This window comes from Sus scrofa, chromosome 2 (assembly GCF_054392235.1).
Source record: "Sus scrofa isolate SSC_HxYL_T2T_F1_AM1 chromosome 2, Sscrofa_HxYL_maternal_Yorkshire_Landrace_v2.0, whole genome shotgun sequence".
Taxonomy (NCBI): Eukaryota; Metazoa; Chordata; class Mammalia; order Artiodactyla; family Suidae; genus Sus; species Sus scrofa.
In genome coordinates this window covers 71,595,315-71,739,493 of record NC_139384.1, presented here as the reverse complement: position 1 = coordinate 71,739,493, position 144,179 = coordinate 71,595,315, and the positions used below count along the sequence as shown (strand labels likewise).

The 144,179-nt window shown below is 41.8% G+C and overlaps 5 protein-coding genes, 1 long non-coding RNA gene and 1 pseudogene across 13 annotated transcripts; 5 read left to right on the top strand and 2 right to left on the bottom strand.

Moving 5' to 3' along the window:
- Window positions 1-468, top strand: part of LOC100523171 (olfactory receptor-like protein OLF4) — an 829-nt pseudogene extending 361 nt beyond the window's left edge.
- Window positions 469-11,763: 11,295 nt separating this feature from the next.
- Window positions 11,764-12,747, top strand: LOC100523890 (olfactory receptor 7A17-like). Its single transcript, XM_003123454.2, has one exon. It carries the CDS (start codon window positions 11,764-11,766, stop codon window positions 12,745-12,747), a length of 984 nt encoding a protein of 327 aa, XP_003123502.2.
- A 14,394-nt stretch (window positions 12,748-27,141) lies between these two features.
- Window positions 27,142-32,222, top strand: LOC100736663 (olfactory receptor 7C2-like). The gene has a single exon (XM_085012596.1). It carries the CDS (start codon window positions 27,142-27,144, stop codon window positions 28,090-28,092), a length of 951 nt encoding a protein of 316 aa, XP_084868722.1. The 3' UTR covers window positions 28,093-32,222.
- Window positions 32,223-35,106: 2,884 nt separating this feature from the next.
- SLC1A6 (solute carrier family 1 member 6) lies at window positions 35,107-56,672 on the bottom strand. Its single transcript, XM_003123429.6, has 10 exons — window positions 56,459-56,672; window positions 49,593-49,804; window positions 48,698-48,835; window positions 47,004-47,208; window positions 46,187-46,229; window positions 45,285-45,628; window positions 40,425-40,658; window positions 39,140-39,334; window positions 36,721-36,855; window positions 35,107-35,670 (listed from the first exon to the last, which is right to left on the bottom strand). Exons 2-10 carry the CDS (start codon window positions 49,795-49,797, stop codon window positions 35,475-35,477), a joined length of 1,695 nt encoding a protein of 564 aa, XP_003123477.1. The 5' UTR covers window positions 49,798-49,804; window positions 56,459-56,672; the 3' UTR covers window positions 35,107-35,474.
- Window positions 56,384-90,995, top strand: CCDC105 (coiled-coil domain containing 105). 8 transcript variants are annotated; one of them, XM_085012585.1, is made up of 9 exons: window positions 56,469-56,609; window positions 57,285-57,404; window positions 70,318-70,429; window positions 78,373-78,477; window positions 85,260-85,458; window positions 85,862-86,028; window positions 86,163-86,258; window positions 86,347-86,460; window positions 86,998-90,995. In XM_085012585.1, exons 4-9 carry the CDS (start codon window positions 78,394-78,396, stop codon window positions 87,244-87,246), a joined length of 909 nt encoding a protein of 302 aa, XP_084868711.1. In that variant the 5' UTR covers window positions 56,469-56,609; window positions 57,285-57,404; window positions 70,318-70,429; window positions 78,373-78,393; the 3' UTR covers window positions 87,247-90,995. The 8 variants fall into 8 exon arrangements, with proteins under 8 accessions (XP_084868713.1, XP_084868711.1, XP_084868712.1 ...); XM_085012586.1 differs by lacking the exon at window positions 70,318-70,429; XM_085012590.1 differs by lacking the exons at window positions 56,469-56,609; window positions 78,373-78,477 and adding an exon at window positions 56,846-56,965.
- LOC146405449 (uncharacterized) lies at window positions 61,143-76,545 on the bottom strand. The gene is made up of 2 exons (XR_014837493.1): window positions 76,027-76,545; window positions 61,143-63,061 (listed from the first exon to the last, which is right to left on the bottom strand). It is a non-coding gene; the product is annotated as an uncharacterized LOC146405449 (long non-coding RNA).
- A 36,225-nt stretch (window positions 90,996-127,220) lies between the features above and the next one.
- Window positions 127,221-136,699, top strand: CASP14 (caspase 14). The gene is made up of 7 exons (XM_003123430.5): window positions 127,221-127,379; window positions 131,505-131,574; window positions 132,876-133,025; window positions 133,123-133,348; window positions 133,491-133,607; window positions 133,819-133,922; window positions 134,412-136,699. The coding sequence occupies exons 2-7, from the start codon at window positions 131,548-131,550 to the stop codon at window positions 134,514-134,516; spliced, it is 729 nt and encodes a 242-aa protein (XP_003123478.1). The 5' UTR covers window positions 127,221-127,379; window positions 131,505-131,547; the 3' UTR covers window positions 134,517-136,699.
- Window positions 136,700-144,179: the final 7,480 nt, after the last annotated feature.

Genomic DNA, 144,179 nt, shown 5'->3' with positions numbered 1-144,179 from the left:
ACCGCTTTGTGGCCATCTGTCACCCCCTGCTCTACACAGTCATCATGAACCCCCGACTCTGTGTATTGCTGGTTCTGGCATCCTGGATTATGAGTCTCCTGCATTCCTTTTTACAAAGCTTAATGGTATTGCGACTGTCCTTCTGTACTGACTTGCAAATTCCCCACTTTTTCTGTGAACTCAATCAGATGGTGCAACTTGCCTGTTCTGACACATTCCTCAATAACATGATGATGTGTTTCGCCGCTGTCCTACTGGGTGTTGGTTCTCTCACTGGTATAATTTACTCATACTCTAAGATAGTATCCTCCATATATGGACTTTCATCAGCTTATGGGAGGTATAAAGCATTTTCAACCTGTGCATCTCACCTCTCAATTGTCTCCTTATTTTACTGTACAAGCCTAGGAGTGTACCTTAACTCTGCTGCTACCCGCAGCTCCCATTCAAATGCAGAAGCCTCAGTGATGTACACCTTGGTCACACCCATGCTGAACCCCTTCATCTATAGTCTGAGGAACAAAGATATAAAGAGGGCTCTGAAAATGTTCTTTGGGATGATGTCTATAAAAAGATGTCTGTCTTTTTTATAAAGACCAGTGGTCCTAGGGCTTAAGAAGTGCCTGTGATGAAAGCCTCAGAGCCAGAAATTGTGGTTTGTATCAGATTGTGGACATAGAACATACCTCATCAATATTTTCCTGGTGTTTCCATTCTTTTTATTTCAACCTCTCTGTATAATTTATGTAACTCATTTTTTATTAAGCTTTGTGATCTCTCCGATATTCAAGAGTTTTCCCTTTGTAATTATCTTATTGTCCCATTATCCCATTGTTATTTGCAAACTTGGCTCTAAAACATTCGGAAATTTTCATTTATCTCAAGGGATTATATGAATCTTTTAGGAATAATGTCTTTTCTTTTTCTTTTTTCTTTTTTTTTTTTGTCTTTTTGTCTTTTTGCCTTTTCTAGGGCTGCTCGCATGGCATATGGAAGTTCCCAGGCTGGGGTCTAATCGGAGCTGTAGCCACCAACCTAAGCCAGAGCCACAGCAACGCAGGATCCGAGCCACGTCTGTAACCTACACCGCAGCTTATGGCAACACCAGATCCTTAACCCACTGAGCAAGGCCAGGGATCAAACCCACAACCTCATGGTTCCTAGTTGGATTCGTTAACCACTATGCCACAACAGGAACTCTGAATAATGTCTTTTCAAGTGAAAATATAATGTTGAGAATTTTTTCTTTTGTTTGACTAATAAAAAGTCTTAAACTTTTACTATCCCTATGGAAAAAGCACTCTTGGTAGTCACAGATATTTATGTCAGCTTGTAACAGAAAAATAAAAAACTGAGACCACTGTTTTTATTTCATGAATGCCATTCCTTTATAGATCACCACCTTAACTGCTCTTCCTGATATTCCAGAACTTAGTATACTGGCTGTTATTGATGTTTATGAGTGTTTTTCTGTTCTTCAGGTTTCTGTTCCATTATTCAGATTGGTGTCTACCATGCCTATAACTGACACTGGCAAAAAAAAAAAAAAAAGATAAAATAGAAGTCTCCAAGTGGAAACTACACAGAAAGAAAATATGAATAAAAAGATTTACACAATATGGCCTTAGAATAAGACTTGACCTTAAATATAATGCAGAAGATATTAATCATACATTTGTTACTACACAAAAGGTGACTGTGTATATGTGTATGTGTATTTTCATATTTTCTCTTTTAAATAACCATGCTCACACACATATATGTACATGTACACAGAATCATTATGAACCTCCAGCTTTGTGTGCTAGATCATCAGTGTCCTGCATCCCTTGATGCAAAGTTTACTGGTATTGCAGCTGTCTTTCTGCAGTGACTTGGAAATCCCCCACTATTTCTGTGAACTCAAGCAGATGATCCAACTTGCCTGTTTTGACAATTTTTTTAATGAGTTGGGTATATATTTTTCAGCAACACTGCTGGGCAATAGTGCCCTCGCTGGTATTATTTACTCTTACTCTAAGATAGTTTCCTCCATGTGTGGAATGTCATAAGCTAAGCTCGGGAGAAGTATAAAACCTTTTCTACCTATGCATCTCACCTCTCGGTTGTCTCCTTATTTTATTGTACAGCCTAGGCATGTACCTCAGCTCTGCTACTACCCACAGCTCCTGCTCAAGTGCAGCAGCCTCTGTGATGTATACCATGATCACATCCATGTCGAATGCCTTCATCTACAGTCTAAGACGTAAAAGACATAAAGAGGGCTCTGAAAACACTTTGTTAGAAAACAACTATAAAAAGATCAACTGTCTTGGGGCTAAAGAAAAGCCTATTCAGACTTCAAAACCTTGCAGCCAAAAATCATGATTCTTAAATCAGATTGTGGAAATAAAACTTACTCCTGCAGTATTTCCTAGAATTTCTATTTATTTGACATTCTCTATACAATTTATGTATCTCACTTGATTAAGCTTTGTGATCTTTTTCATATCCAACAGATTTTTTTCCCTTTATCATTTTCTTATTCTTCCAAGTAATTTTCAAACGTGGCTCTGAAAAACTTGGAAATTCTCATTTGTCATGTGACTATATGAACTTCATCAAAACATTTTTTTTGTAAAATATCAGATACTTAGTAATTTTTTTAACTAAAATGATAGTCACGAGTTGTACTACTCCTATGGAAAAAAGTACTCTAGGCATCCATAACTATTTATATGTTTATAATGAGAAAAATTTCAGACCACAGTGTTTCACTTTTGTGTACATTATTATTTTTTATATCACTACCTTAATACTTTCTCTGATAATTTGGACATTAATATACAGTGTTTTATAATGTGTCATTGTGTTTTATTCTTCTCATTAGGAACCTGTTCTCTTATTCAGCTCCTTTTCCACAATATTTGTAATAGTCACTGACAAAATAGGTTGTCAAATACATGTGTCCAGTGGAATCTACAAGGAAACAAAATTTTGAATAAATAGATTGACAATATGGCCTGAGTCATAGATGTCCTTAAATGTGATTAAGCAATTTTTTAAATTATACATTTTATTACTATACAAAATGTTTCTTTTTGTGCAGCGTTTATACTCACTGAGTTATAGAAGATCAGTGGTCATGTGTACAGGGATTATTTGTTGGGATGAGGGATGTGATGGTGTGTTTTATGTGTTTTTATTGGATTATTTTCTTGTTTCTACTTTAAACATTCCAGTGCTGCCTACACATATGAATCCTTGCTCTAAATGAAAATTTTCCCCTTTTCTAATTTTTGTCATGATTATTAATATCATCCATTGCATGTCTCCTTCATGCTCAGGAACCTCTTCAATCTTGTTAAAGAGTGACTCAAATAGAGCTTGAATTCCTGGCCATTCATGTGATTCAGGGTCACCAGATTTCCTGCACAAACATGCATGTCTTTCTAACCTCTCCAAGTTACCTAGAAAGGAGCTTCAATAGAATCATTTGTTAAGCAATTATCTGAAATATACTTTAATAATCATGAATAACAATGTTGACTCCAAATATGAGGACAAAACCCAAAATAAAAAAAGAAGCAGATATTATAATTGCCCTCACTTCTAATTTCTTTGATGATTGTATCAATTAGCTATGGCTATATAACTAGGTATCCTAAAGAAATGGATGTAATATAATGACTTTATTATCAAATGAGATTATACGGTGAAGAGTAGATCTGATCTCTGCTGTGCTCTCAATGAGTCTGTAGTCAGCTGTGAGTCTACATTGTGTTTCCAAATCTGATTCATAAGGTTGTGTGCAGGGGAATGCTTCAGATGGCAGAGTAGTAGGACATGAAGCTCACCTCCTCCCCTAAATACAACAAAAACACATTTACATGGGGGACACTTTGCACAGAAAACCTACTGAATACTGGCAAAAGATCTCAAGATTCCCATATAGCAGGAAAATTTCTATGTAACCAGGTAGGACAAAAGAAAAAAGAGAAAAAGGAAAGTGAGAAAGGAAGCAGGAAGGAACATGTGCACCTAGGAGGGAGAGAGAAAAGAAGAAAAGTTTCTGCATCCTTGGAAGTACTCCCATGGGTGGGGAGATAAGTTGAGACAGAGAAAGAACTTCAGAGTCTCAGAAGAGACCACAACTACTGGTTTGTAGCAACTAAGAAACAGTCCTACACAGACATTCAGTGCCACTGCCTTACACTCCCTGGCCAGAGACATATGTCAACCAGTATGGGCAGGGGCTGGGAACTGAAGCTCAGGCTTTGGAAATCAGACTCAGGAAGAGAGCTGGGACTGGGTGTGAGGGATAAAAACTGGGGTTTGCAGCATGGAAACATCCTGAATGGACAAGAGTTTAGGGCAGCCAAATTTGAGGGTGTAAGCTGAAGAAACCCAGACCAGCTTAGAGGTCAGAAACCTTTGTTGTGGGTGCAAGAGTGGAAGGGCAGGATCCACCACTGCAGCCTCATTCCCTGCATGCTTTCTCAGGTGGAAGGATACCACCTACACCAGCTCTGGGAGCAATCACATGAGCAGCTGTTGCCTGGCTCTGGGACAGGTAATGGGAGCACCTACCACCTGGACCCAGAAGGGGTAGCATGAGTTACCATCACCTGGCATCAGTAGCAGTCACACAAGACACCTAACTCTAAAAGGGGGCACTCCAGGAGTGGTCCCATGAATTGCTGACACCTCCATCATGGAAACCATCCTTAGCAGATACCTGGCTCCAAGAGAGGTAGTGAGCCACTGCCACTTCCATCACCTGCTCTGGGTGCACATGAGCTGCCACCATTGACAAGAACTCCAGGACCAGCACTGGCTACCATACCTACATATTAAAACACAGAAAGCTAGACAAAGACAGAGAAATATGTTTCAGACAAAGGAACAAGGAAAAAAACATATAAAAACAAATAGATGCAGAGGAGATAGGCATTCTGCCTGAAAAGCAATTCACAGTGACGATAATAAGGATGATCCAAGATCTTGGAAAATGAATGAAGGCACAGATCAAGAAGTTACAAAAAAAGTTTGACAAAGTGCTAAAGAATTAAAGAACAAAAAAAAAGATGGACAATATAATATCTGAGATGAAAAATACACTAGATGGATACAATAGCAGAGTAACTGAGGCATAAGAACAAATTCATGAGGTGGAAGACAGAGTAGTGGAAATCACTGCATGGAAAATAAAAAAGCATGAAAAGATTTGAGGAGCATCTAAGAAACCTCTGGGATAACACTAAATGTACCAACATTCACATCATAAGGGTTCTAGAAAGAGAAGAAGGAGAGAAAGGGACAGAGAAAATATTTGAAGAGATTATAGCTGAAAACATTCCTAACATGGGAAAGGAAGCCCCCACTCAAGTTCAGAAAGCACAGAGTCCCATACAGGATAAACCCAAGGAGGAACATGCCGAGACACATATTGATCAAACTGATAAAAATTAAATACAAAGAAAAAATATTAAAAGCAACAAGGGAAAGGCAACAAATAGCATACAAGGGAAACTCCATAGGGCTATCAGCTGATTTTTCAGCAGAAACTCTGCAGGATAGAAGACAGCAGCATGATAGACTTAGGGAAGAACCTACAACCAAGAGTACTCTACTCGGTGAAGCTTTCTTTCAAATACAACAGAGAAATCAAAAGCTTTACAGAAAAGCAAAACCTAAAAGAATTCAACACCACCACACCAGCTTTACAGCAAATGCTAAAGGAGCTTCCCTAGGTTGAAAAGAAAAGGCCACAACTAGAAACAAGAAAATTATGAATGGAAAGCTCACCAATAAAAGCAAACATAAAATAAAAATAGGAAATCATAGACAAATGTGGTATCAAAACCAGCAATCATGAGAAGAGGAGAAGATGAATGCAGAATGTTAAAAATACACATGGTGTCTGTGAGGATTCAGGTTTTATCCCTGGCCTCATTCTGTGGGTTGAGGATCTGGTGTTGCCACAAGCCACAGCAGAGGTCATAGATGTGGCTCAGATCCAGTGCTGCTGTGGCTGATGCATAGGCCTAAAGTTACAGCTCCAATCAGACCCCTAGCCTGGGAACTTCCAAAAGCTACAGGTGCAACCTTAAAAAAAAGACTGCAAACAATAAATGCAGGAGAGGGTGTGGAGAAAAGAGAATTCTCTTACACTGTTAGTGGGAGTGCAAATTGGTACAACCACTGCTGCGTCCAGTGCTGCAGGGAAAAGGGAGATCCTGAAAGAGGGATGGCGTGATATAACAAAACACGCAAGGATCTTTTTACATTTAGAAAGTGGGGGACCAGGAAGCACTCTGTTCTGCAGAACAAAGGCATCTAAGCTTTAGCCAACATGACTTTTATTAAGGAAAGTGATGAAATGTGTGCAAGAATAGGCATAGGCAATTACAAGATTATCTTCTCAGTGATATCAAAGAAGGTACTTTAGGACATAGTGCAGTTGTTTATAGAGTAACATGAATATCTTGTCTTTGAAGACCCTGCACTTTAGAGCTCTGCCTCAGCAGATATTTACCTTCTGCAGAGTTCAGCAGTTCAATGATCTCCAACAAACCACTATGGAAAACAGTATGGAGGTTCATCAAAGAACTAAAAATAGAACTACCATAGGATTCAGCCATCCCACTCCTGGGCATATGTCCATAGAAAATCATAATTCAAAAATTATATTCACTGAAGCACTATTTACAGTAGCCAAGACATGGAAGCAATCTAAATGTCCATTGACAGAGAAGATGTGGTACAGATATATAATGGAATATTACTCAGCCGTGAAAAAAGAATGCAATCATACCCTTTGCAGTAACATAGATGGACCTAGAGATTATCATATTAAGTGAACTAAGTCAGACAAAGACAAATATCATATGAGATCACTGATACCTGGAATCTAATTTTAAAATAATAGAAAAGAGCTTATTGACAAAACTGAAACAGCTGTAAAGATTTCAAAACCAAACTTACAGTTAAACCAAAGGAGGAACATAGGATGTAGTGATAAATTAGGAAGTTGAGATTCATATACACACTACTATATATAAAACAGATAAGTATATAAAACAGATAAGTATATAAAACAGATAAGTAACAAGGACCTACTCTACAGCACAGGGAAATCTGTGTAGTAACCTATATGGATATATGCATAAATGATTCCTTTGCTGCACACCTGAAATTAACACAACATTGTAAGTCAATGACTCTCCAATAAAAATTTTTTTACAGACCAATGGAACAGAATAGAGAACCCAGAAATAAACCCAGATACCTATGGCCAATTAATCTTTGACAAAGGAGGCAAGAATATAAAATGGGGAAAAGACAGTCTTTTCAGCAAATGATGCTGGGAAAACTGGACGGCCACATGCAAATCAATGAAACTGAAACACACCATCAAACCATGCACAAAAATAAATTCAAGATAGCTTAAAAACTTAAATGTAAGACAAGATACCATAAAACTCCTAGAAGAGAACATAGGCAAAACATTCTCTGACATCAACCTTACAAATGTTTTCTCAGGTCATTCTCCCAAGGCAACAGAAATACAAGCAAAAATAAACCAATGGGACCTAATCAAACTGTCAAGCTTTTGCACAGTAAAGGAAACCATTAAAAAAAGACAACTTACAGAATAGAAGAAAGTAGTTTCACAAGACGCAACTTACAGAATAGAAGAAAGTAGTTTCACAAGACGCAACTGACAAACAACTTACACAGCTCAACAACAAAAAAGCCAACAACCCAATTGAAAAATGGTCAAAAGCCCTGAATAGACATTTCTCCAAAGAAGGTATACAGATGGCTAACAAGAACATGAAAAAATGCTTGACATCACTGATTATTAGAGAAATGCAAATCAAAACAACCACGAGATACCACCTCACACCAGTCAGAATGGCCATCATTAATAAGTCCACGAGTAACAAACGCTGGAGTGGGTGTGGAGGAAAGGGAACCCTCCTACACTGTTTGTCGGAATGTAAATTGATACAACCACTATGGAAAACAGTATGGAGGTACCTCAGAAAACTAAATATATAACTACCATATAACCCAGCAATCCCACTCTTGGCCATACAGCCAAACAAAACTTTCCTTAAAAAGACACATGCACCCACATGCTCATTGCAGCACTATTCACAATAGCCAAGACATGGAATCAACCCAAATGTCCACTGACAGATGATTGGATGAGGAAGATGTGGTATATATACACAATGGAATACTACTCAGCCATAAAAAGGAACAAGCTAATGCCATTTGCAGCAACATGGATGGAACTAGAGACTCTCATACTGAGTGAAGTAAGTCAGAAAGAAAAGACAAACACCATATGACATCATTTATATCTAGAATCTAATATATGGCACAAATGAACCTTTCCACAGAAAAGAAACTCATGGTCTTGGAGAACAGATTTGTGGTTGCCAAGGTGGGGCGGGTGGGGAGAGTGGGATAGACTGGAAATTTGGGGTTAATAGATGCAGACTATTGCCTTTGGAATGGATAAGCAATGAGATCCTGCTGTATAGCACTGGGAACTATATCTAGTCACTTACAATGGAGCATGATAATGTGAGAAAAAGAATGTATATATGTATGTGTGACTGGGTCACCTTGCTGTACGGTAGAAATTTGACAGAACACTGTAAACCAGCTATAATGGAAAAAATAAAAATCAATTAAACATTTTTAAAGAATAATATCAAAACAATTTTGTCAAATTTTTCATTTTAATTTACAATGTTGTTATTTTCCAATATATAGCAAAATGATCCAGATATACATATATACATATGTACACATATATGTGTGTGTGTGTATATATATATATATACTTTTCAGATTCATTTTCATTATAGATCTTTACAAGATAATGAGTAAAGTACCCCTTGCTATACAGTAGGTCCTTGTTGTTTACCAATTACATGTATACCTTACTACTTGAAATCAAACTATTCTTCCTGTTCAAAATTCAAGAACTAACTAGATTTGGATAGTGAGGGGTTATTTAGGTTTTTTAATTATCCTTTTCTCTTGGAGATGTATGCTACATTGTTTAAATATTATGGGTAAAATAACACCAAATCTGGGAATTGCTTAAAAAATAACACTCTTGTGGTGAATTGGAGTAGAGTGCCCAGGCTACTGATGAAACAAGACAGACTGTAGGTCAGTAATTGTTGAACCCCATTGATGGGAGTTCATTACACTCTTTACTTTTGTATATCTTTGAATTTTCAATAATAAAAAGGGTTTTAGGAGTTCCCATTTGACTCAGTGGTAACAAATCTGGACAGTAACCATGAGGATGCAGGTTGCATCCCTGTACTCATTCAGTGGGTTGGGGATCCAGGGTTGCTGTGAGCTGTGGTGTAGGTTGCAGACGTGGCTCAGATTCTGCATTGCTGTGGCCGTGGTATAGATCAGCAGCTGCAGCTCCAATTTGACCCCTAGCCTGGAAACTTCCATATGCTGCAGGTGCAGCCCTAAAAAGCAAAAAATTAAAATTAAAAAATAAATTAAAATGATTTTAATCGTCCCAGTGGGAGGAGACACAGTCTTCTGACATCAGAAATACCCCCAAGAGGACACAACTGACTGAAATGTTTCCATTTTGATTGCAGTCCCCAGATTCCTAGCAGTTATATTGCCCCAAGCTTACAAAAATAAAAACATTTTATTTAATGAGAACCTATGAGAATTCAGCTTCTGGAGCACATTAAACTTTGCTCCTCACCTTCAGTTCACAGATATGAGGAAGGAAGGAAACTCTCTCATGCCTCTAAAAATATCACCCTGGTTCAGAGAACCATGCCTGATACCATCTCCCTGATGTTGGAGGCACAGCTGCTGCCTACACCATTCCACTTCCTGGAATGACCCCACCCGAAGGGGAATAACAGCACAGTGCATCCTTGGAAAACAAAATATGAGAGAGGAGAAGTTTCCCTGGGAACACAGCCAGGGGTAAGGAAATTGGGAAAGGCTATATATTAAAAATGAAAGTCTACATATAAAAAAATGTCAAGTGCTTAACTGAGAAAGAAGCTTCAAGTTTAACGGCAGCCTCTCCTCTCTCATCATTTCCCTTGCCTTCTGCTCTTTCTGACATCATTTCCATAGCCCTCTCCTGCCTCATCAGGAACTGTCTCTCTCCTAGTTCTCGCCTGTGTGACATTAGTCTTCCCCTAATGTCTTACTCAGTGCCCAGACTCCTCCTGCTCACCTTATTGACATTTCACACGAGAGACCACATTCCTCTTTATCTCAGACGTTCAGCAAGCATTCACAGTCACCTTCGGTTATCTCTGTGATGTGCATGAATGACAGCACTCTCATCCCAGCTGCTTCCAGGGAGATGAAATGAGACCATTCAAGAGAGTAAATTAGCACAGTTCCTGCACTAAATAAGAGTTACTATTTATATCATTTCCTGATCACCTTCAATGAGCCAGAATCTGGTCTGCATATGTTACATCTTTGTATAATTTTGAATAGGATATTTTTTCTATTTTTGTATAATTTTGAATAGGATATTTTTTCTATTATGTATCTCTTTATTTCTGGAAATAGAGTAGAAAATGATACCTGCTGTTTTTCACTCTAACCTTACCAAAATGGCTTCTTAGTTGTAATAGCTTTTTAGCATCTGAAATACGATCAATTTATTTTTAACAAGGACATGAACCTATGAATGCTTTTACTCCTTGGTCTTATTGGTTCAAAATTTCAGAACAATATTGGGTAGTGGCCATAGTGGGAATATTTGTCTTCTGTATGATCTTTATAGAGATTCCTCAAATGTTTCCAGTCAGGTATAAGCTGATGATCAAGAAAAGTATTTTATCGTGGTTAATGCATATCTTATTTATAGTTTCTTCAGAACTATTTTCATGCAGTATCTTTAGCACTTGCTAAGATGATTCTATTAGAGTTGGACAATTTTTTCTACTCATTTGTTCTACTATAATAAATAAATTACCAATATGAAGTCCTGGTTGCTTTCTAGGATTAACTGTTACCTAGTCATATTATTTGGTTTGGTAAATTGCCGAATATATTTTATTGCTATTTTCTTTGAGCTTCTTTCTAACAAGCTAATTAAAGAGATTAATCTGTGGTTTTTCTTATACTCTCCTATTGTAGAAGGCTCTTGGCTTTTGGTATAATGATTTAGATGGCTTTAGAAAATTCATTGGAAATATATTTTCAGGTGGCTCCAAATAATTTTTATGTATTTCAAATAGGTTTTGTGAGATTCCAAAGTTAGTAAATTGGCCCTGTCTCTTTTCTGGGAGGTAAGGTTGGTTGATGACTCAGTTACTTCCTTTGTGATTTTTCATTATACATTTTAGTCAAGTGAGTAGAAAATATCATGAGATTATCATAGCTTTGGAAATTATATACGGGTCTTTTAAATTACTATTTTAATGCAATTTAAATTATTGTCACTATTTTTATTATAAGGGCATTTTAAAATATCGTAATTACTTCAAAGACATGAGAAAACTAAGGCTGGATAACAAAGTGTCAAGGCAGTTGAACAAATGAAGTCTGCTTTGGATGCAAAATCAATTTTCATATGTAGGTTTTCCAGCTAGTAGCAACAGCGGAGACAATGGTGGCATTTGGAAACCACGAACTGATAGACAAGAGAAAAGAGACCACTAAGCAAATGCATTGTCTCATCAATATATTGGGTTCAAGCTAAAAGTGAACACATTTATAAGATGCCTGTTGATCACTGATCTAACCATGCTTCTGCCTCTGTCTTGGCAGACAGTCCTTTACATAGAGCCAAGAAACCACTCAGGGCTTCCAGTATTTCTCCTCCTGGGACTTTCCAAGAAGCCAGAGATTCAATCTGTTCTCTTTGGGTTGTTCCTATCTTTGTACTTTGTCACTATCTTTGGGAACCTGCTCATCATCCTGGCCATCATCTCTGACTCCCACCTCCACACACCCATGTACTCCTTCCTCGCCAACCTGTCCTTTTCTGACATCTGTTTTACCTCCACCACCATCCCAAAGATGCTTCTGAACATACAGACGCAAAGCAAAGTCATAACCTATACAGGCTGCATCACACAGATGTTTTTTTTCACAGTTTTTGGACTTTTGGACAATTTGCTCCTGACCGTAATGGCCTATGACCGCTTCGTGGCCATCTGTCACCCCCTGCACTACACAGTCATTATGAATCCCTGGCTCTGTGCCCAGTTACTCCTCCTAACCTGGCTCATCAGTGCTCTGGGGGCCCTCCCTGAGAGTTTAACCACATTGCAACTTTCTTTCTGTGCTGTCGTTGAAATCCCACACTATTTCTGTGAACTCCCTGAGGTCCTCAAGCTTGCCTGCTCAGACACTTTCATCAATAATGTCGTATTGTATGTTGTGACAGGCGTTATGGGCTTTTTTCCTCTTGCTGGGATCCTTTTCTCTTATTCTCGAATTGTTGCTTCTGTACTGAGGATCTCAACAGCAGGAGGGAAGTATAAAGCATTTTCCACTTGTGGGTCTCACCTCTCAGTTGTCTCCTTATTCTACGGAACCTGCCTTGGGGTCTATCTCAGTTCCACATGGACGCATGCCTCTCGTACAGGGGCGTTTGCCTCAGTCCTGTATACTGTGGTCACCCCCATGATGAATCCATTCATCTACAGTCTGAGGAACAGAGACATGAAGAGAGCTCTGAGAAAGCTTCTCTACAGTGTGTTGTCCCTCCAAGGAGAGCATTAGTGACCTTGAGCCTGGAAAAGTGTGATCAAGGGCAATGGAACAGAGCACTTAAGAGAGTGGACTCTAAAATTCCTCTGAGTTCAAACACTGATGCCATCTTTAGTAGATGATGAATATGAGAGAGATGCTCAACCCCATGTGCTCCAGTCTCTCCATCGGTGGAGATGAACCTATAAGGCATGCCTCATAAGAATGTCAAGAGAAGTAAATGGAATAAGATGGTAAAGCTTCAACATAGGAAATGCAAGTAGCAAGCCGTAAGTAAATGTCAGCTATCATTACATACGAGGAGTAATTTTTTGTAATGTGCTGGGTTTTGTTGTTATTGTTGTCCCCATATTATTAAGCCAGTTTCTCTCTGTGTGTGCTGCCCTTCATTAGGACTAAGTCACAAGCTCAGTACCCCCTGGAAGAAAGAGAATGGCAAGGCAGAATTTCTCAACCCTGGCACCACTGATATCTGGGTCTGGATCATTCCTTACTGTAGGGGCTGTCCTGTGCATTGTAGGACGTTTAGCAGTATATCTGGCCTCTAAAGACTGGATGCCAGTAGCATTGCTAGCCAAGATACAATGATTAAAAATGTCTCCATATAGGACCAAATACTTCATAAGGAGCCGGGTCACCCCCACTTGAGAACCACAGAAGAGTGTCTTCCAAAGCGCGAGATAACATATGAAAAATCTCCCAGTGCAAAATCCCCATGGGAGCAAGCCTAATGCTGAAAAGAAATAAATGGAAGATATGAGAAAAAGACTGTGTGTATATATGTATGACTGGGTCACTAGGCTGTGCAGCAGAAATTGACACAGCACTGTAAATCAGCTATACTTTAGTATTTAAAAAAAAGAAATAAATAGGATTTATCTCTCATGTGGTCTCATTCATTCTCATGTGGAACCTCAAGGATTTTGATCACACAGTTTGGCCCTCCGTAAAGTGGGATTGCTGAAGAAGAGGTGGAATGTGCAGTGTTAGGAATCTGAGAAGGTCACTGGTTTGATCTCAGCCTCTTTGGCTCATATGGGCCTCCATGGGTTCCAAAGAAGGGTCACTAGCTCTTCAATGACCCATGGAGGGACACAGAAGGCTGAGCTGAGTGTCTGCAGGTTGGAAAGTGACCTCCAGGATGAGAGGTCAACCACCAAGTATCTACATAGACAGCCTATGTCAAGGGACGAATGGAGCACTCACAGTGATTATAAAGGTTCTGAGGAGTTGGAAGAGGCTACCATGGGGCCGAATCAGCAGGAGAGGACCATAGAGTTGGTCCAAAACAAGAGAACATAGCAAAGGTGCATTAGACCAGACTATGGCGGAGGCTGTCATGAGAGGCCCAGTGAGAGCTATGACTGCCAATAGCAATCAGTTTGGGGAGCAGATCAATGACTTCCACATTCCAACTGGTATTACCATGATTATTACTGTGTGGTAGCAAGCTGACATCTAGAGGATCAGACATATTTTATTGTGGTAAAATACACATAGCATAAAATTTATCATTTTACTCCATTTAAAGTGCATAATCAATGACATCGAATACATTCACAATGTATTTATGCATCCATCACCACTCTCTAGTTCTAGGATATTTTCTTCACTCCCAAAAGGAGATCCAATAATCATTAGCAGTTATTCTGTATTTTCTTTTTCCCCTTAGTCCCTGGAAACCACAAATCTGCTTTCCGTCTCTATGATTTGCCTGTTCTGGACAGTTCACATAAATAGAATTATACAATATATGACCTTTGCTGTCTGGTATTTTTCATTTAGCATAATGTTGTCAAGTTTTATCCATGTTGTAGCCTGTGTCAGTACTTTATTCCTTTTCATGGCTGATAAATGGATAAAGAAAAGGTGTATATCCATACAATGAGACTAGACATTTCCAATATGAGAGAAAAAACCGCTCTATTTACTCAATACACAAGATGACCTTGAAAATGATGTGCCTGTTTTTATTCTTTTTTTGTTTTTTTGTCTTTTTGTCTTTTTAGGGCCATACCCCCAGCATATGGAGGTTCCCAGGCTAGGGGTCTAATCAGAGCTATAGCCCCCAGCCTACACCACAGCCACAGCAATGCCAGATCCACAGCTCACAGTAATGCCAGATCCTTAACCCACTGAGCGAGGCCAGGGATCGAACCCGCCACCTCATGGTTCCTAGTCAGATTCGTTTCCACTGCGCCAGGACAGGAACTCCTTATTTTATTTTATTTTTTGTTTAATTTTTATTTTATATTGGATTATAGTTTATTTACAATGTTGCATTAGTTTCAGGTGTACAGAAAAGTGATTTCTGTTATACATATCCATGTACCTATTCTTTTTCAGATTCTTTTCCCATATAGGTAATTGTAGAATAGTGAATAGAGTTCCCTGTACTATACAGCAGGTCCTTGTTGACTATTTTATATATAGTAATGTGTATATGTTAATCATAAGCTTCTAGTTTATCCCTCCCCCTGCCCCCTACCTTTCCCCTTTGTTAACCGTAAGTTTGCTTTTGATTTTATAAATTAGTTCATTTGTATCATTTTTTTATTTTTTATCAAAGTATAGTTGATTTAAAATGTTGTGCCAATATCTGCTGTACAGCAAAGTGGTTCAGTCATACATATTCATACATTCTTTTTCTCATATTGTCTTCCATCATGTTCTATCCCAAGAGATTGGATATAGTTCCCTGTTCCATACAGTAAGTTCTCATTACTCATCCATTCTAAATGTAATGGTTTGCATCTACTAACCCCAAACTCTCAGTCCATCCCACTCCCTTCCCCCTCTCCCTCGATATCATATTTTAGATTCCACAGATAAATGATATCATATGATATTTGTCTTTCACTGTCTGATTTAATATGACAACATCCATGTTGCTGCAAATGATATTATTTCATTCTTTTTATGGCTGAATAACATTCCATTGTATATATGTACCACATTTTCTTAATCCACTTATGTTGATGGACATTTAGGTTTTTTCATATCTTGGCTATTGTACATAGCACTGCAATGAATTTTGGGTGCACTTATCTTTTTGAATTATGGTTTTCTCTGGATATTTGCCCAGGAGTGGGATTGCTGGATCATATAGTCCTCAAAGGCTTCTTGTGGACAATCCTGCCTCTGTTGTCTAAACAGTTCTACTCTCCATATTTTTCCATTTCTACATTGGCCATTCCCATAATTATATTTGTAGCACTACACTTTTGGAAATAAGCTCTAAAAGAGTCTCCAGTCATCCCCATCTTCTGACACTTTCTCTCCTTATACTCCCCCCACACCCTGAATAGGGATGATCTTTGCAACCAAGAAGACACTATGAAGAGTCAGAGCATGACTTCTGGGACTAGACTATAAAAAACATTGAAGTTTTCCCTGTAGTTCTCCCTGCATTGCTGTCTCTAAAGGGAAACTAGCAGGCATGTTGCAAGGACACTCAATCAGCCCTATAGAGAAACTTATGTGGTCAGGAACTCAGGCCTCCTTTCAACAGCCAGAAATGGATCCTCTAGCCCAAGTCAGGCTTTCCAATGACTGACTGTAACACCAGCCAACATTCTAACTGCAATCTCATGAGAGACCTCAAACCAGAACTTCCAGCAAAACCACTCCTGAATTCTTGACCTATAGAAATAATATGGAATAAAATAAATGTTGATTTTTGTTTTAAGCAACAAGGTTTAGGAATTTTTATGTAGCAAGAGCAAATTAATGCAGTAAGAAACAAATAACATGAAATTCTCAAAAATCTTCCTTGTCCACAAATAATATGTCATCATCTTTTTCTGGATTAGCTCTGCTAAATAATGAGATGTTCACACCCCAAGATGGAAATACATCCTTGGGAATTTGCACAGATTCTTGGAATGAGAAGAGAGATGAGTACAACTCAGTTATTTCTATTTTCACCACCTCTGGCTCACTCCCTTATTGTGCTTACACTGGTGCAATGATGCATGCATTCATGTCACGAATGTTTTCTCTGTAGTTTCCGGTACATTAGCAGGCATAAGTGATCTTCACATAAATGGAGTATATGCCCCCAAACAAGTTTAAATAAATATGCAGACTTAATATAGCCTGGAGATAAAAAGAATCGATGTAGTAGCCTGGACTGGGGTGAGGTGCCCAAGACACAGGAAGACACTCACACTTTAAGTATCATATCTCAGTATCTCAATTTTCTAATATTGGTCCAGCCCTGCAAGGGACCACTCCTGAGCTAAAAGGAAATCATAGGTAAATGGAGGGGAAGCTGCTTTTCCTCTGAGCTGCAAGAAAACAAAGGCATCAGAGGAAAAAGACACAAGCTAAACCACTGGTAAATTATAGAGGACACCAAAGAAAATAGCACTCACCTGCACTGCCCTGGAAACCAAAAAGGAACCCATACCTGTGCATGTGGGTTTGGCAAAACTCACTTCTGATTCGGACCTTCATATCAAGCAGATGGTGGCATACTTGGGCACTTTCAAGCCAAAGCCAAGGCTAGAGCCACATGCAATTCTCTTTTGAATTCCTCTCTACACTTCCAACTTATGAAGGGATGGAGAATGACTCATCTTACCAATTAGGTAGAAAGGACAAAGCATGTACAACCTACCCCTCCCTTAACTCCCACACCATGGTCAGGGCTGACATAACCTTGGAAAACAGTATGGAGTTTCCTCAGAAAACTAAATCTAGGACTACCACACAATCCAGCAATCCCACTCCTGAGCATATACCCAGACAAAACTATAATTCAAAAAGATACAAGCACCCCTATGTTCACTGCAGCACTATTCACAATATCCAAGATATGTAAACAACCTAAATGTCCATCCACAGACGAATGGATTAAGAAGATGTGGCACATATATACAATGGAATACTACTCAGCCATAAAAAAAAACAAAACGATGCCATTAGCAGTAACATGGATCCAACTAGAGAGTCTCATATTAAGTGAAGTACATCAGAAAAAGATAAATACCACTTATATGTGGAATCTAAAATATGGCACAAATGAGCCTATCTACAAAACATAAACAGACTCAGACATAGAGAACAGACTTGTGGTTGCCAAGGGGGAGGGTAGAGGGAGTGGGATGGGTGGGGAATTTGGGGTTGGTAGATGCAAACTATTATGTTTAGAGTGGATAGCAATGAGGCCCTGTTGTACAACACAGGGAACTAACTATATCTTCAAACTACATCCTATATCTGAGCCCCTACCACTGCTTCCACAACTGTAACTCTGGTCCCACCAACCATTACTTTTCCTTTATTAGCTGGCCAGTGTCCATGGGATTGTGCTGATTTATATCTGTTATCCCAAAATAAGCATTAATAGCTCTTTCTATTTGAACTTAAAATTCTGAGCCCCTACCACTGCTTCCACAACTGTAACTCTGGTCCCACCAACCATTACTTTTCCTTTATTAGCTGGCCAGTGTCCATGGGATTGTGCTGATTTATATCTGTTATCCCAAAATAAGCATTAATAGCTCTTTCTATTTGAACTTAAAATTCAATTTCATTTTGAGCAATTAGGTATATGGTCACCATCCCTCCCTGGTCTTTGTAATAACATTCTCGTTAGTGTCAACATTCTATCTGAATGCCCCAACCACACAACTAAATGATATTTTTTTACTAAAGTATAGTTGATTTACAATGTTGTGCCAGTTTCTGCTGTACAGCATAGTAACCCAGTCATACACACACACACACACACACACATATATACATTTTTTTTCTCATACTATCTTCCATCATGTTCTATCCCAAGAGATTGGTATAGTTCCCTGTGCTGTACAGTAGGGCCTCATTATATATCCATTCTAAATGTAATAGTTTCCATCTACCAACCCCGGATTCTTTTAAAAATATGTCTGCTCGGAGTTCCCGTTGTGGCTCAGTGGTTAACAAATTCGACTAGGAACCATGAGGTTGCAGGTTCGATCCCTGGCCTTGCTCAGTGGGTTAAGGATCTGGCATTGCCGTGAGCTGTGGTGTAGGTTGCAGACGCGGCTCGGATCCTGCGTTGCTGTGGCTCTGGTGTAGGCCAGTGGCTACAGCTCCGATTAGACCCCTAGCCTGGGAACCTCCATATGCCACGGGAGCGGCCCAAGAAATGCTCAATGATCTCTCCACTCAAAAGCCCTTTAATAGCCTTTAATATCAGTCACAGACTTCCCAGTGGGCTAAAAGACTGCATGAGATGTTCTTGCCCCTCCATCTTGTTTATCTCCTACATTTCTTCCCTGAAACATTTCTACACCTGACAGTAATGGACCACAAATCCCTGTACCAACACTAAAGTGATGCCCCCAAATTTGGCTCTATTTACAATAACAACCATAAGAAGGAAGGGAGACAATATCAATTACAAGATTCATCACATTGGTTAAAATAAACCCAAATCAGTTATTCAAATGGTAAATGGACAAATAAGACACCTAGGCATATCATTTTTATACAGAAGCCATTGCATGTGGTACTAAGAAATGTCTAAAATAATTTTTTTTATCCAAAAATGGATTTCATAGAGATGTTTCCTTGGAGCATGCGTTAGTAGAAAATGATGCCATCATACTAAGCATGATCCATGAATGGCAGAACTGTGGGCAAGAGAAGTGGGGCGGGTTAATCCAGGAATAAAGTATTGATAAGGTACATAGTGCACTATTTAATATAACAACATGAGCATAGTGTTCCCCACAATAGGTCTGCCTTTCTGGTAGAAAAGTTCTCATCCTTTTGATTACTCATTCAGGCTGAAAACAGACACTCAAAGGGGGATGCCCTAAGTATCCCACTGTTCTTATTTTTTGGGAAATAGTTTAATAACATTTGACTTGGCTTTGCTGTACAGCAAAAATTGACACAACGTTGTGAATCAACTATACTTTAATTAAAAATTTTTTTAAATATTTGACTTGGGCTATAACTTTCACTCCTTTGTGAGTTGATAAAGATGGTCCATTCCCTCTTTATCCATCCAATGGACTTGACTCTGAAGTCAGATTTTGATCCCAAAAAGCTGTGTAAACCCGCAGAGTTCTGCCTGCACAGCCAGGCAATCCACCTCTCATGCTATTTCTCTTATCATGTGCCCAAAACTTTCTCTGGATTGCACCTTCAACAGTAAAATGTGGTACATATATACAATGGCATACTACTCAGCCATTAAAAAGTACAAAATAATATCATTTGCAGCAACATGGATACAACTAGAGATTCTCATACTAAGTGAAGTAAAGTCATAAAGAGAAAGACAAATACCATATGATATCACTTATTTGTGGAATCTAAAATATGACACAGATGATTCTATCTACAAAACAGAAACAGATCATGGCCAAGGAGAGCAGATATATTTGCCACAGGGAGGTGGAGGAGTGGGATGGATGGTGAGTTTGGGGTTGGTAGATGCAAACTGTTACATTTGGAATGGATGGGCAATGGGGTCCTACTGTAAAACACAGGAAATTGTGTGTGATTGGGTCATTCTTTTGCACAATAGAAATTGAAGAAACAATGTAAATCAACTATGCTTTAATTAAAATAAATACATACATACATACATACATACATACATACAACGAAGGTTATGGTAAAGTCATTGGGCTGGTTTTGTTGGTATTTGGGCATGAGCTAGATCATAACTCCAAGTCACGATGCTTGGGATTCACATGATCTTGGAAAATGTGCCATTATGTTCTTGACAAAGAAATTCCATCTAAAATGTTGAGGAAATACTCATGGGAGAGGACAATGGAGGTGGATCCATGGAGGAAAAAACTTCATGACTAAGGGGCCTGGGGAGGGGATACACATATCTCACATCCAAAAAGCTCCCATGGGTACAAAACTATCAAAAAAGAAGTTCCTTCCTATTTTGGCTCCCTTGCTCATGGGAACCAAATTGCTCAGAGACTAGAGTAATAATGGAATAATTAACTTAATGAGCATTTGTGAGAATTCAACCTCTGAAGCCACTGAAACAGTAAATATGCCCCTTACTTCTCTCACCTACAGCTCCACCATCGCAGGAAGCAAGGAGTTCAACTGTGCTGTTCTAGAGAATCGATGCCTAGTGCCACCACCTGCACTTCCATGGAGCTGAGTTGAATTTGCATCACCCAGGGAACTAGAGGCTCAGCAATGACATTAGAGCATGTGCTGTAGGAAAACAGGTATGGAGGCAGGCAGAACTCTCAGAGTATTAACTTTGTTGCCACAAATGGAAATTATACAATGGTAAGAGTCCATTTACTTAAAGCATTCTACACAATTCAAGCCCTGTGTCTCTCTCACTCTCTTTTCCTCTCAGCTTCTTTCTCTTCTGGAATCCAATTCTGAGACTTTCCCACCTTCCTAATGGAAAATGACTATCTTACACCCCCTTCCCCATCATCTCTCCAGAATTTCTTACCCAATCATCTTTTTTTTTATTCTTTTTATTTTTTTTTTAATTTTCCCACTGTACAGCAAGGGGGTCAGGTTATCCTTACATGTATACATTACAATTAGTTTTTCCCCCACCCTTTCTTCTGTTGCAACATGAGTATCTAGACATAGTTCTCAATGCTATTCAGCAGGATCTCCTTGTAAATCTATTCTAAGTTGTGTCTGATAAGCCCAAGCTCCTGATCCCTCCCACTCCCTCCCCCTCCCATCAGGCAACCACAAGTCTCTTCTCCAACTCCATGATTTTCTTTTCTGAGGAGATGTTCATTTGTGCTGGATATTAGATTCCAGTTATAAGTGATATCATATGGTATTTGTCTTTGTCTTTCTGGCTCATTTCACTCAGTATGAGAGTCTCTAGTTCCATCCATGTTGCTGCAAATGGCATGATGTCATTCTTTTTTATGGCTGAGTAGTATTCCATTGTGTATATATACCACATATTCCGAATCCAATCATCTGTCAATGGACATTTGGATTGTTTCCATGTCCTGGCTATTGTGAACAGTGCTGCAGTGTGGGTGCATGTGTCTTTTAAGTAGAGTTTTGTCCGGATAGATGCCCAAGAGTGGGATTGCAGGGTCATATGGAAGTTCTATGGATAGATTTCTAAGGTATCTCCAAACTGTTCTCCATAGTGGCTGTACCAGTTTACATTCCCACCAGCAGTGAAGGAGGGTTCCCTTTTCTCCACAGCCCCTCCAGCACTTGTTATTTGTGGATTTATTAATGATGGCCATTCTGACTGGTGTAAGGTGGTATCTCATGGTAGTTTTGATTTGCATTTCTCTTATAATCAGCGATGTTGAGCATTTTTTCATGTGTTTGTTGGCCATCTGTATACCTTCTTTGGAGAGCAGTCTATTCAGGTCTTTTGCCCATTTTTCCATTGATTGATTGGTTTTTTTGCTGTTGGGTTGTATAAGTTGTTTATATATTCTAGAGATTAAGCCCTTGTCAGTTGCATCATTTGAAACTATTTTCTCCCATTCTGTAAGTTGTCTTTTTGTTTTCTTTTGGGTTTCCTTTGCTGTGCAAAAGCTTTTCAGTTTGATAAGGTCCCATGGGTTTATTTTTGCTCTAATTTCTTTACCCAATCATCTTAGCCATTTCTCAGGAGCCAAGTTCCTGTCTTCTCCATCAGATTCTCCTGTATTTTTTATCTATCAAATCTGATTCATTCACTCCTTCAAACAAGAAACATTCCCTGGGATTCTGCCTAGTTAGTACTTATAAGTTCATGCAAACAGCTTGTCGTAGTAAGTTACTTAATGTTTCTGTGTCTCAGTTTCTACATTGGTCAATGAGGATAATAGTATCCACTTAATAAAATGTTGGGGTTGGTAGATTCAAACTATTACATTTAGAATGGCTAAGCAATGAGGTCCTACTGTACAGTACAGGAAACTATATCCATGGGATATAGGACATGATGGAAGATAATATGAGAAAAAGAGTGTATATGCATACATATATAAATGACTGAGTCATTTTGCCGTTCAGCAGAAATTGGCACAACATTGTAAATCAACTATACTTTAATAAAATAATTTTTAATTTTTTAAAAAGATAATGCATGGGAAGTTTTTTTATTATCTCTATCACTTAGCATTTGTACATGTTATGATTATGATGGAATTACTGTAAACATAATTATTTGTCAAAACGATATTCATGATGATAAAATGACCTAAAGTGTACAAAACTTAGCACAATTACTTGATATATGAGGTCTTCAAGTAATTGGGGCCTGTTTATGTATTTGCAAGTTTCCAGTCCCTGTTCCAAGAGATCTATATTTTTATTAATACGTGGAATGATTGTAATCTATTTTCTGAGGGACATATGAACACTGTGGGGTTTTTTTTCTCTTACACCCACTCTTTATGTTAATTTTTATTTTTGAATAATTTTAGATTTATAGGAAACTTACAAAGATAGTACAGAGAGTTCCCACAGTGATAAAAATGTTTTGGAACTAGATAGAAGCAATGGTTGCAAAACATTCTAAATGCCATTGAATGTCACTTCCAAAAGACTACTGGTTTTTACATATTTGTTTTGTATCAACTGCCTTACCAAAATCATATTCAGTCAAAAGTGGTTTTCAGCTGCCAATTCATTATCTGCAGCCAATCCATCATCTTCCTTTTTGATATTTATATCTCTTGTATCTTGTTCTCCTTGTATTGAATTGAATGGAACTTGTTGAATGTTGATAAATGACAATAATGATGGGAGACTTTCCTTTCTTCTTTAATAATTAAAGGGGGCTACATCTATTGTTCCTGCTACAAGTTTCCACAAGGGCATTTTTGGAGGTAAGCATTGTTGTTTATTTAATTTCTTTCTTAAGAATTTCTTTCTATGTTATCCATCCTGAATCAACTTTGGACATTAATTTTTCCCATAAACAAATACACTTCCAATTTTTAAAATAATTAATATTTTCTTGCCAAGTTGACCATTTCTTTATGTCTGTGTTCATTTTTATCATTCCTAATTTTAGACATTTGTGTTCTTTTTCTTTCTTTTTTATCCCTTTCATTAGACTTCTAACTTTGCCTATGTGTTTGCTTTTTCCAAAAGATTTGCTCTGGAATTTCTCAGTTCTAGATATTTTCCTCTTTTTAATTAATTAATTCTGCTTCTCACTTAATTTTCTGCTTCACTTACGTGAAAGTTTTGTGAAACTTTATTGGCAAAGCCTTCCAAATCATTAAGAATTTATTTCTTGAAGATAGACTATGTGTGTGTTCATTTGCAGTTTTTGAAAAATATAAAAAGGCATTCCCATCGTGGTGTAGAGGAAACGAATCCAACTAGGAACAATGAGTTTGTGGGTTCGATCCATGCCCTCACTCAGTAGGTTAAGGATCTAGCATTGCCGTGAGCTGTGGTATAGGTCTCAGACATGGCTCAGCTGCTGTGGCTATGGAGAAGGCTGGTGGCTGTAGCTACAATTAGAAAAAAAAAAAAAAAAGGACTTTTAATTCCCTCAGTAAAGGGCAACTGATTTTACTTTCAGGCTCATAGGCTAATACTAGAAAAAAAAAATTGTCAAACATTTATTACCCTTTTTATAGTTTTCATAAATCTTTAATAGCCTATGCTTTTTTCCCAGTCACTACATTAATGTTTCTATGATTTATAATTAAGGCTTTATAGGTTAAGAATACTAACTTCTATTAGTCAAATCAATTATTCTCTGCATTCAAATTTTCTGCATGGAACATTTTCTCATTAATAATATTTCAACTTATGATCAAATTATTGATGTTTTCTTCCCTTACTTTTTTTTTTTTTTTTTTTGGCTTATTAGGGCCGCACCTGCAGCACATGGAAATTCCCAGGCTAGGGGTTGAATCAGAACTGCAGCTGCCGGCCTATGCCACAGCCTCAACATAGGATCTGAGCCGCTTATGCGACCTACACCACAGCTCACAGCAATGCCAGATCCTTAACCCATTGAGTGAAGCCAGGGATTGAAATTGCATCCTCATGGATACTAGTCAGATTCATTTCTGCTGAGCCACGACAGGAGCTCCTCTTCCCTTATTTCTACCAAAGACTTTTTATTCAGAGAGAACATCTCCTTTCAAAGATTAAATATATTCATGTATGAATGTACATTATCTATATATTTTATTTATTTTCTTCTGATAGTTTTTACGGTCTCTTGCATCGCACTTAACATTTGAAATTTATTAGGGAATACAGAGATAAGATTTAACATTTTTTTGTAAATTGTTAATCAATTGTGAAACACTTCTTTGTATTCTCAAAAGACCCTCTAAGGTATCTAGAAATAAAAAATGTGAGCTAAGTTGATAAAAATGTGTACAGATAGATTTTAATTATAACAACCATCATATTAAATTACAAAACACTAAATTATTCCCTTGAAATAAAGGAAAAATAATAAGAATTCCAATTCTCAATATAAATTTGAAAGTGTTATGGAATTTCAAACAAACGCAATAAGACCTAAAGTTAAGCAAGTGTTGTAAATTAATATTACTTGAATAAAGTACATAAATATTAGAGAAAATCTTTAATAAGAGAACCTAGAAAATGCACAACCACACTTTATAAGTACTGAAAAATCTAAGCTTTCTTAAAATAGTAACATTATCAGAGATACAATGTGGAGGAATATCATTATTAATGACTTTAAACCTAAAATACGTTAAAATACCATGCAGGAATCCTGCCATTTGCAACACCTTGGATGAACCTGGAGGACATTATAAGAACTGAAATAAGTCAGACACATAAGAACAAATACTGTATGATGCCACGTATATGAAGTATCTAAAGTCATCAAACCCACAGAAGAGAATATAATATTCGTTGCCAGTGCCTGGAGGGGAAAGGAAATAGGGAATTTTTACTCAACGACTAAAGTTTCTCATGTAAGATGAGTAAGTTCTAGAGAGCTGTGTAAAATATAGTACGTATAGTACTATACGTATAGTACTATACGTATAGTACTATACTAACAATACAGTATTGTACAATATAAAATGTTGGGAGGACACATTGTAATATTCTTACTACACACAAACACACACACAAATGAATACAAGGAAATTTTTGGAGATGATAAATATGTTTACTAACTTGCTTGTGGTGATGGTGTCAGGATGAATGCCTATGCCCAAACTTACCAAGATATATATACCACATATGTACAACATTTTAGTAAATCAGTTATACTTCAGTAAATCAGTTATACTTCAATAAAGCTAAAAATAAAAGATAAACTTAGGGACTCTTAATGCAGTAAGTTAAGGGTCCAGTATTGTTTCTGTGGGTTTGATCCCCTGCCTGGCACAATGGGCTAAAAGGATCTGGCATTGCTGCAACTGTAGCACAGACTGCAGTTGCAGCTCAGGTTCAATCCCTGGCCCGGGAATTTCCATATGCCATGGGTGTGGCCATTTAAAAAAAAAAAAAAAAAAAAAAAAGATGACCTTCAGCGAAGACAAACTTGATATTTTTTTTTCTTTTTTAGGGCCACACCTGCACCATAAGGAATTTCCCAGGCTAGGAGTCAAATCAAAGCTGCAGCTGCTGGCCTATACCACAGCCACAGAAACACCAGATCCGAGCCACATCTGCAACCTATACCGCAGCTGCAGCAATGCCAGATCCTTAACCCAGTAAGCAAGGCCAGGTATAGAACCTGCATCTTCACAGGCACTATATTGGGTTCTTAACCTGCTGAGCCACAACAGGAACTCCCAAGCCTGACATTTAAAAATTCAAATTTTGTTGAATTTATATAGGGATAGTGATATAAATGAAATGTAAATGATGATAATGATAATATTGATTATTATTTTTTAGCAGAAGGAACACCCAAGGTCCAGAGGATCTAAGATCTAGACGTTACAGAAAGGCAACACAATGAAAGAACCTCTCAATGATCAGAGATCTGCCTAGAGTTAGAGAATTTCCCATTGCCACATGCACTGAGCAGAAAGTGCAAGAGCAGCCATCAGGGATGCAGGAAAGGTCATGATTGCTTAAGGATGCAGGCAAACACTAGAGCAGTGCTCCTCAAAGCTCTGTGTGTCAAAATTCCCAGGAGGGCTTGTTAAAGTACAGTGTGCTGTCTTCACATCCAGAATATCTGACTCAGTAGATCAGATGAGCCTAAAAACATGCATTTCTGACAGGTTTCCAGGGGATGCTGATGGTGCTAATCAGAGAACATGATTTGAGAACTACTGAACTTAAATAATTTTTCTAGATAGCAACAGTAACCACAATTTGTCATCAAAGAAAGCCAATCATTAGCCAAAATGAATGACTTCATGATTTCCTTTGGTTTAGATTGAGGATATTTCTATCACTCTGGGGAATACTTATTTGGAGTGAATTTTTATTGCTTTTTTCATCCCTCTGGGCAAACTCAGCAGCCCCATGGAAAGTGGAAACCAAACAGGAGTCAGAAATTTTCTCCTCCTGGGATTCACAAAGGAGCCAGCCCTCTTTTGGCTGTTTCTGTCCATGTACCTGATCATATTCACTGGGAACCTGGCCATCATCTTGGCCATCATCTCAGACTCCCACCTCCACACACCCATGTACTTCTTCCTCTCCAACCTGTCCTTTGCTGACTTTTGTTTCACCTCTACCACCATCCCAAAGATGCTGATGAACTTGCAGACAGAAAGAAAAGTTATCACCTATGCAGGCTGTCTCAGCCAGATATTTTTTTTCATTGTGTTTGGATGCCTGGACAATTTACTCCTGACTGTGATGGCCTATGACCGCTTTGTGGCCATTTGTCACCCCCTGAACTACACAGTCATCATGAACCCCCAGGTGTGTGGGATGCTGGCTCTGGGGTCCTGGTGCATCAGTATCATAGGCTCCCTGCTCGGGACCTTGACCCTCTTGAGGCTGTCCTTCTGCAGGAACATGAACATCTCACAATTTTTTTGTGATCTTCCTGAAGTCTTGAAGCTTGCCTGCTCAGACACCCTCATCAATAACATTGTGCTGTATTTTGTGACTATTGCCCTAGGTGTTTTTCCTCTCTCTGGCATCCTCTTTTCTTATTCTCAGATTTTCTCCTCCATCCTGAGAATTTCATCAGTCAGGGGCAAGTACAAAGCCTTTTCCACCTGTGGGTCTCACCTTTCAGTGGTTTCCTTGTTCTATGGCACAGGCCTTGGAGTCTACCTCAGTTCTGCAATGACTTCATCCTCTAGGACAAGTATGGTGGCCTCGTTGATGTACACCATGGTCACCCCCATGCTGAACCCCTTCATCTACAGTCTGAGGAACAAGGACATGAAGGGGGCCCTGATTAGACTCCTCGGCAGGGCAGCATCTCTCAGTGTTGGGACTTTTACAAGACTCTCCTAAGTAGTGAGGTACATAGTACTAAGGACTAGAAATCCTGGCTTGCTTTATTTAATATTTTTATCTTTCCTAATATTCATATTTTAAAGCAAAATATTCCTTGAGTCTTCAATGCCTTCTCTATTTTCCTTCTAGTTATATCTTGGGTTCCCTTTTTTACTTTGTAACCAGTTGTTTTAACTTAAGGTGAATAGAACCCAGGAATTCCCACTGTGATACAATTGTATTAGCCATGTCTCTGGAGCACTGGCACGCAGGTTTGATCCCCAGCCTGGTGCAGTGAGTTAAGTGTCTGGCATTGCAAAAGTGGCAAATGTCACAACTGTCTCTCAGATATGATCCCTGTCCTTAGAATTAAATAGAACTGAATGTTTTCTTAGTTATCTTCGGTAATGATTTAAATTTCATTAAAAAAAAAAGATTAATTGAATCTCATGTATTTAATATATGTCCTCAAAGTAATAGGATATATACCTATTATGAAATATTTCCCTGCAAAATCATTTACAGAGATGTTTTCTAAGGTTATGTGAATGAAATGAACTCAAAGATGTGATTTTTTTTTCTGATTCACTCTCCTTTTGGTCACATCAAACTTTGTGAATTTCTCTACTCATTGACAATGTGAAGTCCTTGAACTTTCAAACTGTTTATCCATCTTTGAAACTGCAATGATTAGTACATTTCTTAGGAAGAAGTTTATGCCCAGAGAATATTTGTTGAACAGAGTGAAAAAGAGATGGTGCATGGTTAAACATAGAATTGGGACCAGAAAAATATAACAGTGTTGATTTAATAAAAGCTTTTGAGCTGAAAAGAGACTCAGTTTTGATACTGATAATAAGGTAGTGGGGTGGTTGGGAGTTTGGGGTTAGTAGATGTAAACTATTGTATTTAGAATGGATAAGCAATGAGATCCTACTGTACAGCACAGGGAACTATATCCAGCCTCTTGAGACTGAATATGATGGAAGATACCATGAGAAAAATAATGTCTGTGTGTGTGCGTATATATATATATATGATGGGTCACCATACTGTTCAGCAGAAATTGGTAAAACATTGTAAATCAACTATACATTAATAAAAAATAAATTATCCATCCATCTGTGCACTGTAAATAGTTCTGCTTATTATACATCCGTTGTACCTCAATAAAGGTGTTTGAAAAAATAAAACGGCTCTAGGTATATGTCAGTGCTATCTAAGCATTTTAAACACATTGTCTCATTGAAGTTTTCCACTAACACTTTTATGTGGTGGATGTCACTTCCCCTTAGTTATAGATGAGAAAGTAAGTGTTTATGGTAACCTGATAACTAGCTCAATATCGCACATGTTGATATGATGAGGAGGCTCAAACCTAGGGCTGTCTAAATCAAGCCACTCTCTTAAGTATGATATTGTTATCTCTCAAAATTTATTATAATAATAGTTCAACCTCCAAGGAAACAGTAGACTTCAAACATAAAAACTCCATTTCTGGAAGTCAGCTCCCCAACCAAGAAATACTCTGTTTCTGTGGCTGCGCCTCGGAAATAAATCAAACCCTAGAGTAAGATTAAGACTCCCATAATACTTTAATCTGACATCCTTTCATATGATGGGTGAGCACATTATCATGTTTATATATTTACTTATATTTATCCTTTCTAAATTTTCATTTATATACTTTCAACATTTATTATCTCAGGGCTTTTTATTCTTGTTGGTTTTTCTGTTTTTTATTGTTGTCTAGTTGATTTACAATACTATATTAGTTTCAGGTATACAGCATAAGTGAGTCAACATTTTTGCAGATCATACTCCATTACAGGTTACTATAAAATAATGTCTATAATTCCCCCATGCTATACAGTATATCCTTGTTGCTTATCTATTTATACATAGTACTTTTTTGTATATGTTAATCCCATGCCCTTAATTTGTCCCTCCCTCCTTTCCTCTCCCCTTTGGTAACTAAAAGTTTATTTTCTGTATCTATGAGTCTGTTTCTACTTTGCATACGTATTCACATCCTTTTTTTAAGATTCCACATATGATTGATATCATGCAGAATTTGGCTTTCTCTAACTTATTTCACTAAGCATAATATTCTTTAGGTCTCCATCCACAGTGCTATAAATGGCAGGATTTCATTTATGGCTGAGTAGTATTCCATTATGTGGAGGTGTATAAATATACCAGTTTATATACATAAACACCAGATGCACAGTTTACATTCCCACCAAGAGCGTACTAGAGTTCCTTCTCTCTACATCTTTGCCAGCATTTGTTATTTGTGGTCTTTTTAATGACAGCCATTCTGACAGGTATTAGGTGATCACTCATTGTGGTTTGGATGTCCCTTATCTCCAAAAAAGGAAGTCACTTCCCTGAATCATTTATTAATCTGGGCTTTAGCTTTCTCACTTCATGGCCTCACCTGCTCTAAGTAGACTGTGACATCTCAAGGGGACATAGAGAGACAGCAGCTTTGGACACTCAGCCAGAATGCCCATGCTTAGAGGAGACCCTCAGCTTCACTGACGTGTCAAATAAAGAAACATGAACCCTACAGTCTGGAACAGGAGTGCTGACCACCTTGGTCCATCATAGCAGTCAGAGCTATGTCCTTCCCACTCCTAACTCCACAAAAATAGCTCCATTGCCCCCAAAGAAAGTATTCCTTAAAAGTGTGTTATCCAGTACAATATACTAGCTATTGTCCACATGTGGCTAAGTCTAAAGTAATTAAAATAAATAAAAATTTTAAAACTTCAGTGCCTTAGTTATACTAGATACATATCAAGTGCTCAATAAATCATGTATGGCTAGTGGCTACCATAGTGAACAGTGCAGGTAGAGAACATTTCCATCATTGCATGAAGTTCTATCAGAGAGCATGGCTTTAGAAGGATGCTGGCTTTTCTGTATAATAATCTGCAAGATGCCCTGTCAAGCCAATCAGATATGTTGCTAGCAAATTTCTCCTATATCTATTTTTAAAAAGTAATTAGTTACATATAGTAGAAGCCAGACTAAAATGGCCTAACCAAAAAAAAAATTTCTTTCCTTTTGAAACATTAGCTAAGTAGTCAAAGCTGGCCCTCAAGCACTCAGGATCCTTCTAACTTTCTGCTCTACAACCTGTAACATGGGGATCTCACCCTCATGGTCACTAAATAGCTTCTTCCCTTCCAGCCATTGCAACTGCATCCCAGAAAGGCAAAATGGCAAAACATAATATATAAGCTATTTCATCATCATTTACCATTTAAATGCATCCTGTCTGGCTTCAAACTTTCATATCTGCATCCTTTGCCTGAGTAATTTCTGTAGTCTGCCCTGCCCATGTGCATAGAAAATTAATGGCCCAGAAATCACTCCCTAACCAAAGACTGACAGAAATTGCTATATAAATCACTTGCCTATTTGGTGAACTAAGTCTGAAGCATATATATTACATTGGTTCCCATCATTCCCTAACAGTAGTCCCAATTAACCAGTCCCAATTAACTGGCTTGATAAACACAAACTTCATGGCTGTTTTCCCTTGCCTGACTCATGTCTCCACTTCCTGGGACCACAAATAACTAGACTGAGCTACATTCCCTGTCCCATGTAGTGTCTTCATTGGAAGCCCCACAAAATTATGCCTACCAGAACCTGTGAATGTGGCCTTATTTAGAAAAAGTGCCTTTGCCAATTTAATTAAGGATCATGAAATAATTATGGATTACTTGGGTGGGCTCTAAACCCAATGAGAGTTGTCCTTATAAGATACAGAAGAGGAAAAGACACAAAGAAAAGAAGGACCTGTGGAGTGAAGGCAGAAATTTGAGTGAGGTGGCCACAAGCCAAGGAACACTTGGAGTCACCAGAAGCTGGAGTAGTAAGGAGTCTCCTCTGAAGACTTGGGAGGGAGTGCGGCCCTATTGATATCTTCATTTGGGAGTTTTGGCCTCTAGAACTGTGAGAAAATAAATTTCTGTTCTTGTAAGCCACTCAGGTTGTAGTAATGTGTTACAGTAGCCACAGGAAACTAATACAGACCATAATGAAAATTCTTGGAAAATCTGGAGGTATACCAGAAGCAGCTGCCATCTGTGGTATATATGAGCATGTGCACACGCACACACATACACACACACACACACACACACACACACACACACAGCTGAAGATCTGCCAATTTGCCTCACTGGCATTAAATAGTAGATGTCCCTACAATTGCTCTATATCCCCCTAGATCCTCTTTGAATCTCTCTGCCTCCTGGGCCAAGTGTGTATGTTCATCTCCATGACAAAAGGCTTTGGGTTCTACAGGATACCCTCAACACCAAGGTCAGAGGCAACACAGGTGGACACAGGCTTTCTTCCATCCCCGTGGGTTTCTGTCTCTTGCTTGTGACTTCTAGCCTGCCCTTGATCACACCTCAGTTTACATCCATCTTCTCTTTTCCAGATAAATCCATAAATCAGGTCACATATTTTACAAGAGATTACTTCTGGGGTCAGAGATAAATTTGTCTTCTTCTGGATGACATGAAGAACTTGAATGAATGAAAAGATCAATCCAATCCACAAATCCCTCCAGAAACTATGTTTTCCTTTTCTCAGGGAATAAAATCAAATTCAAGCCACATTCCTCTCCCTCCTTCCCTCTACAAAAAAGTGATCTATGTTTCCCTTGCTCCTTTATTCTTTAAAACCCAGACTTACAAAGAAAATAGAGCAGGAGGGGATTCCAAGGATTGGAGGAGATGTACTTATGAATCCCTTAACAATATATCACAACTTGCATTGTGACCAGAACTGTGTCCCCCCCAAAATTCCTATGTTGAGGTCCTAATCCCCCCATACCTCAGAATGTATCTGGAGATGGGATTTTTAAAGAGGTAATTAACAATAGCCAAGACACGGAAACAACCTAAATGTCCAACGACAGATGAATGGATTAAGAGGATGTGGTACATATATACAATGGAATACTACTCAGCCATTAAAAAGAACAAAATAATGCCATTTGCATTTGCAACATGGATGGAAATAGAGACTCTCGGACTAGGTGAAGTAAGTCAAAATGATAAGGACAAATACCATATGATATCACTTATATCTGGAATCTAAAATCTAGGTTCACAAGTGAACCTATCTACAGATAAGAAACAAACTCGTGAACATGGAGAACAGACTTGTGGTTGCCAAGAGGGAGGGGGAGAGAGTAGGAGGGACTGGGAGTTTGGAGTTAGTAGATGCAAACTATTGCATTTGGAATGGATGTGAAATGAGATCCTGCTGTATAGCACAGGAAACTATATCTAATCACTTGTGATGGAACATAATGGAGGATAATGTGAAAAAAATGTATATAAATGTATAACTTTGCTGTATGGCAGAAATTGACAGAACATTGTAAATCAAGTATAATAAAATAATTTTTAAAATAAAATTAAAATAAAGAGGTAATTAAATTAAAATGAGTTCATTCAGAGGGCCCTATTTCAATCTGATTGGTGTCCTTAGAAGAAGAGGAGATTAGGACATGAACACACACAGAAGGGAGACCATGTGAAGATAGAGAGAAGACAGCCATCTACAAGTCAAGGAAAGGAGCCTCAGAAGACATTAACCCTGCTGACTCACTGACCTAAAACTTCTAACCTCCAAAACCATGAGAAAATAAATTTCCATTGTTTAACCCAATCTGTGGTACTTTGTCATGGCAGCCCTAGAAAACTCCTATACCCTGCACCCACAGGAGCCTGCTAAAGATTCAGGTTTGACACTGGGATCTTGGGAAAACTTCCCTATGGTCAGCTGTAGGGTAGGATGTTTTATAAATGGAGGAGCCTTTTGTCTTTGCATGGACTATTTCCAATATCTGACCATAATTGTCTCTGTGGTGATTGCAAATAGACATAAAGATTTTTAGAGCTCTTGTCTCAACTTCTCTCAATTGCTCAAGCTCAAGAGTTCTCTTGGGATCCCAAATAATGTGGAGGGGGGAATCCCAAAACTCCTTTATGCTTTCACTTCCCTCCCCACTCCTTTGGGAGAAGTAGGTGGTCGGGGAAGCTTAATTTGATTTAGAAAAAAACTAATGTCATGTTTCCTAAACAAAAGAGTCATGAAGTTAAGTTATACTCATGGGAACCAGAGTTATGTTACTCTCTGTGCACCTAACTTGTGTTTTCCCCAGACCCTTAGCAAGGGCTCATGCAATGTCTCACCTGGTTCATGAAGCTGCAAGAAAATCGTGCTAAAAGTCCAACATCCACTCTTGTGTAGTAAGGAGACACAGAGCCCCCCCTGAGGCCAACATGGGGCCCTCCAGGCCACTTGGTCTCAGGAGTCAAGAGATAGGGGCTACAAGTCCCAACTATTCATCCCCATGGGAGCTGCTTCCTCTATTCCCAATCATGAGGTATATGAAGTAAAGGGTTAACTCAGAGGATAAGGGGTGCTCAAAGCCTGCACATCCCCAAGAAAGGACTTGCCCCTGAAAGATGACCTTCAAACCCCTAGAATATTCTGCCTATATATATATATATAGGCAGAATATATATATCTGGGGCCAAGCTATGCCAGGGTAGTCTATGTGGACAGTGTAGTTGATGGTAAATACTTGCTTTTGTTCGTTTGAGGCCTTGGGCAATGCTGTATTCATTTAACCTCTGGGGAGACTCAATAATGAGTAGTAAAAGTCAGTGGGCACTCCATGCCTACCTGGCAGACCCCAATAAAAACTCTGGACACCAAGGCTCAGGTGGGCTTCTATGGTTGGCAGTACTTTACATGTGTTGCTGGAAGAATTAAGTGCTATCCATGCAATTCCACTGGGACAGGACAACTGGAAGCTCCTTCTTGGTCTCTCCAGGCCCCTGCCCTATGCACCTTTTGCTTTTACTGATTTTAATCTGGGTCCTTTCACTGCAATAAAACATACACATGAGCATGACAGATTTTTTGAGTTCTGTAAGTCCTAGCAATTCCTGGAATCTGAAGGTGGTCTTAGGGACCCCTGACACAGAGGCCATTGATATTGCTTTATTATGAGAAATACTGGTTTTCCTTTACCTTTTCCAGTTCTATCACTCCTTGAGAAAGGAGGAACATGCACTGACCCCTCATTTTGTTGAACCTGATGCTTCCCTTACCCTTAATCCCAGAGAAAACATTTCCTCCCCTGCCTTGCTCCCTGCCTTCCCATAAGTACTCAGCAGGTGCTCAGAGAGAAACACAGACCTTAGACATCTTTCATTCCTGCTCCTTTATCTGAGTTCCCCCCAAACACGCTAGAAGGAATATGTGTGTTCAGGGCACACTCAGGCAATAGGTCTTTCCCAGAAACCCCTCCCTAGCCCCTGTTCCTCCTCCCTGGGTGGCAGAGCTGGAAGCTCTCACATGGCACTTTCATTGCCTCCCCGTCCCCTGGACGCCCCCTTCTCTTGTGCCATGAGCGACTTGTAGGGCTTCCCCAGGCTGGGGAGGGTGAGTTCAGCTTCCTGAAGCTCCAGCTCCCGCTGAGACAAATGCTCAATGACCGCTGCTCCAATAGAGTCCCCCAGCACATTGGTCATCGTGCGAAGTCGGTCACTAGGAAGAGGAAGGGAGAGAGAAGCCACCATTAATCAGGGTTTGAACAGCTCCACAGCAAAGAGGGTGCAGCACCCAAGGAGCTCCTTGTGCCTGGCAGTTGGAGCTCATATTCCAGTCCAATCCACAACTACATAACTTCAAACAGGTTCCTCCTCCTAACAAACACAGGTTGGACCAAGCTCTGATATGCTCACATTTTTCTTAGCAATGCGTTTCTTTTTTTATTAAAAAAAATGTAAATGTCTTATATAGAAACTTAGGGGTCATGAGCTAAATAGCATACAGGATGAGAAAGGTAACCACTGTGAGTAAATAAGGCCAGACTGGAGACCATCTAATGGACTCATAACCAGGAGTTCCCGTTGTGGCTCAGGGGAAATGAATCCGACTAGGAACCATGAGGTTGCAGGTTCGATTCCTGGTAACGTCCTGGCCCAAATAAAATAAAATAAATTTTGAGTTCCCATTGTGACACAGTGGAAACAAATCCGACTAGTAACCATGAGGTTGTGGGTTCGATCTCTGACCTCTCTCAGTGGGTAAAGGATCCAGTGTTGCTGTGGCTGTGGTATAGGCTGACAGCTGTAGCTCCAATTAGACCCGTAGCCTGGGAACCTCCATATGCCATGGATGTGGCACTAAAAAGCAAAAAAAAAAAATTTAATAAATAAATGGACTCAGATCCAGCTGACAGCTCCCCGATAGGGATGAAAATCCAGATTTTTATACGTAAACCTCCTGTTTTTAAAAGTTGAGAATTTTTTTAAAGCATGTGCAAGCCAGCTCTACATCCATGGGTCACTTTTTTATGACTTTTACATAAAATGGGTACAGCAGGATTTTTCTGGACGATGGGAAAAGCCCCCATCGTTTATCTCCTCCCTGCCCTGCTTCCCAGGTTAACTCCATGGAATTTGGGATCCACAGGCCATGGCTTGAAGTATTCTCCAAATTCTAAAACTATGTCCTTACTGAAATGAGGGCCCATGTGTTGGGAGTCCTACAGGGGGTTTGAGGAGATAGTACCAGAGTCTGAAGAACACTTACAGGAACCAGTCCACAGCTATAATAAGTGTGATGTCTTCAGTGGGCAGGCCAACCGAGGTGAGCACAATGACCATGGTGACCAGACCTGCCTGGGGGATGCCAGCAGCCCCAACACTGGCTGCTGTAGCCGTGATACTGCACATGGAGACAACACAGGGAGGCAAAAGAAGGGAAGGCAGAAGTGAGGCAGTGTCAGAGGGACACAAGAGAAGGGAAGGGGTCAATTTCCCAAGGAATCTTAAATCTAATTTCCCCAAATAAAAAGCAAATCCAAAGTGACTTTCATCAAGTGCCAATGCAGAGAGGTTCCTCATCCTTTGCTGAGATTTGGTTGGCTGTCCCCCCAGTGATAGACATTTGTAGATTCAAACAAATCATACTGCAAATTCAAGAGTAGGGATTTATCTAGATGCCTCTGGGGGCTGGAAGAGGGCAGAAGAATCAATGTGTGAATTTCTGATTCAGTAGGACTGCAGTAGGGTCTAAGAATTTACATTTTCCAGAAGGTTCCCAGATGATGCTACTATTGGTCCACTTTGAGAACCACTGCTCTCAAATGTCATGATTCCCTTGACCCACTTCCTTCCTTTCCACCTGGCCATCTCCTATTCCTCCTCCCACATTCAGTTCGGATGGTGCCTGTCCAAGAAGTCTTCGCTCACTACCTTCATTCAAGGCCAGGCCAGGTGCTCCTTCCTATAGCACCTGCCTTCCCCAACACAGCACTTAGAAGACCACATAGGAATGTTCAGTTCATTCATGGTCTCCTCTAATAGACTGGCAACTCCTTCCAAGCAAGGTTCACGCCTGTCACATCTTTAGTCCTCCAAGTACCAAGCATAGTGCCTGATATGTAGACACACCAAAAAAATGTTTGGACAAAGAAGGAACAAACAAAGGCAGACCCACAGCTACAAAATGACTGCAAATCTTTTCAAGTTTGCTTTTTCTAAGGAAATGGCAACATAATCCAAGAAAATGGTCCCTGGGCTTCTATCAACAGAGGCATCACACTGAGTCCATCTTCTTCCTCCAAAAAAATTCCCCCACAACAGCAGAGCCTTGGAGAATGGTGTCCAGTATATCCTAACCAGCCTTTTTTGGGAGTCCATGCAGAGTCTGTACTACCAGGAGCTCAAGCCATGAGGAAAATGCTCAATGACACCTTCCCAAGACACTGAGTCAGCTGTGCCATCTGATTTTCAAAGAGACCCAGGCGTGATTTACAAAACTACAGGCATGCCATATTCCCAGATCCTGAGACTGAATCAGTACTACTACCACAAATCAATTAAAATAAATATTTGCTGATTGAACAAGAGACTACTCCTCAATATCCAATACTTATGATACCTATTTCAAGGGAGATGGGGAATAAAGAACCAAGTATGTCATGCTCACATGAAGGCATCCTAAGGTTGCTGATTATGGGGCAGAAGAAGGTAAGGTCTGTTGACTCAGACTCTTCACATAGGCAAGAGAATCTCAAACCATTGTCCACATGTACCCATACTTCCCCAGCCCAGCTCTTCAAATGCATGTTCCTTCCTCCCACCCCTCTTCCCACCATGTCCTCTGCAGTTAACAAGACTGGTTTAAGAATCCACCTCTTCCTCCTGTGCAATCTTGAACAAGTAAATTAACCAGTCTTAATTTCCATTTCTTCCTCTCTGAAACAATAATGATAATTCTATCTACCTCAGGGGCTGTTAGGAGGATCAAACTAAAGAATACAAAGGCACTTTGTACAAGGCTGTTTACAGAGCCCTCAACAAATTTGTTCTTTCAGCTCATATTTATTGAGCATTTACTATGTGCTAGACACCTAACAGAAATTCCTATTAAAAAATCCCTATTTAAATGGAGCTTACATTCTATTAGGGGAGGCAAGTAAGTTTATATATATCTTACATGAATAAGTGAAATATATACTAAGGCATATGTTTCTATGAGGAAATGGTTCAGCCTAAGTCTATATACATGCAATTTTAAATAAGATATACAGGGAATGTAGCCCTGAAAAGGTGATATTGGAGCAAAGACCTGAAGGAGAGGAGGATATTTGTTGTTATTTTTATAATGACTAAATTGGAACTTCTGAGTGATGGGGCTCAGGAATCCAAATTTATAACAAAAACCCCAGGTTATTAGGATGCACCAGCCCTACTTTGGAAAATAATGGACAAAGGAATCTCCCGCAATGGCATGCAAGAGAACTGACCGGAACATCAGCCTCCGGTTGTAAAGTCTCACCTTCAACCTGATCCAGCGTGGTGACTGGGCTCATCCCACATCCTCCCTCCAACCTCCAAAGGCTCCTTTTACCTCCAGCTGTGGCTCCTTCCCCATCCCACCCTCAGCCAAGCTAATGACTTCTTAGGTCTCATGTGCTGGCGGGTCTCAGTCAAAGCCAGCTCACCTGATAGTTGTGATCTGGCCCAGGTTAAGCTCATAGTTGTTGACTTGGGCAATGAAGATGGCAGCCAGGGCCTCATAGAGGGCGGTGCCGTCCATGTTGACAGTGGCCCCCACGGGCAGCACGAACCTGGTGATGCGGCGGTCCACACCCAGGCCCTCCTCCAGACAGCGGAAGGTGATTGGCAGTGTCGCAGAGCTGTGGGAGAGACCCCCAAGGGCTGAGAATAGGGGGTGGCAATGGGCAAAGGGAGGCATCCCTTAAGAACACTGGAGAGGCAAGGCAGGAGCTAGAGCAATGGGAAGATGGCAGGTGTTTAACATTTTAGAGGCTGATAATATGCATAGGGAGAGGGACTCTTCATCACATGGGAAGTACACAGCAACGAGGTCCCTCAGGCCGAAGGTTTAAGGTACTTACTAGACACTAGTTCATGCCACCAGTTCCACTCTAACTATCCACTCCCAGAAAGGAGATTAGGGTCTTCCAAGCCCCCACCCCTCAGAGCTCAGAAAGGGATATTACGGAAGACTCCTATTCCCCATTCCCCATGTTTACATTGGGAGTGACTTCAGCTACCCTAACTTTCTTGGTCTCTCTCCCCACCTGGGATCAGCTGGTCCATTAAACATGTGTTCTATCTGGTCAGCTTTATATCATGCAGTAAGAAGCCTGGCCCCACAAAGATAATCTTTGGGTGTCCATGCCTGTGATAGGCAGATGAGTTTAATTGTGGGGTGCAAGGGCACCAGTCTTACTTGGCCACAGATCAAAAGGCACATCCTCCATTCAGTATTATAAGCAATAAAAAATTATATTTTTCTTCCATCTGGTTGGCTCTAGTGATATCTCTAAAATTGTTTTGAATTTGGATAGTGGGGGAAAGAGGAGCTCTCTATTAACACCCTGAAACCACACAAAAAAGAAGGAAGCCCACGAGAGCTCCCAGAGACCATCTCCAGGGAAGATGAGACCCTCTGAGCTTGAAAATGACTGAGATCATGAGGTATATTGGAACATTTGTCCTAACCTCAAAATTCACAGCTGGTGCTCCCTCCATATTAAACAGAGAAACAGAAAAGGAGAGAAAAGGGTCAGGAGACCCAGCCCTGGACGAAGATCAGTGCCCAGGTATTGTGCCACCTGGAGACCTTCAAGAACCCCTGATATTACTATACAATCTAAATGAGGCTCTGTAGTGACAAGGAGGGTGGGACTCCTAGGAGAACCTGTGAAAGACAAAGAGTGAATCTAAGAAGGGTATCAGTGATGGGGGACGAGGACATACCTGGAAGATGTGCCCATGGCAGTGATTAGGGCCTGCAGGATGCCCCCAATGAAGGGGAAAGGATTTCGATGGGTGATGAGGAAGTAGATGAGGGGCAGGATGCCGCAGGCATGAAGGAACAAACCCACGATGACGGTCAGGGTGTACATGCCCAGCTGACCCCCCAGGACAGCCATGTCTTCCATCTCTAGGATCTTGCCAGCAATCAGGAACAGGATGCCCACAGGTGCATACCTGGGCCAAGCCAGACACTTGTCAGGCCTCCCTCATAACCTGGAATGAGCATCCCCAAGGCTTTGCCCATATAGACCCTGGAGCCAGGTAACACCCACCATATAGAACCCACTTCACTCCAACCTTCCTCACCTAGTACAACCAGCGCTGGGTCCCATAAAGATATTCTACCTTCTCTTCCTGCTTATCTACAGCTCGTCCTCAGAGAGCTGAAAAGATCCTACACACTCCAAGACATGCACTGTTATAAGGTCTCTCCTTCACCCACTCCCCCATTCAAGTCCCCCCAAATAATTGCTATCTTCAGGACTCCTTCCCTAGACACTTCCCAGACATGCCCTATCTCTAGCCTTCTAACTTCCCTTATTCACCACCCCCAACTCTTCGCTCTAAATTTGTAACCTTGTATGCCCCTATTCTCTTTCCTATGCATGCATATTATCACTCATTCACCAGTCCTGAGCAGTTTCACTTGGATTTCCCACACACATCTCCAACAACCTGTCTTATTAAATTGCCTATGTATTCATTTAGTCAACAGATATCCATTGAGCACCTACTATGTTCCAGTCACATGGTCCTTATACCTCATGGCATTTACATTCTAATCGGTGGAAATGGACAATATGCAGGGAAATACATAATTTAAAACTTCAAGATGTGATACATATATAGAATGGAATACTACTCAGTCACAAAAAAGAATGAAATCATGCTATTTGCAGCAACAAGGATGGAACTAGAGATTCTCATACTAAGGGAAGTAAGTCAGAAAGAGAAAGATAGGAGTTCCCATCATGGCTCAGCAGAAACAAATCTGACTAGCATCCATGAGGCTGCAGGTTCTATTCCTGGCCTTGCTCAGTGGGTTAAGGATCCAGCATTGCTGTGAGCTGTGGTGTATATAGGTCACAGATGCAGCTTGGATCCCGCCTTGCTGGGGCTGTGGTGTAGGCCAGCAGCTACAGCTCTAATTCAACCCCTAGCATGGGAATCTCCATATGCCGCTGGTACGGCACTAAAAGACAAAGAAGGAAAGAAGGAAAGAAAGAAGGAAGGAGGGAAGGAAGGAAGGGAGGGAGGGAGGGAGGGAGGGAGGAAGGAAGGAAGGAAGGAAGGAAGGAAGGAAGGAAGGAAAGAAAGAAAGAAAGAAAGAAAGAAAGAAAGAAAGAAAGGAAGGAAGAAGAAAGGAAGAAAGAAAGAAAGAAAGAAAGAAAGAAAGAAAGAAAGAAAGAAAGAAAGAAAGAAAGAAAGAAAGAAAGAAAGAAAGAAAGGAAAGAAAGAAAGAAAAAGAAAGAAAGGAAAGGAAAGGAAAGGAGAAAGGAAGGAAGAAAGAAAAAAGGAAAGGGAGGGAGAAAGGAAGGAAGGAAGAAAAGAAAAGGGAGAGAGAAAGAAAGAGAGAGACAAACAACATATGATATCACTTTATATGTGGAATCTAAAATATGGCACAGTGAACCTATCAACAAAACAGAAACAGACTTGAGACATAGAGAACAGACCATGGTTGCCAAGGAGGTGGGAGAGAGTAGGGCGGATGGAGAATTTGGGGTTAGTAGATGCAAACTGTTACATTTAGAATGGATAAGCAATGAGGTCCAGCATAGGGAACTATATCCAATATCTTGGGATAGACCATGATGGAAGATAACATAAGAAAGGCATGTATACATATGTGTGTGAGTGTGTGTGTGTGTGTACACACACACGTGATTGGATCACTTTGCTGTACAGCAGAAACAGGCACAATATTGTAAATCAACTATACTTTAATAAAAATAATTTTTTTAAAAAAGTGATAACTGCAAAAGAGGGTCACTGTGGGGGCTGCTTAAGAATGAATGGGCAGGGAGGGCTTCTCTTAAGAGGTGACATTTAAGCTGAAGCCTGAAAGGTAAAAAGGAACCACACAAACCTGAGAAGGAAGCATTGCTGGCACAGTGCAAGAACCTTGAGATGAATGTGAGTTAGGAGTATTGGAGGAGCAGAGAGACTAGTGTGGCTGCAGCAGTGAGTGAAAAGGATAGCAGAGAAGACAGAAGAAGCAAATTCATCGGGGTCTCACCTGTTTTCCCCAAAACCAGCCCATTGCTTAGTTTTGTGAGTTTCTGCCAGTGGTGCCATAATTCACCCATCACCAGGCTTACTTTATTTCTCTGTCTTTAGAACTTGAAGGATATGCTTGGTCATTGTCATGGGATGTATTGGAGGAGGTGGGGACCATTTGGGAAGCTGGTGCAGTAACTTAGGTAAGAAATTATGAGACCCACGCTAAGGTTTGGGAATGACAATACAGAGGATTCCTCAGCCACATCTGTGTTCCCCAAGCTGGGCTCATTGTTACCCCTAATGGGTGGTTGCTGAGTTGCCTCCAATTCTATACCTGCCTCTGTGAATACTCTGGAAAACTCCTTTCCCAACTCCCAACACCTCCATCCTTCCTTCTCTTCCTCTGCAAAATTCCTCAACTCTGGATCAATTGTGCATGACTTATTTCCTCCTATACTCAGCTACCTGGCATATATGAATATTTCCCAAGCATGCCAATGACACCACAATAATAAATTCATGGTTCCCAATTCAGTTGAGCTTCCAATACTCCCCTTTCAATCTTCTTGCTTATACTTGCTAAGTTTTCCTTTCCAATTCCCTCAGCTGCTTTTCCAAGCTCTCAGCTTAGCCTCTTGCCCCCTACACAACGTTCAAATTATTTGAGATGATGTACAAAGTCTTCCCCCACTGGGGACCAAACAGCCTTGTTAACAACTTCCATCACCATTCCCAATGTATGCCCCACCTTCTTGGACTCTTCCAAACAATGAAGGTTCTTTCCAGCTTTTCATGTTCTATTCCCTCTGCTCTTCCTGTCCTGTTGGATTCCTACTCACCCTTCAAGACCCAGCTAAGAGGTGGACTTCTCCATGACTTCCTCCTCACCTTCCCAGGCAGAATTCACTGTATATCCCTCACTATCTTCCCACTTTTCCACTTTCCCTGTACTTTTCTTTAATGTCTCTTGACTCTAGAACTTTTCACCTTGTATTATATTTATCTAATATATGTCTGTCTCCTCCAAGACTTTTTGAGCTTCTTGAATTCAATGTATCTCTTTATTTCAGAGTTAAAAAATAAAGTCAGACTGGGACTCAGTCCGATGAATGAGTGAAGGAATTTAAAGAAAGAATGAATGACTGCATCAATTAAGGAATAATTAGAAAGTGGATAAGTGAGTGAGAAAATGAGCAAATGAGACATGAATAATGGATAAGTGAATGAATACGTGTGTTAAGCAAATGGATAAATGAAGGCAGAGAATACCTGACTGAGTGAATGAGAGAATAACAAATGCACAGATGAACAAGCTGGTCAAAGAATGAGTCTGACTTTGACAACAAATTTATGGTTACCAGAGGTGTGGGGGCAGGGACGGACTGGGGGTTTGGGATTGGCATATGTACACTGTGGTACATGGAATGACTGGCCAACAGGGACCTGCTGTATAGCAAAGTGAACTCTACCCAATATTCTGTGATAATCTATATGGTGAAAGGATCTGAAAAAGAATGGATGTGTGTATATGTATAACTGAAACACTCAGTTGTATGGCAGAAATTATCACATTGTAAATCAACTTTAATAAAATGTTTAAAAATGAAAAAAGAATGAGTCTGAATGAATAAGTGACTTAGTGACTAAATCAATCAATCAATGGGTTAATTAATGCATGAATGAGTTTATGAATGAATCTACAAGTGAATGAACATATGAGTGGATTAACTAATGCACAGAAAAATGAATAAATAAATGAGAAAATAAGTGAACCAATGCATGGAAGAATGGGGACAAGGACTTCCCACACAGCAAGTCCAATCCCCAGCCTGGTGCAGTTGGTTAAAAGATCTGGTGTTGCCTCAGCTGCAGCACAGGTCACAGCTATGGCTTGATTCAGTCCCTGGCCCAGGAACTTCAGCATGCCATGGGTGCAGCCATAAAATTTTTTAGAAATAAAATTATTTTTATTAATGATTTTTATTTTTTCCATTATAGTTGGTTTACAGTGGTCTGTCAATTTTCTACTGTACAGCAAAGTGACCCAGTCACACACATATATATAAACACTTTTTTCTCACATTATCCTCCATCATGTTCCATCACAAGTGACTAGATAGAGTTCCCTGTGCTATACAGCAGGATCTCACTGCTTATCCACTCCAAATGCAATAGTTTGCATCTATTAGTCCCAATTAAACTAAATTTTAAAAATAGTGAGGATAAATACATAAATGAGTGACTGGATAATTTGGCCAATCCATAGAAGAATAAGTGGATGAATAGATGAATGAGGGAATGAATGAATAATACACATAGCAGAAGTGTGAGTATAAATGAATAAATGAGTGTGAATAAATGGATGAACAAGGGAGTGAGTGAATAAATCATTGCACAAAGGTATGAATGAATGAGTGAGTGAATGAGTGATTAACCAATACATATATAAATGACCTTGACCACATGGTCCCAACAACCGCCTCAGCAGCTGCCCCACAGCCTGACTTCCCAGTCCTGCCACATCCTTCCTGAGCACCATCATCACCACCCTCCACCCCATCACAGCCCAGCACTCACCAGATAATGATGCCCACCAGCCTCATAATAGCCTCATTGAGGCTGTCGAAGAAGTCCCGCAGGACTCGGCCCTTGTGTTTCATGCCACCGATGACCAGCCCAAAGGCCACCGAGAAGACCACAAGGCCCAGAGCATTGATGCCATTAGCCGAGCCAGGCACAGGCACAGTCTCCTCAAAGCTCAGCACCTCGTGCAGGGTGCCCAAGGCCCGTGTGACGTTTTCCAGGAGGCTGGTTCCATTCTCCAAGGAGGATGAAGGAGGCATGGAGGTGCCCGGCTCAGATCCATTATCTGTCCTCACAATGGTCCTGGTTACCAACCTTGTGCTGTACTGCGTCTTAAACTGAAATAGGGAGATATTGGGCCACAGGCCAATGCATAGTACATTGAGTGAATTAATAGATAAATGAGGGAGTAAATGACCAATGCCTGGGAGAATGAATATAGATTATGAGTTTTTCACAAGCTCCCTGGGCAATGCTCAGACAGACCTGGGGGCCCATCTCCTCAGCCATCTATGATCTTTGGTTCCTCCTCCATTACCATCCCCAGGCAGCTTTGCCCTAAGTTATTCTCTCTAACTTTCCCTTGATCACCACCCTAACAGGAAGCATTTTTGTTTTGGCCATGCTTGCAGCATGCAAAAGTTCCCAGGCCAGGGACCGAATCTGTGCCACAGCAGTAACCCAAAGCCATAACAGTGACAATGCTGGATCCTTAACTGCTAGGTCACCAGGGAATTCCTTGGAAGCACATTCTTTCTTTCAGACTCTTCCAAAAGGCCATGTGCAATGTTCTGTCAGGTCCTTCTTCCCATCCCTCACTTCTGGACCATTCTCTCAGCAGCAAGCTCTCCCCACCCTCCAGACCTCCTTGGTTAGACTGTATACTTCCCTCTGACCTGTTTGAAGCAGGCCTCCACAAGGTTGGGTGGAAACATATTTCTGCAGAAAAACATCAGATGAATGAAGGTGGTTAGACCTGGAAAGAGAATCTAGAGTGATAACAATAATATAATAACAGCAACAGCAATAATAATAATGGCAGCCAACATTTGAACCTGAGCTAAGTGCCTTACTTATATGATCTTACTTAAACACCACAATAACCCTAGAAGTGATGTTCCACTTTACACACAAAGACACCAAAGCACAAGGAATTTATGTAAGTTACCCAAAGCCACACAGCTGCTAAGGGGTTCAGATGGACATCAAATTCAGGTCGTTCTGAGTCCTTTGATAGGAGCCTATGCCACCTCAGGGACTTCAACTCACACATTCATGCCAGTGATGTCTTAAAACAAACACACACACACACACACACACACCTCTTGAACACTTCCAACACTGGGTTCTCGCCAAGTCAGTCACCAGGGTAGAACTATGGCCAGCCTTGATTCCAGCAGGCAAAAATCTTGCTGCTCTAAGAGAATCATTCGCCTTTCAATGGACCTTGGGAACACCAGACAAACACCATCTGTTCTGAGCCCATCTCAAGATGCTGCAGCTAGAGCCCCCCTAGCATCAGGGTCAAGAGATCATATCCTAGGAGAAAGCTGTTCTCAGAGAATTCATGTAAGGCTCCAGGATAGAAAACGAGTACCAATAAACCTGCTGTTGCACTTCCAAGCTGGGTCAGCCTGTCTGCTTTGTCTCCCCTTGAGTATAGGCTGTTACAAGAAGGGCTGGAATTCCCATCAAAATTAGAAAGGACGTCACCTGACCAGGTCCATGAAGGCATCAGCTGTGGGGATGGTCTCGATCCGGCCCTCTCGGTGCAGCCCCTCCTTGGAGCCCTTCCCAGGATGGATGATGGTGACCATGAGGATGCCGATGAAGACTGCGATGACTGTGGTCACCATGTAGTACACAGCTGCCCGCATCCCCATCCTCCCTGTTGCCTTGTTATCCAGGGACGCCATACCTGGAGGACAGGTGGTGCAACCCCGAGCAGCCCCATCCACACCCTCCCATCCATTTGCTCCATGGTCCCCACACAACCACAATCTTTCCACCAAGCATCCTTTCTCCTATACCCCATCCCGATCCTTCCATTCTTCCACCCACATCACCATCCTCCAACTTCCAGCCTATGTTCCAAATACACCTTCCACTCCATCCTTTATCCCACACACTATTTCACTAAAGACCTCTCTGCTCCAAGACAACATTTTCAACCCCATCTCCATCCTCTATTTACTCTTATTTTGCACCATAACTTCATATGCATTCCTCTCTTCATACTGCTATCCACCCCAATATCACACCTCCCTCCAACTATACACTATTTGTAGTAGATGCTTTTGGTGCCCTATCCAGACACCCTTTACCAAGCTGATACACTTATCCTTCCACTGCTGGGCATGTTGGCTGCTAACACCTCATGCTGCCCCCTTCTCTTGAGAGTTGCCCACAGCAGAACAGGAGATCACTCACTCACAAAGGTCCCATGGGAGACCTACAGCCAAAGACTGATTGGTATAAGAATTCAAAAGACCAGCTCCTTTGACTTAGATGGAGGCAGAGTCATGGTGAACAACTCTGCAGTGTTGCACATGCTCCATAGCTCCACATGAGATCAGCTGAGAGGCCAGCCTTCTCCTGAACCCACATTTCTGCTTAGCTTCTTTCCCCACCCCATCCTGCTCACCTCAGTTCTCATAGGTTTACCTTGAGAGCTATTCCTCAATAAATCACTTGTATAAATACCCCCATCTCAGACTCTGCTTCTAGGGAAACCCAACCTAAGAAATCATTCTTCCCTGCCTTCATCTTTCTCCCAAACCCCAAAACTGGAGATTGGCAACTGACTGCCCATAGGCCAAATCTGGCCTGCTGCCTGTTTTTTGTTAATACGGTTTTATTGAAAACACAACCATGCCCATTTGTTTACATGTTAATCTGTTGCTGCTTTTGCACCTCAACAGAAGCACTGAGGAATTTCAACAGAAGCCACATGGTCTCTGAAGGTGAAAATGTTATCTACCTGGCCCTTCAGAGAAAAAGTTTGCCAACCCCTGTATAGGCCATTCATATTTCTATCCCACCCTCCAACCACCATCCTGTCACCTCCAACTCAAATCTTCATCCACATCCCACCCCATGACAACCCACACCATATTCCAGCTACCTTCCCTGGCTGCCCAACATCAGCCTTCCTTTTATCCCTGGATGATACTAAGCTCCTGGTAGGTATATTACCACCAAGGAAAAGGACAGGAAAGTTACTGAGATAAGTATTGTAGCTCCACCTGGGCTCTGGATCCCAGGTCTGATTGGGATCAGGGCTTTGGCCAAGGACTCAGAACTAGGGGCATGCTCCATATATAAGGTCCTGCTTGGAACAGCCTTGGCTCCAGGTTTGAGCCTGGACTCTGTTGGGTCTTGGAGGCCACTGGCCTGGGCTCTCTCACCTGTGACCAGACTGGAGACAATGAGTGGCAGCACCAGCATCTGCAGCATCCTCATGAGAAGCTCTCCAGGAAAAGAAAAGTACTTGATCTGGCGGTAGCTGAGCTGGTATGGGCGCAGGGCAAAGGCCAGGCTGACCCCTAGGACCAAAATGAGGGATCCAGAGATATGAATTTGGTCACTGAGCCCCAAGCAGGAGCCACCCATCCCAAGAAGGGTATGCATGGATGGGAGTGAAAGAAAGAAATATGCCATGAGTATGAGTTTGCATGTACATTATGGAATATATGATTTTATGTGTTACTGTGTTGATATGTGTGTAAATTTGTATGTAAATGTCTGCACATATTCAGGTACACATATGTGGCAATGTATGCTCATTTGTGCACATGTATCTGTGCCTGTATAGAAGGGCCCATACACATGACGCACATGTTTTCTCTACATGTATCTATAGGTATGACTTGTATGTGTATGTTACTGTTTTCAAGCATGGGGGTATACGTATATTTAAGTTCGTGTGCCAATGTGTGTGCAGAGGAATGCATGCGCGTGTGTGAACGCGCTAAGTTCTAATATATGTGTGCGAGTGTGTATGTGAGTTTATGTATTTGCACCTGTAAGTTTGGGGCATGCATAAAAATATTCATGTTTGTGTATGTTCATATGCAGAACATGTGCTTTTATCTAGTGTATACTTAACGCGTGTATGTACACATGCAAATGCATGAAACACTGCACATACAACTATGATTGTGTGTGTCCTGGGGAGAGGGAATGGTGGACGTGTGCATGACTGCGGGTGAGAATAAGTAGAGGGAAGAAATGTGCGTGCAAGGAATTTCCCTCAAGTCGTCTCCCTCCGGGGGCAGAGCCCGCCCCTCCCAGACCACTCACCAATGACCACAGCACTGACTGTCAGCAGGATGAAGGCATTCCGGCGCAGGAAGCGCAGCACGTGCTCGCGTGTCATGGTCTGCAGGCGCAAGCGCGTGCGCAGCGCTCTCTGCTGCAGGCTTTCCTGCAGCCGCTGCAGCCAGCCCACCCGGCCGAGCCGCTGACCGCTCTCCCGCAGAAACAGGCTGTTGCCGTGGCTGCTCATCGTCTATCTGTGGGGGACAGAAGGGCCCGGGCTTGCTGATGGACTGGGCAGAAGGCGGATGTGGGTAGAGAGGGAAGGGTGGAAGAAGCTGGTGAGGAACTCATAGAGAGTTCAGACAGCAGGGGGAGAGGGATCTCAGGTCTGCTGGGAAGTGCCTGCGCTGGGCCAGCTGAGAACACTGCCAGGTGTTCAAGGGTCATGTCCTGGCAGAAAAGCATCATCTCCAGAATCACTGCCAGGCATGGCTGATGAGAGACCGAGAAGCAGACCACAATATAATGAACATTTCTGCCATTCTGACTCCAGGGCCCTTCTTACTTCATGAGACCATCACAGACAATTTTTTTGCAGCTGACCCAGCTCCCAAACCAAAATAACAAGGCTTTGCTAAACACCAACTTCATGCAGAACCTTAAACAAGGCGCTTTGGGCCTAGCTTCTCAAGTTAATAAGTTCTTGGAGTTCCCGTCATGGCACAGTGGTTAACGAATCCAACTAGGAACCATGAGGTTTCGGGTTTGATCCCTGGCCTTGCTCAGTGGGTTGAGGATCCAGGGTTGCCATAGCTGTGGTGTAGGTCGCAGACACGGCTCAGATCCCCACATTGCTTTGGCTCTGGGGTAGGCCAGCAGTTACAGCTCTGATTCGACCCCTAGCCTGGGAACCTCCATATGCCATGGGAGCAGTGCTAGAAAAGGCAAAAAGACAAAAAAAAGTTCTGATGTCTGGCCTTGAAGTGCTACCAAAAATGGGCTTTCCACAACCACAAAATCAGCAGGTGCCTGGCAAACAGTAGGTGCCCAATAAATGCAGCTGCTCTGCATGAATGTCCAACTAAGTAACAGGGAGGGGGAGAGTCCAGTGAGAAGGAAATGGAGATAATTACTGACCCCAGTGGCTCCTCAGGATCAATTTTTGAAGGGAAATGGGACATTAAGAATCACTTTGGGTGCCAGGAATTGTTTCCCAAACTTCAGACTTCCATGTCTCCTCTTTACATTCTGCCATATCCATGTCATTTACTTACTTATCTAAATAAATGCATCTAAACGGGAAATATTAGAAGTTCCCAATGTGGCTCAGAAGCTTAAGGACCCGATGCTGTCTCTGTGAGGATCTGAGTTCAATCTCTGGCCTGGGTCAGTGGGTTAAGGATCTAGAGTTGCTGCAAGCTGTGGTGTAGTTCAAAAATGTGGCTCAGATCTGGCATCGCTGTGGCTGTGGTGTAGGCTTTCAGCTGAAGCTCTGATATAACCCTGAGCCCAGGCACTTCCATATGCTGCAGGTACAAGAGTAAAAAGAAGAAAAGTTTTTTTAATTAAAAGATAAACTGGAAGCTTTAGATCATTACTTGCAGTGCTGATTTTAATACACATTAAATAAAATTCATATAAAAATTAAAACTAGCCTATTCTTTTACCAACCAAACACCTTACATGTATAGGGAAGCATGGAAATTGTGACTTTCATGACTCTGAGGAATATTTGCCTTTGTGGCCCCTTCCTCCGTTGAAATATATATGTTAAAATTATTTTTACAACTACACTGGAATAAAAATGAATATATTATTTGAGAACTAAATAGAGGTGATTGTCGTACAATGTTGCAAATGTACTCAATGCTGCTTTAAAATAGTTTTCTGTTGTGTAAATTTCATCCCAATTTTTTAAATGAATATATCAATACTATATATTGAAACATTTTCTTTCACCTGAAAGTTTAATTTTTTTAAATCATACTGTAGTTGATTCACAACATTGTGTGAATTTCTGCTGCAAAGTTCAATTCTTTATTCTGATTTTAAAGGAAGCAAAAATGTTAACACTGTAAATCAAATATACTTTAAATTTTTAAAACAATTTTTTAAAAATGTTAAGTAAAAGAAGCAAAAATATGAGCATGAGTCCCTAAAAGTATCATGGGCACTGGACACCTCTTATTTTGGAACAATAAGCAGGTTTGCCTATGCCAATCTCACAGCAAAACCCACTGAAGTGCCTCTATTCCAGGCATACTGGCAATATTGTTATCCCTCTAGATTAATTCCCAGGCAAAAGGCTGACCACTGGAGATGGCATTACCCAGGCTCTCTTGCCCTTTCAGTCTGGCCAGCGGAAAACAGCAGGAGACTGGAAGGTGGGAGGAGATGGGGACAAGCACTCTCCCAGCTCCCTCTCAGCTCCCCCTGCCAGGTCGCTGTCTGGCAGTGACGGTAATCCTCTACCTAAGGCCACAGTTCCCATCAATCCTCTACAGCTGTTGGCCATTTGGACATCTCCCTTGGAAATATGACTAGTTCCTCTGCCCATTTTCTAATCAGATTGTTTATGTTTTTTTTCTTTTTCTTTTTAAGGCCGCACCTGGTGCATAGAGAAGTTCCCAGGCCAGGGGTCTAATCAGAGCTATAGCTGCGGCCACAGACATGGCAACACCTGATACTTAACCCACCGAGTGAGGCCAGGGATTGAACTTGCAACCTCACACAATGTCAGGTTGTTAATCCGCTGAGCTGCTACAGGAACTCCTGTCTACAATTTTTATTGTTGAGTTATATGAGATCTTTATATATTTAGGATATTAACCCCTTATCTGGTATATGGTCTGCAAAATTTTTCTCCCACTCTGTAGGTCACCCTTTCATTTTGTTGTTTCTCTTGGTGTGCGGAGGCTTTTAAGTTCAGTGTAGTCCCCCTTGTTGATTTTTGCTTTTGTAGTTTGTGTTTTGGTGTCATAGCCAAAAAAATAAATAAATAATTGCTAGGGCCAATGTTGAGCAGCTTCTTCCTTACATTTACTTCCAGCAGTTTTATGGTGTCATATCTTTTTTTTTTTTTTTTTTGCTTTTAAGGGCTGCCCCCACAGCATATGGAAGTTCCCAGGCTAGGGGTTGAATCGGAGATACAGCTGCCGGCCTACACCACAGCCACAGCAATACCAGATCTGAGCCGCATCTGCGACCTACACCACAGCTCATGGCAATGCCCGATCCCTGACCCACTGAGTGAGGCCAGGGATGGAACTTGCATCCTCATGGATACTAGTCAGATTCGTTTCCACTGAGCCACCATGGGAACTCCTTTTTTGAGGGGGTGAAATGTGTGTCAGGTCTTATGTTTAAGTCTTGTAGCCATTTTGAATTGATTTTTATGAGCGGTATAAAATAGGTGTCCAACTTCATTACTCTGTACATTTATCCAAGTTTTCCCAACACCATTTGTTAAAAAGACTCTCCTTTCTCCATTGAGTGTTCCTGGCTCCCTTGACATCATAGAGGTGCACCAGGTTGTTACCATGACAACCACATTACAATATACAAATACATCAAAACAACATGGTGGACATCTTAAATTTACAAAATGTTATATATCAATATGCACTTCTATTTAAACAATAAAGATAATCCTCTAGTACAGGTGTGGCTCTCCCCAGGTTCCCCTTTTGCTCCTTCCCTGTGGCTCCCCTCTCTTGCTGGTCCCTGAGGGCTGCACCAGCTTTACTGGTTTGAGCTTTGTAAAGAGTCCTTAATTTCAATTATCTGAGTCCTAGAAAAGCTCTCCAAACTAAAGGAAGACAATAAATATTGTATCTAGTGCTGGACTGTGCATATTTGGGTTGCCTGGGATTGCTACAAATATAAGGAGAATTTGGCCTCCCCCAACTACTCTCTGAGGAATCATGGTTTCAGATACCTCTCCTTGCCTCCCTCCAGCCCCACCCTGAACCCCAGAGCCTGAATTCATCCAGATCAGGCTGGGAGTCTGTCAGAGAGTTCAGTTCCACCAATAGGTAGTTCCCTGAACCTTTTTTTGGGGGGTGGAGGGGGAATGTCACTGGCTGAGCAGCTACTTTTCTGAGAGCACTATCTCTCTTGTCCTCTTCTGCTGTCTCCATACCCCGGGGATGTGGCATCTGACTACACTTTCCAGGTCCTGCTTCCTCCGGTCTAAGCTCTGGTTTCCAAGGCCAAACCCCATTTGCAGTCCTGTTCCAAAGGATACCATGATGGTGCTTTTCAACTGGCTATGAAAAATCCCAGCCAGGGACCACATACTACACAGGGAAGGTGTAATTATTCCTTCTCTTCCAGGATGTATGTTCCTGGTCACCAAACAGTAGCACAAAGCTGCCTGTGGGTCCCAAAGCAGTATTTAGCTGAGGTTCAAACTAGTCACAAAAACTGCAGAGCTAGTTTTGTCTATTTCCTGTCTCTTCCTTACAAGAAATAGCACAGTATGGGGAGTTCCATGTGGTGCAGTGGATTAAGAATCTGACTGCAGCAGCTTGGGTCTCTGCAGAGGTGTGGGTTTGTAGCTGGGGCTTTGATTCAATCCTTGGCCTGGGAACCTCCATATGCCACAGATGTAGCCATTAAAAAAAAAAGAAAAAAAGAAATATCACAGGAATGGACAAGCCATAGTTTAAAGGCCAAATATGGCCCACTGCTTGTTTTGTAAATAAAGCTTTATTGGCACACAGCCATATTCATTTGTTGTGTATTGTCTATGGCTACTTCTGTACCACAATGGCTGAGTTCGGTTTTTCCGACAGAGATTTTATGGGTCTCCATACAATCTCACTGGCCCTTTACCGAAAACTTTTGCAGACCCCTAGCCTAGAGGAAAAGCATACATCAGGTCTTTATCTCAAACCCCACTCCACCTTGCAGGAAAGGGTCACTTTCAATGTAGCTTTGATAGCCCAAATCACATGACCCTTGGAACAGCACCTAGTGAGCATGAAATAGATGACAACCAGAGTCAATAAAAAGTAGGAATCCAAGGGACACGCAACTGAGGACAGAGAAAAACGCACACATGAATGAGAGAGAGTGTCTTCCCAGCAATTTTGTTCCATCCTGTCTGCACTACTTGCCAAGTTTTCTTTTAGTTTTCTCAGGATCTTGGTTTCCACTTAGCCTGTTCTCAGCCTCTCTTGGACCACTCACCCTGGGTTCTCTTTTCTAGCTTTTACTGGCCTTAGGACTTCACTTGGCCCTGCTTCTTAGGCTTCCTGATTAGGAAATGGCCCTTCTAGTGTCCCCACCACCTGCAGGTGTTCAAGGATGGGTCTCGCACCTGGTTGCCCAACCTCCAGTCTCTTAGATGTGATGAGATGTGCCAGCCACCCTTCCCTCAGAGCTGAAGGAAAAAAAAGAAGGAACTCCTACATTCTAAAACTGAAGCAAACAACAGTGGCAAACAAGAATGCTTTCCATACCCTTTACCTCAATACTCTGCTAGCCTGAGAAGTGAGCGAAGAGAGGGAAAAAGAAGAAGGAAATCACATATGTCACACACACACACACACACACACTCTTGAACACACTTCACACACCTCTTGTATACAACTGACATATACACAACCACACACACAGAGCCTCACAAACACAGAACTGTTTGACATACAACCCCACACATCTTCAGAAATGCAATTTCAAGGTATTATTATAGGTGAAAAGTCATTGAACAGAGAAGACAAATACTGTATGGTATCACAGTTATGTGTAATCTAAAAAAAAAAAAAAACACTAGTGAATATAACAACAACAAAAAAAACCAAACTCACAGATATAGAGAACAAACTAATGGTTACCAGTGGGGAGAGGGAAGAGAGAGGGGTAATTTAGGGGTAGGGAGTTAAGAGTTACAAACCATTACGTATAAAAGAAGCTACAAGGATACATTATGCAATAGACAGAATATAGCCAATATTTTATAATAACTATAAATAGAGTAAACCTTTGAAAATTATGAATCCCTATATTTTACACCTGTAGCTTATATAGTATGGTACATCAACTATAGCTCAACTTAAAAAAAAAAAAAAGAAATGCAACTCCACTCATGCACCAGCAGTCATACAATTCCTACACACACAAATATGCACACCATCAGACACATAAACCCACACTCCTCTTCAGACACACAATTCCATACACACATACCTTCACATCCTTGCACAACTCACCTTGGAAATGAAATTCCATACTGGCAGCTGCAGTAATGCCATTCCTACACCTCCACACACACACACACACACACACACACACACAAAACTTGGGACACAAGACATAAGACTTAAGGCATCCAAATTCCTTCCCTCGTTTGAACATTCAGCCCCACACACCTCTTTGGGAAGGCAACCCTACTCCTAAATTCAGTCTCACACACACACACCCATAACCACCACCACCCCAAACATAACTTTGGCCCCCACCCCCACAGCAGCGGTGGCCAAAGTCTCAGTCACAACCTGATCCCTTCGGAGTTGGAGAAATGAACCCCCTTACAGGGAAGGGAGCCAGGCCCTGCAAAGGGACCGGGCATCAAGCAGAGATGGAAACCTGCCCACGAGTAGAGGCCACGGGTAGAGAGAGACAGGATGGGGAAGGAAGAGAGATGATCAGGGAGACCCTGAGGGAACCAAGGCGAAAGGAAACTCACCAGGGCTACAGGGATGAGCGGAGGCTAAGACTCTAAGGGTCAGGGAGCAGTTGAGACAAAAACAGCCAAGAGATGGGAACTCGGGCGCAGGGGGCGCCCCGCCAGCCTGACCCCAGTGTAGGCCGAGCCAGCCTCTCATCCTGCCTGTCCAGAAGCTCAGAGCCCCTGTCCCCACGCAACCACGGTGTCCCCACGCAGCCACGGTGTTCCCACTCACCCGCGCCAGGAGCGGCGGGGGCAGCTTGCCCGCGCCTCGGCCTGCGCGCCGCGCCGGGATGCAGGAGCCGGAGCCCAGCGAAGCGGCCGGCCTGGGCTGCGGGGACCCGCCAGAGACCGAGCAGCGCCGGCTCCAGGACCAAAAGGCCGAGGTACCCGCGTGGAGCAGCGAAGCGCTGTGCAGCGGGTGGGATCCGCGCCGGCCCGGCGTTCACGTGGGTGTGGGGGCGCCAGGCAGCTGGAAGGGGGGCACGGGATCCCCTCCGGGATGCCCCCCGCCTCCCCCGCGCCCAGCGCAGGCTCCGCAGCCGCGCGGGAGAAAGGACGCCTCCAGTTTGGGAAGGGAGGGGATCCAGGGGTAGGCGGGGTGGGCGGCCTCTCTTAGGTCTAGCCCCCGCCCCCAGCTCACTGCCGCGCCTCCGAGCCCTCGCCTCCTGAGACCTCCCGTGGCCTGAACATCCCTGGAGAGATGTTCACCGCTGGGCCACCTCCCCCATCCTCCGAGGAGGTCTGAGAAGGCGTGGGAGTGAGCATCCGAGTTACGGCAGCTACCGCTTGGGCTCCGCTGCCGGGTTTCTCCCCCTTGGGGTGCACATTCCATCTTTGGCCAGTTGGCCGCTGTTTGAGCTCTGGCCAGCCCCTCTCCCTCTCTGAGCCTGGTCTCATTTAAACAACAGATGACTCGGCCGACCCCACAGAAAATTAAAACTGAGAAAATTAAAGTGCGTGAGCAAGGAAATCCTCCGTGCAGCGTGAAGCATTGTGCAAATGGGAGACGAATCATTGCTGTTAGTATTGTAATTAATACTATTCTTTGCTCTCTTTAGGATATACCGGGGAATGTTGATTTTGCTTTTGATCCCAAATGGCACTGACTTGGTTGCTTCCAACGTCTCCTACCTCTCCTGAAAGCTAATTGCCATTTTAAGAGCTGAGCACAGAGCAAGGTATGTGATAAAAACCCAATATATGTTTGCTATTATTATTGTTATCAAGCAATTGTTGATGGCAGCTTCCTAGTCTAGGCAGGCTCTTTTACTTATATTTAATCTACACACCCCTGTGCAGTAGATATCACCACTCTCATTCGCAGATGAGAGGACAGGCTCTCAGAGAAGTTCAGTAACTTGACCAGGGTTAAGGAGCAACACAGCCAAAGAGCAACCGCCCCAATTCCAGCTCTTTGTACATATAGCCCCCACTCTCCTTCCTGACATAATTCCTTCTTGATAAGTGGATCTCAAACTTAACTGTACCTTAGAATCACCAGGAGAGCCACTAAAAATTCTGATGCCTTGGAGTTCCCATGTTGGCTCAGTGGGTTAAGAACCTGATAGTTTCTGTTAGGATGCAGGTTCAATCTCTGGCCTCACTCAGTGGGTTAAGGATCTGGCATTGCTGCAAGCTGCAGCACAGTGGCAGATGTGGCTCAGGTCCAGAGATGCTGTGGCTCTGGCATAGGCCAGCAGCTGCAGCTCCGATTCAACCCCTAGCCCAGGAACTTCCATATGCCACAGGTATGGCCCTAAAAAGGAAAAAAAAAAAAAATCTGATGCCTGGGTGGCACCACACACCAGTCACATCAACATGGCAAGGTAAGGGGCTCAAGTATGTTTTTAATGCTCCTCAAGTGATTTCAGTGTGTGGGTGAAGTTGAACCCCTGCCCTGGATGTCAAATTCTCCTGGGCCATACCTGCAACTATTCCCCAAAGCCTTCGCATTCCTTCTGTTTCAGTCACCAGCTGTGCCCACATTATTCTGCATCCTTCTCTGACCCTAGAGCTGCCCCTGAAATTCCAGATCTTGCAGCCGTTTACTACACAAATGTTTATTGTTCATCTGCCCACTGTGCTCCAGGCTGTGCTAGATACTGGAAATTGAGAAGGGAAGCTAGGTCTTTGCTCTTTTACAAAAAATAATAAGAAAAAATATCAATGGTTTTCAAACTATTGGTCTTGGAACCCCTTTACCCTCTTAAAATTAAGGAGGAGCCCCCCAAAACTCAAACCACAGTCTAACCAAGAGTTTTTTAAGGCACACAAATTCCAATAGGGGCTCTACAACATGCCTAACCAGTACTCCTTAAAACTGTCAAGTCATCAAAAACAAGAAAAGTCTATCACAACAAAGAGTCTAAGGAAACATGAAGAGTGGAATATAGGAACCTTCATGGGCTCCTGGAACAGAAAAGTATATTGGGAGAAAACTGAGGAAATTTGAATAAGGCGTGGACTTTAATAATAATGGATCAACATTGGCTCATTAATTGTAACAAGTGTATGGTACCAGCAAAAGATATTAATAATGGGGGAAATTTGGGGGGTAAATGGAATCTCTCTGTCCTATCTTTTCAATTTTTCTGTAAATCTAAAACTGTTCTAAGAAATTGTGTCTGTTGACTTAAAAGATCATGGAGGGAGAGTGGATAAGCAATGAGGTCCTAATGTATTGCACAGGAAACTATATCCAATCTCTTTGGATAGAACATGATGGAAGATAGTATGAGAAAAAGAATGTGAATATGTATGATTGTGTCACTATGCTGCACAGCAGAAATTGGCACAACACTGGAAATCAACTACACTCTAATAAAAAATTTTAAAAATTTTTACAAAGACCATGGAGGGAAAAAAAGATGATGGAGAATTGTGGCTCAGCAGGTTACCAACCTGACTAGTATCCATGAGGATGTGGGTTTGATCCCTGGCTTTGCTCAGTGAGTTAAATCTCTGGTGCTTATGGTTAGCAGATGTGGCTCCAATCAGGTGTTGCCAAGGCATAGGCCTCAGCTGCAATTCTGATTGGACCCCTGGCCTGGGAACTTCCATATTCCAAAGATGCAGCCATTAAAAAAGAAGAAGAAGAAAGAAAGAAAGGTCTGTAAGTGTTGGCAAGCTCTGAAGATCACAGTGATAAATACAAATTTTTCAGTCATATTTATAAATATATCCATTATTTTCCCATATAGCTTATTACAAGCCATTGAGTAGATTCTCCTGTGCTGTGCAGTAGGTTCTCGTTAATCACCTATTTTATACAGTAGTGTGTATATGTTATTCCCACCCTCCCCAATTCTTTCCTCCCCCCACCCATGATTTCACCTGTGGTAACCGTAAGATTGGTTTTGAAATCTGAGTTTGTTTCTGTTTTATAAATAAGTTCTTTTGTATCATTTTTATTAGATTCACATATGTTGAAACTAATACAACATTGTAAGTCAACTATACTCCAATAAAGTTAAATAATAAATAAATAAATAAATAAATAAATAAATAAAAATAGTTTTTCAAAGTTCTAGTTTTCACTTACATGTCCAAAATTTATCATTAACAACAAATACCATCAGCTGTTTTCCTTGAAGGTGGCAAGCCCATTTCTTTCATTTTTTTGAAAATGCCTGCCAAATACTCATGGTGGAATAACTGAAGCTCGTCTGTCTGAAAATAACTTTCCATGAAAAAAGTGGCTTGTTCAGTTTGCAATTCAAATAATCACATAAGTGTTTTTTCCTGGAGACAGCTACCCCAGTACTTCAACCTGCAACAGTAATGCTTTATGCATACTTCCCATTTTATCATATTGGATATTAAAAAGATATAAACTGGTACAGCCACTTTGGAAGACAGTTTGGCAGTTTCTTACAAAGTTAAACATCCTTTCACTATATGGTCCAGTAATTGCACTCCATGCTCTTTGCCCAAAGGACTTGAAAACTTAGGTCCACACATAATCTACACACAGATGTTTATAGCAGCTTTATTCATAATTGACAAAACTTGGAAGCAACCAAGATGTCCTTCAGCAAGCTAATGGATAAATAAACTATGGAACATCCAGACAATGGAATTTTTTTTTATTAATGTATAGTTGATTTACAATGTTATGCCAGTTTCTAACGGAATGTTATTCAATGCTGAAAAGAAATGAGATATCGACATGAAATGATATGGAGGACTCAAGTATATATTTCTAAGTGAAAGAAGCCAATTTGAAAAAGCTGCATACTATAAGATTCCAATCATATGACACTGTGGAGAAGGCAAAACTACAGGCAGTAAAAACATCAGTGGTTGGCAAGGATTAGGGGAAAGGGAGAGATGAAGAGTGGAGCACAAATGTGTTCTAGGGCAGTGTATTCTGTATGATATGATAATGATGGATGGATGCCATTATACATTTTTCCAAACCCTTAGAACCTACTGGTAAACCTATAGGTTCATCAGTTGTAACAAAAACATCACTTTGGTGGGGATGTTCATAGCTGGAAAGGCTGTGCATGAGTAGGGGCAAGATGTGTATGAGAAATCTCTCTACCTTCTGCTTAATTTTGCTGTCAACCCAAACTGCTCTAAAAAATTGTCTCAAAAAAAAAAAAAAAACACTCAAATTAAAACCAGAAAATAATTGGAATTCCCATTGTGGTGTGGTGGAAATGAATCTGACTAGGAACCATGAGGTTTCGGGTTTGATCCCTGGCTTTGCTCAGTGGGTTAAGGATCCGGCATTGCGGTGAGCTGTGGTGTAGGTTGCAGACATGGCTCGGATCAGACGTTGCTGTGGCTGTGACACAGGCCGGCAGCTGTAGCTCCGATTAAACCCCTAGCCTGGGAACCTCCATATGCCGTGGGTGCAGCCCTAAAAAGCAAAAGAAAAAAAGAAAATAATTAAAACATGCACTCAAGAGTTGTGATTTAATCAAAGGAATAATTTTTATTGCTTCATCAAGGGCATAATAAGTAAAACTGGCTTTTGTTGGCTTTTTTTTTTTTTTTTTTTTTTTTTTTTTTTTTTTTTTTTTTTTTTAGCCATTAGTGTGTGGCAGCAAAGAATATAACAATTCCTAGTACAGGTTCTTGTTGCTGCCCTGATTGATGTTAAGATATTTCCTGATACATTGCCCTGGTACATTGCCTTGGTACCATCAGAGCACAGATCAACACAGTGAAAAAAGCAAATAATATCCTAGTATTAATATGAAAATAGTTTTCACCATGTAGACCCCCTGAAATCTCAGAGAACCACATCTTAGGGTTCTCTGAGACTACAGTGTGCAAACTGTTGTCAGATAGTGATAAGCCCTGTGGAAAAAAATAATCAGGAAAAGAAAGTATGAAGGGTAGGGAAGGAGTAACATTCTTATTGATGTTTCACACCTCTAGATGTGAAGGTGATATATGTGCAAAGACCCAGGGTGGATGAGGGAGCAAACCATGAGGATATCTGGAGGAAGAACAATCCAAGCAGAGGAAAGGGCAAATGCAAAGGCTCTGAGCAGGACTTGCCACACACAGCAAGGAGGGCAGCACATGCATCTCCCAGCAACATGTTTCACAAGCTTTTCAAAATCTACCTATCCCCAACTAGGAAGCCTTTGGGAAGTGAATCAGGGAGCCTCGTCTGGGCTCAGGCAGAGCCTACTCTTTTTGGATCCATATGGCCTGAGCTATTCTGCATGTACCAAGAGCTCCTTCTATGCCAGGTACTGCCCAGGCACTCTACCTACACATTATTAAGGGTCAGACCCTGGAATCAGACTACCTGAGTTTGGATTCCTTCCATTCTCCCATTAGTTAGCTCATAGGCTTATGACAAGTTGCTTTACTTCTCCAAGTTTCAGTTTTCCTATGTGTAAAATGAGAATGCTCGGAGTCTTTGCATTTGTAGGAACTACCCCCATAGAATTGTAGTGAGGGTTAAATGAACTAAAAGATGAATAAGTATCTGGAGATTTTATGCTTTGCGTAGTGATTACCGTCAACCATTCTATGTTATAAACTTGAAAGTTGCTAAGAGACTAGATCTTGAATGTTCTCACCACAAAAAAAGAAATGATAATTAGGTGATGTGATAGAGGTGTTAACTAATGCTCTGGTGTTAATCATATTGCAATATGTAAATGCATAAAATCAACACTTTGTACACCATAATCTTACACAATGTTATATGTCAACTATGTCACATTTTTTTTTAATGAAGCATTCTTTAAGGGCTCAGTAAAAATTAGCCGCTATGGTTCTTCAGGGCTTGGACAAGGTTGGAGCAAGTGAAGCATTCACTATGGTGCAAAATGTATCGGGCAGCACTGATGCATGTTATAATGTAGATAAACCTCTAAAGCACTAAGCTTGGTGATAAAACTTAGACACAGACACAGAAGTACATACTGTTTGGTATGTATCTATTTGTATGAAATGTCCAGAACAGGTAAATCCATAGAGACGGAAGCCAGATTAGTGGTTATGTGGGGCTAGACCAGGGAGAGGAATGGAGTCTGGTTGCCAGTGGCTACTAGATCTCCTTTAGAGATGATAAAAATGTTCTGAAACTAGATAGAGATAATATTGTGAATGTATCAAATGCCACTGAACTATACTCTTTGAAATAGTCAATTTTATGTTGTGTGAATTTCATTTCAATTTAAGAAAAGTAAAGGAGTGCCCAAAGAAACTCTGTGTTTAAGATAAATAATATTTCAATGTAGGCGTTCCTGTTGTGGCAGAATGGGTTAAGGATCCGGTGGCATTGCCGCAGCTGTGGCGTAGGTTACGGCTCCAGCTCAGGTTTGATTCCTGGCCCTGGAATTTTCTTATGCCATGGAGGTGGCTGAAAAAGAAAAAATAATAATAATGTTTCAATGCAATACTTTAAAAACTGAAAATTAATCCCAAAAATCCATGAAAAACAAAATATCAATATTTCATACAAAGACAGGATCAGGATTCCTGATTTTTCCTTGTACTCCAGGCTTCCATATGGCTCATCTTGACACTCTTACTGACTCTGCCTTTAACATTTTGATATTTTGCTTATTGTGGATTTTTGCCTTAATTTTGTGTGGTTTTAAATTATTAACAATAGGATGTTATTTATTTTTTTATAGGAGAACATCTTTGTTACCTCTGAATGGAGAAAAGATAACTATATCCCCAAAGGATAATTTATAAAGAAAAAAAAATTTGACTTCATATTTCAAAATTACAGATACACACAGACTCACTATGTGTCTCTCTGCCCTATTCATTTCTTTTTTAACCATTTTATTGGGGTATATGGGCACGTCAAAATCTGGATGTATTTAATGTATACAAACTTTATGAGTTTGGGAATAATCACATACCCATGAAACCATCACCACCATCAAGGCCATAAACATATCTATCACTTCTCAAAATTAATATTCCAATAATAAGATTCCAATATTATTTCTTCTTAATTACAGAGGTTTTTTGGCTCTCCCTAACATATTGCAGCCCAGGCAAGTGCCTTATTCTCCTCACCCTTGCCCAGGCCCTGTGAGTCCTTCTCTCATTCTTTCAGTAAGGGAAAGGCTACTGGCTCCCTTTTATAGATGCTCAAAGAAGTTAATTCACAGCCCGCATTGTTAATAAATGGTGCAAACAGTGTTTGAGGCCAGCCCAAGGCCCACTCTGACCAGAAGCTTCAGCTCTGGCCCTAGCATTAAGCGGGCAGGCCACCCCAGACAGAGCATCCCTAGACTGCCCCACACACCTGCACCAGCTGTGGGGTGGGGCTTGAGCAGGGGCTGAGCCAAGAGGAACCTGAGATGGAGGAGGAATTGAGGCTAATTCCTCTGTGGGAAGCACTCCCTATAATTAATTAGGACAGAGCTAGCCTGCGGCATCCCCGCAGCCTCCAGAGTCATTAAGGGAGAAGGGGAGGTCTCATTATTGGCTGACAGCTTCCCCATCATTCCTGGGACCCCAGAGGGAACGGAGGAGGGGGAAGAGGAAGGCCAGGCCCTCTTATTCCCACCCAACCCTCATTACCGGAGTGGCCTGATAGGCAAGTGAAGTGTCTGAAACCACAGGCAGAATTTCAGGGGAGAAAAGAAAGAGATGAAGAGAGAAGTTACCCACCTCCAAAATTGAGTCTGTATTTATATTTATATGAGATATTCAGAATAGGTAAATCCATAGAGACAGAAAGCAGATTACTGTTTACCAGGAGCTAGCGGTAGGAGGGGATGGTGATGGCCTGCTTCACAGGTTCGGGGCTTCCATTTGGGGTGATGAAAAAGTTCTGGAGCAGGAGAGTGGTGATGTCTGCACAACATCATGAACATACTAAACACCCCTGACTTATGACTTTATAATGGTTACAATGGCTAGGATGGTAATCATTTTGCAACATAAAAATGTATCAAATCAAGACACTGTACACCTTAAATTTACACAGTCTTCCATATCAGTTTATCTCAATAAGGCTGGGAAAAAAATGGTTACAATGGTAATCCTTACCTGTGTTATACAATTTTAAAAAACCAGTCTCCTTCTAGTTCATGAGTACTGATTCAATTTTGACGAACATCTGTTTTGTGTCCAGCACTGTACTGAATGAGGAATTCCACCTCTGTGCTCAGAGCTTTACTCTCTCCCTCTTCTTTTTTTTTATTAAGGTGTAGTTGATTTACAATGTTCCTTCAGTTTCTGCTTACAGCAAAATTACCCAGTCACACATATACGCACATTCTTTTTTCATACTATCTTCCTTATGTTCTAACCTAAGAGATTGGACAAAGTGGCCTGTGCTGTACAATAGGACCCCATTGCTTATCCATTTTAAATGTAATAGTTTGCATCTACCAACCCCAAATTCCCAGTCCATCCCGCTTTCTCCCCCTGCCCCCCCTGGCAACCCCAAGTCTGTCAGAGGTCTATTTCAATGAGACATGGCACAGGAGAACTCCCATATCATCTCCTGAGATACTCTTCATCCTCCTCTTGTTCTGTGTTCTAGAACCCCCATGGATTGTACCAGCTTGGTCCCTTTGATCTCTGGCTTCTGGTTGGGTTCTAGCAATGAAAGACGCTTTCAGGAGGACAGAGGGATAAAGGAGAGTGAGGCCAGGGTACTTTCTCCTTCAGGTCCCTCCCTACATGCTCACTGAAGATGTCTGTGCCCCTAGACTTTAGATCACAGGTACTAGCAGGTGGTCCTCTCCAGATTCTAGTAGTAACTTCCCCCTCTTCTCTCTCTGCTTCTGCCTTCTCCCTCTCCAGAATGTTCCTCTAAGGATGGACAACTGCTCCCAGGTGCTGCTAACTTCAAGTTACCATGCCATCCTATGTGGTTTTCTTACCCTCCTAACACACCTTCACCAAACTCTCCTCAGCTTCCCTTGAGTGTATGTCTGCTTCCTGCTCAGACTTCCTGAATAGACGGGTATTAAGAAGAGACAGTAGAAGAATAAGCAAGCGATGAGGGGTAGATTGTAGCAATAGAAGTGTATTCAGTGGTACTTTCAGGAGCTGGGGAACTCTAGTAGCATTGCTCACAGGAAAGAGAGGGAGATAAACAAAGGGGCACTAATTTTAGACTTTTGTATAAATGTAATAAAATTCATTGAGTTAAAAAAATTAGACTTTTGTATGACCAAGGTAATGAATATCCATTGCAGAAAATTTGGAAAATGCAGAAAGTGTAGAATGATTCAAAAAAGTCATCCAAATCCTATTCATAAGAACTATTAAAATTTTGGTGGATTACTTTCCAAGTGGGGATATTTTTCCTAGTCAAAATTAGAATCATGCCTACATGTTACAGTGGAACCTTGAGGACATTATGCTCAGTGAATAAGCCAGAAACAAAAGGACAAATGTTTTACTACTTATATGAGGTCCCCAGAGCAGTCAGATTCGTAGAGACAGTAGCATGGTGGGTGCCAGGGGGCTTGGGGAAGAGTGGGGGTGGAGAATTTTAAAGTGTGTGTGTTTAATGGGAACAGAGTTGCAGTTTGAAAAGATGAACAATTTCTGGAGATGGATGGTAGCAATGGCTATGCAACCATGTGAATATACTTCATGCCACTGGACTGTACACTTAAGATGGTAGGGATGTTAACTGTTATGCTGTGTACATTTTACTGCAATTAAAAATAATAATATTCATGTCATTTTGGCAGTTTGTTGTCCTGCCTATGACTATAGTGATTACTATGACTTGTCATGGCAACTTAAGCAAGTACTTTTATCTGGCATGACCTTGAGGCTTATTTGAGTTTTTTCATTTTTTGTCTCCTCCACCTAGTGGGAAAGAGCTTTGTCTTATCATTCTCTTCTCCTGGTTCTTAGCCCAGTGCTTGACACAAAACAGGTGCTCAGTCAATATCTGTCCAATAACTTGATCAACCAATCAGTCCACCCATTGGGAAAGACAGATTTTTCTGGTAGACCCCACTCCTCCTCTCCATCTACCTCCAACCAGCTCTGCACCCCAGGATGCAAATCTGTGTGAACCATGTCAATGAGCTTCCTGCATCAGGGCATCTGGTGAGTTTGGTTTAAAGGAGGCATCAGCAGGAGATGAGAGAACGGTTAGGATGAAGGTGGAAAACCTAGAAATTAGAAGATGAGTTCAGACAGCCAAGTGAAGAAATGGCTTCTTCTCTCTGATTCAGATTTTTTTTTTCTTTTTTATAGCCACACTTGTAGCATATGGAAATTCCCCTGCCAGGGGTCAAATCGCTGCTGCAGCTGCAGGCCTTTGCCACAGCCACAGCAACACCAGACCCAAGCCACATCTGTGACCTAAACCACATCTTGGGGCAACACCAGATCCTTAACCCACTGAATGAAGCCAGGGATCAAATCCACATCGTCACAGAGACTATGTTGGGTTCTTAACCTGCTGAGCCACAACAGGAAATCCCTGGTTTTGCATTTTGAGCATTGAAGAGGTGCTGTCAGTATGCACAGGTGATAGCAAATGTCAAATGGAAACAGGCCAGAAGTAGGCATGGCACCCCAGACTAAAGAGACAAATACTACTATATTAGTTTCCTAAGCTATCAGAATAAATTAGCACAAACAAGATGACTTAAAAGAATAGAAGTTTATTCTCTCACAATCCTAGAGTCCAGAAGTCTAAAATCAAAATATGGACACGATCACACTCCCTCCAAAGGCTCTTGGGGAGGAGACTTCCTGGCCCCTCCTAGATTCTAGTGGCATTCCTAGACTTGTAGGCATCACTCCAATCCATGCCTCTTTGTCCACATGGACTTCTTCCCTGTCTGTGTCACTCTCCCTTCAAATAGCCTTCTTGTAAGAGCATTAGTCATTCAGTTAAGGCCCCACCTTATTCCAGTATAACCTCATGTTAAGTAATTAATCCTGCAAAGACCCTATTTCCAAATAAGGTCATATTAGAGGTACCAGGAGCAGCACTAGTCACAGTAGCCAAAACATGGAAGCAACCTAAATGTCCATCAACAGAGGAATGGATAAAGAAGATGTGGTACCTATACACAATGGACTATTACTCAGCCATAAAAAAGAATGAAATAATGCCATTTGCAGCAACATGGTGGACCTAGAAAATATACCAAGTGAAGTTAGATAGTGAAAGACAAATATTATATGACATCACTTATATGTGGAATCTTTAAAAAAAAAAGATACAAATGAACTTATTTGCAGAATAGAAACAAACTCACAGACTTTGAAAACAAACTTATGGTTACCAAAGGGGACAGGCTGGGGGCGGGGAGAATGGACTGAGGATTTAGGATTGGCATATGTACACTGAGGTATATGGTATGATTGGCCAGTGGGGATCTGCCATTTAGCACAGAGAACTCTACCCAATATTCTGTAATAATCTATGTGGGAAAAGAATCTGAAAGAGAATCATTGGGTGTACATGCATAACTGAATCACTTTGTGGTACAGCAGAATTTATCACAACATGGTAATCAATTAGACTTCAATAAAACTTTTAAAAATGAAAGAAAAAAAAGACCACCTAACTCACCTAAAGAATTCTGTATTTGAGGGTGGATGGGAGACAACCAGCCAGTGAATGACCAAGACTAAAGACAAAGGGAAGAATGTGAAAGAATATAGGGGAGGAGATTCAAGTTTCAGGTAGCTGACAACTTCAAATACCACTTAGAGGTCAAGTTGAATGGGATGGAAAAGAAGCTAGGAATTTTTCAATTGCAGGAGGATATTGACTACCTTTGCCTGAAGACAGATGGGGGCTAGAGTCATGTGGACCAGTCTTTATGTCCCTCACTGACCAGCACGGTCACCACCTTTGCAGGAGGTGACTGGGAAAAACCAGGAAGAACCTTTTCTCCCAGCCTGGGGCTTCCCATAGTCTCCTGACACCTCCCCCAGGAAAGTGACCTCATTTCTCAAAGACAAAACTGATTCTAGGTCATATCCCCCTGGAGCAAGAGACCAATTGATGTGATTATCTCCAAGAGAAAGGGGGCACCTACTAAAAGTAGAAGCTGGTGCCCCAGAAGGGAAGACATCGGGGAACCTAAAAAGGGGTCTCTGATAATTACCTGCCAAGATTTCAGAGTGAAGGGCATCTCCATGTAATACCAAAGGAAAAAAGGAAAGAAAAGGCAAAAGTTTTAGAAGCTTTTCCTTCTTCCTTCATTATGCAATTTCACCCTTAATGCAAAGGCACAATTTTTCTCCCCACTTCGTAGGACTCCCATTATATAGAACAGGTGATCCTACGAAAGATGGCTACAAAAAAGAATTTCTGTTAAGTATCCTTCACTATAAAAGTCAGAGAGCTAATCTCACAAATGCTATTCCCCACTGAGTTCAAATATTTGAGCTTTAGTATGTTGGGAGGAGGGAGATGTGTACAACTATAACTATATATATATGGGAGGATGATAGGGAAATAGCTGAAATGAAGTCAAAACATGTTCAGAATATATATTTCAGAATGATAAAATTACAGATGATTTATGTTCTCTTCATTATTTTTTTCTGTGTTTTACACAATGCCCATACATTACTTTCATATCATGAAAACAAGTTTATCTGTTAGCTTGAGAAGGCATTTGGGCTTGAAAAGTAGTGAAACATTTTCCCAGCCATCAGCTCATATATATAAATTTCATGTATATAAGTTTCTGTAGCATTTTTCAAACTTCATAATTTCCCTTTTTTACTTTTATTGTAGTATATTTGACTTACAATGTTGTGTTAGCTTCAGGTGTACAGCAAAGTAAATCAGTTTTATATATGTACATATAGCCATTCCCTTATAGATTATTCACAGTATTAAGATTTCCTTGTGCTATACAGAAGGTCCTTTTTACCTGTCTATTTTATATATACTAGTAGGTATATGCCAATCCCAACTTCCCAATTAATCCCTCTCCCAACATCTCCCCTTTGGTAACCATAATTTTGGTTTTGAAATCTTTGAGTCTGTTTCTGCTTTATAAGTTCTTTTGTATCATTTTTATAAGATTCCACATATTAATTATCTCAAATGATATTTGTCTTTCTCTGACTTACTTCACTTAGTATGATAATTTCTAGGTCCATCCATGTTGCTGTAAATGGCATTATTTCATTTTTTATGGCTGAGGAATATCCCATTGTGTATATGTACCACATCTTCTTTTCCATTTCTCTTTCAATTGACATTTAGTTTCCTTGCATGTATTGGCTATTGTAAATAGTGTTGCAGTGAACATTGGGGTGCGCTGGATCTTTTCAAATGATGGTTTTCTCCAGATAGATGCCCAAGAGTGGGATTACTGAATCATATGGTAGTTCCATATTTAGTTTTTTTTTTTTTTTTTTAGGGAACCTCCATACTGTGCTCCACAGTGGTTGCAACAATTTACATTCCCACCAACAGTGAAGGAGGGTTCCCTTTTCTCCACACCCTCTCCAGCATTTATTGTCAAACTTCATCATTTCTGTTCAGCCACACATAGTTGAATCTCTTGGAGACTGAAAGCCCACCCCAGCCCTGCTATGTTCCTCCGAGGCACATGCTATCTAGTGAGTCCATGCTACTATGAGAAAATACCTTAGACTGGTGACTTATAAACAATAGAAGTTTATTCTTCACAGGTCTGGAGGATGGGAAGTCCAAGGTCAAGGCGGTGGCAGATTTTGTGTCTGGTGAAAACTTCCTGATTAATAGACAGCCATCTTCTTGCTGTGACCTCACACAGCAGAAAAGGTGAGGGAGCTCTCTGGGGTCTCTTTTAAAAGGGCACTATTCCCATTCTTGAGGGTTCCACCTTCATGACCTAATCCTCTCCCAGAGATCCCCACCTCTAAATACGATCACATTGGCCATTAGGATTTAACATATGAACTTTGGAAGGACACATTCGGTCTCTAGCACCTACCAACCCAGGCTCTGACCTACAAGCTTTGAAAACAGAACAAATGTTTCACCTCTTCCTAAACACAGGCATATGTGGCAGGATAGAGAAAAGTGTCCAAAATGGGCCATCAAAGCCAGGAACTGGAGGTGAGTTTTAGAAGTTGATACAGTCAAATTTGGAATGTTGGAAATGTCGGAAAATGAAAATGACAAGTTGGAAGACTGAGCAATGGCAGCAGTAGGCATCAATTTCAAAGCTCAGAAAATGTAATAGACATTAGGAGTATATTGGCAAGAAAAAGGTTGACCAATTAAAAGCCAAAATGGGATGAACAAACCCCCAACCATAGTCCTAATGACTTTCACCCAAGACCCAAGTCAAAGCCAAAATCCTCCAGATGTAGGTCTGACACAGAAAGCTTCCTCAAGTGTTCCTCAGGTAGCTCAGCACAAACACTGCCCAATAGATGTGCTCTACATGCCAGTCAGCAAACCAATCCAGTGAAATCCTCCGGTTAGGAAAATGGAAGCATTAAATGAACACGAAGTTGGATGGTTATCCCACAATGTTATCCCAAATGAACTGTCTCCCTGGTTCTTTGTGGAGCCCTCTCTGCATCTCCTGGTATTAGACTAGCTCATTCATCTATTCATTCAATTAAAAAAAAATGAAAATTAAGCACTTTCATAAAAATTACTTTGTGGGAGTTCCTGTTGTTTCTCAGTGGGTTACGAACCTGACTAGTCTCCATGAGGATGCAGGTTCAATCCCTAGCTCAGTGGGTTAAGGATTCAGCATTGCCGTGAGCTATGGTGTAGGTTGCAGATGTGGCTTGGATAGTGCATTCCTGTGGCTGTGGTGTAGGCCACCAGCCACAGCTCTGATTCAACCCCTAGCCTTGGAACTTCCATATGCCACAGTGAGGCCCTAAAAAATAGCACAGTGTGCCAGTCATCGTGCTAAGCATTTCAATCATATTAACTCACTTAATCCATGCCACAATCCCACTATCCTATTTGACAGATGAGGAAATGGAGGCACAGAGAAATCAAGCAACTTGACCGAGATCACACAGATGACAAATACCAGAATCATAATTTGAACCTAAGTCATCTGGCTCCAGAATCTTGACTATGATACTATCCTGACTCTAGTGAAGATCTCTTGAGTCAGATACCATTGGACACAGGAGCTAACGTCTGTACTAAGCCAGCATTCCTGAGAATCCTTGAAACAAGCCTACATTACCAAAGGTTACCTGCCCTCATTTCTTCCTGGTTAGTCATCAGCATAGCTGCTGATTTGGATCCTTCAGTTTTCCATCTTATTGTTCCCCATAACTAAGCGATCCTTTGGTTTTGCAAAGCTAGGTTAATTCATTCCTTCTTCTTCTTTCCATTTCTTATTCACTCAATGAGAAAGTACTTACTCATTCCTTCTTCATGGTATTCATTAAATAAATGTTTACTGAATACCAGGCTCATGCCTGGTATAAATAATAGTAATAAATTGTTATAAATAGGTTAGGTTGAATCATAGGAGAGTGATGTTTTATGGGTCATAAAATGTCAAATATCAGCACTTTCATGTGGGTTAATTAACCTAACGATATAAACAGGTTTAAAAATTATCTTTTAGGAAGAGAAAATTTTTTAGAAATTCATCTATGGAGTTTCCGTCATGGCGCAGTGGTTAATGAATCCAACTAGGAACCATGAGGTTGCGGGTTCAATCCCTGGCCTTGCGCATTGAGTTAAGGATCTGGCGTTGCCGTGAGCTGTGGTGTAGGTTGCAGATGCAGCTCGGATCCCACGTTTCTGTGTCTCTGGCGTAGGCTTGTGGCTACAGCTCCGATTTGACCCCTAGCCTGGGAATCTCCACATGCCGCAGAAGCAGCCCTAGAAAAGGCAAAAAGACAAAAAAGAAAAGGAAAAAGAAAAAGAAATTCATCTGAAATATAATCACCTACATCCCTCACATATTGAGATTTTAAAGTCTTCAGTACAACTTGAAAATGTTTCATGTTCTAAATCATAAGAATGGAGTAAGTGTAGTTACTATTCCTGCAACTTCTTTGTTAGTGAAGTAAATAATTTTATTATGAAAAAAATACTATGGGCCACAATCTGTGCTATGTGCTAGGATACATGATATATAAAACAGACGAAGTCACTGCCCTCATGAAGGGGAAGGTAGACAAAGAAGACAAGCAAAAATTACATAAAATATCCATCAATCAATCAATGGGAAAACAAAGTTGCGATATATAAATATAATGGAATAAGCCATAAAAAACTGAAGTACTGATACATGTTACAGCATGGATGAACCTCAAAAACATTATGCTAAGGAAAGAAGCCAGACACAGAAGGTCACATAGTATCTGATTAGTTTAAATGAAATATACAAAACTGGCAAGTCCATAGAGACAGAGAGTAGATTAGCAACTGCTGGGGCTGAGGGGAGAGGGGAATGGAAAGTGACTGTTAAGGGGGAGTGACTATTAATGGAAACAGGGTTTTATTTTGGGGTGAAAAAATGTTTTAGAACTAGATAAATGTGTTGATTGCACATCATAAGTGTACTAAATGTCTCTGAATTATGCATTTTGAAATGGTTAATTTTAGGAGTTCCCACTTAGCACAACAGGTTAAGGATCCAGCATTGCCACAGCTGTGGCATAGTCGCAGCTGCAGCTCAGATTCAATCCCTGATCTAGGAAGTTCCATATGCTGTGGATGCAGCCAAAAATAAACTAATTAAATGCTTAATTTTACTTATATTTAGATTATAATAAATTTCTTTACTATTCATCTAAAAAAAGAAACATAAAATTATCACAGTATGTTATTGAGGCCTTCCATTCCTTCATCACATGTATATTGAGGACCTATTATGTGCCCAGAGCCATGCTAGGCACTTGAGAGCAAGGTTCCTCCTCTCAAGTCTCTTAGATTCTTCTAGGATAGGTGGGAAAATCAAAAATTTTAAGTAAGCAAATGAATGGATAAGATACTTTCAAACAGTAGTGAGTGTCATGAAGATACTATATAAAGAAACTATAAGGCTAAGAGAGCTCCTTTTGAGTAGTCAAGGAAAACCTAAGAGGTGAGATCCCCCTGTCCCCAAAGGACGCCAAGAGCCCAGCCAGGCAAATATCTTGAGGAAAAGAGATCCAACCAAAAAAAGATAACAGTAAGTGCAAAGGCCCTGAGGTAGGACCTAGCATGACATGTTAGGAGAACATAAAGATGGCCAAGGAGGCTAGAGCACTGAGTGGGCCTAAGGGGGTGGGATCGAAGGTGAGTTAATTTGGGGAAGTGAGAAAACCCAAATCATTCAGAGCCTTGCAAGAAAAGAGCTCATATTTTATTCTAGGTACAATTAGTTTCACTGAAGGGTTTTTAAGTGAGACAATGTTTAGTTTAGAACACAGTGCTGGCTGTGTTAGGGAGAATGAATTTGGGGAGGCAAGGGGAGATCTGTGAATGAGAAATGATGGTATGAATGAGAAGAATTCTGCTGGACCTAAATGTCCATCAACAGAGGAATGGAGGAGTTCCTGTCGTGGCTCAATGGTTAACAAACCCGACTAGCATCCATGATGACATGGGTTCGATCCCTGGCCTTGCTCAGTGGATTAAGGATCTGACATTGTCATGAGCTGTGGGGTAGGTCACAGACACGACTCAGATCCTGCATTGCTGTGACTGTGGCATAGGCCAGTGACTATAGCTCCAATTTGACTCCTAGCATGGCAACCTCCCTATGCCACCAGTGCAGCCCTAAAAGACAAAAAAAGACTGGAAAAAAAAAAAAAAAAAAAAACAGAGGACTGGATAAAGAAGATGTGGTACATACCTACGATGGAATATTACTCAGCCGTAAAAAGAATGAAAGAATGCCATTTGCAGCAACATGGATGGACCTAGAAACTATCATACTAAGTGAACTTAGAAAGTGAAAGACAAACATCATATAATATCACCTACCTGTGGAATATAAAAGAAAGAATACAAATGAACTTATTTGCAGAACAGAAATAGACTCACAGACTGAAAAACTTATGGTTACCAAAGGAGACAGGTGAGGGGGAGGGAGGGATGGACTGGGGAGTTGGGATTGGCATATGCACACTGAGGTATGTGGAATGATTGGCCTACAAGGACCTGCTGTATAGCACAGAGAATTCTACCAAGTATTCCATGATAATCTGTGTGGGAAAAGAATCTGAAAGAGAATGGAAATGCATATATGTATGGCTGAGTCACTTTGTTGTACAGCAGAAATTATCACAACCTTGTAAATCAACTATACTTCAACAAAACTTAAAAAAAGAATGCTGCCAGTAGCAATGGAGGGAAAAAAATGATTACATTAGGGATAAGTTTTGAAGGTAGGACAAGCAAATTTTGTTACTGGATTGGATGTGGACATGAAAAAATTGTTTCCTAAGTTTCTAACATGAGCAACTAAGATGAATGTGGGCCAACTATCAAGTCAAGGAACATTATCATAGGGTAAAAAAATCAGGGAGATTAATCAAAAGTGTGGTTTGGGGCCTGCTGAGTTTGAAGTGCCTAGCAACGGACCTTGTAAAGATACCACCACTAGAAGGAAATAAACAGGGTCATGTGATGGAGAATTATGGGGAGGAATTGAGAGAAATTGTCTCTTTTTCTTCCAGAATCTGACCTACTTCCTATGTTGAAGGAATTCTACATCATATGTTGGCAGGAAACAAAGATTTTCTCCTGCCATAGAAACAGGAAGTTCAGACAAGACTCACCTTCCTAGCTTCCCTTGCAGCCCAGGCATGCCATGTAATACAGGTTCAGGCAATTAAACACAGCCACCTTGGACCCTGGGAACTAAGGAGGCAAAAAAGCAGGTACTATAGAGAACTAATTCAGTTGCTGGCCACAGTATCGGAGACATTTCTAGGGACAACCTACTGGCAGTTGAGAGTTCTGCAAGGGTAGCCATGTTGTCCTCAAGAGTCACTGTGTATCTGTATTTTGGACTGTGATTTTGACTGTGATGCCATCTTTTTCCTTTTCTGTGATTTGCACTGAAAATTCTGAGTGGTGAGACAGAGTGGGCCTTAGAAATGGTGCTAAAGAAAGATCCCCTTGAGGATGGTGATCTTTAAACTGGGCTCTGAAGATTGAAAAGGAGCCAGCAATGGGAAGGACATAGAAAGGAGTATGCCATACAGAAGGAAGAACAAATCTAAAGCTTTGAGGTGGGAAAGAGTTTCACATGTCCTCAGAGCTGGAAGAAAGCTGGTGTTGCTGGAGGGTAAGAAGCAACAGTGAGAGGGGGCTTGATAAGGCTGGTTTTGTTAAGGAGCCAGGATTCCAAGCTACCTCTGCCTAGTTTCAAAGCACAGACTCCATCCAATCCCTCCCTGTGGCCTTTCCCCTCCCCCACTTTTGGAACTCACCTGCACTGTTGCCACTGTCGTCATGGTGATGACTGCTCTGTTTCACTCACTCTTCAGGCCAGGAAGGAGTTGCGTGTTCATTGGGGTAGGGTCGCTGTTCCTCCTCTAGATAATCTTGGGCCAGGCCAGGACACTAAGCAGGGACCATGCCCCCAGTTGAGCATAGCCCGGACGTGCGTGTTGGCCCTCCAGCATGGCGCGAGGCTGCCAAAGCCATTATACAGAAGGCACACCAGCTGAACGATCGCTGCGGACAGGAGGCAGTGACCATGTGGCAACCCAAGGACAGCGTGCAGGACCCTCACATGGCGCGCCACCTCTGCCGGGCAGCCTACATTCTGCCCTGGCGCTTCCGCGTGGAAATGCTCAAAGGTGGTGGCACCATGGAGCAGCCACCGCCAGGCGAGGGCGTTACTTTGTGGAAGAACAAGATGAAGCCCCCTGCCTGGCACGCCCGCCTACCACTGCCCATGCACCGCGACGCGCGAGCCCTACAGACGGCAGAGGTGGTGCACGCGCACGCTCGGGGGGCGCGCCTCACCGCAGCCCGCCTCGGCCGTGCGCAGCAGCAGATCAATGGGCAGATGCGGCTGCTGCAGCGTCAGCGAGAGGCTACCGACCACAGGCTCAGCGAAGTGCGCAAGGGACTGCTTATTAATCAGCAGAGCGTCAAACTGCGGGGCTACCGGCCCAAGTCTGAGAAGGTGGGACCACCCCAGCCCCGGCCAAGTCGCAAAGACTGAGGCCTCTGCTCCAGCTCCCGGATGCTCAGCCTGGACAAAACTCACCCCATAAAGAGAACACTCCCCGACCCAGGCCCCAACTCCACTGAGTAACGGCACAAGAAGACACCCCCAAGATAAGGTGCCATGGTCCCCAGGCACATATGCTAAGATCCTCCCAAGGGGATGAGATCCTCAGACCCCCCCCCCCTTGCCCCAGAAGGGAAATTTTATCCCAGTCTTTCAGCCAGGGAAAGAATGCGGGACCCTCGAGTCAGACTAGATGAAGTTCTTCCCAAGAAGTAAAATCCGCACCTCCCAGCCCAGACATGAAATCACTCCCCAGGCACAGAGGATGAGACCCTCCCACAGGCATGAGACCCTCAATTCCCTAATTCCAGTTAAAACACACCTGAAGCCCCCTACTGAGAAGAATGGGATCCTTGTCCCAACCCAGATGAAACTCTCCTCAAATTGTTTATTTTTAAAACCATAACTGAACCTCCCACCCCCACCCCTGGCCTCACCTGCAGGGGAAAGGAACAGGTCCTGCCTAAAAATTGAGATCCTCAGGCTTCCAGCCTCTGCACCTGAGTTAAGCCACCAATGGGGGGTGTGGTGAGACCTCTAGTCCCAGCCCTGGTGAAATCCTCCCCTTTAAGTAAAACCCCAGGCCCCTACCTCAAAAATAGAGAACACTCCAGTCTCACTGGAGAGAGACAAGCCTCCACCTACATGGTGGGATTCCTAGTCCCAGCCCCCAGATACAGTGAATAAAACCTCAAAAAGGCAAACTCTCAACATCCCTGTGATAAGACCCCTCGCTTCCTTTTTTTTTTTTTTTTTTTTTTTTTTTTTTTCTACTGCACTTGCTGCAAATGGAACAGGTCAGGGATCGAACTGACAACACCACATAGACAAGCCAGATCATTAATGCACTCACTGTGCCACAGCAGGAATTCCTAAGACTCCTCCACTTCTAGCTAAGGAGACAGGAGTAGAGGATAACATTATCACCAGGGAAGGGGGACCCCCAGCCTCAGAAAGTAATGATAACCTTCCCCCATGTTAACTAACCTCCATCCCAGCTAACTGGGCTCCTACCCGTAAAAGGAAGAAGACCCCAAGCCCACTTTCTGGAGGGAACAACCTCCCCTAAGTGAAAGCCAGACCTCTAAAAGGGTAAAGCCAGATTCCTAGTGTGGCTCAGTGATAACGAACCTGACTAGTATCCATAAGGATGCAGGTTCAATCCCTGGACTCACTTAGTGGGTTAAGGATCCGGTGTTGCTGTGAGCTGTCATGTAGGTCTGAGGAGGCTCAGATCTTGCGTTGCTGTGGCTATGGTGTAGAAGGACAGTTGCAGCTCCAATTCGACCCCTACCCTGGGAACTTCCATGTGCTGTGTGTGTGGCCCTAAAAAGACAAAAAAAAAAAAAAAAAAAAAAAAAAAACAGGGTAAATCCTTCTCAGAGAGTGTGATCCCCAAAGGGTGAGAGTGCCCAAAACTTCATTCTCCAAACACAGAGTGTATGAGGTTGGCAATCCCTCTACTACTCTGGCAGGAGAAATCTCCCTCCAGCCCTTTCCCAAGGATGTGAGAGATTCATTCCATGTTTTCCAGATCCCTGACAAAGCTGACACTATGCTTACCTGGGAAAAAGAGGAGCTAAAGAGTATGAAGAGGAAGATGGAGAAAGATATGGAAAAATCAGAGGCCCTGCTCAAGGTTGGGGACTACCTGAGGCCAAATTAAGGGGAATAGAGGGGAGCCCTTGGCTATCTAATGGGAAAACCACTCTAACCTTGGTGACAATAGCAACAGAAAATCCCTCAGCCCACACACCCACCCCACGCTGACCTGACACTCACCGTATTTCCTTCCACTTTGTGAAATGGAAAAACCAGGGACTCTGAGAGATGGGATTAAGCCTCAAAATAACAATGAACACCCCCTTCTGTGCCAAGCCCTGTGCAGTCATTAACTCCTTAAAACCCTACTGTGAAGTAGAAACTATGATCCCCTCATTAGAGAGGGAGAAATTGAGGCTTAGAGAGATGTGGTCTCATCCAAGGAATGGAGCGAGCCAATGGTAAGGCTGTGGTTTGAGCTCAGGTATATTTTTCCCCCAGCTTTAACAAGGCATAATTAATCATTTTAAATTGTGTGTATATTTTAAACGTACAACTTGATGACTTGATATATGTATGCATTGTGAAATAATCACCACAGTCACCTCACATAGCTACCTGTATGTGTGTGTATGGTGAAAACTCTTAAGATCTACTTCCTTAGCAGATGTCCATTATAAAAGACAGTATCAGAGTTCCTGTTGTTGCTCAGTGGGTTAAAAATCCAACTAGGAGTTCCCATCATGGCACAGTGGTTAACGAATCTGACTAGGAACCATGAGGTTGTGGGTTCGATCGATCCCTGGCCTTGCTCCGTGGGTTAAGGATCCGGCGTTGCCGTGAACTGTGGTGTAGGTTGCAGATGCTGCTCGGATCCTGCATTGCTGTGGCTCTGGCATAGGCTGGTGGCTACAGCTCCAATTAGACCCCTAGCCTGGGAACCTCCATATGCCACGGAAGCGGCCCTAGAAAAGGCAAAAAAAAAAAAAAAAAAAAAAAAAGACAAGAATCCAATCAGTATCCATGAGGATGCAGGTTTGATTCTTGGCTTCACTCAGTGGGTTAAGGATCCAGCATTGCCATAAGCTTGGTGCAGGTCACAGACATGGCTCAGATCTGGCACCACTGTGGCTATGGCGCAGGCCATCAACTGCAGCTCCAATTCAACCCCTAGCCTGGGAACTTCCATATGCCGCAAGTGTGCCCCCCCCCAAAAAAAAGATTGTTAGCCGTAGACACATTAGATCTCCAGAACTTAATCATATTGCATAACTGAAATTCTGTACAACTTGACCAGTATCTCCTCATTTCTCTATCCTCTTAGCCCATGGCAACCACCATTCTACTCTCTCCATCTGTGAATTTAACTATTTTTTTTTATTTTCCCACTGTACAGCAAGGGGGTCAGGTTATCCTTACATGTATACATTACAATTACAGTTTTTCCCCCACCCTTTCTTCTGTTGCAACATGAGTATCTAGACATAGTTCTCAATGCTATTCAGCAGGATCTCCTTGTAAATCTATTCTAAGTTGTGTCTGATAGGCCCAAGCTCCCGATCCCTCCCACTCCCTCCCTCTCCCAACAGGCAGCCACAAGTCTCTTCTCCAAGATTTTCTTTTCTGAGGAGATGTTCATTTGTGCTGGATATTAGATTCCAGTTATAAGTGATATCATATGGTATTTGTCTTTGTCTTTCTGGCTCATTTCACTCAGTATGAGAGTCTCTAGTTCCATCCATGTTGCTGCAAATGGCATTATGTCATTCTTTTTTATGGCTGAGTAATATTCCACTGTGTATATATACCACATCTTCCGAATCCAATCATCTGTCAATGGACATTTGGGTTGTTTCCATGTGCTGGCTATTGTGAATAGTGCTGCAATGAACATGCGGGTGCACGTGGAATTTGACTATTTTTTTTAATTTGACTATTTTAGATTCCACATATAAGTGAGATCTTTCTACACCTAGCTTATTTCACTTGTTATAATATCCTCCAGGTTGGTTCCTTAAAAAACTAAATATAGAGCTACCATATCATCCAGCAATCCCACTCCTGGGCATATATCCAGAGAAAACCATAATTCAAAAAGATATATTCACTCCAGTGTACAAGACAGCACTATTTACAGTAGCCAAGACATGGAAGCAACCTAAATGTTATCAACAGAAGACTGGATAAAGAAGATGTGATACATATATAAAATACAGTATTATTGGAGTTCCCGTAGTGGCGCAGTGGTTAACAAATCCGACTAGAGACCAAGAGGTTGCGGGTTCGGTCCCTGACCTTGCTCAGTGGGTTAGGGATCCGGTGTTACCATGAGCTGTGGTGTAGGTCGCAGACGCGGCTCAGATCCCACGTTGAGGTGGCTCTGGTGTCGGCCAGTGGCTACAGCTCCGATTCGACCCCTAGCCTGGGAACCTCCATATGCCGCGGGAGCAGCCCAAGAAATGGCAAAAAGACAAAAAAAAAAAGTGATACATATATAAAATAGAGTATTATTGGAGTTCCCGTCATGGTGCAGTGGTTAAGGAATCCGACTAGGAACCATGAGGTCGCGGGTTCGATCCCTGACCTTGCTCAGTGGGTTAAGAATCCGGCGTTGCTGTGAGCTGTGGTGTAGGTTGCAGACACGGCTTGGATCCTGCACTGCTGTGGCTCTGGCGTAGGCCGGTGGCTACAGCTCCGATTAGACCCCTAGCCTGGGAATCTCCATATGCCACAGGAACAGCCCTAGAAAAGGCAAAAAGACAAAAAAAAAAAAAATAGAGTATTATTCAGCCATAAAAAAGAATGAAATAATGCCATCTGTAGCAACATGGATCAACCTAGATTATCGTACTAAGTGAAGTAAGTCAGACAGAGAAAGACAAATATCATATGAGATCGTTAATGTGTGGACTCTAACCAAAAAAAAAAAAAGATACAAAAGAACTTACAAAACAGAAATAGACTCAAAGATTTTTGAAACCAAAATTACGCTTACCAATGAATTTTTTTTTGCTTTTTTTTTTTGAGGGGGCACACCTGCAGCATATGGAAGTTCCCAAGCTAGGTGTCAAATCAGAGCCACAGCTGCCTGCCTACTCCACAGCCACAGCAATGTGGGATCCGAGCCATGTCTGGGATCTGCACCACAGCTCAGGGCAACAATGGATTCTTAACCCACTGAGCAAGGCCAGGGATCAAACCCATGTCTTCATGCATTCTAGTCAGGTTTGTCAACCACTGAGCCATGAAGGGAACTCCCAATGAACTTTATTTTTAAAAAGATATATCCTACAGGAGTTTCCATTGTGGTTCAGCAGATTAAGACCCAATGTTGTCTCTGAGAGGATATGAGTTCCATCCCTGGTCTGGCTTAGTGGATCTGGCATTGCCACAAACTGTGGCAAAGGCTGCAGATGCAGCTCATATCTAGTGTTACCATAAGCCTCAGCTACAACACCTATTAGACCCCTAGCATAGGAACTTCCCTGTGCTCCAGGTGCAGCCATAAAAAAAAAATATATATATACATATATATTCCATGTTCATCCATGGTGTCACAAATGGAAAAAGTTCCTTCTTTTTTAAGATTGAATAATATTTTATTACATATTATATTATTTATTACATTTATTAATATATATACATGGTTATTAATTATTAATGTATTGATATTGCTATACATTATAATATAGTTATAGTATTAATATGAGATAGTAATATTGCCGGTAATTACTAATATTACTATATTATATACCATATCACATTTTCTTTTCCAATCATCTGGCAACAGACATTTAGATTGTTTCTATGTCTTGGTTATTGAGAATAATGCTAAAATGTACATGGGAGTGATTTCTCTTCAAGATCTTGATTTCCTTTGGATATGTGGGAGGACTTCCTCATGATTCAACTCAGGTATATTGAGCTCATTATGCTGTACTATGTGCTCGTCTTTGTCAGCTCCAGCCAGAGATGGTCTCTTACTGCATCTTTCAATCTTGCAACAAGGATTTCTTTATAAGAGCAATAATGGAGATGGTAGGGTAGCCATGTTTTACAGAGCCTGTGTGAACCTCTGTCTCATCCATTTGACAAATATTAATCCAGTACCCTGGTGTCCCAGACACCATGCTAGGCACAGGGGACAAAATAGTGAACAGTACAGAACTGGCTTTGCTCTCGAGGAGTTCACATTATAGGAGCATTCAAAGAAAGGACCAGCCGGGGTGGGGATGGGTGTGGAGTTAGGGAAAGAGATCTAGAAGCAGGTGCACCACTGTCCGTTGTACTGAATCTTAATTGCATTCAATTCACTGCACCCCCAGGCTGCTGTCATATTCATTTAAATCTGGTGGTCCTGAAAAATCCTTCAAGGAAGTCTGAAACAGACAAAGGAGAAGACACTGAGGGTGGCTCCAGTAGGGAAGGACTTGCAAGAGAGAAAGGGAAATGGGGGGGAAACACAGACATAGATAAAACCCAGAAGAGGCCTGGGGCAAATATTTCTGGAGAAAAATGTTCACCACCAATAGACATGTTTCAACTTCAAATCATAAACTCAGACCTCAAAATGACACTCAGAACTTTCCCAGAGACCTGACCATGTGTCCCTAGAAGGCTTACTGTTCCATTGAGCAAGTTATTTCATACTTTCTCCTCCTTCAGATCTCTCGAATTCCCTGCTCTTTCTTCATCCTCAATGAATGACCCCATTGCATGGGAACCACTGAAAAGAACCTCTCTCATTTTTCTTCTGCCAATCCTATAATTCCACCTACCTACCACACCCACCTTCTGCCCCTTCTCCAGCACCATCAATATTTCTTTATTGTATCATTTCCAACAGTGAACAAATGGGGAATTATTCTTTAATAGGTAAAGATGTGTTCAGCATGATGGAAAAGTTCTTGAAATGGACAGTGGTGATAGTTGCACAACACTGTGAATATACTTAATGCCACTAAACTCTCCACTGAAAATGGTTAAAATGGCAAAGCTTTACATACCTTTACCACCATAAAAAAGAACCCACCTTTATTAATCACGTGCACCCTTCCAGATAATCCACATTTCTATTATTCCCTCACTAGCCATTCTTATCTGCATATTCTGACCCTTTCACTTCTTTTGGAGAGGAACTGGATCATTTTTCCCCCTGTCACACTGCCCAGCATACAGGAAGGGCCGGGTGAATATTTGAATTAATGAATGAAAGACTTTTTACATCCATTTTTTACCCAAGTGGATGAATCCTAAGGACATGATATTCAGCAAAAGAAGTTGGACATAAAGAACACATTTGTATGATTCCCTTTATATGAGGTTCTAAATTTCAAAAGCTTTTTCTTAAAGAGGTAGTAAATTTTTAAGCTTTGTATGCAATAGAGTCTCTCACAATTGCAGATGGCCCCCAATTTCCAATGATTCAATTTATGATGGTGCAAAAGTAAGACACATTCAGTAGAAACTGTAATTCAAACTTTGAGCTTTTATCTTTTCCCCAGCTAGCAATGTGCAGAACCATACTCTTTCATGATGCTGGGCAGCAGCAGTGAGCTGCAGCCCCCAGTCAGCCACACATAGGGTAAACAACCAATGCACTTATAGCTATTCTGTATCTGTACAACCATTATGTCATTCACTTTCCATACAATATTTGATAAAGTACATGGAATATTAGGTACTTAATTATAACATAGGCTTTGTGTTAGGTGATTTTGCCCAACTGTAGACTAATGCAAATGTTCTGAGCACATTTAAAGTGGGCTAGGCTAAGCTATGAAGTTCAGTAGGTTAAGTGTATTAAATGCATTTCAACACAATATTTTCAGTTTACAATGTGTTTACTGGGATGTAGCCCCATCAGAAGATGAGAAAGATCTATACTTTATTTGGCCAGTGGAGCACAAAAACAGACAGAAACAATATGTATATGAATAAGCATGGCCACATTCCAATAAAGTGTTATTTACAAAACCAGATGGCCAGTCCATAGGCAGCAGTTTTACTGAGCCCTTAAAGAAATGGCAAAATTAATCTACTAGGCATCTTAGTGGAGAAGAGGGGTACAGGGCACCAGGGAAATTTCTGAGATGATGGAAATATTCTATATTCTGATGAGTGTGGTGTTTATATGGGTATATACATATGGGAAAAGTCTTCTGTTTTAATATGACTTTCTTTTTTTGCCACACCCAAGGCATGCAGAAGATCTCTGGGCCAGGAATCAAACCCAAGCCACAGTTCTAACCAGAGCCATAGCAACAGCAATGCTGGATTCTTAACCCACCGAGCCATGAAGGATGACTTAAAGAGTTGCCAATATCTAAAGAAAGCAAACTATTTTATTTTATAATGGTGGAGGTAGGGTTTAGGTGGGGGTGGGGATCCAGAAAAGATGTAATAGCGCCTAGGAGCAGGGAGCTCTTGACACTGATTAGAAAAAAGGGAGACCTGGAGGCTAGGAGTGGAGGCAGGATAAGCCCTGAATGTGGTTGAGGAGAAGGGATGGCACAAGAAAACCAAAATGTAGGTACAGCTAGCAACCTCTCCACTTTACAGATGGGGAAAGTGATGGGAGAGAGTGCCAGAGCAAAGCCAGGCAACTGATGCTGGGAACGGGAAAGCTGCCACCAGCCCCTACTGCTCGTCCCCTCTCCACCCAAGGGTATTGAAGGCTTTCTGGACAGAAGTTGAGAGAATGCATCTGAGCGTCAATTTGAAAACAGGTTGCTCCTTTCTGGCTGCAACAAGCACTGGAGAAGATCAATTTGGAGACAAAAATACTTTGTGGCCACGAGCAGAGAGATTAAGTCACTTCCTCCAATCTCTCAGCTCACAATTGACCTTTTCTGCCTCTCTCTCCTTCCTCGCCCCCAGACCCTGGCCTCCTGCCGTGAAACTCTGATCTTCTGCTGTGAGGAGAGGCTCCAAGCTGTGGAGTTAATGAACCAGCCACTGGACAAGGTTCTAGAGCAGGCCTGCCGCCACTCTTGGGTGAACCTCTCCAGAGTTCCCACCCCTCGCACTCAGGGCTTGAAAACTCCACCTCCAGACCCTGTGGGCACCTATACTCCAGGTAAACCCCCACAGAAAGAAGTCCAGGATAGTGGGTGCCCTTGTTGCCACCTCTCCCCTATTCCTCTGGCTGCTGCCTTCCCTGGGTAATTGTCCCCACCCCCTCCCAGATCAAGCAAGAGGACTGAGAGCCAGTCTCCAGCTGAACCCATGTTTTTGACTAGCTCTTCCCACCGCTTCCCACACCCAAGCGTGCACGACCCCTTCAGTCACTCCCTGACACTACTCATATTAACCCTCCTATCGAACCCTCCCCCCCTGGACCTTCTCCCAGCCCCTTGAGTAAAGCCCCCTTCCCTGGGGGCCCGTCACCACCTGAGAACAGAAGAGGGGGACTCTGAAAGCCAGGATGGGGAAAAGGAGACCCTGGCACCTCACACGCGCCCCGCCCCCAACTCTGGCAGAGTGCGCCACTGCACTGTATGAAGCCAAGCAACTGCTGATGGAGTCCAAGGACACTTTGCTAGATATGGCAAAGAACGAGGAGGACATCCGGGAACAACAACAGCAGATAAGCGATCGCGTGTGCGCCTCGATAGCACAAAAAATGCGTGAGACTTTGGAGCTGAAGGTAGGCCCCACTGGCGGTGCCCCTCGTCGGCAGCTGGAGTCTAGAATGGGAGAGTACGGAGGAGGGAGAAGGGAGGTGCAAGAGGAGATGGGACAGAAAGCCAGAGTGACCCCCCTGTGCTCCTACCCACTCAGGATAAAATGAACATGACCTTAGGACTAATGAGGAGAACTATCCACCGGTGCACGAAATTCAACCAGGAGATGTACATCACCCACGGCCTCACCAAGGTATGGTTTGGGGAAAGGGTCTGCGGGGATGGGGTCAGGGGTATCAGGTAGGCTGGGACTCATGGTTCTGCACACCACACCCTGCCAGGGTCCTCTGTCTAAAACTCACCTGGAGACTCGAGAGAAACTGGACAGACCTCTGGTTCGTGTATACCAGAGACACGTGGGCACCCAACTCCCAGAAGCCACGCGCCTTGCCCAGGTACACCTCTCTCTGTCCCCCTTCTGTGATTTCCCACCCTCTCCAGGCAAGGCCCTGCCCTGCTAAGACTCCTTTCTCAAGCACATTTATCCCAGGTAAGACCCCCTCGCTCGGGTCTATGAGTCCTTCAGCTCCTCACCCAGGAGGAGGTTCTGGAATACCCACAGCTATCTCAAGTTCCCTCAACCTCTGTCCCACCTCTATCCAGGTCTGCCCTCCCACACACACATCACCTTCAGGCTCACCCGCTCCCTCATACTCGTCCTGTCGTCTTGTATTCTTTTCCAAGTACATCGTGGCCCAGGTGTGTTACTCCAACCCCATTTGAGGCTCACTCCTAGCTGTGCTCCATCCCAGACGGGGCCCTTCCGCACGCACACCTCACTCAGCTGTGTACCCCCCTACCCATCTGAGGCCCAACCCCTCTTCATCTGTTGTCCTTTCACACGCACACCTGGCTCAGGTGTGTCCGCCTATCCCAGAGAGTGCCTCGTGGAGACCCTCCTGTCTCCCAGCACGGTCCCTCCCCGTCTCCAGGGCACTGACAAGCTGCAGCGCCACATCTCCCTTGCGGAAAAGAATCTGAAGGAGCTCCTCGCTGCGCGCAAGAACCTCACCTGGAGCCTGAACTGCAAGAAGATTGGGCATGAAGTGGACGACAACGTGGTGCGCCTGCGCCTCCGCCAACGGCACCCACAAGTGTGCTACGAGCAAGCGCAACGCCTAGTCAGCGACTGGGACCCACGCACGCCGCCGCGCTGGGAGTCCAGCGCCGCAGCCAAGTGACAGGAGCACCCCTGCCCCTAGCGGGCCACAGCCCAGTGGCCCTCTCTATCTCCTGATCCACTCTCCTTTGAGCGCCCTCTAGCAGAATTATAACTAAAAATAACAATAATTACCATTTATTAGGCATCGACTGTGTATCACTTATCATAAAACACCTTATAGGCAGTGTATCTTGGAAGTTAATAGTATGGGTTTAGCCACCATATTTCTGGGGTTCAAATACTGGCTCCCTAATTTAAAATTGTGTGGCTTTAGGCAAGTCACTGTTCCTCTCTGACCTCAGTGTCTCCAACCTTTAAACTGTAGAATTACAGCATTCACCTCAAAGCCTTGTCATAAGAATAGATGAGTTATACATTAAAGGCCTGTAGAATGGTGGCTGCATATAAAATATCCTCAACTGCAGGTGAATTGTTATTGCCACTTTACAGTTAAGGAAAGTACATGAGGTTAAGCAGATGCCCAAGGTTGTGCAGCCAGTAAGCAGAAGAGCTAGGATTTTAATACCTGACTTGAGCCCTAGCTCTAAGCTGAACTTGGATTCTGCATTTATTGACGAAACACACGCAGGGATACAGCTTCCTCTAGAGCTCTTTCTAATGGAGGCTGTTTATTTTCCCAAACCCCAAGTGGGCAGGGGGAGTTGTGCCCTCCCCTCCTCCCATTGCCCTTTCCTCCATTTACCTGGGGGAAGGGATACTGCTCCTTCAAAATTCACAGCCTCCTTCATTCATTTATTAAGCTCCTATAAAGTGCCAGGTTCTGAGCCAGGCTCTGAGAGTGCAGCAGTGAGCAAGGTTCACATGGTCCCTGATCTCAGGAAGCTCATAAGTTGATCAAGAACAGCTCTACTGTGGCCTCCTACAGGAAGCTCACCTGACTAAAGCCCACCAGACATTTAGGCATAGATCGGTTTCTCCTCCCTGTTCTCTTGGACACCCTCCCATCACAGAATTCCTCACAGCAAGCTGTGATAATCATCTTCTCTCATAGGAAGATTCCAGGGTGTGATATACATAGAATAAGAGGTGTCTATTCAAGCCACAAATATTTCCCAAGCAACTGCTTCGTGCAAGAGTCTGTGTTAGGTGCTGGGGATATGTTGAGGAATAAAACACGCAAGATCATGAAACTGACCATGCACATGCAAAGAATTTCCCTCGCAAATATCTTTCTGGCAAAGTCACTGGACACAACCTAGCCCAGCCAACATTTTACAGAGAAGGAAATAAAGTTCAGGAAGGTAAAGTATATTAGCCCAGAGTCATAGAGCCAGCAAGGGATGAAGAAGGATTTGAATCTGGATCTGAATCCATGTTCTCTCTTTTGCTCCACACCACAAGCATCCATGGGCTCACCATTACAACTGAGTGGAGATGGAGAAGATTATGCTCATTGGGCAGGGAAATACATGGGGGCAGGGCGGGGGGTGCTGCATGCCTAGGATCGCATTGCTGAGGAATATGTCTAGGAGTTGAAACCAGCAATATCTGACTCAGAGCCATTGGACACCAGCACCAGCTCCCTTATCTGAAGAAGGACTTAGCCTAGGGATCATCAGGGGCTCACTGTGGTTCTAATTTCCCCAGGAATGTTCTTCAAGGCACTTCCTCCTTGCACTTATCCAACAGGAAGCAGATAGCACACCCAATTTGAAGAAATTTTAACAAAGAAATGACAGCTGATGCCCATTATTTTTTTTACAGACAGCCTATTTTATTTTATTTATTTTTTTATAATTTTTTTATTTTCCCACTGTACAGCAAGGGGGTCAGGTTATCCTTACATGTATACATTACAATTACAGTTTTTCCCCCACCCTTTCTTCTGTTGCAACATGAGTATCTAGACATAGTTCTCAATGCTATTCAGCAGGACCTCCTTGTAAATCTATTCTGAGTTGTGTCTGATAAGCCCAAGCTCCCGATCCCTCCCACTCCCTCCCCCTCCCATCAGGCAGCCACAAGTCTCTTCTCCAAGATTTTCTTTTCTGAGGAGATGTTCATTTGTGCTGGATATTAGATTCCAGTTATAAGTGATATCATATGGTATTTGTCTTTGTCTTTCTGGCTCATTTCACTCAGTATGAGAGTCTCTAGTTCCATCCATGTTGCTGCAAATGGCATTATGTCATTCTTTTTTATGGCTGAGTAGTATTCCATTGTGTATATATACCACCTCTTCCGAATCCAATCCTCTGTCGATGGACATTTGGGTTGTTTCCATGTCCTGGCTATTATGAATAGTGCTGCAATGAACATGCAGGTGCACGTGTCTCTTTTAAGTAGAGTTTTGTCCGGATAGATGCCCAAGAGTGGGATTGCGGGGTCATATGGAAGTTCTATGGATAGATTTCTAAGGTATCTCCAAACTGTTCTCCATAGTGGCTGTACCAGTTTACATTCCCACCAACAGGGAAGGAGGGTTCCCTTTTCTCCACAGCCCCTCCAGCACTTGTTATTTGAGCATTTATGAATGATGGCCATTCTGACTGGTGTGAGGTGGTATCTCATGGTAGTTGCATTTCTCTTATAATCAGCGATGTTGAGCATTTTTTCATGTGTTTGTTGGCCATCTGTATATCTTCTTTGGAGAAATGTCTATTCAGGTCTTTTGCCCACTTTTCCATTGATTGATTGGCTTTTTTGCTGTTGGGTTGTATAAGTTGTTTATATATTCTAGAGATTAAGCCCTTGTCGGTTGCATCATTTGAAACTGTTTTCTCCCGTTCTGTAAGTTGTCTTTTTGTTTTCTTTTGGGTTTCCTTTGCTGTGCAAAAGCTTTTCAGTTTGATGAGGTCCCATGGGTTTATTTTTGCTCTCGTTTCTATTGCTTTGGGAGACTGACCTGAGAAAATATTCATGATGCTGATGTCAGAGAGTGTTTTGCCTATGTTTTCTTCTAGGAGTTTGATGGTGTCCTGTCATATATTTAAGTCTTTCAGCCATTTGGAGTTTATTTTTGTGCATGGTGTGAGGGTGTGTTCTAGTTTCATTGCTTTGCATGCAGCTGTCCAGGTTTCCCAGCCATGCTTGCTGAATAGACTTTCCTTTTCCCACTTTATGTTCTTGCCTCCCTTGTCAAAGATTAATTGACCCTAGGTGTCAGGGTTAATTTCCGGATTCTCTATTCTGTTCCATTGGTCTGTCTGTCTGTTTTGATACCAGTACCACACTGTTTTGATGACTGTGGCTTTGTAGTATTTCTTGAAGTCTGGGAGAGTTATGCCTCCTGCTTGGTTTTTGTTTCTCAGGATTGCTTTGGCGATTCTGGGTCTTTTGTTGTTCCATATAAATGTTTGGATTGTTTCTTCTAGTTCTGTGAAAAATATCATGGGTAATTTGATAGGGATTGCATTGAATCTGTAGATTGCTTTGGGTAGGATGGCCATTTTCACAATATTGATTTTCCCAATCCAGGAACATGGAATATCTTTCCATTTCTTTACATCTTCTTTGATTTCTTTGATTAAGGTTTTATAGTTCTCGGCATATAGGTCCTTTACCTCTTTGGTCAGGTGTATTCCGAGGTATTTGATTTTGTGAGGTGCAATTTTCCTTTTCTAATGTTTCATTGCTGGTATACAGAAATGCAACTGACTTCTGAATGTTAATCTTATATCCTGCTACTTTGCTGAATTTATGAATCAGTTCAAGTAGTTTTGGGGTTGAGTCCTTAGGGTTTTCTATGTATAGTATCATGTCATCTTGATGCCCATTATTTTTTATTAAATTATACTTGATTTACAATGTTGTGCCAATTTCTGCTGTACGGCATAGTGTCCCGTCATATGTATATATATTCTTTTACTCATACTATCTTCCATCATGTTCTATCCCAAGAGATTGTGTATAGTTCCCTTGGCTATACAATAGGACTTAATTGCTTGTCCATTCTGAATGTAATAGTTCGCATCTACCAACCACAAACACCCCATCCATCCCATTCCCTCCCCCCACCCCCTTTGGCAACCCATTACTAAAACAGTCTGTATTTTTTAATTCATCTAACTTACTAAAATTTATTCCTAACCCCCATATTGTCAGGTTTACCAGGTCATTTTCAGGCATGTGCAGAGCAGTAAGACTTTTGTGTCCAGACTGCACATTCCCAAAAAGGTCCAACAAGGCAATGCTCTGCCTTCCTGCTTCAGGTCTCATCCCTAAACAAGCATCATTTTTGAGTCTGCTTTTTCCACACTGTTTTGTTCTTTTCATTTGCTTTCACTTTTGTTTTTGTTTTTGATGTCTTTTTAGGGCCAGGGGTACAGCATATGGAAGTTCCCAGGCTAGGGGTCAAATCAGAGCTACTGATGCCAGCCTACACCACAGCCACGGCAACACAGGATCAGAGCCACGTCTGTGACCTACACCACAGCTCATGGAAACACCAGATCTTTAACCCACTGAGTGAGCCCAGGGATTGAACCCTCAGCCTCATGGATACCAGTCAAATTTGTTTCCACTGCACCACAACAGGAACCCCTTTTTGACACTGTTTTTGTTTGGTTGTTTGTTTTGTATTTTTGTGCTTTTCATTAGTGGTTTCACTGTTCTAAATAGCCCCTAAGCTTCATGCCAAAGTGCTGCCTGTGTTGTGAAGCACAAGACTAGCACATGACTTACAGAGAAAATAATGTGTTACACAAGCTTCCTTCATGAATAAGTTATAGTGCCATTGGCCTTGAGTTCAATGTTAACAATTTGCATTAATGTACAATGATTTTATTGAACCATATATCATTAAATGTCTTCTTTCAGCAGAAAAACACATAAAACATGGTTGTGTATTGGTCAGTTGCCAAAAATGTGACCAAAGGCTCACAAGAATCTCTTTTTGTGTATCTCCTAGGAGCACTTGTTCTGTATTTGGGAAACTTTACACAACACAGTTACCATAAGTAATGAGAATGTACTGAATGTTGGCATTTGCAAAGGTGTAGGCAAAATGTAGGGAAACCTCAAAGGATAACATGGTACCCAAGGTGCTAGTTATTGTGGGGAGCCACCTTTACCACTCATATGAAGGCACGAGGTGGTCAGAAGCAGTCAGCCTTGCAATGCTGCCATGTGGATGCTGGGAGAATAAATGCCTCTATCCCATCTCCCTCCTTTGCCTAGTGTTCCCTATCAGTCAGAGCTAAAGAGAAAGGGAGCCCATTGGCACAGTCCATCCATCCTCTTGGGACATAGAGCCATCAACACCCTTCAGGCTTTTGCGCCTCTTACAGGTCCTTTCTGGGTCAGGGGAGAAACTGTTCCCTTTGCCTGCATCTTTGGCCATCCATCACCGCCAGAAACCTTGCATGGGGATGCAATTTTTCCCTTCGCATGCAATGACTTACCCTCTGGGTTGCAATCTTCCACCCCATTCCTTGCTGACAAACCCCTAGTTTGTTACCTCAGTTCACCCAATATTCCCTAACAACACTTGCACAATACCCTCTATTGCCTCAGAGCTGATATTTCAGCTGTTGCCCCAGGTCGAGTTGTGAGTACCCAGGGAACCTCTCAATGACACCATAAGGTGAATGTCATCATCCCCATGGTAGAGACGAAGAAATAGGGCAGGGGCAAGACTTATAATGCCACCCAGCAAGTGAGGGGTTAAGTCTGGACCTGGCTCGGCAGTAACAAAGCTGATAAGTAACCATGAGGACGTGGGTTCGATCCCTGGACTTGCTCAGTGTGTTCAGGAACCAGCATTGCCATTAGCTTTGGTGTAGTTTGAAGATGCACTGCTGTGCCTGTGGCTTAGGCTGGCAGCCATAACTCTGATTCAACCCCTAGTCTGGGAACTTCCATATGCCATGGGTGTGGCCCTAAAAAGCAAAAAAGAAAAAGCAAATTAAAAGTGAGAGGATGTCCCCACAAGGGAATACTGCATTGCTGCCAAAGAATGGTCCAGGTATCATTTTCATGAGAACACCTGCAGTGGCTGTCAATGATGCAGATTCCTAGGCCACATTCCAGACCTACATAATCTGAATCCCAGGAGGCAGGGCCTAGGAATTTGCATTTCCAATGGGTCTGATGCACACCAATGTTTGAAACGCATTCCCTCCCTGCTGCCAACTTGCCAGGGCTGACTTCTGCCCTGGCCACAGTGGACTCTAATGGAGGGGCTCCCCAAAATATTTTCCATTAATTGCTTTTTAAAATCAGAAGAAATATATTAATATATAAAAGTAAATACATAGGAGTTTCCCAGTGGCCTAGTGGTAAAGGATTCTGCATTGTCACTGCTGTGGCTTGATCCCTGGCCCAGGAAATTCTGCATGCCATGGGTGCAGCCAAAAAAATTTTTTTTAATTTATAGAGAGTTCCCTCATGAGTCAGCAGGTTGAGGATCTGGTGTTTCTGTGGCTCTGGTTACAGCTGGGTATGGGTTCAGACCCTGGTGTGGAAACTTGTGCATGCCTCGGGCATGATCAAGATAAAAATTTATAAAAATAAATAAATAATATGTAACATTATGTATCACTTATACTGTGTATAACATAGCATATGGCATATGATATGATTATATAAAATATTATAAATATTTAAATTATTAAAATTATAACTTCAGCCTGGATTATATTCATCTTTATACCAATGCAGTTTTTTTTTCTCTTGTTTTTCTCTTTATAGCCTTGCCTGTGGCATATGGAAGTTCCCAAGTTAGGGGTCAAATCAGAGCTGCAGCTGCAGGCCTATGTCATAACCACAGCAATACAAGATCCAAGCCATGTCTGTGACCTGCATTGAAGCTTGTAGGAATGCTGGATCCTTAACCCACTGAGTAAGGCCAGTGATCAAACCTGCATTCTCACAGAGACAACCTTGAGTCCTCAACCCACTGAGCCACAGTGGGAAATCCACCAATGCAGGGTTTTTTTTTCCAATTGTTTTTTAATTATGGTGAAATACACATAACATTTACTATTATAACCCTTTTTATTTGTCTAGTTCAGTGGCATTAAGGAACTCACACTGTTGTGCAACAATCACCAGCCATTCATTCCTCTTTTCATCTTGCAGAACTGAAATTCTATCTCCATTAAAAATAATCCCTTATCCTCACCTTCCTGCAGTCCCCATTCTACATTCTATTTCTATGATTCTGACTACTCTAGGAACCTCATATGTTATGCAGATTTTTTTAATAATTTTATACTTTTTTATCAAGGAAGAAAGCCATAAAGGTGAAAGTGCCTCAGGCCTGTGAAAGGCATAAAAAGGTCCAACTTCTCTCTTAGATATTGGCTGCATCCATCTCATTCATTTAGTCAGTCAACATCATTCAGTAGCATCAACTGAAGCCAGCCACAATTCTGAGCACTAGGAGATATATTTTGCAAACACCCTGTTGATTTTATTCCTAATAAATATAAATCTAAATGTTGCCCTCCACCCCCTGGCCCATGTATACCCTTACCTTCCAGTGTAAGGCACCATCAACTCTTGCCTGGCTGGTCCTATAGCCTCCTAACTGGACCTCCTGTGGTAGTTTTTCCCCAAAATGCACAAGCACAGCAAGGCCAGAACAAGCAATCTAGTCCTCATCATTGTACTACTAACCACAACAGCAAACAGCACCCATCACCCCTGCTGTCTTAGTCTGTTCAGGTGGCTCTAACAGAATATCATAGACTGAATGGCTTGTTAACAACAGAAGTTTATCGCTTACAGTTCTGGAGGCTAGTAAATACAAAATCAAGGGGCCAGTATTGTTGCATTCTGATGACAACCCTCTCCCTGGCTCATAGCAGGCACCCTCTCACTGTGTTCTCACAAGAGCTCTCTGGAGTCTCTTTCTTAAGGAAATCCCACTCATGAGGGCTCCACCCTCATGACCTAATCACCTCCCAGAAGCCACGCCTCCTTATGCTATCATCTTTGAGGGTTAGGATTTCAACCTACGAAGGGGAGGGGGGGCACAAAATTCAGACCATATCAATCTGATCTCATCACCTGTTTCCCCACCATCCCGTGCAACTCCCCATTCTGATATTTGGAGTTTCAGTCATTTTTATTTCTGTATGAGTTTCCTATTGCTGCTATAACAAACTACCACAAATCAAGTGAAAATTTAGATCTTACAGTTCTAGAAAGTAGAAGTCAAGCTGGATTTCACTGGATCCAAATCAAGTTGTTCACCGGGCCATGGCTCCTCTGAAAGCTCTGAGGGAGAATCCATTTCCTAGCCTTTTCCAGCTTCTAGAGGCTGCTCGCATTCCTTGACTGGTGACCTCTTCCTCCTTCTTCAAAGCCTGCAGCAGTGTCTTTAAATCTCTCTCTTTTTCTGACTCTAATTCTTTGCTTATGTCATCACATCTCCTTTTGATTCTGACCCTCTTGCCTGCCTCTTACAAGGAACCCTGTGGTTAAAATGAACTAACTTAGGTGATCCAGAATAATCTCCCCATTTCAAGATTCTCAATCACATCGGCAAAGTACATTTTACCATATAAGGTAACATGTTCACAACTTCAAGGAATTTAGACATGACGCCTTTGGGAAGGTAAAGGAGATGAGCATTTATTCAGCCTACCACACTTTCTTCCACACTTCAAACTTTCTTTTGCCTCCAAGCATTTGAACACATTACTCCCTCTGCTTAGAAAATTCTTTCCCACATCAGCGAATAGAAGTTACACCCATTCTGCAATGCATGTAGAAAAGTTTTAAGAACACTTGTTATAAAGATATTTCTGGAGTTCCCTTCGTAGCACAGTGGTTAACGAATCCGACTAGGAGCCATGAGGTTTTGGGTTCAATCCCTGGCCTTGCTCAGTGGGTTAAGGATCTGGTGTTGCCGTGAGCTGTGGTGTAGGTTGCAGACGCGACTCGGATCCCGAATTGCTGTGGCTCTGGCGTAGGCTGGTGGCTATAGCTCCGATTAGACCCCTAGCCTGGGAACCTCCATATGCCAAGGGAGCGGCTCTAGAAAAGGCAAAAAGACAAAAAGACCAAGCCAGCTTCAATGGCCAGAGGGAGCACTCAGTTGCAAGGGCTAGCAGTTGGTAAGGCTAGTGTAGAGTGCATGGAAATGGTGCCAAGGAGATATGGGTGTGGCACCAATATCTATTGCAGAGAGGGATTTTATCTCTCTTATTCCCCCTGCATCCCAGTACCAGGCACATAAAAAATGTTGGGTAAATATTTGTTGCTTGAATGAATGAACAAATTAAGTGGAATAACTTAAAGTTTGCAGTGTTTTTACATGCAATGCCTTATTTAATTTTTGGTTTAAATATGGAAAGATTCCCTTGTAATTAGCTGGTTCACCATGACATTACTAGCTTCCTTATTATATTTCCAGTTTTCCTGGAAAAAAGAGATTGGCAGAGGAAGCAGTACAGCATCAGATGGGGAAAGAGGCAGACTTGGGCTTGACCTTTCCTAGCTGTGTTACCTTAAGCAATGTATTTAACCTATCTGAGCCACAGTTTTCTCTTGTGTAAAACTGGCTAATAGAATTACTTCTATTACAAGGTTGCTGTCAGGATTCATTGAGATGATACTGTATATCATTTACCCCAGTCCCTGTTAGTATGAAGGGCTCCATGAATAGTAAAAACTAATGTTCGTTTTTTTAATCATTGAAGTGAAATTCACTTGACATAAAAGTAGCCATTTTAAGGTGTACAATTCAGTGGCAATTCACTGAATTCATAACCACCACTTGTATCTAGCTCCAAAACATGTTCATCACTCCCAAAAGGAGAACTTGTACTCTTCAAAGTTTATTCTCATTCTACTCTAAGGAAGATCTTGCTGCTTCTCAGAGATGTCTAAACATGTAGGGGCAGGGTTAATGTGAAATAGTGAGTTTCCTGACATAGAAACAATCAAGCATGGGCTAGAATTTGCCAGGGACATTATACTAAGGAGAGTCAGATAGAACTAAAACAGTAGTTCTCAATCAACAGAGGTTGGATAAAAACAGAAATTCCCAACTAGGAGCAATTCTGGCCAAGGGAACATTGGCAATGTCTGGAGGCATTTTTTCTTGTCACAACTAAGGGGTAAGAGGTAGGGGATGCTGCTGACATTGAAGAGGCCAGGGATGCTACTAAATGCCCTATAGAGCACAGAACAGACCCCCACCATGATAAAGAATCACTCAGCCAATCAGTACCACCTCCGAAATGATGCAGCTGACAAGGGATTAGTCTCCAAAATATACAAACAACTCATACAACTCAACAGCAAAAACAAACAAACAACCCAATTTAAAAATGGGCAGAAACCTAAAGACATTTCTCCAAAGAAGACATATGGATAGCCAACAGACACATAAAAAATGGTCAATATCACTAATTATCAGAGAAATGCCAATCCAAACTGTATTGAGGTACCACCTCATACCTGTCAGAATGGCCATCATTAGTAAGTCTACAAATAATGAATGCTGGAAAGGGTGTGGAGAAAAGGGAATCATCCTACACTGTTGGTTGGAAAGTAAATTGGTACAACCACTATGGAAAACAGTATGGAGATACCTCAGAAAGCTAAATATAGAACTACCATATGACCCAGCATTTATTATTATTATTCTTGGGCATTTATCCAGACAAAATGATCCTTGTGAGGACTGAATGGTACCATTCCTTGAAAAAGATACACGCACCCCTATGGTCATTGGAGCACTATTCACAATAGCCAAGACATGGAAACAACCTAAATGTCCATTGACAGATTAATGGATTAAGAAGATGTGGTATATATACCCAATGGAATACTACTCAGCAATAAAAAAGAACAAAATAATGTCATTTGCAGCAACATGGCTAGAACTAGAGACTCTCATATTAAGTGAAGTAAGTCAGAAAGAGAAAGACAGGAGTTGCCATCATGGCACAGCAGAAATGAATCCAACTAGGAACCATGGGGTTGAGGGTTCAATCCCTGGCCTCTCTCAGTGAGTTGAAGATCCAGCATTGCTGTGGGCTGTGATATACGTCACAGATGCAGCTCAGATCTGGTATTGCTGTGGCTCTGGCATAGGCCAGCGGCTGCAGCTGCAATTGAACTCCTGGCCTGGGAACTTCCATGTGCTGTGGGCATGGCCCTAAAAAAGATAAAAAGACAAAAAAATAAAATAACTGTTAAAAAAGAAAGAAAGAGAATGACTAATACCATATGATATTATTTATATCTGGAATCTAATATACAGCACAAATGAGAAAAGAAACTCAGACAAACTTGGAGAAGAGACTTGTGGTTGCCAAGAGGGAGGGAGAGGGAGTGGGATGGACTGGGAATTTGGGGTTAGTAGATGCAAAGTATTGCATTTGGAGTGGATAAGCAATGAGATCCTGCTACATAGCACAGGGAACTATATCTAATCACTTGTGATGGAACATGATGGAGGATAATGTGAAAAAAAAATGTATATATACGTATAACTGGGTAACTTTGCTGTCCAGCAAAAATTGACAGAACATTGTAAATCAACAATAATTTAAGTATGAAAAAAATTACTCAGCCAAAAACAATTAATTGTGTTAAGATTGAGACACCCTAGACTAAACTAAGTACAACTCAGAGTCATCTTCAAAGCGAAAATGTCTTTCTTTTTTATTTTTTAATGATTTTTATTTTTTCCATTATAGTTGGTTTACAGTGTTCTGTCATATAGTCTTACATCTACAAAAATTCTTTCTTTTTTATGGAGTTCCCATCATGGTGCAGCAGAAAAATATCCAACTAGGAAGGATGAGGTTGTGGGTTCGATCCCTGGCCTTGCTCAGTGGGTTAAGGATCCAGCATTGCTGAGAACTGTGGTGTAGGTCACAGACACGGCTCAGATCCTGCATTGTTATGGCAGTGGCATAGGCCAGCAGCTACAGCTCCTATTAGACCCCTAGCCTGGGAACATCCATATGCTGAGGGTGCAGACCTAAAAAGACAAAAGACAAAAAAAAAAAGTCTTTCCTTTTAAGAACTTAATTGGAGTTCCCACTGTGGCTCAGCAAGTTAAGGACCTAACATTGTCTCCATGAGGATGCAGGTTCAATCCCTGGTCTCGCTCAGTGGGCTGGGAATCTGGTGTTTCTGCAAGCTGTGGTGTAGGCCTCAGCTGCAGCTACTTCCATGTGCCAGAGGTGTGGCCATCAAAAAAAAGAGGAAAAAAAGAGGTTTATTGAAATATAATTAACAAGTAAAGGGAGATGGGATTAAGATGGCAAATAGAAGGAGTGGAGCTCAACTTTTCTCCTAAAAACAACAAAATTTACAACCAAATACTGAGCAATCTTTGACCAAATGGATCAGAAACATTCAAAAAGATATACTACTCCAGAAGACAAAGAGGAGGCCACATCAAGAGGCAGGAGGGGTGATTTCATGATATAAACAACCCCAAACCTCCAGGGTGGGAAGCCCCACAGACTGGAAAGTAACTGGTTCACAAAGACACACCTACAGGAGTGAGAGTTCTGAGCTCCACATCAAACTCTCACTTGTGGGGATCTGGCACTGGGAAAAAGAGCCCCCAGAGCATCTGGCATTGAAGGCCAGTGGGGCTTGGGCACTGGAGCTCCATGGGATTGGGGAGAAACAGAGACCCCATTCTTAAAAAGCACACACAGACTTTCATGTGCACTGGGTCCCAGGGCAAAGCAAAATCTCCATAGGAATCTGAGTCAAACCTGACTGCAGTTCTTGGAGGACCTCCTGGGAAAATGGGAGTGAATGTGGCTTGTTTTTAGGGAAGGACATTGGAAGCAAAGCTCTTGGGAATATTCATCAGTGTGCCTTTCTCTGAAGGTGGCCATTTTGGGAAAATCCAGCCCCGCCCATCAGCACTGAGAAGCCCCAGGGCAAACAACAATCCAGGTGGGATCACAGCCCCGCCCATCAATAAACAGGCTGCCTAAAGACCCCTCAGGCACACAGCCACCTCTAATCCCATCCAGAGACAAAGCCCCTCCCACCAGAGGGATAGGAATCAACTCCACCTACCAGTGGGCAGGCACCAGTCCCTCCCATCAGGAAGCCTACAGCAAGCCCCTGTACTGACTTCAGCCACAGGGGGGCAGACATCAGAAGTAAGAGAGGCTACAGCTCTATTATCTATAAAAAGGTCACCACACCAAAAACCTATAAAAATGAAAAGACAGAGAACTTTAATTCAGATGAGGGAGAAAGAAAAAAAAACCAGAAAAACAGCTAAGCCATGAGGAGATTCTCAGCCTCCAGGAAAAAGACTTTAGACTGTTGATGCTGAAGATGATGCAAGACATTGGAAATAAACTGGAGGCAAAGATGAATAACTTACAGGAAACACTGACCAAAGAGATACAAGATACAAAACTTAAACAAGAAGAGATGCAAAATACAATAACGGAAATAAAAAATTCACTAGAAGCAGCTAACAGCAGAATACAGGAGGCAGAGGAACGAATAAGCGAGGTGGAGGACAGACTAGTGGAAATTACGGATGCAGAACAGAAAAGAGAAAAAAGATTGAAAACAAACGAAGAGAGTCTCAGAGAACTCTGGGACAATATGAAATGCACCAACATCCGTATTATAGGGGTGCCAGAAGGAGAAGAGAGAGAGAAGGAGACAGAAAAAATATTCCAAGAGATAATAGCTGAAAACTTCCCTAACATGGGGAAGGAATCACTCACTCAAATCCAGGAAGCACAACGAGTACCATATAAAATCAACCCAAGGAGGAACACCCCAAGACACATACTAATCAAACTGACAAAAGTTAAAGACAAAGAGAAAATATTGAAAGCAGCTAGGGAAAAAAAACAAATAACATACATGGGAACCCCAATAAGGTTATCAGCAGATTTTTCAGCAGAAACTCTGCAGGCCAGAAGGGAGTGGCATGATATACTTAACGTGATGAAAGGAAAAAACCTCCAACCAAGATTACCCAGCAAGGCTCTCACTCAGATTTGAAGGAGAAATCAAAAGCTTCACAGATAAGCCAAAGAATTCAGCACCACTAAACCAGCTTTATGACAAATCCTGAATGAACTTCTCTAGGCAGAAAAGAAAAGGCCGCAACCAGAAAGAAAAATACTACAAGTGGCAAGGCTTACCAGTAAAGGTATATATACAGTAAATATACAAAAGCATCCATGTACAATTATGCCACCAAAATCAGAAATCGTGAAAAGAGGAGGGTACAACTGCAGGTCACTGGAGATGCACTTGCAATTAAGAGACCAACAACTTAAAACAATCTTGTATATATATAGACTCATATCAAAACTTCATAATAACTGCAAACCAAAAATCTTCAATTGGTATACAAACAAATAAGAAAAATCAACTCAAATACAGCACTAAAGATAGTCATCAAACTACAAGAGAGGAGAACAAGAGAAGAAGGGAAGAAAAAAGAGCAACAAAAACAAATCAAAGCAATTAATAACATGGCAATAAGAACATACATATCAATAATTGCCAGAGTCCAGCTCCAGCAGCCATGGTATTCCTGCAGGGACAATGCATGGACAGTGTCGGCAGATGCACACAGAGACAGCCTCTTTGTCCCTTCTTTCAGGGCGCTGGACCACTCAAACTTTATTGGCATAAATGGTTGATTATATAGACAGTTTTTCACTACAGATTACATCGCAGTGTTAAAAGTACATTGGTTAACTATTAGGCTTTGTTTTTTGATCACATGGTACAGTAGCAATACGTCATGTTTTAAAATCTTCAGCCTAACTAAATTTAGTGAGTACAATTCAAGGACAAACAGGCACAGCATATCATGTGGGAAAGAGGAGACCCAGCACAAACCATCTCATGGCCAGCCAGTTCCCACAAGCTGAAGAAGTTACAGACACAAAAAACTCCTGTCTTCAGACTAGTGTCCATCTTCAAAGTGTCCTTGGCAGGGAAACAGTATGAGAAAATACAAATCAACTTAGCCAGCTACCACTAAAAGTTTCTAAAATCAAGGACAAAACTCACAGCTGGGTTTCTTTTGATCAAGAATACTATATGTCTAATTTCTATAGACCTCATTAAGATCCTAACTCTAAAGTTTACTGTATAACTAGTTAGTAGATAAACACTATGTTTTAATTAGGTTGGATTTAAATAGGGGAAAGTCCTTTAGGATGAAATTCTTATTATATTATTATGGTAACTTTGTTAAATCACAAATCACCACAGGAAAATAAGAATGGGAAATAAGAATAATAAGCAAATAATCAGGAAAGACTGAGGAAAACTGAATAACAAATAAAACAACAGGAAAGACTATGTCACCCAAGAAACAATCCATGTTCCCTGGCACAAACATGGAAATTGTTTTCCCAGGAAAGCCCCAATTCTTCACCATCAACATCAACATGAGAGCCATGTAACGTGAGGCCTGCCCTCGGCTTGTACCATTCAGGCAGGCGTGTATCCTGACCAGAAGCCCACCTTTGGCATGCACCATTCATGTGAGCTCCCTTCCTTGGTTAGGAACCTGCCTTCAGGTTTTTCTGCCATCAGGCAAGGTCCTTTTTTCTGATTAGGAACCTGCACTCAGTTTTGCACCATTCAGGCAAGCTCCCTTCCTTGGCTCCTTGTATCTTCTCAGCTCCCCGCAAATAATTACCTTAAATGTTAATGGACTAAACACCCCAACCAAAAGACATAGACTGGCTGAATGGATACAAAAACAAGACCCATATATATGCTGTCTTCGAGAGACCCATTTCACTTCTGAGGACACATACAAATTGAAAATGAGAGGATGGAAGAAAATGTTCCATGCAAACGGGAATCAAAAGAAAGCTGGAGTAGCAATACTCATATCAGACAAAATAGACTTTAAAATGAAGAATATTTTAAGGGACAAGGAAGGTCACTACATAATCATCAAAGTATCAATCCAATAAGAAGATAAAACAATTTTAAGTATCTACGCACCCAACCTAGGTTCACCACAATATATAAGGCAACTGCTAACAACCTTAAAAGGACAAATCAACAATAACACAATCATAGTGGGGGACCTTAACACCCCACTTACAGCAATGGACAGATCATCCAGACAAATAATCAATAAGGAAACACAGGCCCTGAGTGAAGCATCAGACCAGATGGACTTAATAGATATTTATAGGACATTCCAGCCAAAAGCAACAGAATACACATTCTTCTCAAGTGCACATGGAACATTCTCTAAGATGGATCACATCCTGGGCTACAACTCAAACCTCAGTAACTTGAAGAAAATTGAAATCATATCAAGAATCTTTTCCAACAACAATGCTATATGACTGGAGATCAACAACAAGGAAAAAACTGCAAAAAACACAAACACATAGAGACTCAACAACATGCTACTAAACAACCAATGGATCACTGAAGAAATAAAGAGGAAATTTAAAAATACCTAGAAGCAAATGATAACAAAGATACGACACTCCAAAACCTATGGGATGCAGCAAAAGCCATTCTAAGAGGAAAGTTTACAGCAATACAAGCCCACCTCAGGAGACGAGAAAAAGCTCAAATAAACAAGCTAACTTTACATCTAAAGCAGCCAGAGAGAGAAAAACAGACAAGACCTAAAGTTAGTAGAAGGAAAGAAATCATAAAGATCAGAGCAGAAATCAATGAAATAGAAAAAAGGAAAACCATAGAAAAGATCAACAAAATGAAAGGCTGGTTCTTTGAAAAGATCAACAAAATTGATAAACCCCTAGGCAGCAAAAAATAGAGAGGACTTAAATCAATAAAATGAGAAATGAAAAAGGAGAAGTAACAACGGACATCACAGAAATACAAAGGATCATAAGAGACTACCATATACAACTATACACCAATAAAACAGAAAATCTAGAAGAAACAAATTCTTAGAAAAGTACAATCTTCCAAGACCAAACCAAGATGAAGTAGAAAAGATGAACGGACCAATCGCAGGCACTGAAATTAAACCGTGATTAAAAAACTTCCAACAAACAAAAGTTCAGGACCAGATGGCTTCACAGGCGAATTCTATCAAACATTCAGAGAAGCGCTAACACCTATCCTTCTGAAACTATTCCAAAAAATCACAGAGGAAGGGACACTCCCAAACTCAGTCTATGAGGCCACCATCACCCTGGTACCAAAACCAGACAAAGATACCACAAAAAAAGAAAACTACAGGCAAATTTCACTGATGAACATTGATGCAAAAATCCTCAACAAAATACTAGCAAACCGCATCCAACAATACATTAAAAGGATTGTACATCATGATCGAGTGGGATTTGTCCCAGGGATGCAAGTGTTCTTCAATATCCACAAATCAATCAGTGTGATACACCACATTAACAAACTGAAAAATAAAAACCATATGATCCTCTCAATAGACACAGGAAAGCCTTTGACAAAATCTAAAACCCATTTCTGATAAAAACCCTTGAGAAAGTGGGCATAACGAGAAACCATCTCAACATAATAAAGGCCATATATGACAAACCCACAGCTAACATCATTCTCAATGGTGAAAAGCTGAAAGAATTCCCACTGAGATCAGGAACAAGACAAGGATGTCCACTCTCACCACTACTATTCAACATAGTTTTGGAAGTCCTAGCCACAGCATCAAGAAATAAAAGCAATCCAAGGAAAGGAAGACTTAAAGACTTAAAACTATCACTCTTTTCAGATGACATGAAACTATACCTAGAGAATCCTAAAGACACTACCAGAAACCTGTTAGAGCTCATCAATGAATTTGGCAAAGTCGCAGAATACAAAATTAATATACAGAAATTGACTGCATTTCTATGTACTAACAATGAAAGATCAGAAAGAGAAATTAGGGAAGCAATTCCATTTACCATCACATCCAAAAGAATCAAATACCTAGGAGTAAACGTACCTAAAGAGACAAAAGACTTGTATTCTGAAAAGTATAAGACACTGATGAAAGAAATCAAAAATGACACAAATAGATGGAAATACATACCATGCTCTTGGATTGGAAGAGTCAATATGATCAAAATGACTATACTACCCAAGGCAATCTACAGATTCAATGCAATTCCTATCAAATTACCAAGGACATTTTTCACAGAACTCGAACAAAATATTTTAACGTTTGTTTGGAAGCACAAAAGACCCAGAATAGCCAAAGACATCTTGAAAAAGAAAATTGGAGCTGGAGGAATCAGGCTCCATCACTTCAGACGATACTACAAAGCAACAGTCATCAAAACTGTACAGTACTGGCACAAAGAAATATAGATCAGTGGAACAGGATAGAAAGCCCATAATTAAACCCATGCACCTACAGCCAACCAATCTATGACAAAGGAGGCAAGAATATACAATGGAAGAAAAAACAGCCTGTTCAGAAAGTGGTACTGGGAAAACTGGATAGCCACATGGAAAAGAATGAAATTAGAACACTCCCTAACACCATACACAAAAATAAATTCAAAATGGATTAAAGACCTAGATATAAGACCAGATACTATAAAACTCTTAGAGGAAAACATAGGCCAAACACTCTCCAACATAAACAACAGCAACATCTTCTCAGCCCCACCTCTTAGAGTAATGACAGTAAAAACAAAAATAAACAAATGGGACCTAATTAAACTTCAAAGTTTCTGCACAGCAAAGGAAACCCTAAACAAAACAAAAAGACAGCCCATAGAATGGGAGAAAATATTTGCAAATGAATCGACTGACAAGGGATTAATCTCCAAAATTTATAAACACCTTCTTCAGCTCAATACCAAAAAAAACAAACAACTCCATCAAAAAAATGGGCAGAAGATCTAAACAGACAGTTCTCCAAAGAAGATATATGATGGCCAAAAAACACATGAAAAGATGTTCAACATCACTCATTATTAGAGAAATGCAATCAAAACCACTCTGAGGTACCACCTCACACCAGCCAGAATGGCCATCATCAAAAAGTCTTCAAACAATAATTGCTGGAGAGGGTGTGGAAAAAAAAGGAACCCTATTACACTGTTGGCGGGATTATAAATTGGTGCAACCACTGTGGAAAACCGTATGGAGATTCCTCAGAAAACTAAACATAGAATACCATTTGATCCATCAATCCCACTCCTGGGCATCTACCCAGAGAATAAAATGATTCAAAAAGACACATGTACTCCGATGTTCATTGCAGCTCTATTTACAATAGCCAAGACATGGAAACAACCTAAACGTCCATCGACAGAGGAGTGGATCAAGAAGATGCGGTAACATATACACAATGGAATATTACTTGGCCATTAAAAGGAATGAATACTGGCATTTTTAGCAACATGGATGGACCTAGAAATTATCATGCTAAGCGAAGTTAGTCAGACAATGAAACACCAACATCAAATGCTATCACTGACATGCGGAATCTGAAAAAAGGACACAATAAACTTCTTTGCAGAACAGATACTGACTCACAGACTTTGAAAAACTTACGGTTTCCAAAGGAGACAATTTGGGGGTGTGGGCATGTGCTGAGGTTGTGGGATGGAAATCCTATAAAATTGGATTGTGGTGATCATTGTACAACTATAAATGTAACAAATTCATTGAGTAATAAAAAAATGTAAATATAAACATTTTAAAAAAGTAAAAAGTTTATCTAATAAATATATCTTTTTGTTTTGGTTTGGTTTGGTTTGGGGGTTTTTTTGGATCTTTTGTGATGAATACATCTTAATGTTATTTGTGTACATTGTAAAATGATCATCACTATTAGCATAATTATCATATTCACTACCTGACAGAGTTACTATTTTCCTCTTTTGTGTATATGTGATGAGAATATTTAAGATCTACCCTCTTAGCAACTTTCAATTATTCAAGACAGTATTATTAACTATAGTCACCACACTGTTCACTAGATCTCAGGAACTTATTCACCTTGTATCCTTTGACCAACCTCTCCCTGATTCCTTCCTCCCCCCCGACCCCGCCCCAGCCCATGGCAACCACCATTTTACTCTCTGCTCCCACGAATTTGCAAAGCTAAAAATTCTTGTGCAAGTCCTGGAAGGAAATATAACAGGTATGGGTGGTTATTTCAGTTCACCCTTCTTTCCATGTAGGTTAACACCCTGAGATCTCATCATAAATACTTCTACCTCAAACTCTAGAACGTCTAGTCAATGAACAGCTCTCTCCTTCAGGTCTTTATGTGGTGATTCTTGATCTTGCTGTAAGTAAACCAAACAGTGGGTTATCTGCCCTGTACACATCAAATAGCACTGTAAGGATTCAAAGAGGAGATTGGTGATTTAAAACCCTCCACTATGAGATGGGGAGAAGAGTTAACACTGAGCAGTCCCTGGTCATCAGCAAGTGGCAAGTTCTTCTGTGCAAAATATTTTTTATTACAATATTATTTTTTTAATTAGAGTATAGTTGGTTTACAGTGTTATGTCAATTTCTGCTGTACAACATAATTACCCAGTTACACATATCCTCCAATATTAAAGACTTCCTACTCTGGCAATAGAGTAAGCTCCTTTTGTTCAAGAAAAACTCAGTTCTTTAAGGGTATATATATGCAATTAGTAGATAAGTAAGTCTTAGAGACCTAATACACAGTATAGTAATTATAGACAACTGTATTATAAGCATTATATTTGCTAAAAGAATGTGTCTTCCTTGTTCCCACTACTAGAAGAAATTTTAATTATGTGATGCTACCCATGGAGGAGTTAACTAACACTACCCTGGCAATCACATTACAGCATAAATGTGTCAAAGCAGTATCTTGTGCCCCTTAAACTTACATAATGTTAGATGTCAATTCTATCTCAATTTCTTTTTTTTTTTTTTTTTGTCTTTTTTTTTTTGCTATTTCTTGGGCCGCTCCCACAGCATATGGAGGTTCCCAGGCTAGGGGTCGAATCGGAGCTGTAGCCACCGGCCTACGCCAGAACCACAGCAACGCGGGATCCGAGCCACGTCTGCAACCTACACCACAGCTCACGGCAACGCCAGATCGTTAACCCACTGAGCAAGGGCAGGGACCGAACCCGCAACCTCATGGTTCCTAGTCGGATTCGTTAACCACTGCGCCACGACGGGAACTCCCTCTATCTCAATTTCTAATGCTAAAAGGAAAAACTCTGGATTAAGTTTGAAAGTTGAGAACTTTTTTTTAACTTGCAAGAGAGTCACACCTTCAGAGAACTAGAACTCAGAATTAAAATTTAATATATATTTTAAAACAAAATCTACAAAATTATGGTTATTTTGTTCAGTGTTCTTATTGTTTGGGAAAATACAGATATTCTTACTGCAGTGATATGCAAAGGCCAGCACTGCAAAAAAAAAAATAAAAATCAGCAATATGTTTTCTTTTAAGGAGGCAGCAATCTATGGTTGTATTTGTTATCTACTGCTATGTAATAAATTATTCAGTGGCCTAAAATATTTTATTATCTCTCAGTTTTCTGTCAAAATGTCTCTCCAGGATGAAGTCAATTTGTCAGCTGGGGCTGTGGTCTCATCTGACAGCTCTGCTGGAAGAGGCTCTGCATCTAGCTTTACCCACAAGATTCTGGTACTGTTCCATCCTCACAAGCTGTTGGCTTGAGACCTCCCTTGGTTCTTTGACCCAGAGTCCTCTCCAACATGTCATTAAAATTGTGAAAAGCAAGGCAAGTAGGACAAGTCAGAGAGAACAAGATGAAAATCACATATTCTGTAACCTAATCTCAGATGTGGCATCCCTTTCCTTGCAAGGTAGTCTCTTCATTAGAACTGAGTCACTATGTCTAACCACAGTCAAGGTGAGCAGGTTACACAAGGAAGTGCATACCAGGAGGTGGGGACCTGGTTTGGGGACAATGTCAGAAGCTGCCTACCCCAGGCCCCAATATTTAGTCTATTTTAGGTTTAGTGCCAAGTGAAACTTGAGCAGGTTAAGAAAAGACAAAGTGCAATGTGGGAGTTGCAAGGTGTTTTCCTGACTGTACTATGCAATGTGCCCATTTAGCCATGAAGGGAAAAGGGAGCTCATGGTAGGTTGAATGTTTCACTCTCTCACTTCATTCTTCTCTTCTAAAGAAATTTCCTTATTCATTGTCCTCCACGACCTCTGGCTTTGCCTCTGGGAGAGACTTCCTTGTCCATCTCTGCCAAAAATAATGGAAATAAGGCAGCATATAAGACTGAAACTTGAGGAGAGAGAGTGCAGATTTCAAAGGCCGTTTCCTGCTAGTATAGATTTAGAGACAGAGATGTTTCGGGAGTTGACACAAGCAATGCTTACAATTTCTTCAATAATAAAAATTCTCTTTAGTCTCCCAAAGCAACAGAAATAAGAACAAAAATAAACCAATAGGACCTAATCAAACTGACAAGCTTTTACACAGCAAAGAAAACCAAAAAGAAAACAAAAAGACAACTTACAGAATGGGAGAAAATAGCTCCAAATGATACAACTGACAAGGGCTTAATCTCTAGAATATACAAGCAACTTATACAACTCAACAGCAAAAAAGCCAACAACCCAATTGAAAAATGGGCAAAAGACCTGAATAGACTGTTCTCCAAGGAAGACATACAGATGGCCAACAAGCACATGAAAAAAACGCTCAATGTCACTGATTATTAGAGAAATGCAAATCAAAACTACCATGAGATACCACCTCACACCAGTCAGAATGGCCATTATTAATAAGTCCACAAATAACAATTGATGGAGGGGGTGTGGAGAAAAGAGAACCCTCCTGCACTATTGGTGGGAATGTAAGCTGGTACAACCACTATGGAGAACAGTATGGAGGTACCTTAGAAAACTATGCATAGAACTACCATATGACCCAGCAATCCCACTCTTGGGCACATATCCAGACAAAACTATTCTCAAAATACACATGCACCCACATGTTCTTGCAGCTCTATTCACAATAGCCAAGACATGGAAACAACCCAAATGTCCATCAACATACAATTGGATTAGAAAAATGTGGTATATATACTCAAGGGAATACTACTCAGCCATAAAAATAATAATAATAATGCCATTTGCATCAACATGGATGGAACTAGAAACTCTCATCCTGAGTGAGGTAAGTCAGAAAGAGAAAGACAAATACCATATGATATCACTCATATCTGGTATCTAATATATAGCACAGATGAACCTTTTCACAGAAAAGAAAATCATGGACTTGGAGAATAGACTTGTGGTTGCTCGGAGGGAGGGAGAGGGAGTAGGAGGGGTTGAGAACTTGGGATTAATGATTGCAAACTATTGTTTTTGGAATAGATTAACAATGAGATCCTGCTGTGTAGCACTGAGAACTATGTCTAGATACTTACAACAGAGTACAACAATGGGAGAAAAAAAGTATGTAGACATGTATGTGTAACTGGGTCCCCATGCTGCACAGTGAGAAAAAAATTATCTTTAAAAAGTTAGTAGGCTGCCAGTCTTTTGAATTCTGGTCAGTTCCATGTGTAAGGAATAACTATAGCCAATAAGTTCATCTAAATATGTGCAATATGCCTAAACCTTCAAGATGGCCCCTGATTCATTCTCTCTTCCTTCCTTCCCCCCTCCTTTTCCTTTCCTCATCTCTTCCTCTCTCTCTCTCCCTTCTTCCCTCTCTCTCCCTCACTCCCCTACTCCCTCATCAAACGCTCTTTCAGTAGAGCTTTTACTTCCATGTTCCCAATACGATGCAACCATCACCACTATCTACTTCCAAAACATCTCCATCACTGCAAAATAAAACCCCATCCCCATTAAGCAGTCACTACAGATTCCACACTCCCACTCCTCTCAGCCCCTGACAACCATTAATCTACTTTCAGGCTCTATGGATTGGTCTGTTCTGGACATTTCACATAAAAGGAATCACACAGCGTGTGACCTTTGGTGTGTGGCTTCTTTCATTCAGCGTGGTGTTTTCTCCTTCAGCACACTGGCTCATTCGACTGTGAGTCCCCATTTTGTTTTTATACAACTTTAATGACAGTGGCAGGAAGCAGTCCACAGACTCCAACATTCAAAATTTTAAAACACCATTTCCTCTAGTGCCACAAGCTCTGCACATATTGTAACAAACAACCTTCCCAAATGTTTTATCATAGCAGAACACGAGAGACCAGATTTCCAGCATAGACATATGTGTCCTCACTACTTCCTGAAAAATCTCAACCATGGCACTGTTGATATTTTGAGCCAAATAATCCCTTGCTTTGAGTGGCTTTCCTGTGTATTGTGGGATATTTAGCAGCATCCTTGGCCTAATAGGCACCAGTAACATCTCCCTCCAACTGAAGACGACCTAAAATGTTTGCAGACTTTGCCAACTGTCCCAAGTGGAAGGGCAGAATTGCAGAAATGTTGATGATTGAGAATCACTATACCAAGTCAATGTCATATATTTGGGGTTTTGTTGAGGAAATATTCTCCTGGTGCCAAATTCTATATTATATTATAGATTCATTTGATTTTTGTTTTTTTTTTCCAAACATAGAGATCCTTGGGTGTTGCCATTGTGGTTCAACAGGTTAAGTACCTGACAGTGTCCATAAGAATGCAAGTTCAATCCATGGCCTTGCTCAGCGGGTTAAGGATCTGATGTTGCCACAAGCCACAGTGTAGGTTACAGATACAGCTCAGATCCAGAGTTGCTGTGCTGTGGCATAGGCTGGAAGCTGAAACTCTGATTTGACCCTAGCCTGGGAACTTCCATATGCCACAGGTGTGGATGTAAAAAGAAAAACTCTATATTAAACATAGAAGCCCAACATAACAGTAGCAAGCTCAAATTTAAGTGTGCCTTGAGTAGGAATGGGGTCTCCATGATTACCTTGCTATGGCTTTCACCTTGTATTCCAAATGGCTGTTCCAGTGCTCCTTCTCACATATCAGGTCAGCAGGAAGGAGAAATGAAGAAGGAAATGAGCCCTGGGAGCCTGGGTCTTCAAGGCAGCCACTAAGGGAGACAACAGTTCCAGGACTCCTTGGTCCCCTCAGACAGCCAAGCCAAGCCAAGATCAGACCCCACCCACCAGTGGGCCATCACTAGCCCTTAAATGATGCCTCACCCACCAGAAGGCCAACACTAGCTACAGGACTCCCAGGCTCTACAGCCAGAGACCCCAGGACTTGGCTCTGCCCACTGATGGGCCAATACCAGTGCAGGACCCTCTCCACCCTACGCCTGTTCACCAACAGCTTGACACCAGGACGGAGACTTGCCAAGCCATGCAGTCAGCCATGCAGTTGGCCATGCACTCATCCATGCTGGGATCCAATCCTGCCTAGTGGCACCTGGCAACCTCCACCCTAGGCAGGCCTAGACATCCAAATGGTCCAAGGGCAAGCCATGCCTACCAGTGTGCCCACATTAGTCAGCTCAACATATTCTAGGGAATTCTGTGGAAAATGGTGAGGAATGTTCTGGAACCTAGAAGGAGATAACAGAATACATAGAAAGGAATTCAATCATCTCATTTACAAATGGAGATGCTGATACCCAGAAAGGAGAAGCAACTGGGTGCAGGTCTCACACTGAGCCTACAGCAGGTTGGGGTGAGAGTCGTAGTCCCCTAACTACCTGTTGAGTGTTCTTTTCACAATTCCATTCATTTTCTAGAGCCTCAGTCTGAGAAAGCATACCATGAGGCTGCGGTTTTATGTGGAGGAACCGGGACACCACTAGATCCTTAAGAAGGAAGATCTCAGCTGAGGATGGTCGGGAAGGACATGGAGAATCAAGCGATGCTAGGTATGGCTCTAGAATTATATTCTGACCAATGAGATGTGAGTGAGAGTGATATGTGCAAGAAAGATCTCAGTCATTCCTTTAAAGGAGAGGAACATGCCCTACCCTGATCCTTTCCTCTTTCCTGCCAACTGGAATGTGGGACATGATGGTGGAGCTTGAGTAGCCAATTTGGGCCACAATATACAAGCTGCATATTGAGGTAAGCAGAGCAACAAAAGAGAGGGAATTTGGCTCCCTGGTGATTGCTGGACTTCCATCCCATCTCTATTTTCTTTCTTTTTTTTTTTAATGTATCAACAAGTTCATTTCTTTTTATTTACCTTCTTATCGATGTATAGTTGGTTTACAATGTTGTGTTAGTTTTAGGTGTACAACAAAGTGACTCAATTTTTTTTTCTTTTTCAGATTATTTTCCCTTATAGGTTATTTAAAAATATTTTAAAATTATAGTTCCTATTCTATAATAAGTAGGTCCTTGTTGGTTATCTATTTTATATATAGGTGTGTGTGTGTGTGTGTGTGTGTGTGTGTGTGTGTGTGTGTGTTTACCACATATACGTATGCTGCATCCATGGCACGTGGAGGTTCCTGGGCCAGGGATTGAATCTGAGCCACAGTTGCAACCTATACTGAAGCTGCAGCAATGCTGGATCCTCTAACCTACTGTGCCAGGCCAGGAATCAAACCCATGCCTCTGCAGCGGTCTGAGCCGCTGTGGTCAGATTCTTAACCCACTGTGCCACGGTGGGAACTCCAGTAATGTGTTTATGTTAATCCTAAACTTCTAATTTATCCTTCCCCCACACTTTACCCTTCTGGTAACCATAAATTTGGTTTCTGTGTCTGTGGGTCTATTTCTGTTTTGTATATAAGTCATTTGTATCTTTTTCTTTTAGTTCCACATGTAAGTAATATCATTTGACATTCATCATTCTCTATCTGACTTACTTCACTTAGTATGATAATTTCTAGGTCCACCCATGTTTCTGCAAATGACATTTTTTTATACCACATCTTTTTTTTTTTTAATGTTTAGGGCCGCACCTGTGGCGTATGGCGTTTCCCAGGGTAGGGGTCCAATCAGAGCTACAATAACCATCCTACACCACAGTCACCACAACACTAGATCTAAGCCATGTCTTCAACCTACACCACAACTCACAGCAATGCTGGATCCTTAACCCACTGAGCGAGGCCAGGGATCAAACCCGCAACCTCATGGTTCCTAGTCGGATTCATTTCCGCTGCACCACAACAGGAACTCCTATACCACATCTTCTTTATCCATTTCTCTGTTGATGGACATTTAGGTTGCTATACCACATTTCTTTATCCATTTTACTGCTGCAGTGAACATTGGGGTGCATGTATCTTTTCAGATTATGTTTTAACATGAAGAAAAAAATGACCTTCTATTTCTTAAGCCAGTTACAATAGCCAAACAATTTCTAAATAATACACTTTTAAAAATATTACTCCTTTCAGTTCCTGATTTGTGTTAGCAGATCCAGGGCCCCTTTTGTCTCTTTCCTCCAAAGTCATAGCCGTGCACCACTAAGTAGCTAACTGCTCCCACTTTCCCCACTTCATCACCTGAGTCACCTACTGCCTCAATCCTTACATTTCCCTGCAGATCACATATCCCTATTTGGTGAGAACTACCATGAGGCTTAATGATCCCATTTTTGTGGGTTAAGCTCTGAGTATCAGGGTGGCCTTGAAATAGCAGACCCATCTTGCTCTGAGAAGACCCTGCGTAATCCTCCAGCTTTATCCCTCATCCTTCTATGCTGCAGAAAATAGTAAAAGAACATGGAAGACAGAATTCAGTTCAAACTCTGGTGCTGCCAAGTATTAGTTGTGAGACCTTAGCCAATTTATTTAACCTCTCCATGCATGTTTACCCAAAAATATCATAATCAGATGGGGGGGTCACTTTGCTGTACACCTAAAACAATCACAACACCATAAATAAACTATACTTCAATTAAAAACAAAAACCAAAAATTAACAAAGTGCCTTGCTTAAAGCCTCATAAATTGAGGAGCAGTTTCTCTGGGTTTGATTTGGGTGATCTTGGAGCTACTTGCCTTTCTGAGTTCTGACACTACCACCTGCAGAAATTGGAGGTCAAGGGGAGGAGATCCTATTCCATTCCATTTAGAAGAAAGAGTCAGTTTGGGACTTAAATCTGCAGGGCTGGCCTCTGGTTCTCTCCCTCCATCCACATCCTAGACCACGCCCCCATCACCCACCCCTTGGCTTCTTCACGTTCCCAGGGCTTTTTGTCCTCATTGATTCCTCACCTAAGCCACTGTTTCTCATGACCATCCACTCCTGCACATCTGCCCGGAAGATCTCCACTCAAGCATATCTCTTCCTCAGGGAATTCTTCCCCTCTCCCTCCGTAGTCTCAGTTGTCTCTTTAAGTTTTCAAAGAACCATACTTCTCTCCGTCAGCATACTTATTTCAGCTTGTGATTATGTATTCATTAGTGTGATTGTTTTGCTAATGACTGTCTCCATCCAGTAAATATAACATCCATAGCAGCATGGACCATATCTGATTTTTCTCCATTATATTCACTATGCCACAGAAGGCAGTTAATAAATGTAGCAGGAAGGAATGCAGATCTGACTTCCTCAGTAGAGGGCATTATCAAATGGGTGACTCTAATAAAATTCCAGCCTCAACAGTAAAAAAAAAAAAAAAATGTAGCAGGAAAGAGAAAAGAAAGAAAGGAGGGAGAGAGGGAGGGAAGGAGGAAAAAAGGATGAGGGAAAGGAAGGAAGGATGTGCTACCTAAAAATGGTCCCCCCCAATGTAGAGAAACACTCTCTGTGTAACACTATTAAACATCCCCCTGGCAGAAGGAGCTCTATGTCTTGCTCATAATCAGGAGTCTTTCATGAGGTCAGCATGTGGAAGATTTGATTTCATATAGACATTTTCCACATCTGGTAGAAAAGCCCGAGAAGGACTCAATATCCCATCAAAAGATCCCTCTGAGATTTAAGATGTTTTGTCAGCTGACAGGGGACTGACAGTATTGAGTCTTCAGTTCTGTCCCTCTGTGGGGAAATGGCCTTGTGTTGGCAATTCTGTTGTAATCCTTCTCCTAGAAATAATTATCCACCCAAGCACTCTTTCATGTACATTCTGGAATTGTCTCTCCCTCATTTGTTTCTATGTCTTTCCTCACCCATTTCTGAACATGAAAACACGTTTGTGACTCTTCATTTCAAGAGTAACCACAATTGCCATTTCTGCTTGTTTGTGACACTAATACATATAATTACTCCTTTTTATCTTCATCTTATGCTTCATTAGTAGCACAATCATTACAGCCATAATTAATTGCTATTAAGTCACTGCTTTCCACAGTGGTGTGAACCTGGCCCCTCCCCAGAAGACTTGGCTCAATCCATTGATAGTATCATTTTATGACCACCTCTTTCCTTTCTTTCCTCCACCCTCATCATGAAAAGGATATACAGGGCACGCACCATGCTGCTTCTAAAATGCCAGCTGCAGGAGTTCCCATCTTGGTGCAACAGAAACAAATCCAACTAGAAACCATGAGGTTCAAGTTCCATCCCTGGCCTCACTCAGTGGATTAAGCATCTGGCATTGCCGTGAGCTGTGGTGTAAGTCGAAGACATGGCTCGGATCTGGCATTGCTGTGGTGAAGGCCAGCAGCTGTAGCTCCGATTAGACCCCTAGCCTGGGAACCTCCATATGCCACGGTGCAGCCCTAAAAAGACAAAAGAAAAAAAATGCCAGCTGGCAAACCAGAGTCAATTTCCTCGAATATAATGAAGAGACAGGAGTACTAGGGTGTGGGAGGGGCTTGTCCAGGTAACACAACCAGCTAGTGGAAATTGAGTAGGAGTCTGAAGCTGCCATCCAGGTCATGAATGTTGGCTATCTCAACTAGGAAGTGATATTGGAGAGAAAAAGATAAATTCAAGACAAATATCGTGTGATATCACTTATATGTGAAATCTAAAATATGGCACAAATGAACCTATCTACAAAATAAAAACACACTCATGGACATAGAGAACAAACTTGTGGTTGCCAAGGAGGAGGGAGAGGAAGTAGGATAAACTGGGAATTTAGGATTGGTACATGAAAACTTTTACATTGTAAATGGATGAGCGATGAGGTCCTACTGTCTAGCACAGGGAACTATATCCAGTCTCTTGGGGTAGAACGTGATGGACTACAGAATGAGAAAAAAATATATATATATATATGTATGACTGGGTCATTATGCTGTACAGCAGAAATTTACACAACACTGTAAATCAACTATACGCTAATAAAAATAAAGAACCATTTAGGAAGTAAAATAGAGTGCTTTCTAAATAACAGACACTTTTCTAAGTGTTTTGTATATAGTAACCCCTCACAACACTCAAATAAGTTGGGAATTATTATCTCTTATTCACAGGCAAGAACTCAGAGCCACCAGGAAGTTACATAATTCAAGTCACTGGGGTGAGGCACCCAACCCAGACAGTTTGATTCCAAAGCCCACATCTTTTACCATTATGCTATTGTGCTTTCTGTTCAACTATCTGCTTACTGTAGAGTGAAGTTTGCCTATTTATATGCATCTGTTCCACCCACACCCCCTCACACATATGCACACACACACACACATACTCCCATATCTAAGGCAAATTCTCAGGGATAGGACCAATGGAGACACGTAGACATCCAAGGGGTGGACCAAGCCAGAGAATGTGGCTCTGCAGAGTCGGTGTCCTCAGTCAAGATCAGAGAAAGAACTTCTTTGATTGCCATGCCTGCTTTAAGTCACCCTGAGCTGCTTGGGCTAATTCATTTATTCTGTTGAGTTTATGTGACCTTCTTAGGCTGGAATTTTTTTCCCTCTTTGATTTCTTTTTCATTGATCTGACCCTTGGGCCATGAAGGAATGAAAATAGGAGGACTCAAGGGCTGAAGCAGCTGCCCTCTGAGCTCAGCTGCACCACAGTTGAGCCCATTTATTTAACTTTTCTAAACCTCAGTATTGTCTCAGCAATCCCACAGTTGTTGTGAGGATTCAAGTTCCCATTTTTCAAATGCTCCAAATGAGTGCCTGAGAAAAGACATCTGCCTAATTCTGCTCCCTGTTGTATTGCAAGCTCAGTGACCTGCAAAACTTGGATATGCTGGGGAGGGAAGAAGCGCCTGGGGCACATGGGCGTCTTCCCCAACCGTGGTGACAAAATCCTGCCTGACGAGATTCAGTCTGGTCTAGTCTTGTCGGGCACCTGTGGGTTATTTACCCTCCAAGGGAGACTTGGACGACAAGAAGTTGCCAAGTCTTTGAGCAACACCACCTCCTTTCATCACGATGACATCTTACCGCTGAACCTCCCGACAAAGCAAAGGAGGTACCAGAGGTCAGGACCTGAGGTTTTAATGGAACCATTGGCTGGTGTCACATATGTGAATAGGGGAATTGAGCATAAAAAGGGCTCTGTTGCTACAAACACAAATGCATGGATGTGCCCTGGGGGGTAGGGGGGGTACGTGTGAGCTGTTTGGGTGCATGGCCATTCTCTGGCCATGTGTGAAAGCAGGACCTAGCCACCATGCCTGTGAACTAACAGAAAAGTAGTGCCCAGGAAGCATATGCAAGTTCAATGAAGCATCTCTCCTTACTTTTCTGCAAAACAGACTGAGAGACTGAGCAGCTTGAGGACTGGGTGTCCTCATCCTACATCTACCTAAGAAATAAGTCTGTTTCAGGTCTGGAATATCATCATTGACTGTCACTGTGAATAACGTTAACCCATGCCTGGATATCAGTCTTTTAGGGATTGAAACCCAGTATGGAATAAGGCAATGGTTTAAGTTTTGCGGCATGTCATGGCCATCCGGGGGCTTTTTAAAAGTCCTGAGGCACCGTACACTAAGTGACCTTTTGTGTCTGAACCCTTTCACTTGAGCATGATGCTCTTAAGGTCCATCCATATCATTGCATATATCCGAGCTTCATTCTTAGTGTCTGAATAATATCCCATTGTATGGATATACCACATTTTGTTAATGCATTCATCCACTGATGGACATTAGGGTTGCTTCTACCCTTAGGCTGTTGTGACTAACAATAGATAAATGTGGAGAGACAGAATTAATCCAGGGTTCTGATTCCAAGGACTCAGAGAAGGGGACAATGGACTACTTAACGGGTATGGGGTTTCCATTTGGACTTTCCTCTCACTATTTGGACTCACCTCTTATCACCTGAACTCACCTCTCACCTGGACCCACCTCTCACCACCATCATGTACACTTTATTCTCTAACTACGTGGAAAGAGGCATGGTATCTTGAAGCCACTGAGGTCTCTCCTTCACCTCTGCTGTTGCCCATGCCAAGAGCTCTCTGCAGGGGCTACCTCCCCCAGTGCCCACATGGAAAGAACCTACTCATTCCTTGGGTCTCAGATGAAATGCCAACTCCTCTGGGAACCCAGCCTGCAACTCTATAACCTTATGCATGCATCCCTCCATGGAGTTGTTTTGTGTTGTTTTGTGTTTTTTTGTTGTTTTTTTTTTTTTTTGTCTTTTTGTTTGTTGTTTGTTGTTGTTGTTGTTGTTGCTATTTCTTGGGCCGCTCCCACAGCATATGGAGGTTCCCAGGCTAGGGGTCGAATCGGAGCTGTAGCCACCGGCCTACGCCAGAGACACAGCAACGCGGGATCCGAGCCGTGTCTGCAACCTACACCACAGCTCACAGCAACGCCGGATCGTTAACCCACTGTGCAAGGGCAGGGACCGAACCCGCAACCTCATGGTTCCTAGTCGGATTCGTTAACCACTGCGCCACGACGGGAACTCCTGTGTTGTTTTTTTTACCAAGTTATCTTTCTCTGCCTAATTGTCAGATAACTCTGATTAATATAATTAATCAGTTTAACTAGATTAATTAACTAACAGTTACTCCAGCCTATAGTGACACATCCTTCCCTCACACATTGACACTGTGAAAGTATGTGTCTCATCAGAGAAGCCAGGACATTCTGAAGTCTTGTCATTGATGAAAAGAGGAGGAATTGATGAAGAACCCTCTCAGCCACCCTCCTTTCCAGGAGACGACTGGACACACCAGCACATTCATCCATCCAGCTCTTCCTTCTTATGAACTACGATGGCTCTAAGTGAACACAGTCCCCATCCAGGGACTGGTCTCTCTGGACCCACCTGCTTTTCTGAAGAAAGGTTACCTCAGGAAATACCCTTTTCAACCATGTGCACATGGGTTTGGACCCTCTTAAGACCTTTCTCTGAGACTCTCAGTGGTGTGCTGTAGCTATCTCTTCCCAACTCCACATTCAGTGACACCATATTGGTAACCTGAAATCAGCCATCCTGGAGGCATTTACACATTGGGGGTTGGCAAACACCACAGATCAGAATTTTTTGTTCTTGGCTTTGTGTTATTTGTTTAGAGCAAGCCAGTCGTTAACCACTTTCCAGTGCACCATTGCAAGCACCCACATTCCCAGTCCCTTCCCCAAAGATCCAGTCTTCTTAGCAGACCAGACCCTGTGAAAGAATAAGATTTCAAGAAGGAAGAAGTATAGCTTAACTAAAATGTTTGGTAGGGGATGAGGATTGGATGATGAATCCAGTTTGGTTTTTGTTTCTCTTCCAGCAAACAGTGTGTGCTATTTACGCCATTGCAGAACAAAGTGACATCATGCTTCCCAACTCTGTAGATAATTCTGTGCACTTATGCACTCCCACTGTGTTGCCCTATCCTCTCCTGGAATGGTCATTTTGAGGAAACATGAGAAGGGATGCTTCTTTACATGCTTCTCACACACAGCCCAACAGCCCCCAAGCCCTACTTCTGCGCAGGAGACTTAAGGTTGGGACATGGTCTATAATTAATACTTGTAAAAGTGCGAGGGGTAAGGAGGCACTTTGCAGAATCTGTGGGTGCTGTCGGTGACAGTGAAGAAGGAAGAGAAGGCAATGACATGAGATTGTAATCCTCACAAAGATAGGGATTAGATCAGGTTTTGATCCAGCATCAGAAAAAGTACTCAATAAATATTTGTTGAATAAATTGAAAGAAAGAGGAGGACAAGGAAGAAGAAGAGGGAGAGATGGAAAAGAAGCAAAGCTAGCATCCTCCTATTTGCCAAGAACTAGCATTGCTGGTGTCTTACATATAGAATATTTCTCCGAATCTCCCCAGCAGCTCTAGAAGGTAGGTCTTCCTCTCCTACATGAGGAAACTGAGGCTTAGTGGGAATATCCTATGCTTTGGGGGATGCAAGGAAAGGGGAAGGGGTACTCTCTCACATATTGTTTGAGATGGAAAGTAAATTGCTAAAGCCTTTTGGGAAGGAAAGTTTGAATTCAGAATTTATCAAAAATGTTAATGCCTATGCCCTTTGAACCAACATTTCCACTTCTAAGGAGCCGCCTCTCTGGAAAACACTCAAATCTGTACCTAAAGAGGAATGTGCAAGGTTGCTCATGGCAGTGTTACTTGTCAGGGTGAAAAACTGAGAACACGTGAAATGTCCATCAGCAGGGAGATGACTAAACAAATGACTGTACATCCATTCAACAGGATATTGTGAAACTTATAAAACCAATGTCTTGCACATGCACTGGAATGGCTAAAATGGAAAAAAAATGGAAAATAGCAAGTGTTTTCATGGATTTGGAGCCCTAATACACTGCTGGTGGGAGGACACAAACCTCTGGAAAATGGTTTGGCAATAGCTACTAGAACTGTACATATGCATTCCCTATCATCTAGCCATCCACTTATATGTGTATACAACAGAAATGTGTACACGTATTCATTAAATGGAATTCACTTGATGTCCATCGCTCATAATCTTAAAAAAAAAAAATCAAACCAGAAATTACCCAAGTTTCTGTCACTTGGGTCAATGAATTGTGGTGTATTTACTCAATGGAATACTACAAAGCATACGTCTCCAATGGGAGAAATCTGTTACCTCCATAAGGCAAAAAATTGATTTGGGGGAGTAAAAAATATACAGATATACATACAATATAGATAAAAATAGACATTGATAGATAGGTTGACTAAATAGATAAATAGATTAGATAGATAGATAGATAGATAGATAGATAGATAGATAGATAGATAGATAGATAGATAGATAGAGTGTATCTGTGATATTAAATTTCATGGAGGGGCAATTCAGGAAACTGTCTAAAATGGTTTCTGGAGGGACAAAAATTTTAAAGGATTAAGAAAAAAGTGATAAGATTGATGATCTATGGATGCATGTAAAAAAAAAAAGTCGAATTTCCTATTTAAAAAAGAATGAAACATTGTCATTTGCAGCAGCGTGGATAGACCTAGAGATTATCATACTAAGTGAAGTAAGCCAGACAGAGATAGACAAGTATTATATGATATCTGTATATGCGGAATCTAAAAAGATAAAACAAGTGAATTTCTTTACAAAACAGAAACAAACTCACAGACAGAACAAACCAAAGGATAAACTTTTGGGGAAAGGGATGAATTGGGGGGAAAGGATTGGCATATACACACTATTATGTGTAGACTAGATAACTGGCAAGGACCACACAGCGAAATCTACTCAATATTCTGTATTAACCCATATGGGAAAAAAGAATGAACATATATATATACATGTAGAACTGATTCAATTTGCTGTACACCTGAAACTAATACATTGTTAGTCAACTATATTCCAATAAAAAAAAATTTAAAGAAAACAAACATATGGTTATCAAGGGGGAAAAAGGGGAGGGATAAATTAGGAGTTTGGGATTAACAGATATATACCACTACATATAAAATAGATCAACAAAAAAATTTACTGCATAGCATAGAGAACTATATTCAATATCTGGTAATGAAATCAGACACAAAGGAGAGTATACCATGTGATTCCACTCATATGAAGTGCCAAAACCCAGGTGAAGTTTATTTACAATGTTCTGTCAAGAGGTTGTTTGAGGGGAGTTCCCACTGTGGCTCAGCGGTAAAGAACCTGACTAGTATTCATGAGGTCAAAAGTTCAATCCCTGGCCTCATTCAGTGGGTTAAAGGGTCCACGTTGCCATGAGCTGTGGTGTAGATCGCAGATGCAGCTCGGATCCTGTGTTGCTCTGGCAGAGGTATAGACCAGAGGCTACAGCTCCAGTTCAACCCCTCCCTGGGAACTTCCATATCTCTCGGGTGCAACCCTTAAAAAAAAAAAAAAAAAAAAAAAAAAGAGTGTTTAGGGAGGAAATCCAGGGGCAGGGAGTTGGTCACATTCTTTCCCTTGATCAGGTCCTGGTGCACGAGAGTGTTCAGTGAATGAAAATTCATTGAGCTACACAGTTAGGATGTGTGCTCTTTTCTCCATGTAAGTTATTCTTCAATTTTTAAAAAAAAGAGTTACCATCGTGACTCAGCAGTAGTAAACACCACTAGTATCCATGGGGACTCGGGTTCCATCCCTGGCCTCACTTAGTGGGTTAAGGATCCAGCGTTGTCATGAACTGGGGCATAGGTCACAGAGGCAGCTTGGATCCTGTGTTACTCCAACTGTGGTGTAGGCCGGCAGCTGCAGATCCAATTCAACCCCTAGCCTGGGAACTTCTATGTGCCGTGGGTACAGCCCTAAAAAGACAAAATAAAAATAAATGAATTTTTCCATATGGACTGACGTGGAAATATGACTTGGACCTATAATTAAGGAAACAAAGCAGGGACAGAATGATTTGGTAGAATGAGCCCACATATAGAACAGCTGCAAGTGTGTAAGTCAAGGTAAAAATGGAGATTTGCAGAAAAACTGCCCAGCCCTGTGCCTGAGGTATCTCAAAACAAAGGGGAGAACTAGGGGGATGAGAATGTTTCCATTTTTAAATTTTTGTAACTGTAGTAAAATACTCTTCACATAAAATTTACCATTTTGACCAGTGACCAGTTCGGTGGCATGAAGTACATTCACATTGCTATTCAACTATCACTACCACCCACCTACAGAACTTTGTCATCATCCCAAACTGAAACTCTGTTCTCACTAAACACTAACTCCCCATTTCCTCCTCCCTCAGCCTATGGTACTCACCATGCTACTTTCTTTTTCTCCTAACGTCAATATTCTCATCTAAGTGGAATCATATAATATTTATCCATTTATGTCTGCATGTTTCACTCAGCACAATGTCTTTTAGGTTCATTCATGTCATAGCAAGTGTCAGAATTTCCTTCCTTTTTAAGGCTGAATAAATTCCATTGTATGGATGGACCACATTTTTTTATCCACGCATTCATCCCTGAACATGAGTCGTTGCCACGTTTTGGCTATTATGAATAATGCTACTATGGACACTGGTGTATGAATATCTGTTCAAGTCCCTGCTTTCAATCATTTTGTCTATATACCCAGAAGGGGAATTGCTGGGTCAAATGGCAGTTCTATGCTTAATTTTTTGAGGAGCCACTGTACTGTTTTCTATATTAACTGCAGCATCTGGGAGGAAATTTCAGTATTGTAAGAATATCCACTTCTAGGGATAAGCTCAAGAGAAAATGAAAACACACATCCACACAAAAATTTGTATGCAAACCAGGAGTTCCCATCGTGGCTCAGCAGAAACAAATCTGACTAGTAACCATGAGGACCCAGGTTCGATCCCTGGCTTTGCTCAGTGAGTTAAGGATCCAGCATCAACGTAAGCTGTGGTGTAGGTTGCAGACGGAGCTCAGATCAGGCTTTGATGTGACTGTGGCAGAGGCTGGAAGCTAAAGCTCCAATTCGACACCTGGCCTGAGAACCTCCATATGCTGCAGGTGCGACCCTAAAAAGACACACACACACACAAAAATTTGTATGCAAATGTTTATGGCAACACAATTCATAATAGACAAAGGTGGAAGCAACGCAAACATCTATTAATGGATGGGTGGATAAACAAAATGAAGTATATCCATAGACTGGATATACCATTTTTTATTCAGCTGTAAAAAGAGATGACATACTGATGCCTGCTACAACATGGATAAACCTTAAAAACATTATGCTGGAGTTCCCGTCGTGGCGCAGTGGTTAACGAATCTGACTAGGAACCATGAGGTTGCAGGTTCGATCCCTGCCCTTGCTCAGTGGGTTAAACATCTGGCATTGCTGTAAGCTGTGGTGTAGGTCGCAGGTGCGGCTCGGATCCTGCGTTGCAGTAGCTCTGGCGTAGGCTGGCAGCTACAGCTCCGATTCGACCCCTAGCCTGGGAATCTCCATATGCCGCAGGAGCGGCCCAAGAAATGGCAAAAAGACAAAAAAATAAAAATAAAAAAAAATAAAAAACATTATGCTAAGTGAACAAGGTCCGAAACAAAAGACACATATTACATGATTTCATTCACGTGAACTGTCCAGAACAGAGAAATATCTAGAGACAAAAAGAGAAATGGTTTCTTAGGGCTGGAATGTGGGAGGTGGGAGGGGAATTCAGAACAATAACTAAAGGATACATTTCTTTTTGAGGTGATGAAAATGTCCTAAAATTGACTGTGATGATTGATTGGACAACTCTGAATGCTGTAAAAGAAAAAAAAAATTGTACCTTACCTTTTGTTTTGTTTTGTTTTGTTTTGTTTTTTTGTCTTTTTAGGGCTTCCCCATGGCACATGGAGGTTCCCAAGCTAGGGGTCAAATTGGAGCTGTAGCTGCTGGCCTACGCCACAGCCACAGCAATGCCGGATCCAAGCCATATCTACAACCTACACCATAGCTCACGGCAACGCCGCATCCTTAACTCACTGAGCTAGGCCAGGGATCCAACCTGCATCGAACCTGCATGGATTCTAGTCAGATTTGTTTCCACTGAGCCGTAATGAGAAATCCTGAATTTTACACTTTAAACGAGTGAATTGTATGGTACATGAATTATATCTCATTAAAGCTGTTAACATAAAAGGAGGGCATCATGCTAAAATAACTCAGAGAAATGCAAATTCTGTATGATATCATCTATATGTGGAATCTAAAAAATACAACAAACAAAAAGTGAAGCAGACTCACAGATAGAACAAACTAGTGGTCACCAGTGGGGAGAGAGGGTGGAAGGTACAAACTGTTGGGTTTGGGGTGAGGGAGTGGAAGGTACAAACTGTTGGGTATAAGGTAGGCCACAAGGATGTGTTGTACAACACGGGGAACATAGCCAATATTTTGTAATAACTAGAAGTGGAATGCAGTCTTTAAAATTGTATTGAAAATTTTTTAATTTTAATAAAATAAAAGTAAATTGAGGAGTTCACACTGTGGCATCGTGGGTTAAGAAGTGCAGTTTCAATCTCTGGCCCCCAGCACTGGATTCAAGGATCCGGTGTTGCCACAGCAGCAGCACAGGTCACAGCTGTGGCTCAGATTCAATCCCTGGCCCAGGAACTTCCATCTGCTATGAGTGTAGCCATTTTTAAAAAGTGAAAGTAAAAAGTAACACGATGAATGGAGTTCCTGCCATGGCTCAGTGGAAACGAATCTGACTAGCATCCATGAGGACACAGGTTCGATACCTGGCCTCGCTCAGTGGGTTAAGGATCCAGCATTGCCATGAACTGTGATGTAGGTCACAGATGAGGTTCAGATTCCTCATTGCTGTGGCTGTGGCGTTGCAGTTCCAATTCCACCCCTAGTCTGGGAACCTCCGTATGCCACGGGTGTGGCCCTAAAAAGACAAAAAACAAAAATAAAAAATAAAAGAAAAAGAGGAGGAAGATCATGAGGAAGAGACGGGAGAGACCGAATCAGCTGTGAAGCATCACCTGAGGCAGTGGACCCCCCTCTGAGGCTGGACCGTCCCTGGTTTGATTACCAACTGTGTCAATTACTGGCCTGGGAGCCATTTCACTTCTGTGAGCCTCAGTTTCATCATCCATAAAGTGGGAGCCACTATGCGGATCTGTTAGGGCAGTTGAGGATTCTGTAAGATACCAAACTGCCTGGTCACATGTGGAAGGGATGGAAGTAGGTGTAATGATGATGGAAATGATGCATCAGTGATAGCTGGATGAGCTGGGCTTGGGGGGTGCTTTGTGGTTGGGCTGGCACAAAAGCCCATGCTAATTTGAATGCTCTGCCTCAGCCTCCTTAACCAGGGGTTGTCAGCTCAGCTTTGCCCTCACTCATGGGCGTTTGGCTGTATTTCCTCACCAAGGCTATGTCAAGGGTGTATCCCTCTTGTCATAAGGTTTCTTGAGCAATAGAAAACTTGCTGGCAATAAAGGTTAAGACAGCTGTGCTGCTTAATTCATAGACCTCTCAGGAGAAACCTGGGAAGATTTTGAGCCAGCAGACCCTTCTCCAAAGTCAGCAAGTAGGTCCTGACCCTTCCTCGGTGCCCCAGATCTGTTGGCAGCTAGGAGAGGGCTGAAGAAGCCGGGCTTCAAGGAACAGCTTCTTCTAGAGTCAGTAAGTGATTTGGCAAATATTAGTTTTCTCTCTCGCTCGCTCCCTCTGTGTGTGTGTGTGTGTGTGTGTGTGTGTGTGTGTGTGTGTGAGAGAGAGAGAGAGAGAGAGAGAGAGAGAGAGAGACCATACATCTATCTCTCTGTCTCTCTGTGTCTGTCTGTTTCTGTCTCTGTGTGTGTGTGTCTGTCTTTCTGTCTCTCTCCCTGTCTCCATCCCCCTCTCTTTCTATCCCTTCTCCCTAAATAAGCAGATGCTCTGGCCAATTTGAGGAGAACTAAAGAAATTTCCAACCATTTATGCAATTATCACTCTCTCTTTTATTTGTTCATTTTTTTGTTTGTTTAGTCAACAAATTCTCCCTGACACCAGCTCTGTGCCCATTCCCACACTAGTGGCGGGTGGAGACAGAGATAAAGAAGGAAGGCTTTTGTCCTAAAAATATATCTGCCCATTCAGCCACTAGAATAAAAATCAAAAGAGCTGTGGGCATCCAGAGAAGGGAGAGGCAATTTCCAGTGGACTAACACAGATCATAAACCCCACCTAGCCGTGCCATTGCTATGAAGCATCTAGTGCTCTTTCCAGGACCTTTTCAGACAGGAAAACTTAGTCTCACAAAGGAGAGTGAGATCCTTAAGATCACACAGCTGGGAAGGGACCAAGAGAGAACTTGATTCTGAATCAGCTCCGGAATCCATGCTCCTTCCACTTTTTCTCTCAGTGTATTTGATTCTTCTTTCCTTATAGCACGGGCTCCATTGCATGTGTGTGTGTGTGTGTGTGTGTGTGTGTGTGTGTGTGTGTGTGTGTGTGTGTGTAGCAGAGGAGGAAAGAGAGATTTAATGTCCATTTCTGTCATAGACTAGAGCTACATAAGGGCGGGGATAGTGTCTGTCGTATACAGTGTATTCCTAATGCCCTGCACATAATAGACACTCTGAAATGTTTGCTGGGTAGATAGATATATGACTGGTTGGATGGATAAGTAGGTGGATGGATGGATGGTGGGTGGATGGAGGGATGGATGTTGGGTAGATGGATGGATGAATGGATAGATGGGTAGTGGGTGGATGGATGGATGGATTGATGGTGAGTAGATGGATGGATGAGTGAATGGATGGACTGGAGGAGGCATAGCAGACCTATACACCCCCACAACTTGGCAGAGCAGGGTCTTGACTAAAGAACACTCTATGCTGAGAACAAGGTAAGAAAATATATAGAATTGGAAAAATGGCAAAATGGCAGAAGTCATTCTGTCCAGCCAGAGTATAAAACAGAACTCAGAGATGAGAATGAAACACTTGGACAGACATTCAGGCTCAAAGCAGAGGGAAGGAGGCAAAATGATCTGTTCAGATTTGAGAACTACTGGGACAGTTTCAAAGTAGGATTCCCCACTTTGATGACATTCTCATTTTATTTTTTCTTCCAGTTTTATTGAGATATAATTGACACACATAGATGAATACATTTAACAGCCATAATGGTTTGAATTACACACACCATGAAGCAGTTATCACAATAAGTTTAGTGAATATCCAACATCCCATACAGATAAAAAATTAAAGAAACAGAAAAAACTTTTCTTGTGGTGAGAACTCTTAGGATTTACTCTCTTAACAACTTTCATATATAACATACAGCAGTGTCGGTTATATTTATCATGTTGTAGATGACATCCCTAGTACCTATTTATTTTATAACTAGAAGTTGTACCTTTTTTTTAGAAGTTGTACTTTTGACTGACTTCATCCATTTCCCCCTCCCCAAATAACCACAAATCTAATCCCTTTTTCTGAGTCTGTTTGTTTGTGAAAGTGCAATTAAACTAAAACACTGTTAGTTGCTGTTACACAACATAGTGATTTAATATTTCTATGCAATTCAAACCAATCACCACAATGTCCACTTATGATACATCACCATGTAAAGATATTAATAGTTATTGATTATATTCCCCACACTGTACATTTCATAACCATGACTCATTTATTTTGCAACTGGAATTTTATACCTCTTAATCTCCCTTACCTATTTTTCTCATCTCCCAACCCCATCCCTCTGGAAATCACCTGTTTGTTTTCTGCATCTATAACTATTTCTGTTTTATTACATTTGTTCATTTGTTTTGTTTTTTTAAATTCCCATATAAGTGAAATCATACAGTATTTGTCTTTGTCTGACTTTATTCACTTAGCATAATGCCCTCTAGGTCCATCCATGTTGTCACAAATGGCAAGATTTCATTCTTCTCATGGCTGAGTAATATTCCATTGTGAATATATGTATCTTCTTTATCCAGTCATTTATCATGGGCACTTAAGTTGCTTCCACATCTTAGCTACCATTAAATAATGAGCAATGAGCACTATTCACATAGCCAAGACATGGAAGCAACCTAAATGTCCATCAACAGATGAATGGATTAAGATGATGTTGTACATATACACAATGAAATACTATTCAGCCATAAAAAGGACAAAATCAGGGTTCCCATTGTGGCTCAGCAGTAATGAATCCAACTAGTATCCATGAGGAGGCAGGTTTGATGCCCGGCCTTGCTCAGTGGGTTAAGGATCTGGCGTTACCATGAGCTGTGGTGTAAGTAACAGATGCGGCTCAGATCCTGTGTTGCTATGGCTGTGGCAAAGGCCAGCAGCTACAGTTCCCTAGTCTGGGAATGTCCATATGCCACAAGTGTGGCCCTAAAAAGACAAAAAAAAAAGAGCAAAATCATGCAATTTGCTGTAACATGCATGCAAGTAGAGATTCTCATACTAAGTCAAGTCAGAAAAAGAAAGACAAATATCATATGATATCACTTATTTGTGGAATCTAAAATATGGCACAAATGAACCTATCTACAAAAGAGAAACAGATTCACAGACATAGAGAACAGACTTGTGGTTGCCAGTGGAGAGGGGGGAGGGAGTGGGATGGACTGGGAGTTTGGGGTTAGTAGATGCAAACTATTACATTTAGAATGGATAAGCAATGAGGTCCTTCTGTACAGCACAGGGAACTATATCCAGTTTCTTGGGATAGACCATGATGGAAGAAAACATAAGAAAGGGAATGCAGGAGTTCCCATTTTGGCTCAGTGGGTTAAGAACCCAAAATAATCTCTATGAGGATACGGGTTCAATCCCTGGCCTTGCTCAGTGGGTTAAGGATCTGGCATTGCCACAAGCTGTGGCATAGGTTGCAGGTAGGGTTTGGACGCAGTGTTGCTGTGACTGTGGCATCAGCCTCAGCCACAGCTCCAATTTGATCCATAGCCTGGGAACTTCCATATGCTGCAGGTGCAGCCCTGAAAAAAGAAAGAAATACAAGAAAGGGAATATATATGAATGACTGGATCACTTTGCTGTACAGCAGAAATTGGCACAATATTGTAAATCAACTATACTCTAATGAAAAAAATTTTAATGTAAGCCAGAAGAAAATGCTGCAGTGAACATAGGGTGCCTGTATCCCCAGAGTATCAAACTAGAGAAGATATACTTCATGGACTATCATCTCTTGCCCCCTATTCAGTCTCAAAAATCCAAAAGAAGTCCGTTTCTGTTTTGTAGATCGATTCATTTGTGCTGTATTTTAGATTCCACATAGAAGTGGTATCATTTTGGTATTTGTCTTTTTCTTTCTGACTTACTTCAATTAGTATGAGAATCTCTAGTTGGCATCCATGTTGCTGCAAATGACATGATTTTGTTCTTTTAATGTCTGAGTAGTATTCCATCGTATATTTGTACCGCATAGAGAATAGACATGTGGTTGCCAAGAGGGAGGGGGAAAGGAGAGAGATGGATGGGGAGTCCAGGGTTAGTCGATACAAACTATAACATTTAGAATGGAAAAAAACAAGGTCCTATTATACAGCACAGGGAAATCTATCCCATCTCTTGGGATAGACAGTGATGGAAGACAATATAAAAAAAGAATGTGTATATATGTATATGAATTAGTCACTTTGCTATACAGTAGAAATTGGCAGAACATTGTAAATCACCTATTCTTTAATTTTAAAAAATCCAGATAGACAACCTAGCCCATCCCCTGAGCTCCTCTGCCTTCCTTTGAAGACCTTCAACCTATCTTCTCTTGACCCTCTCCTACTAGGATCAGCCAAGGGTGGTGAGACCCAGACTCCAAATCAGAAGACATGAGCAATCCCCAACCTTTGGAGGAGGTAAGCTGGGGGAGAGGGATGGGAGCATCTGGCAAGAGGGAAGGTGAGGAGCTTATTGCTTCAGATACAGTGGAGGGGTGAAAAATCATGACATGAATTCAAAACTAGAGCATGCTTTATGGTCATTCAGTTGGAGGAAAAGACTCTGAGATGGAACCCAAGTTGTGACAACCAGGGGAAGGAAGGAGCACCCCTGCTACATTTGTCCCAAATAGAAAACTCTTATCCTATGGTACTCAGTGTCCTGCTTCTCTTCTTAAAAGAACTGTGGCTCCAATATTCTCCTCCCTCTGATGGGACAAGATAAAATCTCAGAATTAGTTTCAGAAAGTCTGAAATTTCTGCAAGTGAGAAGTAACGCTCAATTCTTGGGAAGGATGGAGAATGAGACACAGCCACCAAATGTGACAACTGGAAAGGACTTTCAAAAGCACGCACATAAACACACACTCATTGTCTCTATGGGAAACTGAGGTTCAAATGAGAACAGTGACTTACCCAAGTTCACACAGGGCTAAAACAGAGCTGAAACCCTCCAAGTTGAGTTGCCATGTTTGGCAAATAAAAATGAAGAATGCCCAGTTAAATATAAATTTCAAATCAACAATAAATAATCTTTTGGTGTAAGTATATTTCATGCAACATTGGGTACATACTTATTCTTTAAAACTTGGGATTTTAGGGGAATTCATGCTGTGGCACAGTGGGTTAAGAATCTGACTTCAGTGGCTCAGGATGCTGCAGGGGCATAGGTTTGATTCCCAGCAATAGGTTAAAGGATCCAGCATTGCCAAGTCACAGCTATGGCTCAGATTCAATCCCTGGCACAGGAACTTCCACATGCTACGGGTGCAGCCATTAAATAAAAAAAAAAATTTTAACTTGGGTTTTTTTGAGAGTTCCCATTATGGCTCAGTGGTAACGAATCCAACTAGTATCCATAAGGACACAGGTTCTATCCCTGGCCTCGCTCAGTGGGTTAAGGATCCAGCATTATTGCCAGCTGCATTGTAGGTTGCAGATGCAACTCAGATACCACGTTGCTGTGGCTCTTGCATAGGCTGGCACCTGCAGCTCCAATTTGACCCTTAGCCTAGGAATTTCCATATGCCACAGGTGCAGCCCTAAAAAGACAAAAAACAAACAAACAAATTTTTAAAACCTTGGGTTTTTTTCATCTTAAACATGAGTGTACTTGGCATTTTATATTTTACTCAGCAACCCTAAACTCTTTGGACTACATCTCCTTCATCTCTTTAACCTCCTACTCCTTTGATGATATTTGTCATCTCTTCGCCCAGGAGGCATATGACATGTCAGGTGCCCGCCTAGCCCTGACGCTGTGTGTCACCAAAGCCCGGGAAGGTTCACAGGCAGACCTGGATGCCCTAGAAAGCATGTTCCAGCAGCTGAGGTTTGAGAGCACGATGAAGAAGGACCCCACTGCCCAGGTACTGTGCTGCCAGCTCCAGGCCAGCAGGAGAGGGGACTGGACAGGAAGGTGGGCTCTGGGGCCACACCTGAGTCTGGCCATTTCTCTCATTCCAGCAATTCTATGAAGAGCTGGAAAAATTTCAGCAGGCCATAGATGCCCGGGAAGACTTTGTCAGTTGCGCTTTTGTGGTGCTCATGGCACATGGGTTGGAAGGTCGCCTTAAAGGAGAAGATGGCAAGATGGTGGATCTGGAGGACCTCTTCCAGGTGCTTAATAACAAGAATTGCCGGGGCCTGAGAGCCAGGCCTAAGGTGTACATCGTGCAGGCCTGTCGAGGAGGTACGGACAAAGCCAAGAGCACAGAGCCCCCATCCCAGATCCAGAGATCCAGCTAAGCCTGGGTTTGTCCATCTGTCTTCTGGCCTTCTCCTTTCCTCATAATTCTCTGTAATTTTGCCTTATCCTCTTCTTAATATTTCAGAACAAAGGGACCCCGGTGAACCAATAGGTGGAGAAGATCTTGTGATGATCGCAAAAAGCAGTCCTGAAACCATTCCCACATACACAGACACCCTCCATGTATACTCCACCGTGGAGGGTATGAGTTCCCAGCTGACCCAAGGTGGCCTGTTCCTCTGCCTTGCCCACCCATCCTGACCCCTGAGACACTCCTCCAGGACCCACCCTTGCCCAGGGTCTCTTGTACACACACACACACACACACACACACACACACACACACACACACACACACACATGCATACACACCCACTGGAGCTCCCCTGAGCCCCCATCTCTGAAATTCCCAGGGTACATTGCCTATAGACATGACCAGGAAGGCTCCTACTTCATCCAAACCCTTGTTGATGTGTTCATGAATAGAAGAGGACCTATCCTGGAGCTTCTGACAGAGGTGAGTTGGGACAAGGTCCTTGGAACCCTCACCCAGCCTAAGCAGGGAGCAAGTAGAGTGGGCTGAGCCTCTTCCAAACTGCATTTTCCCACTCTCCTGCACCCCAGGAGAGTCCAACCTTAGTCCTGACATAGAAACTAAGATGCCCTTCTCCCAACAATGACCTTCTCTAATGCAGGGAATTCCAAAGCCCATGGTATGTGAGATAATTTAGATGATATTCAGATAAATTTCTGTAAACAAAGCCCTTAAGTTTCACCAATGTTTAGGAAATGTTGGGGCAATCTGATGGTTATATGTTATTATGGCAGATTAGAAAAAAAACATATAACAGTAATATCTGACCAATGATTGTTTAGAAATTATGGTATAGGATGAGACAAAAGTCTCCCATTTTAGGACATGTAGACCCACCTGCCCTGCTCTCTAACCTCCCAATAAGACTCCTCCAAAGGCCCAGCCACAAGCTGACCACACCTGTTGTTGCAGGTGACCCGGCGGATGGCAGAAGAGGAGCTGTTCCAGGAAGGGAAGCCGAGGAAAGTGAACCCTGAAATCTACAGTACCCTTCGGAAACGTCTCTATCTGCAGTAGAAGTAGAAAGGGTAGGGAGGGGTTCTCTTTCCAGTGCTCTCTCTGTCCCACAGATATTTAGAGGCAGCACTCATCATTTCTCCAAAGTCTTCTCTTCCAAAAGCTAAACAGCATCTAGCGCCTCTTTCATCACACCCTTCATGCAGGTCCTCCTTCAATCTATCCCTTAGAGCAAGCCAGCTAAAACCGAGCACAAAGCATGATGGTAACATTAACATCACCTCCCTCAGGCTGGCCTCTCTACCTCTATTAATGCAACCTAAGAGGGCATTCACTTATCCTACTCTCTGCTCCCGTGCTCAGCTGAAGCCCTCTTCTTTCTGCCATGAATCATGCTCCCACAAATGTAAATGAATAATGCTCAAGATCTTCCACTGATAAATCAATGCCCACTCACCACCTCCCACCCTAATCAGATCTTCACTGGCTCTGGAATTTCCCCTGAAATTACAACCTTCTCCTCTGGAAACCATATCCATTCCCATCTCCCAGTGATTCCTTCTCAACCTCTGGAAATTCAGTGAGACAAGAATTGTTCTCTCTCCAAGATCCCTCTTCCTTGATCCATTCTCCTCATGGGCTTTCTCTCTCTCTGGCTAATAGAGCTGCTTCCTGCTTTTCTGGTCTCTCCCTTCTAACTAATGCTGCCAGCCCCCCACATAATGCACTAGGTTCTATCATTTGTCCAAGATAATCCATCCATTCACCCATTCTCAGAGTTTCAACTTTCAACCACTCTGAATCAGAGCATGTTGGAGCTATTGCAGATACCCTAGTGTTGCCTTATTATCTTTCAGACAATCTGATGCAAGTCCAGAGAGGTTAAAAATAGCTTGTCAAATACCACACAGTAAGTCAGTGACATAGTCAAGTTCTGGCTTCCATTTCAGCCCCCTTTCCACTGACTGCTAAACCTTGATCCATCAAATTTCTTTTCTAATTGAAGGAGCTGACTAATAAGGTTATTCTTACCTTGGAGGTAGGAGCTCGCTGGAAGACTTCTAAAAATGCTCAATGACAGGAGTCAAGGCAGGTTACCTCCATAAGCTGGGCCTAGGTTGGAAGCTGGATCAGAGAATTCCAAGTCTATGGCACATGTATATTTGACCTTTCCCACTGAAATAACCTGTGGTCATATCCTCCATCATTGAAAACTCATTGCTAAAGATGAGTCATTTCTTCCTGGTCCATCTTTCAAGTGTTCCCTGGAGCCCTCAACCTCAAACCTCTGCAGTTATCTATGACTCCCATCTTCCTGCATTCTTCATTGGTCACCAGCCACTATGCCCAGCCCAGGCCCACTTTGAATTTGTTCTCTTCCCTTACATGTCACTCTCTAGTTTCATCCTCTCTTGTCTGCATCTTTGCACATTCCCTTCCTTGCCTCTGTGCTTGCCCATCTCATCCTTCCTCTGTCCTTCATACCATTCACAATTCTTGATCTCCCTAGAATACTCAAGAAGACACAACAGTGCCTCATTATATAGAGATCAAGGCCAAGCTCCATATCTTGATTACTCACACCCTGACAATCCCACCCCCTACTAGAAATCAGCTAAACTCATCTCCCACCTTCCCCACCATGAATTCACTCTTCCGTCAAAACTAATATTGTCTCACTGATCTCTGCCTCTAAGCCTTTGCCATGACCATTTCCCCAAGCTTGAGTACCCCACCTCTCTCTCTTTCACCTCTTTCTACTACCTCCTACTCCTACTTATTCCAGAAAGCCATTCCTAATATTCTTTCTAGTTGATTCTACGCTCTCATCCAGGATAAGACACATAAATTACAATTTCTCCAGAGCAGGGAAAAAGTCTTTGATCAACATAATGGATGTTCAATAAGCAGTTGTTAAACTTTAAAAAAAATGTATTAGACAGAGTTCCCATCATGGCACAGTGGAAAAGAATCTGACTGGGAACCATGAGGTTGAAGGTTTGATCCCTGGCCTCGCTCAGTGGAGTAAGCATCCGGCTTTGCTGTGCGCTGTGGTGTAGGTTGCAGGCGCAGCTCAGATCTGATGCTATGGCTGTGGCATAGGCTGGCAGCTGTAGCTCTCATTGGACCCCTAGCCTGGGAACCTCCATATGCCACAGGTTCGGCTGTTAAAAAAAAAAGCAAAAAACAATGTATTGGAATCTTTCTTTTGTGCTTAAATAGTAAAACTGATGTGAAAGGCATTATGATTTAATTTCTTTTTCCTGACGGCCATCTGTATCCTAGGTATGTCTATCATGAGTGGAGAATCAGAAGCTTCATTCCTTTCATAAAAGCAGGTGTGGAGTTCCCATTGTGGCTCAGCAGTTAACAAACCCAACTTGTATCCATGAGGATGCAGGTTCAATCCCTGGCCTCGCTCAGTGGGTTAAGGATCAATGTTGCTGTGACCTGTGGTTTAGGACACAGATGTGGCTCAAATCCCACATTGCCGTGGCTGTGGCATAGGCCAGCAGCTGCAGCTCTGATTGGACCCCCTAGCCTGGGAATTTCCATATGCCACGGTGCAGCCCTAAAAAGCAAAAAAAAAAAAAAAAAAAAAAAAAAAAAAAAAAAATTTAATTTTAAATTAAAAAAAAAAAAGCAGACGTGTTGGGAATTTGTAAAGTTAGAGACCACACTTCCACGCCAAGTGACAATATTTCATGTCCCTGTTCCACCTCCAGAATGTTCCCAAGGAAGTACCCAGACACAGAACTACAGCTTTTCAGAACCCTATGGGACATTGGAGATCACAAATACAGGGTCGCAAATTTTAGCAAGTGTACAACTTCTCTTTTTTTAAGTTTTATTGGGGTATAGTTGATTTACAAAGCTTTGAACATTTCTGCTGTACAACAGTGATTCAGTTATACATCTACACACATCCATTTTTGTTCACAGTATTTTCCCATATAGATTATCACAGAATATTGGGCAAGTTCTCTGTACTATATAGCAGGTCCCCATTGGACAATTATTCCATATACCTCAGTGTTCATACGCCAATCCCAAACCCACCCTCCTCGTCCAAACCTGCCTACCCTCACCTGTCCCTTTTGCTAACCACAAGTTTTTCAAAATCGGTGAGTCTGTTCTGCAAATAAGTTCATTTGTATCCTTTTTTTATTTATTTTATTTTATTTTATTTTTGTCTTTTGTCTTTTCAGGGCCACACCCGTGGTTCCCAGGCTAGGGGTCTAATCAGAACTACGGCTGCCAACCTACACCGCAGCCACAGCAACACCAGATCCGAGCCACATCTGTGACCTACACCACATCTCACAGCAACACCAGATCCTTAACCCACTGAGCTAGGCCAGGGATTGAACCCGCAACCTCATGGCTCCTAGTCAGATTCGTTTCTGCTGTGCCACAACAGGAATTCCTGTATCCTTTTTTAGATTCCACGTATAAGTGATATCATATCATGTTTGTCTTTGACTGTCTGGCTAATTGCACTTAGTATGATAATTTCTAAATCCATCCATGTTGCTGCAAATGGCATTATTTCATTCTTTTTATGGCTGAGTAATATTCCATTGTATATATGTACCACATTTTCTTCATCCATTCCCTTGTCGATGGACATTTAGGTTGCTTCCTTGTCTTGGCTTTTGTAAATAGTACTGCAATGAATATTGGAGTACATGTATCTTTCTGAATTATGTTTTTTTCCAGATAGATGCCCAGGAGTAGGACTGCTGGATCATATGACAGATCTATTTTTAGTTTTTTGAGGAACCTCCATATTGTTTTCCATACTTGTTGCACCAATTTACATTCCCACAAACAGTGCAAGAGGGTTTCTTTTTCTCAGCACCTTCTCTAGTATTTATTGTTTGTAGATTTTTTGATGATGGCCATTCTGGCTGGTGGCTACCTCTCTATATCTTGGTGCCCATGGCAGACATAACTCATCTATCACACCATCTTTCCTACCAAATGCTAGTATAGCCAGTCTTTCTCCTCGCAGCCCCTCAGGAAACATAGACACGTCATTCCTGATCCAGTTGAACCCCTTCATTAGGGAGTGACATGTCTAGGGTCACCAAGTTCTTAAGTAGTAGACCCACAGCTCTTCATTCTGTGGTGCAGTAAAAGCCATGGCAGTAGTCAGGGCTTTACTCATGGGAATGGCAGCACAAGTGGCTAAGACAAGGGTGAGTGTACAATCAAGTAGATCTGGGGCAATGTACAGGATATAATGAATTCTGAGCCCCCACCCATGTGCAAATTGTGGTCTAAACAGTGGCCCAAGAGTCTAGAGTATCTGAACACAGGGCTCAGCAAACTGTGGGCTACCCTCCAAATCTAGCCTGCAGGCTATTTTTATAAATAAAGTTTTATTAGCACACAGTCATGTTCATTCATTTACATATTGTCAGTGGGGAGTTCCCATAATGGCTCAGTGATTAAAGAACCTGACTAGGATCCATGAGGTTGTGTGTTCGATCCCTGACCTTGCTCAGTGGATTAAGGATCCGGCATTGCCATGAGCTGTGGTATAGGTCGCAGACATGGCTCAGATCTGGCATTGCTGAGGCTGTGGTGTAAGCCAGCAGCTCTAACTCCGATTGGACCCCTATCCTGGGAACTTTCATATGACGTGGGTGCAGCCCTAAAAGGCAGAAATAAATTTAAAAAATAAATAAAAATACATATTGTCAATGGCTACTTTCACCTTACGATGGCAGACTTGAGTAGTTACAATAGACAACCCATGGCCTGCAAAGCTGTAAATATTTACCCTCTGACCCTTTACAGAAAAAGTGTGCCAACCCCTGCTCTAATATCCTTCCAACAAATTCCCATTTTACTGAAGTCAGCCAGAGCTGCCCACCACCAAGAACCATGCCTGATACAACAGACAACAAGGGGCTGAGAATCATGGCTTAATTCTTCAAGATTCCAGATTCACACTTTCCTGAAATTATTTAGTAAATGCTTGAAAGTTTATCCTGGAAGTTTATTCCTATTGCGTGTCAGAAGACCCAGCTTTCGGAGAATTCTCTTTTTTTTTTTTCTTCTTTTCAGTTTTTTTGTTTTGTTTTGTTTTGTTTTGTTTGTTTGTTTGTTTTGGAGGTTATCTTCATATAGTTGGCCTTTTTTTTTTTTAATTTATTTGTTCCCACTGTTCAGCAAGGGGATCAAGTTATCCTTACATGTACACATTTTTTCCCCACCCTTTGTTCTGTTGTAACATGAGTATCTAGACATAGTTCTCAATGCTACTCAGCAGGATCTCCTTGTAAATCTATTCTAAGTTGTGTCTGGTAACCCCAAGCTCCCGATCCCTCCCACAGGAGGATTCTTTTTTTTTTTTTTAACTTTTTCAGGGTTTTTAATTCTCTTGCTTTTTTCAACATCCACAGGAGGATTCTTATGATTGATGCAGGAGGTGTATTTCCTCAAGAAAAATACAAAAATATTCACACAGAGTTAGTACAGCCATGTGAGCACACTGTCAGGTCTCTCTCAGGGTGTTGGAGGGACCTATAAAGAGAGGGTCCTACAACTTATGCTGTGTTCCTATTATAGGAAATCCACCTCTGTCCACCACCTGTTCTCCAAGCCATTCTCTACCAGCAGTACGAACAGTAACTTAAAATTAAAATCTAGGAGTTTCCGTCATGGCTTAGCTGTTAATGAATCTTACGAGCATCCATGAGGATGCAGGTTCAATCCCAGGCCTTGCTCAGTGGGTTAAGGATCCTGCATTGCTGTAGCTGTGGCATAGGCCCGAGGCTACAGCTCCAATTTGACCCTTAGCTTGCGAACCTCCATATGCCATGGGTACGGCCCTAGAAAGCAAAAAAATAAATTAATTAATTAATTAAAAAATAAGAAGTAAAATGAAAATCTAGCTTGCTGCTCATCTTCTTAAAATCTTTCAGTGGCCTCCCAGCGCTGTTTGGATAAGTTTAAAAAAGAATCTTAATTTGACCCCTAGGTCCCATGCTGTCTTTCCCTCTTTCTGCCCCCGTTATTTTGGCCTTCTTTTCTCCCCAAATAGACTCTTTTCCACCTCAAGTCCCTTTGTCTAGATCATTCCTCCCAGTCACCTCTCTATCATTCATATTACAGTTCAAATATCATTTCTTCAGAGATGTTTCCTTGTCCATTAACCCATACAAAATCTGTTTTTACTGTTCTTTGAGATTTTTTCTTCAAACCATAGTCATACTTTAAAATTATGTCTTTAGGAGTTCCCATTATTGCACAGCAGAAACGAATCCAACTAGTATCCATGAGGATGCTGATTCGATCCCTGGCCTCACTCAGCATTGCTGTGGCTGTGGCATAGGCTGGCAGCTGAAGCTCTGATTCCACCCCTAGCCGGGGAACTTCCATATGCCACAGGTGTGGCCCTAAAAAGCAAAGAATAAAAAATAAAGTAAAATAATGTCTTTAGTTTTGTGATTATTTATTTAAAATCTAGCTCTTCCACTTGCTCCAAGACTAGATTTCTGTTGTTATAAGTCTATGAGATTTAAGGGTCATTTGTTATTGCAGTGTAATCTAATCTATGCTGAATGAAACACCAGAAAATATTGAAGGTCTAAAGTGGAAGAGGAAGAATTCCCGTCCTGGCTCAGTGGTTAACGAATCTGACTATGAACCATGAGGTTGCAGGTTGGATCCCTGGCCTTGCTCAGTGGGTTAAGGATCTGGCATTGCCGTGAGCTGTGGTGTAGGTAGCAGACTCGGCTCGGATCCCACGTTGCTGTGGCTCTGGCGCAGGCCGGTGGCTACAGCTTCGATTAGACCCCTAGCCTGGGAACCTCCATATGCCACGGGAACAGCCTAAGAAATGGCAAAAAGACAAAATAAAAATTTTTTTAAGTGGAAGAGGAGTTCCCTCTGTGTGATGCAGTGGGTTAAGAATCCAAGTGCAGTAGCTTGGGTCACTGTGGAGGTCTGGTTGGATCTGCAGCCCAGCTCAGTGGGTTAAAGGATCCGGCAGAGGTCCAGCTGTCGCTCAGATTCAGGCCTTGGAGTGGGATCCTCCATATGCCACAGGTGCAGCCATAAAAAATAAAAATCAAATAAAGTGGAGGAATCAGGTTAAAAGTGCACATTATGGTATTCCTGTTGTGGCTCAGCAGTTTAAGAATCTGACTAGTATCCATGAGGATGCAGGTTCAATCCCTGTCCTCACTCCATGGGTTTAGGATCCAGGACTGCCACAAGCTACAGCATAGGTCACAGATGTGGCTCAGATTTGGTATTGCTGTGGCTGTGGTGTAAGCCAGCAACTGCAGCTCAGATGTGACCCCTGGCCTGGGAACTTCCATAGGCCACATGTGCAGCCTTAAAAAGAAAAAAAAAAAAAAAGCAAATTATACTGAAAGATGCTCTAAGGGTTCCAGCAACCAAATACGAAATTCATAGAAACCATAAGATAAAAAAAAATCCACTTTCTATATCTATGAGTAGTTTACCATGAACCGTGTGAAAAGTTTATCCACTTAATTATTTTGCAATATACGTGTGCATCAAATCATCACTTTGTACACCTTAAATTTATACAATGTTATGTCAATTCTATCTCAATAAAGCTGGAAATTTTTTAATTAAAATGTTTAATTTTTATTTAAAATTTTAATAAAAACTCATTAAAAATTAATGATTTTTTTAATTTTTAAAAAGTGTATCCACCAGCAAGGGAAGTACAAGATCAATGACCTAAGCCATTTTATTTCTTTTTTATTTTCCCACTGTACAGCAAGGGGGTCAGGTTATCCTTACATGTATACATTACACTTACATTTTTCCCCCACCCTTTCTTCTGTTGCAACATGAGTATCTAGACATAGTTCTCAATGCTATTCAGCAGGACCTCCTTGTAAATCTATTCTAAATTGTGTCTGATAAGCCCAAGCTCCCGATCCCTCCCACTCCCTCCCTCTCCCATCAGGCAGCCACAAGTCTCTTCTCCAAGTCCATGATTTTCTTTTCTGAGGAGATGTTCATTTGTGCTGGATATTAGATTCCAGTTATAAGTGATATCATATGGTATTTGTCTTTGTCTTTCTGGCTCATTTCACTCAGGATGAGATTCTCTAGTTCCATCCATGTTGCTGCAAATGGCATGATGTCATTCTTTTTTATGGCTGAGTAGTATTCCATTGTGTATATATACCACCTCTTCCGAATCCAATCCTCTGTCGATGGACATTTGGGTTGTTTCCATGTCCTGGCTATTGTGAATAGTGCTGCAATGAACATGCAGGTGCACGTGTCTCTTTTAAGTAGAGTTTTGTCCGGATAGATGCCCAAGAGTGAGATTGCGGGGTCATATGGAAGTTCTATGGATAGATTTCTAAGGTATCTCCAAACTGTTCTCCATAGTGGCTGTACCAGTTTACATTCCCACCAACAGTGAAGGAGGGTTCCCTTTTCTCCACAGCCCCTCCAGCACTTGTTATTTGTGCATTTAAGAATGATGGCCATTCTGACTGGTGTGAGGTGGTATCTCATGGTAGTTGCATTTCTCTTATAATCAGCGATGTTGAGCATTTTTTCATGTGTTTGTTGGCCATCTGTATATCTTCTTTGGAGAAATGTCTATTCAGGTCTTTTGCCCATTTTTCCATTGATTGATTGGCTTTTTTGCTGTTGGGTTGTATAAGTTGTTTATATATTCTAGAGATTAAGCCCTTGTCAGTTGCATCATTTGAAACTGTTTTCTCCCATTCTGTAAGTTGCCTTTTTGTTTTCTTTTGGGTTTCCTTTGCTGTGCAAAAGCTTTTCAGTTTGATGAGGTCCCATGGGTTTATTTTTGCTCTCGTTTCTATTGCTTTGGGAGACTGACCTGAGAAAATATTCATGATGTTGATGTCAGAGTGTTTTGCCTATGTTTTCTTCTAGGAGTTTGATGGTGTCCTGTCGTATATTTAAGTCTTTCAGCCATTTGGAGTTTATGTTTGTGCATGGTGTGAGGGTGTGTTCTAGTTTCATTGCTTTGCATGCAGCTGTCCAGGTTTCCCAGCAATGCTTGCTGAAGAGACTTTCTGTTTCCCATTTGATGTTCTTGCCTCCCTTGTCAAAGATTAATTGACCCTAGGTGTCAGGGTTTATTTCCGGGTTCTCTATTCTGTTCCATTGGTCTGTCTGTCTGTTTTGATACCAGTACCACACTGTTTTGATGACTGTGGCTTTGTCGTATTTCTTGAAGTCTGGGAGAGTTATGCCTCCTGCTTGGTTTTTGTTTCTCAGGATTGCTTTGGCGATTCTGGGTCTTTTGTGGTTCCATATAAATGTTTGGATTGTTTGTTCTAGTTCTGTGAAAAATGTCCTGGGTAATTTGATAGGGATTGCATTGAATCTGTAGATTGCTTTGGGTAGGATGGCCATTTTTACAATATGGATTTTCCCAATCCAGGAACATGGAATATCTTTCCATTTCTTTACATCTTCTTTGATTTCTTTGATTAAGGTTTTATAGTTCTCGGCATATAGGTCCTTTGCCTCCTTGGTCAGGTGTATTCCGAGGTATTTGATTTTGTGAGGTGCAATTTTAAAAGGTATCGTATTTTTGTATTCCTTTTCTAATAGTTCATTGCTGGTATACAGAAATGCAACTGACTTCTGAATGTTAATCTCATACCCTGCCACTTTGCTGAATTTATTAATCAGTTCAAGGAGTTTTGGGGTTGAGTCCTTAGGGTTTTCTATGTA

Bases quoted from the DNA above. Each gene is read 5' to 3' on its own strand.
- SLC1A6 (XM_003123429.6), bottom strand. From the start codon at position 49,797: ATGAGCAGCCACGGCAACAGCCTGTTTCTGCGGGAGAGCGGTCAGCGG. The intron at 46,230-47,003 runs GTGACGTCCTTT...GTTTTTCTGCAG, and splicing joins GCCTTCATGGACCTGGTCAG to AAATATGTTTCCACCCAACC. The intron at 39,335-40,424 runs GTATGTCCTCGT...TCTCTCCCACAG, and splicing joins GCCATGGGCACATCTTCCAG to CTCTGCGACACTGCCAATCA.
- CASP14 (XM_003123430.5), top strand. From the start codon at position 131,548: ATGAGCAATCCCCAACCTTTGGAGGAG. The intron at 133,349-133,490 runs GTACGGACAAAG...TTAATATTTCAG, and splicing joins CGTGCAGGCCTGTCGAGGAG to AACAAAGGGACCCCGGTGAA. The intron at 133,608-133,818 runs GTATGAGTTCCC...TGAAATTCCCAG, and splicing joins TGTATACTCCACCGTGGAGG to GGTACATTGCCTATAGACAT.
- LOC100736663 (XM_085012596.1), top strand. From the start codon at position 27,142: ATGGAAAGTGGAAACCAAACAGGAGTCAGAAATTTTCTCCTCCTGGGA.
- LOC100523890 (XM_003123454.2), top strand. From the start codon at position 11,764: ATGCTTCTGCCTCTGTCTTGGCAGACAGTCCTTTACATAGAGCCAAGA.
- CCDC105 (XM_003123455.5), top strand. From the start codon at position 76,173: ATGCCCCCAGTTGAGCATAGCCCGGACGTGCGTGTTGGCCCTCCAGCA. The intron at 78,478-85,259 runs GTTGGGGACTAC...CCTCGCCCCCAG, and splicing joins AATCAGAGGCCCTGCTCAAG to ACCCTGGCCTCCTGCCGTGA. The intron at 86,259-86,346 runs GTATGGTTTGGG...ACACCCTGCCAG, and splicing joins TCACCCACGGCCTCACCAAG to GGTCCTCTGTCTAAAACTCA.